The sequence below is a fragment of the Ochotona princeps genome, chromosome 15 (assembly GCF_030435755.1).
Source record: "Ochotona princeps isolate mOchPri1 chromosome 15, mOchPri1.hap1, whole genome shotgun sequence".
NCBI lineage: Eukaryota > Metazoa > Chordata > Mammalia > Lagomorpha > Ochotonidae > Ochotona > Ochotona princeps.
Window position 1 is genome coordinate 51,496,123 of NC_080846.1, and position 105,557 is coordinate 51,601,679.

Here is a 105,557-nt window from a genome sequence, read left to right on the forward strand (position 1 = left end):
AGTGGGTGTGGGAGCAACTTCCGGAGCGGCTTTGGCAGCAGGGCTAGCAGTGGGTTTGGGGTCAGCAATGGATTTGGCCATGGGAGTGGCATTGGTGGTGGCTATGGGGGTGCTGGTTTCCCCACATGTCCCTCTGGAGGCATCCAGGAGGTCACCGTCAACCAGAGTCTGCTGACGCCCCTCAATCTGCAAATCGACCCCACCATCCAGCGGGTACGCAAAGAAGAGCGCGAGCAAATCAAGACCCTCAATAACAAGTTCGCCTCCTTCATCGACAAGGTGAGCCAACAGCTCCCCTTCTGCTGGGAGCCCAGGACAATTGGAGGAACCCCTGCAATACACTCCTCCCAGTCCAGAAGCGAGCCCAGAAATCCAATGGCCTTGCCTTGGGGGAAGGGTGCCTTTCAGGGGTGCTCACATGGCTGAGCCAGGTGGGCACCAAGGAAGAATGACGTTGGTTTTCCTAAGGAAGGAACTACCCTGGCCAAACTACCCCTGACCCCAAACAGGTGGCTGTAGAAGCAGTCTGGCATCCAAGGCTCCCGATGGGGACTTTGGGTCTCATCCGCCATCCCCAGGGTGGCTTCATGGGCTTCCTCACTTGGCCTTGAGGTCACTGGTGACTCCACTGCCAGCTAGCTGCATATCAAAGGAAGGTGACACCTGTTTCTGGCATCCCCTATGAGTAGGCATCTCCGACTCTGCCCACCCAGCTCCTCCACACTTCATTCTCTCTCTCCTCTCCTTCTAGGTGCGCTTCCTAGAGCAACAAAACAAGGTGCTGGAGACCAAATGGAACCTGCTGCAGGAGCAGGGCTCCAGGGTTGTGAGACAGAGCCTGGAGCCCCTCTTTGATGCCTACATCAACGGCCTCCGGCGACAGCTGGACAGCATCACCAACGAGAGGGGCAGGCTGGACGCCGAGCTGAGGAGTATGCAGGAGGTTGTGGAGGATTTCAAAGTCAGGTGAGTGGGGCACCCACAAGCCAGCCCAGGCCCAGAGCAGTGCCAGGGTGCAAGCAGCAGTATCGGTCGGGAAGTTTCAGAGCTTGTGAGCACCAACTGGGCAGGAACGGTGCAGAGTGCCAAAGGGACTTCGATTTCCCGCATCATAGCTACAAGCGATCTGTTCCTTTCTGTCCATGTGTCTGCCAACATCATCTAACAACGCCTCAGGGATCTCCCTCGAGGCAGTGATGAAGATGGGACTCACATCAGCTCTGGCATGGAGAGAGAGAATGAGGACAAAACGGGCTCAAACAAGGCCCTCCACTCTTCCCCATAGACACCAATCTTGATGGCACCACATCCAGGCAGCAAAAACCAAGGGCGGAGGGGTCCAGCCCTAGTTAGCCCCATAGCTGGCTCACCCTGGGTTTCTGAGTCTAAATTGTACCTGATCACAAAAAGCACGTCGCTTTTTGTAAAAATGACCCTCAGCTACCTCGAATATGTCCCAAATGCACAGGCATTATGTCCCAGTTCCAGCAGGCACTGGAGGCAGCAAACTGCTTTCAAGGTCAGAATTGCACATCTAGAAACAGACCAAGTTGCCCAAGGGCTGATTTCTACTCCTACACATCCCACACTCGCCTCCTAGTCTTACTAATATTAAAAAAAATACCGGCACAAGAAATCACACCCCATTTATAGAGGGAGAAGGGAGGTTAAGTGAGTCACCCCAAGTCACACATAGGTCAGCGGAAGAGCCAGAGAGGACCTGAGGTCCCCTGAGTCTTGCCACACCAGCTCAATGTGAGTTCAAAGACATGCTTGCTCAACTACACGCCCCCTCTGCCCTGTCCTCACAGGTACGAAGATGAAATTAACAAGCGCACAGCTGCTGAGAATGAGTTTGTAGCCCTGAAGAAGGTGCGTGGAGAGGACTTGACCAGATAAGGAGTTGTAGGGTATAGCATTGCCCTGACCTTGAGCCCCCTAAGCAATGCCGACACAATATGCAAACCTGCCAGCCAGCTGCCTCCATCCATGTTCAAGGCTGCTTGGATTCCCCCCATGGGCTTCTGTTAGCCCAAGATGGGGCTCAAACATACACAGTTCTCAGGAACTCCCCCATGCCCCACAGCCAGCTTCCCCCAAAATTCCAGACCCCAAGGGCCAGGCCCAGGCATCCACCAAGCTTATTCTCAAAGGGGTGCCCTGTGCCATTTGTGGTTCCAGGACGTGGATGGTGCCTACATGAACAAGGTGGAGCTGGAGGCCAAGGTGAACACTCTGACAGAGGAGACCAACTTCCTCCGGATGATCTACGAGGCGGTAAGAGTCTCATAGTATTTTTGCCCCTCCCGGGGCAGGTCTGCTGCTGCATGTCTGGGATCAGAACTTTTGCCCAGCCTCTTACCCTGGACACATCAAGCGAGGGCTCAGAGACAGGAAGGATCAGGGAGAGCCACTTGGAATCTCATCACCTTAAACTAGCCCAGCTCTAAGGCTTCTCCCTGACTCAGACGGCATCACCTAGCTGATTCTCAAAGTCATGGTTATAGAGAACACATCCAGATAATTGAGATTGCTCCCTCAGCTCCCTTCCCTTCCTGAAAGAGTACAACTCTGCAGATGCCTGGTTTTGGACCCTGAGCCAATAAAGGGAATCTCAAGGCAGAAAGAGAAGGGGCACACCATCCTTACACACCCCCCTACGTACACCCACACCCTGGGCGTGCAGAAAACTTCCATCCTGGTGCACAAACACAGGGCAAATCTAAAGACTCTTCCTTCCCCACCCATCCCTGGCCCAGAAATTTCCTAAGATGAAGTGGAACGGTGTCCCCCACCATGATTGGGGTGCCCAGAGCATGCTGGCAGAATTCCTGGCAGGTCTGCCTCAGTGACACTGGGCTGGCGGCCCCTGCAGGAGCTGTCCCAGATGCAAAACCAGGTCAGCGACACGTCTGTAGTGCTGTCCATGGACAACAACCGCTCGCTGGACCTGGACAGCATCATCGCCGAGGTCAAGGCCCAGTACGAGGATATCGCCAACCGCAGCCGCGCCGAGGCTGAGTCCTGGTACCAGACCAAGGTGAGTGTATCTTGAGATTGGCATTCTTAAGGTTCAAACCGTGTCCCAACTCAGCCTCAGAAGTTAGGGGTCAGATGAGGATTTCCGTTTCCTCCCAAACTGACAGGTGCATCTTTGATGTTGTGCAGACTTGGCTTGGATGCCAAAGAGAAGCAAGAAAGGGAGGGCTGGGGACAGGGGGGCGTTGGCCCTGCACATCACAGTGCAGGTGCTCGAGAGGAGAGGGTAGGTTGAACTCTGAGACTACCAGAAGACAGTCGTGAGAGTTTGCAGAGGGGCTTATCCATTGCACACATAGTTCCTGAACTCCTGCTTCATGGCAGGAAGGTGTCACAACTGTGAACACACAAACCGCCTGGGAGAACGGAAAGGGCCCACCAGCGAAAGAGAGCAAAGCAAGTTCACAGATGAGAAGCCCGTGGCCAAGATCAAGTCCAATGGAGACACAGTGAGGGCTGAGAGATTGTAGAGGAGCCAGAGAGGGATGGTGACAACTGAACAGTGGTGCTCGCAGGCTGCAATGAGCACTTGGCTGAGTCAAAATCAGGTCTGCAAGAACAGGCCTGGGAATGACCACAGAGAGCTGCCGTCTGAAGGCTCTGCTGACCAAGAGGAGATATGATCCTTGTCATAGACCAATGAGGCTAAAAACCCACCACATCCAGCCCGTTGGCAGGAGCAACTGCTCCCCTCCAAGCCAGCTCTCCGGTTCCCAACCCTACCCTGTTCCCTGCTGCCATCCCTCCTGGTCAGCAAGATGGTGGAAAGGAAGGGAGATGTCAGGGGCCAAGGGAGCTCCAGTGCAGGGACAGCTCCTTGACAGTGAGCACAGTAGAAACAGCTAACCCCAAGGCTGGACAGATGGAAACGTACAGTACACCTCTGGTCTGCTAGAGGACACAGTATGTGGCTATCACCCCTCAGATGAGCAGAGCTGACTGTGCCTCTGTATCTCTCAACACTGCCTTCCTGCAGCTGCTTCCAGACTGGACACCATTGATCCAGATGCCTCCCTGTGCCACTCACTCCCCATGGTCAGTGTCCAAGGCACCTGCTCAGGCCTAGAGCTCTCCATGTCACCTTCCTGCCCCAGCAAATCATCTTCCTTCACATAGACTCGTTCCTCAACCTGGGATGTTTGCCCCACAAGCTGGCCATGTGGCTCTGCCCATCACAACCTTTAAAGTTCAGCTTGCACACCCACCCCCAGACCTGGAGAAGCTCACCTTACCCCAACAACCTGGTCTAGATGAGACAACTTTATGACGTTCTCCCGAGATATTGCACAATGCGCAGCAGGCCCGACTGTATTCATTGCAGTATTCCCTGGAGGCCTGTAACCTACCTGACCAGGAGATGTACTTGGGAAATCCCTCCATGGATAGGTGAGAAAGGGAGTAAGTGAATGACTAGGGAGTGACCGGGCCTGCTAGGGGGGCCGAAGCCACACATGCCCACAGTGGGTGCCCACACCAGGCACTTGACTGGGCAACTGAGTCAGCTCTGGTTCCCTCAGTACGAGGAGTTGCAGGTCACGGCAGGCCGACATGGCGATGACCTCCGCAATACCAAGCAAGAAATCTCCGAGATGAACCGAATGATCCAGAGGCTGAGATCTGAGATCGACAATGTCAAGAAGCAGGTAGAATCTTTTGGCAGGGCCCAGAGCTCCTGCTTGCACACTGCCCTCCCCTGGGTCCTTCTGCCATCCCACAATACTCCTTCCCAAGAAGCACCAGTCCTCAGGGGCAATAGGCAGGACTCACAACTTCCTTCCATCCTTCAAGTGCTCCAGTCTACAGACGGCCATCGCTGACGCCGAGCAGCGGGGTGAGCTGGCCCTCAAGGATGCCCGATCCAAACTGGTGGACCTTGAGGAGGCGCTGCAGAAGGCCAAGCAGGACATGGCCCGGCTGCTGCGCGAGTATCAGGAGCTCATGAACGTGAAGCTGGCCTTGGATGTGGAGATCGCCACCTACCGCAAGCTGCTGGAGGGCGAGGAGCACAGGTGAGCCGGCAGATGTACCAGCTCCACCTGCAAAGCCAGTTGAGCTCAGCCCAGTGCTTGGGCTCAGGCTGCAGTGTCCGCCTCTCTCAGCCTTCTCCTGGAAAGGGGAGCCAAATGCAGGGGGACGTGGCTGTGACAAGGAGTGCATGAGCAGATTCCTTCCAATTGAGAATCTTGGAGGAGTGAGAACAATTTATACTCATCCAAATCCAGGGTATGGTCAGGTCCAAGTAAGCAGATTCTCTCCAAGGCTAGATTTGGTCATGTAGCAGTTCTCTCAATACTCCTAGGACATGGACTTACAGGTCAGCCATTAACTGGCCAAGTACCATTGGGAAAATCAGCCTTCCCTCTCTGGGTCCTCAATTTCTTTGGTCATCGGATAAAGAGACTCTATAACACTATCCCCAACTCACAGGAGATGAGTGATCTGCCAGCTGCCAGCTGGTCAACCAAGGAGAGGGGTGATTAATTAATCTCTCCATGCCTCAACCTCCTCACTTGGGAATGCCCATGAGACTCTGAGAACAAGGCGTGGTTCGCTTTGGGTATCATTTGGCTCACTAGTCAAAGACCTGCTCTTTGGAGTCAGGTGAACCTGACCTTCAAACTCAGCTTTGTGAACATGAGCAAGCTCGTTGAATTTTTTTTTTTTTCTGAACTTCAATGCCCTCTCTGTTAACACCAAGATTGCAGGAACTCGCTAATGAGGTTGTTGAGAAAAACCAAGAGACAGAATGTCAGCAGCAGGTACACAGTAAACGTTAGATCTTGTTAGAGTTCCAAGCGTGTGATTATGAATGAATGGCAGCTGCTAAAACAATAACAAACTGGCTGTTGCTGTTGTTATTTTTATGATTCAAATGGCTCTCCACGCCTATAATAACTTCTGCAAGGGCCAGGGCCCGACAATGGTCTCCTGTTGAGAGATCTTCCTGATGGAAGGCATGTCCTTCCTTTTCCCTTAATGCCAGTCTGTGTGCACAGCTGTAATTTCCTCCAAGTATCTAAGCAGCGTAAACACCAGATGAGTCTGAGATGGCAGATCCTCTGCTTAGGAACCCTAAACTCCCTGTGATTTCTTCCTCCTACTGTGATTGTTTTCTTCATTAGTATTAGGACTTCACCAATTTCAGCCTGCGTTGCTTCTATAGTACAAATGTTCATGGGGCTTGCAACACATTTAAAACGACAACAAAATCAGCCACTGCCCACGTACTAACCTTGCTTCTTCCCTCCACCCCACCAGGCTGAGCGGAGAAGGCGTCTCCCCAGTGAACATCTGTGAGTACTATGTGCTACTGGCTGCCTCGGGTGGGGTGGAAAGACATGGGGCACTCAGGGGCATCCCACGGGCAGAAAGGTGGGAGGGCCAGAGACCCTAAAGAAAGCCATGGAAGGAGAAGATATTGAATATCAGCCTTCTCATGACATTCCTGACAGAGCAAGGGCCAAGGAGTGAAGTGGGTGGTGTGGTTTGGGCTGCAACTACACCGTCTGGGTTGATAGCTACACTGCCTAGCACCCCTTGCTGTCCTTGCTGGAGCTCCAAGAACATATATGGAGAGGGGATGTATGGTCCACCTTGGGCCTGAGTCCAAGGGACCTGCTTGCTTGGGCAGCTTTTTCCAGAACTGTGTGGGCAGAAGCCCTGCCACTTGGCTCAGCTCCATGGAGCTTAACCACCGGGGATTGCCCCTAGACAGTGAAGCAACACAGACCCTGGCAAGGGGTACAGTGGAGACACAAGAGTTGGCAGTGGGCTGGTGGGGGCCCTCCATTATCTGGCACGTACGGGAGCCATCACCCACTAAGCTCAATGCTGGATCCCCACGGACCTGAGCTTCACAACTTCCACTCCACACAGGAGCTTCGGTTTCTAGATGTAGGATTCTGCAACCCTATTGGTTCTATCTGCCAAAGATTCCAGAAGGCAGAGCCCCCCCACACACACCACCACCACCACCACCCCCCACCATCCACCAATTGCCATGCGCATGACCCAGGCCTCCTCCATCCATGGTGCCTGTGTCTGCAGAGGCTCCAGAGCCCCCTCAAAACTGCTTCTGGGAACAGAGGGTTTCACCTGGAAGCCTAAATTCGTGCCCCAGGCCCTGACTCAGGGTTCCTAAAACAGCAGCACCATAGCCTCCCACAGTTCTAAACTCAAGGTGTCCGCAGGGCAGCGCTCCCTGTTGAAGCTTGCAGGGGACTCCTAGCTACCAGTGGGGGTCCTTGGTGCAGTTTCTGCTTGGTGGTCACATGGCTGTGTCTCTGTGGGTCCCTCTTCCCTCAGATGCCTGTCCTTCTCTGTGAAGATGGATTAGGGCCCATCTGCAAAGACCCTTGGTCACAGGCCCTGGGCATGAAGTCTTCAACACCACTTTTTTGGAGGACACACTCTACCCCATAGCAAAGTCTGTCTGTGCTTGCAATCTTCCTTCAGCAGGTCCCAAGCAGGGTGTGTGCGAGGTCCAAGCAGGGTGTGTGCAAGGCTGCTTAAGGGCATCCGTGGCTGGGACAGAACACGCCGTGAGCCAGAAAGGGGACAGTGTGACGGCTTGGTCAAGAATTCCCTCCACCCTGCCCTGCCTGCCATGCCTTCTGGAGTTCAGAATGCCAAGGCTTGGCAGCAGCAAGGGTGGGCCATGGGAGCCCCCCAGGGAAGGGCTGGGAGGAGCCAGGCCCAGAGAAGATGATGGAATCAGAAAGAGCAGAAGGGGAGTGTGTAGCAGGATCCAGGGAGAGGTTAGCAGACTAGAGCAGCATCCCACAGAGAAGTCTCCAGTACGTTCTAGAAAGAGAAGGAGTACAAGAACAGAAGAACCCACAGCCCAGGGAGAAGTCCCATGAGGAAAACACAGCTGCAGCCTCAGGCAGTGCACAGGATGATGGGACAGGACAGGTGCTGACAAGCCCCCATCCTCACCCCGAGGACTCAGGGCTAAGCCCATCCCCCACTCCCACAGCTCCTCTTCTAGCTTTGATTCTCACCTGCTCTCTTCCTCCTCCTCATCTTCCCCTCCCTCCCGCAGCCGTGGTCACCTCCACCGTTTCCAGTGGCTATGGCGGCGGAAGCAACAGTTTTGGTGGTGGCAACCTGGGTCTCGGCGGAGGAAGCAGTTACTCCTTTACCACCAGTGGTGGGCACAGCCTGGGCACAGGCCTAGGGGGCTCCGGCTTCAGTGCCACCAGCAGCCGGGGTCTTGGGGGCAGTGGCTCCAGCGTCAAGTTTGTCTCAACCACATCCTCCAGCCGCAAGACCTACAAGCACTAAGCTCAGCCCCGGGGCTCCCTAAGCACCACCCTGTGGCCCTTTTGCACTGATGGCCCGGCTACCTGTGCCCTCCGACCTGCCTTCCTCCCTCTACAAGGCCCAGCTGGGTAGCTAGGTAGCTGGCTGAGCCCCCTCCTCAGGGCCCTGCTGGCAGCCTGTCTCTCTTTGCATGGGTGGCCAAAGCCGGCTCCCCCTCCAGGCTCTCATACAGCCTCAAGCACCTCCTCCTTCCCCTGCCCCCTCCAGATACGGAGAGGGCGGACCTGCGTCTGTGAGGCAGACCGTCTCGAAGCCAGGCTGTCCCCCACTGTCTTCACGTGCTTATTTAGAAGCAGCCCGCTGAAATGAATGTCCACCCGTGTCCCCTCCCTGGAATGAGTCTATTAAACTGCATGTGTCATGTGTTCAGTGCCCGACCTCTCTGTCCACAGCTGTTCTCCTCCTATCCTGGCACAGGTCTGGAGCAAACAATGCCTAGAGCAAATAACCCTTGCCCCCTTCGATCCCTGGGAGCCCAGAGGCTGCCTTAGCAGGTGGAAGGGTTGCAGGGGACCACAAGGCTTCTGCTCACTTCGCCCTTCTTGTTTGGGCAGCTGATGCCCCTGGCCAGGCTGTCCGTTCTGTGTGCACACAGGGCAATACCTTCCCCTCCCCAAGCCAGGGCACATTCCAGGGTTGTGGACAACGTGTACTGACAAGGGGCTGATCGATTGTTCTCTGAGCAGAGGTGAGTCAGAGAGAAAAGCTGAACACCATCCCTCAGAGCCCATACCTGCAGACACACTGAGACATATGGAAACTCCCACACTTCTGAGCTAAGTCCCCCCTCCCTCCACCATGTCCCCACACTCCCAGTAGAGGCCTGAGCATCCAGAATAGGAGTGGGAGGTAGCGGGCTCCCCCTACATGAGGCCATGCAGTGGGCTTACAAAGAATGGGATCAATGCAAAAGACCAGACTTGAAATTAATAACAGTGAGTGTCCTGGAAAATATTGGGAGTGGGGCAGGAAGGGGAGGCTGAATAGGAAAAGGTGAAACCAGGGATTAACATTTGGAGGGACTGTAGGGAGGGCTGGGAGTTGTGGCTGAGCGCAGCAGCAAGACAGACTTTGGCAGTAGGGGGCTGGGGCTGCTTCTCCTGGCCAAGGATCTGTCCTGATACTGTCCTCCTGTCCTCACCTGCCACCCTCCACTGTGTAAAGTGCAGTGATTCAGGGTCTGCGGCCTGGAGTCACACCCTAGATCCCCCTGTTCACTGGCCCTGGCACTTCAGCCAAGTTGCCTAGCAACCTGGAGCCTCCACTAGTTCCCCTGTGAAGCAAGAATCGTGGAAAGAAGAGAGATCACAACGTTGCTCAAATGTTGTCTGGATTGTCTTCATCATCTGGGCAAGGAAAACAAGTGTGAAAATCAAAAAACATAATCATTTTTCTGCAGTTAAGGGATGGCACAGATTAAGTCCGCAAGCAATAGGCTTCTTTTCCATCCTAAGTGCCCAACATGGGGAGGGCCCAGAGAGGGACTTGGGTTCAGAGCCCGAGGTACAGGACTGGAGAAGGGAAGTACCACTGAATGTAGCGGACGCGTCCACAGCCGGTGCGTCCGCAGCTGGTGGCTGAGAACCTGGTGAGGACCTGGATGTCAGCACCGCCAGGGCTGCTTCTGCCCTGGGACAGCGTTCCCCACATGATTCATGGGACAGGAATACCAGCTGTGGTCAGGCACACAGATGAACTCGGCAAAGTGGCCTTCAGTCTTTGGTTTCTGTGAGGGGAGGAATCTGGAGAGAAAGTCCAGCCAGCTTGGGCCCCCTGAGATCAGTTGATTCCTTGCTGTTATTGGCTTCTGTGCTCCTCTGAGCTTCCGGCCTCAGCTCCCACCCTAGCCCAACAACCCTCGCTCACTATTGAGTCAGATGGTGAGGAAGGGGGTCACCAGGGACTTGAGCACTTCCCCAGCCAGCCTCCAGGCTCTGTCTCCAGGTCCCAGGGCAGGAAGAACTTCAGGAGTGGCAGCTTTGGGGGCAGCTCCAGGACAAGGATCCCCTGCAGCTCTGGAATAGCAAGGCAATCTCCGTCTGGGCTACTGTTCCAGATCTGGGGGTACCAGCCATGGGCTTACATAGTGGGACAAGGAAGTCAAGTGGGGAGAGCCTACAGCAACTTAGCTGTGATTTGTGGCTTTGAGTCACCATCGACCAGGGTCTCACGATGCCCCTCCACAGCTGGAGATCAGCATACCCCCAGCCCAGCAGGTGCAGAAGGAGGCACTCCAGCAGTTCAAACCTCCACCTGCTGCTCAAGCCCACTGCACTGATGTGCTTGGCTCCCTGTGGCCCAGACTTCTCCCAGGCCAAGCAAGAATAGGCACTGCAGAATCCCCTTGCGTTATCTCGGGGGATCCCATCTCCCAGAGCCCCCTGAGGGGGATTGTGGCAAGGGAGACCTCATCCTTCATCTCTATGCTAGAGTACATGCAGTGTCTGAAGCAGCACCATAAAGACCTGGAGACAGATGGAGCATCATGCAAGGCCACAGGAGTAACACAGATAACCCCAAGCCTCTGTCTGAAGCCTCCATCAGTACCGTGAGGCTGCAGCTGGATGGCATGGGGGAAGGCAGGGGGCAGAACCAAGAGCATTGGAACAAGTGAGAGGCCACAGCCACAGAGCAGTGGGGGACACACAGGCAGTACCCTTGCCCAGCACAGCTCAGCCCAGTGAGAGAGACTGGATACATACTGGGTGCAGGAAGAAGATTCCAAGGTGGGCACTTGATGTGGACAGAGCTAGGACTCCGCAGTTCAGATGGCTAAGGTGTTTAGGGAGTTATGGAGGATGATCATGAACACCCTTAAACTGTGCTGACAAAGACAGTCAGACTCTGCCCTTACTCAGATAATTGCCATCTCACACGTTAAAGTGTTAAATCTGGGGCCAGGAGCCGTGGTTCAACAGGCTAACCCTCCACCTTCAAGTGCCAGCATACCATATGTGTACTGGTTCATGTGCCTGCTGTATGTGGCCAGGAAAGCAGCAGAGGTTGGTTATGGTGCTTGGGACTCTGCACCCCCATGGGAGACCAGGAAGAAGCTCCTGGCTCCTGGCTTCTGGCTTCGGATTGGCTCAGCTCTGGCTGTTGCAGCTACTTGGGGAGTGAACCAGCAGACAGAGGATCTTTCTGTCTTTCCCTATCTCTCTGTAAATTTATCTTTTTAATAAAAATAAGTAAATCTTTTAAAAGTAAAGGGTTAAATCTGTAAACTCTCACTCTCTCATTTCTTTAGCTAAAATCTCGCAGTTGGTTCCTGCAGTGTTCATGCATTCATCCCAAGCCTAGCCAAGAAGCTGGGGGAGGAGTGAGGGAGGGAGTATGTTGGCTGCCTCCTCACAGGCCCACACTCAGCATAATGCATGCCCCTGCATGTTTACTTGGGTGCAAAAATGTAAGTCCGTATGAAGTTGGGGAGTCTTCAAAAATAAAAGGTCTTTGAAAGAGGCGCTATGAAAAAGCTAGGCTCAGACAGCAAAATTTTTGTGTCAAAGTAAACTCATCATAAATACCATATGCTCATCCTCTCATACTTGTATAAACACAGGGTCATGGTGTTCTGAGCCTGGAGAGGGGGATGAAGTGCAAGCTGGAGAAGGAAGGAGACATGGGAGGTTGTGGGCACGATTCACTGCAGCCTGAACTCCTGGCCCATGATTAGGCAACTCCCAGCAACTGCGTACTGGGCACCCTCGGGCAGAGGGACTGTGAGATGGGAGACATCGATGGCCACTTGGTGAAAGACAAGTGTACAGACAGAATGAACACACAAGTTGAGGCAACGATCAAGAATATGGAGTCCATTTGCCCAGAGGACATTGGAAAAAGGCAGGATATTGATGTTTCTGTGACTGGAAAGGGGCCCGCCCTGGTCCAGCTGGACAGAAGCAAGAATCTGGCTGGATCTGTGTGCTTGTAGAGGAAGAACAACTGGAGTTTCCTAGATGGCAAAGAACCTCCTAGTGTTTACCGGCTTGTCTGAAACGACACCACTTGTTTGCGGGTTAGGGGGTCGGTGGAATCCCCTGCACATGCCGGGATTGGGTAGGGATGCACTCACCTGCAACTGAAACAAAGCTTCCTTCCCAGACATCAGGGAGCAGGGACACCTCCAGCTGGCCCTGAGGGTCACTCTCCAGGGGCACGTGGGAGAATGTGACACTGGCCAAGGCAGAGACTCCTGCTGAAGCAGTGGCCTGGTTCAGCAGGCTGAGAACAAGCAAGGGAGATGATAGGTGGGTGCCATGGGGGTTCAGGAGCCAGCCTAGATCTGGAGCTGCCACCTTTCCTACAAAAATAAAGTACACCCCCTGCATTATCCCACCACGCCACCTGAACTACCCCACCCCAACCCTCACACCGCTGTTTGAGTTGGAGCAGATTTTTACCAAGGTACTTCCAAAAATGTGTGGAAAATGCAATAGAAAGAGAAGTTCATTTGGATGTCAAACCAAATAGAAATCCATGCATACTGGTGTTCAGGCCCCTTTCTAGAACCAGGCCCTCTAAGGAACCAAGCTAGGAGGAAAGAACCAGCAGGGATTCTAGGATGAGCGTTACTGGGAGCCAGGGTTTTGTGTTGTTGGTTAGGGTTGTGAGCCTGGGCAGTGCAGCTGGAGCAGGAGAGCTTGGTTCTAACAGAAATTTTGCAGACCTGCTCCAGGGACCACACTCATTCACCCCGGAGCCTCCCCTCTTCTCTAATCCCTCCCCTCCCCAACAGGCATCAAGAGGAAGTTAGCAGGTACAGACCAGTCAAGAACAGGCTTGTAGTACTGAATTGAGTGAGGTCTTGGGCCTATCATGACAGCTGCCCGTGCAGCAGCTGGTTTTAGTGAATTTGCTCAAGTCTTGAAAGCAGAGTTTAGGGGCCCAGTGTAGCAAGTTAAGCTCTACTTGAAATGCCAGCAGCCTGTATGGGCATTGACTTGAATCTGATTGCTCCAATTCTGATCTAGCTCCCTGCTAATGTGCCTGGAAGAGCGGAAGATGGGCCAAGTGCTTGGGCCCCTGCACCCACATGAACAACCTGGATGAAGCTCCCAGCTTCTGTCTGACTCAGCCCAGCCATGGTTGCCCTCTCTTCCCTCTCTTTCTCCTCTCTTTCCTCCTCTCTCTGTAACCCTGTCTTTCAAAGAAGTGAAAAATTAAAATCATTTTTTTAAAAGAAAGCAAATTTTAATTTAAATGTGAAAAGAGCAAGGATCAAGAGGTTAGGAGCATGGCCTGGGGGTCACGTGACATATCTCCAGTGAGTCAGTCCCTGGAAACTAAAATCAGAGTTGCAAATCCTGCTGCCAGCCCCTCCCTTGGGGGGCAGAGAGGGGGAGTCAAACGGGCCCTGTGCTGAGCTAAGAGTTCCAGTCCTCGAGCCCAGGGTAGGGTTCAGGAGACGGGGCGGGACAGAGGAATGTGCTTCCAGGCAGTTAGGGGGCACAGCTGGCAGAGGAAGACCCAGCGGCAGATGTGAAGGGAGGAATGAGCCGGAAGAAGGATGAAGGAGCTGCAGTTTTCCAGGGGAGACTTGGAGAGGCAGCAGAAGCCACGGGACCACAGCAGGGGAGCTGGGCACCTCTCCCTTCCATGCCTGCCAAACACATGGGCACCCCACACACACAAGCCCTGGTCCTCACTGTGTGGACCCTCCCATGCCTCCTCTCGCCATTCCATGCTGCATGTCAGAACCTAGAGTGGAGAAATGAGCTCCTAACCCAGGCCTTGGGCGCCCCCTACACAAGCAAAATGTAGCTGGGGTCCAAGGCGGACACCCTGGTGGATGAGATCAACTTCATGAGAGCTTTCTAGAAGGCCTTGAGAACATCCACTGCTCCCTATAAGAGGGATGGGGGCATCTAGGGTTTACAGAGGCTGCTGTTGCTCCTGCCCCCTCACCTGGACCCCCTGGCTCCTCCCTGCTCCTCGTGCCAACCACAGATCTTAATTCAGGAGGGCAAATGCTGTTTTGCCTGGGGCAGCTGGTGGTCAGCAGAGGTGAAAATGCAACCTGCCTGTGTGGACCAGGCCCGCTTCCTCCAGCAGGCAGCGGAACCCAGCATGTGCTGCTGAAACAGGTGTGGTTTCCACAGAGCCAACTGATCGACCTGGCTCACCCTGCCCAGCCCATACCTGCCTGCCACTCTTCCTAGAGCAACTGCAGGAGGAAGCAATTACACACATGACATGGTGATTAGTGAGCCCTTGGGTACTTGTGCCAGCACACGGCACCGCTGCCTGCTGCTCTTGAAGACTCTGTGCACAAGCCTCTTGTCTCGGTGGGCAGGCTCCAGTGAACGCCACCCAGCAGGCCCTGTGTGCTCAAGGATTTCCTGAAAGTGGGGTAGACTGGCAAGACAGGTCATGGAACCACTGTCTCAGGCATGATGTGGTTGCAAAAGGGAAGCCACGTTAGAAAGCAATAGCTGGGGCCCGGCGGCGTGGCCTAGCAGCTAAAGTCCTCGCCTTTAACGCACCGGGATCCCATACGGGCGCCGGTTCTAATCCCGGCAGCTCCACTTCCCATCCAGCTCCCTGCTTGTGGCCTGGGAAAGCAGTTGAGGACGGCCCAATGCATTGGGACCCTGCACCCGCGTGGGAGACCCGGAAGAGGTTCCTGGTTCCCAGCTTCGGATCGGTGCGCACCGACCTGTTGCGGCTCACTTGGGGAGTGAAACATCAGATGGAAGATCTTCCTCTCTGTCTCTTCTCCTCTCTGTATATCCAGCTTTCCAATAATAATAAAATCTTCAAAAAAAAAAAAAAAAGAAAGCAATAGCTGGCTATGGTTGGTGGGGGAAAGGAGAAATCTTGGGAGTTTGGGGGATATGAGACAGGAAGTGGGGGCATGAAACAGGGTGTAGTGAGACAATTGATAGAAAGTGTTCCAGTCTAGGGAAACAGAAGGACAAAAGCACCCCAGCCCAGCACGATGACTCAATCGGCTAATCCTCTCCCTTCAAGCACCAGGATGACATGTGGGTACCGGTTCATGCCCCCAGCTGCTCCACTTCCCATTCAGCTCCCTACTTATGGCCTGGGAAAGCAGTAGAGGATGCCCCAAAGCCTTTGGACCCTGCACCCATGTGGGGGACAAAGAAAAGGCTCCTGGCTCCTGGTTTCAGATTGACTCAGCTCTGGTCATGGCAGCCATCTGGGGAAAGAACCGATAGATGACCTTCTCTTTGTCTCTGCTTCTCTCTGTAAGTCTGCCTTTCCAATAAAAATACATAAATCTTTAAAAACAACAACAACAAAAAGTGCCCTCAGCCCAGACATACCCCAGGAAGGCCAGAAGGAGGCTCCTACAGCCAAAATAGCAGGAGGGAACAGCAGTGTCCTTGGGGACCGTGGGTCTCTAGATAAAGGCCTCATAGTGCCCAGAGGGTTACCAACATTGGTACCCAACAGATACTGGCCGTGCTGTCCTCAGACTGCAAGGATCAACTCTATGAATCACTGGGTGTATGCTGTGACCATCCCAGTCTTGGGGAACAAGAAATCTCCCTTTTTCTGCTTGCACTCGTCAACACCAATAGCCAGTGTGACATTGGCTGTTCATCTTGAATTAACTCCCAGCCCTGCAAGTGGCCTTGAACCTTCCCACTCAGGTGGGTGGCTGCCAGGAGACACAGACAGCACGAGCACTAAAGTGATGATTTGCGGAAACAGAAAATGTGGGAATCTTTTTCTCATCAAGTGTGCTAAGGACCAGTGCTTCTCAAACTACCAAGAGCATCAGAAGCTTCTAGAAGTCGATTCTGAGTCCTCAAGTCTGGGAGGGGCCCCAAATCCAGATGCTTCTGCTTTTCTAGCCTGAGGCCACGTTTAGAGGACCCCAGCTTTGTATCATTATGAAAAGTCATCCTAACTAATGTTCTCATGGGTTTGAAAACCTCCTTATGCAGACGTAACATAATTCTCACGGAAGGCACCCAAAGCCGGAGTCACAGTGAGCCTGCTCTGGGAGCCAGAGCGCCAACTACTCCAGCGTGCTGGGGAGGTCCAAGACTCAAGTTCCACCATCTGTCGCCCTTTGTGCTGTCTCGAGCTCAAGCTCATTTCCATTTCCTGGCCCCAGGAGTGAGAGCAGCAGAGCCGGGAAGCTGGATCAGGAAGAAGCAGGGTTCTCCCCCACCCCAGGGCTCCTTCTGACTCAGGTGGCTTTCACAAGAATATTTCTTCATCGGGCACGAAGGGCTGTGTTTTCTTAGAATCTGAGACATGGAAGCCCCGACGAGTCATGACAAGATGTGTTCTCTTGGCAACAAAGAGCAGCTTCTAGAGAATTCTGGCTGGAGTTGCCACACTCTTGCTCCTGCTGTTCATGAAAAAGGGTTGGCATAAATGCAGTGGCTCCTCCTCGGTGTCCTTCCCAGCCCTTCAAACCTTCCAGGGGATTCTACCTTGATGCCAGTGTCTGTCCAGGGAGGAGTCACTGTCTCCCAACACACACACACACGCACACACACTATATACACATGTGTGTGCACACACACATACAGTTGCACACCCCCCTACCTCAGCTCTCTCCCTTGGACCCAGTGGCAAGAGCTGATTCACCTTCAGGTTTACAACTCTAAGACATCCATAGGGCTGTCCACGGACAGCAACCACAGCCTGGACCTGGACAACATCATTGCCAAGGGCAAGACCCAACACAAGGACACCACCATGTGCAGCCATGCCAAGGCCAAGGCCTGGTACCAGGCTGATTCCACCAGCACAGAGAACTGAAATTTCCAAGGCACACAAGAAAGAAGCCTCAGCTGCTTGGATGTCCCAGCCAAAGGCAGTCCAGTGAGATTTGAGCTTTGCCTGGGACTCACTTTTGTTCAAGAGATGCAGGGACAGACAGAGCATGGGGAGCCAGTGGTCAGTCAGTGCCTGCAAGTCCAGAGCCCTATAATGGAGAGCAAAGGGCCATGGGTGGAAGGTAAGGGGAGGGTGGGAACAAGGAACGCCCCCTAGAGGACATGAGAGGGTTGAAAGCGGTGAGACTGCTGGGCCACCGCCAAGAATTCACAGCAAGCTTTTCCAGGTTATAGCAGACCCTCAGGGATTCCCAGGGAAAACAAACACATGGAAGTGGTCATGGAATCCGAAGAGGGGAGGCATCCTACGGGAAGCTGAGATGGGGAGGGTGCGATGCACCTGCCCACAGTGGGGTGAAGCCGAGGACACTGTGGACCAGGGATAAGCCATGAATAAATGGCAGTGGAGCACAAAGCCAGAGCCCTCTGCAGGCTGGCTGCCTGGGCAAAGCCTGCAGGAACCCTGGGATGCTTTGGCCAACTCCACTCCTAGCTGCTGCACTCCCCTCATTCGAGGCAGGCTCGTCCTTCCTCCCAGTGTGAGGAGCTGTGGTGGTCAGCAGGCTGGCCAGCATGAGATGGAGCTCTCCAACCTGACCCAGGCAAGGCCTAGGATCTGACTCAGCCCACAGAGAGAGGCACCTCCCAGAGGAAGGGCCTCCCCAGAGTGTAACAATCATTCCCCTGAAAGGGGTCTGTCCTTGGAAGCACCCATGGCCAAGCCTTGTCTGGCTGTGTGCACCTGCCATCTACAGACTGGAAATGGCCATTTCTGCATCCTGGGTAAGGCTGAAAGTACCCAAGGGGAAGAGCAGTCTGGCTCACTGCAATTTTAATTAGTTGAGAGAGAGAGAGAGAATGAAAACACCCATCTGCTGGTTTGCAGTCTGTATGCAATGGCCAGAACTGGGCCTGGTGAAAACTGGGTGCTAAGACTATAATCTGAGTCTACCAATGAGGATGGCAAGGACTCAGCAACTTGAGCCAGCACCACTGCTTCCCGCGGTATGCATCAGCAAGAAGCTGGAGTGAATGCCCACATCTTACTGAGGAGTCCTCTCCCCACACAGTGCGCCAACCTGCAGGCCGCCATCGCCGACGCCGAGCAGCGGGGCGAGCTGGCCCTCAAGGATGCCAGGAGCAAGCTGGAAGGGCTGGAGGACACCCTGCAGAAGGCCAAGCAAGACATGGCACGCCTGCTCAAGGAGTACCAGGAGCTCATGAATGTCAAGCTGGCCCTGGATGTGGAGATCGCCACCTACAGGAAGCTGCTGGAGGGCGAGGAGAGCAAGTGGGCTGCCTTCTTTTCCCACATCCCCCAGGTGCCAGCAGGGAGAGGACTGGTCCACATGCCCCTACTCCTCCCCCTGCCCACAGCATCAGGTGTCCCTACAGAAACCCCAAGGTCAGGAACAAGGCTGAAAGCACCTGCTCCTATGGAGGCCTCCTGGGCCACAGCCCCTCCTCCACCCTTGCTAGACACAGGGCAGAGTCAAAGGCAGCAGAGGGGAGGCAGGTACGGCTGCTTGGAGGGACAGTCGCTCTTGAGGTGTGCCCCAGGACCTCGGCTTTCCCATAGACTCACTCCACCCACAAGCTTAGTACAGGTCCCTCGCTCAATTTTTTCTATGTATAAGAACTCTTTTAGAAAAAGGTGGAAAGGGGAGTTAAATGGCCATTTTATTTTGATGCCAAGGAAGTTTGGAGTCCATACGTCAGAACTTCTCCATGAACTTTTGGAAGCCCTAGTATTTTGACTGACTACTCTTCTGAATTATCTGGACCAACCCTCACAGCATCGTACAAGCTTTTAAAGCCAATAGGGAGCCTAAAAGCTGATCAAGCATGTCCTGTGGTACCCAGCTGGTGCACCAGACTGAGAACCTGGAGCGCATGGAACCCAGTGCTTTCTCACTCTTTGGTAAATGAAATGTCTCCCTCCCTCCTCACCTTGAAGGATGCAGGGGCTACAAAGTCAACACACCAAGACATGGTTTTAGACTCTCTTAGGGAGACAGAGATTCTTCTCTGTCTTGGCCATCTTCCCAGGGAGTTCAATGCCACTTAGGGGGACCCTCCATGTCACTAAGGAAGGATTAGAATGACCTTCAGTGATGTCCTCTGTGTGGAGGGCAATGGGACAGTCCTCGGCCTCAGGGTCAGCACAGCGAGTATGCCTGCCCACAGGAGTGGCCCTGGGTCCTCCCACTGCAGGACTGGACTACCCTGGGCCTGTAGGCTAGATACCCACCTGGGGCCTCAGTGGTTTCCATGAGGAACTCAGTACCAGTGCAACCTCCCAAATGAGACAGGTTCAACATCAAGGCCCGATGTAAAATGTAGCAAATTAACTGGACATCCCTGAGGTGACCCAGCCTCAGTTCACAGGAGGGAGGCCAAGAAGAGAGGAGCATCCAGAGTGCCTTGGCCAGATGAAGGAGTTAAAAGAAACTTGGGGTCTTAAAGGGCCTCACCGGAGCACTGAGTGCTGCCATGGGAACCCCACCTAACCAGGGGGCTGCAGGAAAGAGCCTGGAACCCTAAAATGGGTAGAAAGAGGCAGGCACAGCAGCAGCCACCATGCATCTGATGGGGACAGTTCCCTGTGGCTGGAGACACAGGAGCAAAACCTCAGTAACTGTCTCTTGGTGTGCAAACCGAGGAGGTGGCCCATGCAGGTGAGTCCCCTGGGGCCCTCAGGGTCAGTCCAAGAAAGGGCTTCCCAGCACAGAGCCCAGGAGCTCAACACCCTGGGTTCCAAAAGGCATAACCTTGAGGGCACCCCCTGATCTCGTTGCTCCTCTAGTTTTCCTGGAGAAATGAGGGTACATCGTAGTGATGGCAGCCTCTGTTGACATCAGTGAGTGTGGCCACAGCCGAGGAGGGCCCTTGAAGCCACCATCCCCTGCAACAGGTGCTCAGCCTGAGCATGTGAGATGGGGACAGTGTCCTGCTGCGTTCCCTGAGGCTCTCACAGGGGCCAGTGGGGAGCAGGGGGCGCAGGCCGGAGGATGAACAGTGGGGAAGAGCAGTCATGCAAGCTGCAGCCAGTGTATGTTGGGGGTGGGGGAGGCACCGATCCACAGGTGGGAGCGCCTACAGCTATGGCAGCAGCAGCTCCAGCAGGTGCACAGCTCTGAGACATCCACCAAGAGGAGCCTATCAGCCTCAGCTGCTAACCATAGGCCCCCAGGCTTCCGAACCTACACAGCCTGATGCTCTGCTGACACGCCACGTGCAAAACCAGTTAGCAGGGGGCCCGGCACGATAGTGTAATGGTTAAAGTTCTCGCCTTGAACGTGCCAGGATCCCATATGGGCACCGGTTCTGAACCCAGCAGCTCCACTTCCCATCCAGCTCCCTGCTTGTGGCCTGGGAAAGCAGTCGAGGATGGCCCAGAGCATTGGGACCCTGCACCCGTGTGGGAGACCCGGAAGGAAGTTCCTGGCTCCTGGATTTAGATTGGCGCAGCACTGGCCGCTGCGGTCACTTGGGGAGTAAATCATCGGACAGAAAATCTTCCTCTCTGTCTCTCCTCCTCTCTGTACATCTGCCTTTCCAATAAAAATAAATAAATCTTAAAAACAAAAAAAAAACAGTTAGCAGGAAGAGGCCCAGACAGCAGGAAGCGGGGGCCCTGTGAACTTTCAGGTCATCTTATCCAGTCCTCTGCCCCACACAGATGCACCCCCATCCAGTCCATGTGCCAAACCCTGCAAAACTTCCTGAACTGCAGGCCAAACTCCCAACCCACCAGGAAGGCTCTGAGAGTGCAGGCTGGGAGGAGAAAGGCACCCGCCACAGGGTGCAGTGCAGGGAGGTGGGGATTTTGTCCCTGTCCTGAGGGTCACAGTGTTCCCCCCCAAAAAGCAGAGGCAGGACAACGAGAATCAAGGGTGGCAGGGCAGGCACAGAGGGGGTCTTTCTCAAGTCTGACTAGTTTCCCCATTTTTTTCTGAAGATATCTGTAAGCCACCCTCTGCTCCAACACCTGGCACAAGCTCAAGGTGCAAAGGGCAAGCTGAGATTGCCTTGTCCACCATTGACTCACGCAAAGATGGACAGATGGCTAGCTGCTGGCTTACAAGTCAACCCCTTGCAGACTGCCTGCTGTCAGACACTGGCTTGCTTCCTGCTGCCATGGCAATAAAACCATTCAGGTCATGTCTGAGCCTGTGGCCCGTCTCACACTCTGGGTGGCCCTGCACAGGTAGGCTCTGCAGGTGGGTGCATGGAGCCCACAGCAAGGCTTATAAACCATGCTTCCTCTGCTCTCTGACTGGAGTCCTTGGACCCCACTGAGCCTATCCTCTGGCCTAGGCACAGTTAGAGGTGCTCCACTGCATCCATGTGGCCCCAGGGCACGTCAGTCTCAAAGGTCTACCCCAATGTCACTTTTGCTCGCAGCAGCAATTTGCCATCTGTTTGGATGTCTCAGTATCACCCTCCCCGTTAACCCAGTTTCCCACACCAGCCTCTGTGCCAAGCATTCCCAGTAGAATGAGCAGCCTCTTCCCCCCCCCACAACAACCAGCCAAAAGGACCCCCTATCTCGACCTCTGTCCCCATTGTCACGCAGAGATCCCCACTGTACCCATACCCTCTCCCGCTGCTCCTGGTCCCAAGGTCAAAGCTAGAAGCATAAGGGGCAGTGTAGAATGTCGCAGCTAGACTGAGAATGATGGAGGCACAAGCACATCTGGAATGGGACCCTCCAGGAGCCGGCGGCCAGCCACGACATGAAGCACAGTGGACAGCAGGTGCCTGATTCCTGTCACAGGCTTCTCCCTGCAGAGCAGCATGGCACAGTGATGTGCAAGGATCAGGGTGGAATGCCAGGTCCGCCCCCGCAAGTGCATGACTCACCACCCCAGCTCCTAAACTCCCTACTCCTCAGTGCCCTTAGCTGTCCACAGAGAGCACCTGATGGACATCATCACTCTTAACGACAAATGGCTTCATTCTGTCCTAGGAAACCAGTATCAGTGCAAAAGGGGCAGTGAAGTCAAACTTAACAAACCCTTCCCCTGTGGAACTGAAGAGGAGGAGTAGGAGGGGGCTTCCGTCATCTCCAATGGGGTCTGTGTGCAGGACCTGGTGCTGGTGAGAAAGTCAGACTCCCTGGCCACCAGAATCATTTCTGAGGGCAGTCTCTGTCCCCAGGGGTGTCCCTGGGGTCACAGTACACACCTGCTGCTTCAGGGACGCAGGGGAAGGAAGGGGGGCACGGAGCACCAGGCATAAGCACGCACAGTATCCTCCCTTGTCCTGTTTTGCAGATAAGGACTCTGCTTGCAAGCCCGGCCCATGCCAGGGGCTGAGGGGCCTGGGCCAACAGCATCTGTGCCTGGCACATGTCCACTCTCATCCCCCACCCCCTCCTCGCTGACCTGAGGTGGGTCAAGGACCTGCGTGCCATAAGAAGCTTCCATCCCTGGGAGCTGCTCAGACAGCCCTGGGGAAATAGAGCAGCCTTAAGCACATTTAATTTGCACCCCATGCCCTGGCAAGCCCAGGGGGCTGTAACCCGTGGCCCTCCCTCCCCTCTTGGGATATCTCTGGAAGCCCTACTCTCCCTTTCCTCAAGGTGGAGCCACTGGGCGTCCCACATACCCCAATCTGGTTACCCCACTCCCCAGGTCCCCCTGGGCTGCTCCTCCAAGCTCCGCTCCACGCTACCCTAATTACCCACCTTGCTTCTTGGTGGCTGCCCATGTCCCAAGCTCATAAACTTTATTTAATGGTGATTTAGGGTTTGACCCAACTCAGCCCTCCTCTCCCCTCCCAGATAAAAAGGGAAGGAGCCAGGCTGCATCTCCATTGTCTCTGTCCCTGCGCTCCCTCTCCAGGGTCCTGCCTCTGCCTCCACCATGTCTTGCCGTCCCATGCAGGCAGGCTCCAGATGCAGCAGCCGAAGTTTCAGCTCCTGTTCAGCCATCATGCCCCGGACGGTCACCCACTATGCAGTGAGCAGCAGTTCGTGCCGACTCGGAGGCACGGGGGGCACCGGGGGTCTGCGCGCCCTGGGCTGCCTCGGCTCACGGAGCCTGTGCAACGTGGGCTTCGGGAGGCCCCGGGTGGCCTCCAGGTGCGGCCTGCCCGCCTTTGGCTATCGAGCAGGGGCCCCCTGCGGGTCCTCTGCCTGCATCGCCCCCGTCACCGTCAACGAGAGCTTGCTGGTGCCACTGGCGCTGGAAATCGACCCGAGCGTACAGAAGGTGAAGCGCGATGAGAAGGAGCAGATCAAATGCCTCAACAACCGCTTTGCATCCTTCATCAACAAGGTGAGGGGCCCCCAGGGGTGCAAGCAGGGGATGGGCTCCCCAGAGGAGGTCCCAGAGAGAGACGGACAAAAGCTGCTTAAGACAGACCCAGCAACACACACCTCTATTCCCAGTCCTGTTTCAAATGTGTATCCTCTCTCCTGTCTGACCACATCACCAAGGCTGTGGATGGTCAGACTGCATAAGAGGAACTCTCCCCGCCATCCAGAAGGCAGGGACATACCCATCCTGGGCAGGCTGTGATAACACAACAGCCAGGGCCTTCAGAGTGACCGAACTAGGTCAACCCTTGAGCCCTGAAGGCCGAGATGGGCACTCCGACCCCAGAATTTGCCATTACTGGGGGCACTCTTGGCCATCCCCAAAGCCTTCCAGATGTCGGTTGCAGAGCCCACAGCTGTGCCTACCCTAACCCTCCTACACACACATACACCCTGGGGAGGCTGCAGGGCCAGGATCCATGCCAAGGGCTGGGCGGGGGCTTTTGGTGACCCCAAGCTTTAAGGCCAAGCATTCTGAAGACCTGGCCCCTGCTGTTATCTCCACTCCCATTCCCCTGAACTTCTGCGCCAGGCACCCACTCACCTCCTAGCCTAAGGTGCTTCAGCAAGTAGCCCGTTGAGTCCCTCAGAGCCTCCCTCCTCCTTTCCGTATTTTATATTCCAGACAGGGCCACTCTCTGAAAAAGCTAAAGAGGCAGACAGACCTCCCCATCTACTGGTTGTTCACTCTCCACATGCCAGCAACAGCCAGGGCTGGGCCGGGACCAGAGCAGGGAGGCTCCAGTAAGGTATCCCTGGGCAGATGATAAGGGCTCAATTGCTCGAGCCATCGCTGCTGTCTCCAAGTCTGTTAGCAGGAAGCTGGAGTCAGGAAACAGAACCGAGTTTTCTGGTAGGAAACACAGGCATTTTTACTACTCACTAGGCTTTGTTCATTCTGGCTGCACACATCTGCCAGCCATCCGGACCTGTTTCCCTGCTGTGCTAGGCCCCAGTGGGCAGTGGGCAGTCTTCCACAGGGACAGGTGCACCCTGGAGAAAATGCTAGGCAAGGACCCAAGACCATGCCTCTCTTTGCCAGGGACTAGCTAGGTGGCCAGGAACAACACCACCCTGCTGTCCCTGACCACCATTTCCAAAGCACAGACAGAGGGAGCACATGGGCCCACATCACTGTAACCTGAACACAGCCATGCAGGGCACAGCAGAGCAGGGGACAAGAGCAGAAATCCAGGACAAAATCCTTAACCCTGTGCCTGGCATGGCCCTGGGCTGCTGGGTGTGCGGAGTGCATTTCCAACACGGGGCCCGGCAAGAGCCCAGCCTCAGGGGGTGGAGGGGGTTGTCAGACTATGCAGACTCTAATCTCCTGGGAGTTCTAGCACTTTCCTTGGCAATGCCCATGCTGTGAGACACCCACGGCATGGCCCTCAAGGTGACACTCCACTCCCCGGCTGTAGGTTCGGTTCCTGGAGCAGAAGAACAAGCTGCTGGAGACCAAGTGGAACTTCATGCAGCAACAGCGCTCCTGCCAGAACAACATCGAGCCCATCTTCGAGGCCTACATTGGGAGCCTGCGCAAGCAGCTCGACTGCGTGTCCGGAGACCGCGTGCAGCTCGAGTCAGAGCTGCGCAGCCTGCAGGACACACTGGAGGGCTACAAGAAGAAGTGAGCTAGCATCACGTTGGGCCACGGGGGGGGGGGGGATGTGGGGGGGCTCAGCTTCCCCCACCTGTAAAGTGGGGATGTTGAAACTGGGGTTTCAGGGCGGATGCCTGAAGGAAGTCCTCATTGAAGCAAGTTCTCCTGGCCACTCCGAGAGCTCTGGACCTCGACTCCCAACCTACTTCCCATTCCACTTTCTCTTCCATGGTTCCCCGTGCCGAATCTGGGGCACTTTTACCTGCCTCCAGAACCTCTTCCACTCTGAGCTGTGCTCCTGCCACGCCCTTCTCCCTGCCCAGCCCCATCTCAGCTTCTGCCTGCACCCCACACCCCACACTTTCACTCCTGATTCCTGGCTTCCAACATCCCCTCCCCTCCTGGGTTGGCTCCTCCCCTCCCAGGGCTGCAGAGACAGCCTGTTCTCCATCCCGCCACCATTTAAGCAGGTGTTGCTAAGCAGGTGCCAGTGGGAGAGCTTACCAGTGTGCTTGTGAGAAGCCAAAGCCCAGATCCACGACCTCATGGGTCATGAATTCAGGGCCAGAGGGACTCCGTCCTGGGCTGAGGCCCTGTGCGTGTGTGTGTGTGTGTTGTGTGTGTGTGTGTGACGGACTGGGGAGGTTGCATGATGATGGGCAGACTAAAGGGAGACGCGGAGTAACAGGTCATGAGGGATGTGAGTCTGTGGAATGGGATCCTTCCAGTGCCTGAGGCTACATGGGGCTACAGGAGGATGCAGCTTGGGAAGAGGCTGGCTCCTTCCCTCTAGGTGCCCCAGCTGTGCCCCCGTCCAGGAGGCACAGATCACCAAGCAGACATGTGACCTCTCCAATGGGGTCCAGGGCAGCAGGGTGAGAAGCCCAGGAAGGCTTCCCAGATGAGGCACCATTGGGTCGGAGCCATGACAGATGGCTTTCATTCCAATGGCTTAGGGCCCCGGAGAGAAGGGACAGGAGCAGGTAACAGGAGAGCATCCCCAGGCAGTAGACAAGTCTAGCAGATATGGTAAGACTGGGGTGCAGGGTGCGGGGCACCCCTTGAGCAGGAGTAGCACCTGTCTTGCAGAGTCGGTAGGAAGGCAAGTTTAGAGACGTATATGGTTATGCAACAAAGTGGAGGAACCCACCATGGGGGGAGGGTGGGGAGAGAATCCCAGATTCTATGTAATTACAACAAAATGTAATTAATGAATAAATTTAATAAAAAAAAAGTTTAGAGACATAGTTGGTAACAGAGAGGCTGGTGGGTAAAGGCAGGCTGGGGCTTTCACAGTGATGGTACACACAGCTAGGGCCAGGCGCTGTCTGAGTGTATGGTGGCAAGCAACACCCTCAGTGCAGTGACACAGTCAAGCAGGGATAGGATGGGGAAATGTTTCTACTTGTCCCATGGAAGACGAAGTCCAGGGAGTCCGCATCACTTAGCCGACAAGGGACTCCCCACTAACACAGGGCAGAACCAGGACTCATCACCAGGCCAGTGTAGGCACAGCGGCTGTACCGGATAAGCGAGAGAGAGAGAGAGAGAGAGAGAGAGAGAGAGAGAGAGAGAGAGAGAGAGAGAGAGAGGAGATGAGGAGAAGGATGAGAGGAAGCAGCTGGTGTCGCTCTGAGTCATACAGGCCAAGCTGAACCCCCAACTCAGAGTCCCTGTGCCTTGGGAAACCTCTGAGGACACGGAGGGAACAGCAAGTTGACTCTGGGAAAGGTGGGAGGGGGAGGGGACGGTAATTGCTACTGCTGCATTGGCACCTAAGGCAGAGGTCAGGCTTCAACTGCAGGCAGCTTTCCTGTCCTGGCCCCGCTTGCCCTGGCAGGCAGCCTGGTAGAGTGGGCGTGCTCCAAAAGCAGGTCAGGATGTAGTTAGCCTTAAGGAGGACTATCCAGAGGCTGACTCATCCCAGGATAGGCTCTTGAAAGGGACAAGAGAAGCCATGGGAATAACTCCGTGTCCTGAGCCACCGGTGGTGGTAGAGGTGCCCAAGGGCAGGGCTGGGAAGCCCTGGTACACCTCCTCGGGAACAGGCGGCCAGGCCCGCTGAGACACTCTCGCTGCCTCCCCATCAGGTACGAAGAGGAGCTTTCGCTGCGACCCTGTGCTGAGAATGAGTTTGTCGCCTTGAAGAAGGTGAGGGCTATCACCCAGCCTGGGGGACCACTCACCCCCACCCCCAAAAGGTTCTCCAGCGACTTGGACTTCCATGCCCATCCCACTACCCTCCCCCCCTTCCCTGAAAGATGAAGACCAATTTCCTGTGTCCCCTTGCAAGGGTCCCAGTACTGGCCTGGCCCCTCCATCTCCCCTGCCCGTGCAGGGTCAAGGCTAGATAAGGGCCATGCCTACCCCCTGCCCACACAACCGGTGATGTAGCTGATGCCAGCTCAAAACCAGGACAGAAACCTTGACTCATACCCTGCCCACAGTGGGAAGGCAAGTGCACAGTTTCCCCTAGAGCAGGCACCCAAGTCTTTTAGGCCTTCCTCCTCCTCCTCCTAAGCCCTAAGAAGCTGCCTCAAGGCCCCTTTCCACCTCTGCTCCCTGCAGACCCTCCCTCCCAGCCCAGCCTCAACACCCCTTCAGTTTCACTCAGGTTGAGTGAGGAGAGGGTGCCCAACCCTGTCTGCCCCCACTCTCCCCCTTGATTCTGCTGTCCACCTGCCTGGCCGGGGGAGGGTGCAGCCCCAGTCCAGCCCCCACCCATGACACAGTCCTGTCATTGCCCGGCTACAGGAGGTGGATACAGCCTTCCTGGTGAAGGCTGACCTGGAGACCAACATGGAGGCACTCGTGCAAGAAATCAGCTTCCTCAAAGACCTGTACGAAGAGGTACCTGCTACATGCCTGTGTGCCCCAGGCTCGGGCGGGGCTGTGCAAGGGGGCAGTGCCCAGGGAAGCATCCACCTGGCACAAGCAGGTGCAGAGATCTGAATGAGACTTCCAGATGTCCACTGGCCACAGGCTTTCAGGGGACGCCTCCCACCCCAGGAAAGCCTCACCCCAAGGTCCTGAATCAACAGAGGATGGCTCAGAACAGCCACAGCGGAGTCCCAGTCTCCCCTTCCTCAGAGATGTCCCATCTTCTCACCCTGGCCCCTCCCCTAGGAGATCCTCCTGCTGCAGTCTCAGATCTCTGAGACCTCGGTCATCGTCAAGATGGACAACAGCCGGGACCTGGACGTGGACAGCATCATCGCTGAGATCAAGGCCCAGTACGACGACATTGTCAGCCGCAGCAAAGCTGAAGCTGAGGCCTGGTACCAGTCCCGGGTGAGGCCCTAGGGCCAGGCTGGGGCTGGGGTGCAGTGGGGCAGGTGGCACCGAGGGAAGAGGGAAGGAAGGAGAAGCAGAGATGGAAGTGGGTATGGAGCTAATGAGGGCCACACCACAGAGCCAGGGAACCCCACCAGGGCCAATGCCTCTCCCAGGTACCCACACACATGCACGCACACACATGCACACACACAGACAGCCAGGGCCTGTCATCAGGAGCACAACCTTGTTTACCTGCAGAGGCACCGGAAGAGCCCCTCCACCCAGCGTCAGTAAACACCAGCTGAGCTGGGGCAGAGAGGACCGCGTGGGAGGAGGCTGGCTGCATGGCAATAACTAGCAGAGGGACAGAAGCAGTGATTAAGGCAGCCCCAGACTGGATAATTAGCTTGCTGGGAGGTCAGAGGGAGCCCCTGAGGGCAACTCGGGCTGGCATCCATCATCTCAGCTGCCCCTGCCCAGGTGGCCACCCACTGTCACATATTCAGGATGCTTGCTGGGCATCCAACGTGGGCTGTGCATGATCCCAGAGGTGTGGAGACAGCGGGGAGTAGAGCAGTTGCAAAGCCCCTCCATTGAGTCCCTTTCACCTTGCAAGGGGCTTGCAACAGTAAAACAAGACACACAGGACGGGGGTAGCCTGGGCAGGGCCCCATGCCATGGAGCAGGCTCATCAGGGTTAAGCTTATGGCAGCAGAGTGGCTTTACATCAGTGGACATTAAGGAAAGGGCAGTCGGATGCCAAGAACAAGGAGACACCAGTCCCCCATGGTGCAGAAGCGGGGACTCACCCACCTGAAATTCCAGAGGGCAGGCAGCAATGCCAGGAGTGTGGGGGGTCGGGGGAGTAGCAGGTAAAAGGAATGTGATGACAGAAGCAACAGAGGGCAGAGTCGCTGTTGTCCACCTAGTCCTGGACAGAGGGACCAGGGCTCCTAGGCATGCCAAGTGAGGTGCCCTCTGTGTTGTGTTGCGTGTCATGCAGCCGAAGGGGTGGCACCCCTGCAGAGTTGCACTGAGGACATCTGTAAGGCAGAGGGTACCCCTGGCCAAGGAATGCCCCTAGCAATGCTCTTCCCTTGTTCTGGGGATCGCTGGCTTGGTTTTGCCCTAACACACCCTACCTCTGGCTGTCCCAGGCTACCCAACAGTGAATAGGACTCACAGGGACACCACCAGCTTTTTCCCAGTCTCCTAAGCCAGAACCACAAAGAGAAATCTTTTAGCCAAGCATCCCATGTACTGGGGAGGAACAAGGATTTTCAAAACAGTAATTAAAACAAAGTCAGTTCTGACTATTGTTTGGGTAACTTGAAGTACCCAAAACAGACTGGCCAGGATGACGCAGGGCGTGTGCACCCCATCAGGAACCCCCAGTCCTCCCAGTTTTCCTTTGTATCACTTGGAGTTTGCACCTGCGTCCCAGCACAGCTGCTGCAGTTCCTGTCTGCTGCTCAGGGTGGGAAGGAAGAAGGCAGCTAACAGAGAGAGCAAAACACAGAGTTACCCCCGAACTCACTGAGCTGTCGGAGAAGCCCTACCCTGGCGAGGACCTCAGGATCCCGTCCCCAGCCATAAGAAGGCTGAGGGTGTGCTCATGCAAGTCCATGGCCTCTGAGGCTGCCTAGCTAGACTGATCACAGAAGCCTCCCTTCAAGGTCCAGAGGGACCAGGAAAAGAGAATGACCCCAGGAGACCTCAGGTTCTGGGGGGCAGAGAACAAAGGAGCAGGTGCAAGGTGTCTGCAGGAAAACCTAAGCAGCAAAGCTGGCAGGGGGCGGAGCCCGTGAGGTGGGGACAAGGAATCACACACTTGCGGATTCCAAGCTCAACTGGATTTTGGAATGGAGCTGGGGACTGGAACAGGTGCACAAGAGTTGGAGCGCACCTGAGAAGAGGCCTAGTCAACAGAGTGATCAGAGGGCAGGGACAGGGTCCTGACCTCTCTGTCCCCCGCACCCAGTATGAGGAGCTGCGGCTCACAGCTGGGACCCACTGCGACAGCCTTCGCAACCGCCGGAACGAGATCCTGGAGATGAACAAGCTGATCCAGCGGCTGCAGCAAGAAACCGAGAATGTCAAAGGCCAGGTGAGGACCCCGGGTGGGGGGAGAGAGCAGCCCTGAGGCCGCAAGAGCCCAGTTCAGGCTACCTGGCCCACCCAGACAGGTCAGGGGCAGAGCCCTGTTGAGGACAGGGGCGGCAAGGGATGGGGGCGGGCGGGGGAGTGGTCCCTGAGGCTGTGAGAGCCCAGCCTAGGGCTGCCTGCTCCACCCGGACAGGTTGGAAAGAAGGCACACAGACCTGCTGCCTCACTTAACAGGAAATGAGTCCTTCCCATGAAAGAGCTGACCCACAGAGCAGCCAGGATCCCCAGCCGAGGCTAGGTGTCAAAAATGAAATACGGGGACAAGCATTGTGGCACAGAGGGATACGCCTCTGCGTGGGAGTCCTATATCCTACATCCCATTGCACGCTACTTCTGATCCAGCTTCCTGTGATGGGCACCCTGGGGGTCAGCAGATGATGGACCAAATGTCTCTGCCACTCACATGGGAGATGTGGATGGCGTTCTAAGCTCTTGGTTCAGCCCTGGCTGTTGCAGGCATTTGGGGAATGAACCAGGAGAAAGCTTTCTCTCTCTCTCTCTGACTCTGTGTGTGCCACTCTGCCTTGCAAGTGGATGAAAACAAAAATTTTAAAGACAAAGGTGTTCTGCCTCAAGACTCCCTAATTCTGTGATCTTGACCTTCAAAGTGACGCTGGGTTGTTGTTAACATCAGCCACGGGCTGCTCACCGAAGCTAGTGAGAATCTACAGGCACTTGCCCTCTAGTAGATAGGACTTCGTATTCAAGGGGAAAGTCCCAGGCTCCCTGGAGTTGTTGTAGACAGAAAACAGGTCCTGGCCCAGAGCAGAGCTGCACCCATGTCCCCCCCATCCTGAGAACCAGGATTGGAGCTCCTGCCTGCAGCCCCACAGACAGCTCCCCATGCCTTCCCTGCAGCGTTGCAAGCTCGAGGGCGCCATCACCGAGGCCGAGCAGCAGGGTGAAGCAGCCCTGAGCGATGCCAAGAGCAAGCTGGCAGGGCTGGAGGGCGCCCTGCAGAAGGCCAAGCAGGACATGGCCTGCCTGCTCAAGGAGTACCAGGAGGTGATGAACTCCAAGCTGGGCCTGGACATTGAGATCGCCACCTACCGCCGTCTGCTGGAGGGCGAGGAGCACAGGTGAGCTCCCAGGCTGGGCTTGGGGGGTATGGGGTCGGGGACGCTGGTCAAGGGCAAGCACAGGTGTTTGTATCTGTCCAGCCTTGTGGTGGCAGCAGCAGTAGCTACAGGCATGGCTCATCCTGCAGCCGTGGCAAGTGCAAAGCAACACAGTGCGTGAGCTCCCTCCTCAATGTGATCCCTACTGCAGCAGGCTGGAGCAGGGGAGGGGCAGCATGCGTCTGCAGAGTGGGTGGTCCTGGATACCCTCGCTCACCTTGTCCATCTTTTCCCTGCATCCCCAGGCTGTGCGAAGGCATTGGACCTGTGAATATCTGTAAGTCGTTGGGTCATGCGCTCAGGTCCCTGGGGACTGATTGGAGCGGGGGGCGGTTATTGATCAACCCATGGGACCCTTCCCCATACACCAGCTCTGCCTAATGTCCACTGGGCAGCCCTGATGGGCAGGACCATAGAGCCTGAGCTAGGATCAAGTCCACAGAAAAACCACAGCAGCCCCCAAGGAGCTGTACTTGACCAACAGGAAGGAGGGAGGAACCAAGCAGAAGGGTTGAGGAAGGGGCATGCCCCTGGAGGGGCGTGGCAGTAGGGGAGGCGTGGTAGAAGTGCACTGTTCAGGGTGACTCCCCTAGGACCATGCAGAGTGGAGAGGTGTCCCTGAACAGCCCTTCCTGCCCCACAGCCGTGAGCAGCTCCAAGGGTGCCATCCTGTACGAACCGTGTGTGGTCAGCACGCCCATGCTGAGGACCGATTACTGCACAGGGGGCACCAGCATGCTGAGGAGCACCGGAGGCTGCAGCGTGGTGGGCACTGGCGACCTCTACATCCCTTGCGAACCCCAGGGGCTCCTGAGTTGTGGGAGCAGGCAGGGCTCCGGCCACAAGTGTTAACACTGCCGAAGGGAAACACACTCCCTAAACCTCACTTTCCTGTACTCAAGATCCATTTCTCTTAGCTGGAATGGGGGAACAGGGGTAGGGTTCAGAGACCAAGGATGCCCGCTTCCAACCCCCCATGGAGTTCTCATGTGGCAGCAGAATGGTTCCAAGTAACAAGGGCTCATGTCCATTCTGCTTCTGGATGTTCCCACAGAAGCTGGCCTCCTGTCCCTTTACACCCCAGGCTCCCCACCTGCCTTGCTCTGGCTCTCACACACCTCAAACTCACACCGTCCCCAATGTCAACAAGACACACCCCCAGATCCCATGCTGAATTCCAAAGTCAAGTTGCCTGCCAAGATCATCTCAGCCCCAGACACGTGGCAGTGGCCACTGAGCAGTAGGCATCCTGGCTTAGGGGTGTTGAGCTCTAATGGTGAAATAAGTTATGCATGTCAGCACACGATGGCTGGGATGCATCTGGAACAAAGGGCTTGGGGGACACAGAGTGCTGACTGGACAGACTGACCATCAACAGCCGACACTGGCCCCACCTGCACCCCACTTGGGTACACGGCTGTGGCTCCTGCCCCTTCTTGCTGTAATATCTGATGTGAAGGCAGACTTGGGGGCTTTGGCCCTGGGGCTGGGAGAGGGAGTAGGAACAGGTGCTGGGCTGACCCCATCTCCCAGGTGCCCCGACCCCCTGCCGAGCTCCATCCCTGGCCCCCACCCTCACCCTGGGATTCGAGGTTGCTGGCCCAATCTCTGGGCCTCTCTCTCTCTCTCTCTCTCTTCCCAATAAACTGACTCAGCTGACAGACAAGTGGGATGGAATTACTCACCCTGCTCTGTCTGGGTTGTAGCAAAGCTGAGGGGTGACCGATGCGCAGCCTTTGGGACCAGGGGGTTTGGGAATGGCAGCAAAGGCTGGGATACAAGGTAGAAAAGGTACCTATCGTATGATATCTAAAGGGGCCTGTGGGATAAACAAGACCGCATGCAGACCATGCTCGGAATCTTTGCAACACACTGCCTAGCTGTTATAGCACCTGCGTGCCAGAGAGCACAGGCCGGGGGCAGGTATCTGGAGCACCAGAGGCTTTTCGCAATCCCCGATGGGAGTGTTTGAGTTCAAGGGCCACCTCCATTTCCCATCCAGCCACCTGCTAAGACACACCTGCAGAAGCAACAATGATGGCTCAAATAGTTGAATCCCTGCCACCCAACTAAGAGACTTGGATTAAGTTCTCTGCTCCTGACTTGGCCTGGCCCAGCCCTTGCTGTTATGAGCATTTGGGAAATGAAGCAGTGGATGGAAGATTTCTCTCTCTCCCCTCTCTGTAACTCTACCTTTCAAATATATAAATACTTCTTAAAAAAAAAAAAAACACCTGGAGATGAGATTTGAATTCCATGCTGCCTTACTGATCCCTGAAACCGCTGAGGGGGTCTCCCTGCAACCCACATGGACCCCTGAGAGCCACGGTGTAGCTCTCCTCATCCACAGCCCACACAGAGCACTTGTGTTGTGCCCTGCCCCATGACCTGGGCTCAGGATACAGAAATGAACACGCAGGGGACTCTCAGCCTCACAGCAGACTCACACATAGGGGGTGTGAGGGAGAGGAGAGGCAGGAGAGCATCGGGAAGGGCAACCCCGATGACTTCTGGGAATAAGGACAGGGAGCGCCTCCCACAAGCAGGTGTAGGAACAAAGACTACAAGGAAGCCCATTGCTGCAGATCCTCAGGCAACACAGTCCAGCTCCTCACATTCGAAACTTCCACTCAAGCATTGGAGGGACAGAGCATTCTGATCTGCTGGCTCCCTCCCCAAGACCCTGGCAGAAGGAGTGGCTAAAGCCAGGAGCCAGGGCTCAAAGTCAAGAGCCATAATTTGGTCAGGGTCCCCCATGTGAGCAGCAGGGACCTGGGCCATCACATGCTGCCTTCCACAGTGCGCATGAGCACACAGGAAGCTAGGATCCAAAGCAAAGCAGACTTGGACCCGGGTACTTTATTGGGGGATGCAGGCATCCCAAGCCGTGGTTTAACCACCATGTCCAGCACCCAGCCCCCTGTACTTCTTTCACTCACTCAGTTTCTATTTCTCAAGCACCTGCTGCTATGGGTCAGAGGCTGGGATGCCTGATTCACTATGGGATGGCCAGCCCCTGTCAGATGGAGATTAGCAGTGTGGTACCTAAGAGCCTTGGTCAGGAGCCCATCACGTTTTATCTACAGGCAGCACATAGTCAAGCTCAGGTACTTCTCCAGGGGAGACAAAAGCACACACCCACACTTTCCTGCCCAATTGATGGCAACATTTTTCATAGTAGCCACAGGTGCAAACAACCCAAATATCCATCAATAGATTTAAAAAAAAAAAAAAGTGGATTTACCAAATGTACTGGAATATCTATACAGGGAGATAGTGTGCGGCTATAAAAAGGAGTGGAGAACAGATACCTGCCACCACACACATGGCACTGGAGAAACACAAGAAGAGAGGAAAGCCAGACACGGGACCACACAGGGAGTCACGGAGGCAGGCCACAGGGAGGGAAGGCCGGAGAGTGGGGGACACTCCTGCAGACAAGGATGCTTCAACCTGGAGACAGTAGGGAGGGTTGGGGCCAGTGGAGGATATGGTGGGGCGGGGGGGGGGGGTATGGTGGCCCAGTGGGGGGCGGATAGTGGGTCAGGGAAGATCTTCCTCTCTGTCTCTCCTCTCTGTATATCTGACTTTGTGATAAAAATAATTAAAAAAAAAAAAAAGATCTTCCGCCCGATGATTCACTCCCCAAGTGGCTGCAATTCCTGGTGCTGAGCCAATCCGAAGCCGGGAGCCAGGAACTCTTTCAGGTCTCCCATGCAGGTGTAGGGTCCCAAGGCTTTGGGCCATCTTTGACTGCTTTCCCAGGCCACAAGCAGGGAGCTGGATGGGAAGTGGGGCTGCCAGGATTAGAACCGGCGCCCATATGGGATCCTGGAGCATTCAAGGCAAGAACTTTATCTGCTAGGTTGTCGTACCAGGCCTAATCATGCATTTTAAAGGAGCAAACTGGGTGCTGATAGGAATGGTAGCCTTGTTAGGTTGTTCAGAAAGCCGAGGATGCTGGGGTTGTGACAGCAGGTAAAGCCTCTGTCTGCAGTGCCTGCACCCCACATCAGAATGCTGCTTCCAGTCTGGGCTGCTCCACTTCTGATCCAGCTCCCTGCTAAAGCTCCTGGGAAAGCAGCAGCGGATGGCTCAGGTGCTTGGACCCCTGCCCCCACGAGGGGGACTCAGACGAGGTGCTTGGCTCCTGGCTTTGTCCTGGTCCAGCCCTAGCTGTTGTAACCATTTGGAGAGTGCATCCACAGATGGAATCTCTTTCTTTTTCACACTAATTCTCCATCTCTTTCTCACTTGGCCTTGAAAATCAATAATCCATAAAGGAGGAGGGGAGAGTTCTGGCTCAAATTCACACCACATAAGCACCCCAGACCTGGAACATGAAATTCCAGCCGCAATGACAACTGTGCAGGTACCAGCACAGAAGACTGCAAGGGGCAGAGGGCTGCAGGTCCCGCTTCAGTGTCAGATCTCCCAAAGCTCCCCCAGAGGAGCAGCCCCTGAACCTTATTCCCCTAGACAAGCAGGGCAGTGGGGAAGGAGCCTCTTTCCAGGCTGTCCCACCCAGCACATGCCCAGACCCTCAACAAACATCCCCGCGCTGGAGGGGCAGGGCAGGGCAGAGGGGGCCCAGGTGCAGGTGCAGGTACCTCCTCACTCTGGTTTTGGCCCTGGGGACAGAGGCTCCCGACTTGGACAACTTAGAACTGGGGAAACTGTGGAGGCGCTGCGGAACCAACGATTCCTGAAGGGTCCACCCACCTCTATCACACCCAAGGCCCAAAAGTACTCATGTGAGGGATGGGGTAAAGGAGGATGGGAGGCCGATGCCCCTTCATGCTCCCTGTGAGGCGGTCACCCCTCTGGTACTCTCCCCTTCTGGGGTGCCAGCCATCCCCACCCTCAGGAGCTCTGTTTCGGGGGACAAGGTGTTCCTAGCCATCCACCAAGCGTTACTCACTGCCCACAGCAGCAGGGGCCCTGGGTAACGCTCACAGGGCTGAGCCCCTCAGAAGTGGACCCCAACACCCCCCATCCCCAAACCCAGTATGCCCCCAACAGCTCCTCTCCCCTCTCCCCTGCCACCTCCAGGGCACTGCAGGCAGCCAGGCAGCCCGTGGGACAAACGCGCCCCCTGGCGGTGGCCCTGCTGGCCTCCTGCGGGGCTGTGAGGAATGGAGGCGCTCTGAAGAGAATTTGACTCCTAGCTGTTTGGACAAAGCAGGGGCTCCCCCTGTCTTTCCCATGACACCTGATGACAGCCACAAACCTTTCTCCACCCTGTACCTACACCGTCACCCTTGCCCCACAAATTGGCTCTAAGAGTCTGTGGGGCTTGGGAATTGGCCTGTAGCAGATTTAACCCTGGTTTAAACCCCAAATGTCCCACGGCTGGCTGCTGACTTCTGTGCAGGTGGGACTGGTTATCCCATATCACGACAGTCCCTGAGAGTGGCTGATGCCTGGCATGCGGAGAGCAATGCCTCAACTCCCTCCAGTCCGTTAAGCAATACTTCGCTTCTCTATGTCTTGCCCCGCTTCCCCCTTGGCCCCACCGCTGGACTTTGAGGAGAACGATAGAGCCACCCGCATGAATGCAGAACTTCCTTGCAGCAGCACTGAGTAAGGGTGGGAGGTGTTGGATTCTGTGTATCCCTTAACCCCACCTCCATCAGGTGCCTCCCCCCCCCACCCCTGCCAGGGGAGCTGCAGTCTCCAGATGTGGTGGCTGGAAGAGGACTGGTCCAGCTCCCAGGCACCCACCCACCAGCACCTCTTTGCAACATCAGCAACGGCTCACGGAAAGCAGCTGAGCTGCACGCCCACCGGGAGCAGCCTTCTCGCCCTGGACAGCTGACAGCCGCGTGGGCAGTGAGAGGAAAATCCCCGGCCTTCCTGGAGGACAGGGGTGGGGGAGCAATCCAGAGGGGAGGGACGTTGTGCCCCCACCCTGGGAGAAGCCAGGCCAACTCCCTATGAGTTTTTGTCAGCCGGTGAGAGTGCGGACCCCCAGCCAGGGTGGTCTCGGCCGCCCTCCCCGCCCTGGCTCCTTCTCTAAGGGACTCCCCTGCTTCCTTGCCCGTGGAGACAGGTCTCAGCATGAAACTTCCTCTCCCAGCCAGCACGCCTCCCACCAACACCAACTCATCCCCAGGCAGACGGGCAGCTCCCTGACGCAAGCAGCTTCCTACCAAGTTTTCTCAAGCACTTGGGCTTTCCCTCTTGTCCCGTTCCCCCGCCCCAACACACACCCAACCACAGAATGCCCAGGATTCCCGAAACGGACCGTGCCCAGCCAGCCGGGACAGGGTCGGGCTGGCCAGGGAACCCCTCCCTCCTCCCATCCTCTCCAGTCCACAGATGGCATCAGCCTGAGCCAGCCGTCAGCACTAAACCGCCCCAGAGGCCCTGGGGCAGGGCTCAGAGCATAGATAGCCAGGGTTACACCCAGACTGACTGATGATGGGGCAAAGAAACTGTGGTAGCAGCGAAACCTTCAGCTCAGAGTCTCCAGAATTCCCCATTCCAGCCTCACCGCTGCCGCCACCTGCCCTCCCCTAAACAATGGCTGGAGCGCTGAGAACCAAGGGGCGAAACAAGGCATTGGATTTGTCAAGGGCTGATGCTGACAGCTCATCCCGAAGCAAGGAGGGTTCTGCTTGACTGGTCCCCGATTACCCCCACGCCCGAGGCCGAGTCAGGGCACGAGGCAGCTGGGCTGTCCCACGTCCCAGCACCTTGGCCAACTACTACATTGGGAAGCAGGGGTGTCCGTGAGAAGGGGGAATGGGATGAGCAGAGGATAAGAAAGAAGCCACAGAGGACAAGGGAGGGAGTGTGGAGGACAGGAGCAGGTGCCACTCAGCGTCACCACCACCCCCACCTATGGACATGTCCTCATGGAGTCATTGTCACCCAGTAAAGCAGGGATAACCACGCATTTCCTATGTGGAAACCGAGGTTGGGAAAAGCCAAGAGCTGTCCCCAAGGCCTGTGGAAGCAGTGTCTGAGTCTGCTTTGGAATGACTGTGAGTGCCAAACACAGACTAACTTGACCCTGGCTACATTGATCCACTGCTTCTGAGTTCCTTAGAGGAAGCACCACTTCCTGTAAGTGCCCGGAGCAGAATCCTCCCCCCCCCCCCAGTCACGCTCCACATTGCACACTGTCCACGGCTGTGCTCAGGATGGGAGGCAAGGCCTCCAGGACTCAGCCCCGGCGCCTCTGACTCCAAAGTCTGGATCAAGTCTTTTGTTCACACTGTTGCCCCTTGCTCGCTCTGTCCCCTCCTCACCCCCTTTTCAATCTCCTGGAACCCCCCCGTCTGGCTTCGGGGGGTGAGGAGGTGGAGGATCCCCCACCTTTCTCCACCAGCCCACCTCCAGGCCCAAGGAGAGCAACTGGACTAACTCCTCAGGGAGCTTCCCAATTTCTACGTCATTGCTGCCAGAGCCTATATACTTCTACCAAGAATATCAGTCAAACCAGATGACCCAGCTCCTACGTGCTCTTTTGTCCTTTGTATGACATCCATTCATTCAACCAGACAGCATACATACCATGCGCCCCCTTGCTACCAAGCCCAGGCGAGAGCCCGGGCAGAGAACCTAACAGTGCTGCCAGCTGGAGCTCAGGCCACAGTCGGGGCAGGTGGGCAACAGCAGTAAATCCAGGAACAAGATCTCAGATGGTGATAGCTGCTAAGGCATGCAGGTAGCAGGGAAGAGGGGCCAGGAGCTCTTGGCAGAGATGAGAAGATGACCTATGGACCTCCACCTGCAAGGGTGATCAGAGCCAACCATGTGGGGATTGGAGGGAAAACGTTTCCCAGCAAAGAAAACAGCCAATGAGTAAATGCCTGTTGGGTGGACAAGCAGGAGGCCATAGTGGTTTGAACAGAGAGAGCAGGAGTCAGGAGAGGAGGGAGAGGTTGGTGAAGGGCAAAACCCCCTGAGTGAGGTGTCCCAGGGCAGTGGCTGAGAGTGTACTGGGAAACCACTGGAGGGTTTGGAGCATTGGGAATTTGATCTAACATGCTTGACTGTAGCATGGAGAGAGGCATGAGGGGGCCCAGGAGGAGAGCTCAGTATTCCCTGAGACTGGTCGGCTTGGACCAGAGTGGCAGGAATGGGCGAGGTGAGGTAGCTGGGATCTGGACACATCTGGAAGTTAGCATTTGCCAATAGAATCACAGGATGGGAGGGACAATGACTCCAAGACTTATTGGCCTGTGCTGAGACGAGGATAGTAAGGTTGACAAGGGAACATGTTTGGGGGAAATATTTCAGGAGTCAGATGAAATTTAAGATGTGTTCGTGGTAATCCGCAGGAGGACATTGACTTACAAAGGTATGCAGAGGGCAGGGGAGGCTGCGGGGTGACGAGAGGCCTTGACAGTCGATTCACTGATAGAGAATATTTCAGTCATGAGTCTGTGTGACATCACCAGGGAAACGGGAAGGAGACAGAGATGAGAAAAGCCACCAGCTTAAGCCTGATGACACTGCAGATCGAAAATAGCTGGAGGAGGTGGACAAGCAAGGAACGAGAGGCAACGAATGGAGAGCGCGTGGGGTCTGTGAATGAAAACAACATGTGTAAGGGGAAGGGTGTGGCAAGCCACATCCAATCCCCCTGATAAGTTCAGGAAGACCCGGGGCCAACGACAAGGCCACTCAACGTGGCACCGTGCAGGCCAGGGGTGACACGGAGAACAGCTATTCTTGATCATGTTTTTCTGCTTCTTCCAAGAGCTACAGCGGATGACTAGGTCTGTAGAAAACAAGCTTGAGACACCTTTCTGATCTCCAAATAGAGACAGGGATTGACGAATGTGTGTGGTCAGGGCAGACCCTGGGCCTTGGACGTGACCGAGAGGAATCCTCTAAATCATGAGACGGTGTGATCTCAGCAAGGGAGTGAGTGTGTGGGGACCCAGCACTGTCACAAGCACTCATCACTTCCAAGCATGATCCCACACATCCCCCCAAGGAGCACACAGTCAGGACACAGGCCAGACCACATCCCACGCACTCGCACAGGCAGGATGGACAGCAGCTGGTCTCCGAGTCTGAAAATGAATGCAAAGTGGATAAGCATCGTCATGTCACCCGGTCATCTTCTGTCCATCTGTCCAACTTCTGTCCACATGCTGGTTGCTGGGTGCCTCCCTCTCACCAAAGATTCACTGACAAGTCAAGGAACCTGGCAGGTTAGGGCACAGCATATGGGGCAAGGGGCTCAGACTCACATGATGGGCTTCTCACACAGATACGTGGGCATCTCACCGGCATATCTGGACCTCAGGTCAAGCCCTGAAAGTGTTGGCTGGCAAAAGTCCTAGGGAGAAACCTCCTTCCCTTGCCATGAGGATGGAGAACAGCCTTTCACCTCTGTCCTCCGCAGGACCAATGCTGGAGGAATGAATGAACAAATGAAGCTCCCATGAGTGTCTCGGATCAGAACTGTGCCTATTCAAGCCCCACTGAGCTTCACTGTGTATCCAACCCTCATGTAGACAGCCAAAGCGTGTCTTGGAGGAAGGACAAGGCACCGCACTCATCTCCTCTGGGGCTAGAACCACCTGCAGGCATGCCTCCTGCTGCTTTCGTTCTGTGCCATTTCTAATTCGGGGCTGTTCAGGTCTTGTCTCCCCTACTGCACACACAGCCCCTTCGCCTCCTTACAACCACATTCCTTGTAAGCCTCTTAACCGGAACTGTTACCATCCTAACTTTCTGGTGGTTAACAGTGACCAAAAAATTAAAACCCCTAATGGGTTTATGACCAAAGCAACTTAATGTCCCCATTATGGTCATTGTGGTGGACTTATGGAGCAGAAATGGAACTATAATGGTCTTGTGTTGATGTGTTTTTAATGTTTATAGGTTGAATGATATAATTTTTACTCCAGTAAGGATAGGTGTGTCCAACTTAGCTCATGGTTCTTGGGGTTATAGGCATGAAGAGTTTCTGCTAAACTACCCAAGCTCGTAAATGCCTTCCAATGGCTTTTCTCGTTTTTATGGGGCCAGCCCTCAGATTCCCCACACACATAAAAGGGGTGAGTGGAACCCACCAGCCTCAGAGGAACTCTCAGCTGCAGCTCCCCGCACTCCGCAGTCACCCCCTTGACTCGCAACCCAGGAGGCCGTCATGTCCTGCCGCTCCTACCAAGTTAGCTCTGGCCGCCGGCTAGCCAACTTCAGCTCTTGCTCAGCCATGATGCCCCAGAACCCGAGCCGCTTCCGGTCCAGCTCGGTCTCCTGCAGAAGTGGATCTAGCTGCCGGAGGTCCACAGGCTTTGCTAGTCGGAGCGTCACCAACTTTGGGTCACACGTTCCTCGGATGGCAGCCGCAGGCCCCCTTACCAGCCGCTGTGGAGCTAGCTTTGGCTGTGGCACTGCCAGAGGTCACGGTCTGGGGTTCCGGGCTGGTAATGGCCTTGGCTATGGCTTTGGTGGCCCTGGATTTGGTTACAGAGTCGGAGGAATGGGAGGCCCGGCTGCCCCATCGATCACTGCTGTGACTGTTAATCAGAGCCTGCTGACCCCCCTCAACCTAGAGATCGACCCCAATGCCCAGAGGGTGAAGAAAGACGAGAAGGAGCAGATCAAGTGTCTCAACAACAAGTTCGCCTCCTTCATTGACAAGGTGAGCTGTCGGGGCTGGGTCTCTGGGCCTGAGATGGGTGAGGAGAAAGGTCCGGTGGGAGGGAGGGGGCTCTTCCTTGGAAAGGAGCTCCTTGGAAAGCCCAGCTCCTTCGGGCATCTACCGGTGCCATCATGCTGTGGCCTCGGGCTTCCTCTCATGCAGGGAAATGGCCACGTGCCAGGATTGACTGGGGTGCTAGCTTTCAGCTGGGGAGAGGAGGAGCATCCTCCCACCCCCATACACACACACAAATCTGAGGGTACATGGTGAACTAAAACTTGCCATGTGATAGCTTGCACACAGCTCCCAGGTAGGCCAGGAGCATTAGGACTTTGGGGCTTGCTGATATGAAGTTCAAGGTTGGCTTCATGGCTCTGGGGAGGTTTCTACAGTATCTGAATTTGTACAGCCTGTCCCGTTCGAGCTTAGGAAAGTAAAGAATGGAGTCGAGTCATTTCTGCATTAAAAAAAAAAAAATCCGTACTCCCCAGGGTCTCAGGTCATCAGGTTGTTCCAATTGACGGACGTGACAGGGGACAGCCACTGTGGTTCCTAAACTGGTGCAGAGCAACCAGGACACGGCTCATCTAACAACACTCAACCTCCCTCACACCACCTCGTCCAAGGCACACCTCTGGCTGCTGCCGCAAGCTGTAGCTTCTTCCACTGTGCCAAGGGCATATCCAAGATGGTGGCTTTCTAGCCAAGAAGTCCCACATGCTGGGACCATATCCCACCCCAAGATCCCTCCCTCCACCCCTCTGTCTCTGCCAGGGGTGGCGAACCCCAGATATAGCAGATTCAATCTGTCCATCTTTCTGATATCCCTGGCTCACCCTATTCTTGGGATGAGGAGTACATGGGGACACACCACAAATGCACTTTGCCTAAAAGTTCCCACCTGTGGCTGAAACCGGCCAAATGTGACCTGGAGCCACAGGCCTATCATACCAGCTTCTGCACAGTTAGAGGGCAGGACACCATTTACACTTCATTGGCCATCACTACCAGCCATCCAGAGAACTGGCAATGCCATGGGCTGCCATGCTGAGTGGTCAGCCACTGTGTCTTTGCCCCTGTGGGTTCAGGTGCGGTTCCTGGAGCAGCAAAACAAGCTCCTGGAGACCAAGTGGAGCTTCCTGCAAGAGCAGAAGTGTGCTAGGAGCAACCTGGAGCCGCTGTTTGAGAACCACATCGCCAACCTGCGCCGGGAGCTAGACAGCCTAGTAAGCGACCAGGCCCGGCTCCAGGCAGAGAGGAACCACATGCAAGACATCCTGGAGGGCATCAAGAAGAAGTAAGTGGTGTGTGGCCTGCACGGGCCCAGGACAAGCCTGGGCGGGCCAGCCCCAGAGCCACAGCCAAGCTGAAACAGAGTTGCTCAAAGGACCCCACTTGAATGCTGCTGGTTCCAGTGCCCAGCCTGGGAGCAGAAGGGGTGAAGGTGGGGATGGGAGATGCACTGTACATAAACAAGGAGACTTGGAATTGGGCATGATGGATGCCCGGCATTGCCTTTTGGAGAGAACAGTGTTCAACCTTCAGTGTGGACCTAGCTACTTCCTTCACAGTCTATTGCAATGACCCCAATTCACTTGTAACAGGGGAGCCCAGCAAGGGTTCAGATTTCCAGAGCCCCGAACGCCAGCTGAGAGAGTGAAATGGATCTGGAGAAACTGAAGGGCCGTGGCTCCTCACATCTGTCTCAGAGGGAACAGAACTGAGAGCAACGCAGGGAGGGCAGCAGGGGACAAGGCTTCTGGATGGAACTCCAGGATCTTGGGAAGTGGGAGTGACAGGCTCTCGGTTAGGGCAAACTCATCCTCTTCATCCCAATCCGGCTTCCCACTGCAGGTATGAAGACGAGGTGGTATGTCGAGCCAACGCCGAGAATGACTTTGTGGCTCTGAAAAAGGTAAGGGGTGGTACCGGGCGCAAGCCAACTTCCACCCCACTGCCACAGGCCGTGTCCTCCAGACCCCCGGGGAAGAAGCCCACCCAGGCACCTGGAACACCTGCTCACACAGCAGTGGTGAAGCTTTCCAAGACCACCACGGGGTCCCATCCAAGTTCCAATTTGGCCTAGGTTGGATTGGGATCAGGTCACATGAGAGCAGATCTAACAAGGCCCCCATCTCAATTCCCTTGCCTCTCCATAGCATTGGAAAGTGGCCAGCAGATGCTGGGGGAGCTTTCATGTCATAGGAGGCACAGGAAAGCAATGTCACCAAGCTTGGCTGCCACTCAATGACGTCACCACCCATCACAAAAGCCCGTCAGATCGGGCTCCAATGGAGCTAGCATGCTCGACCCACTGGTCCCCAGCTCCTGCATAGGTGGGAAAGCTTGGCAGAGCATGGAAGGCTTGTTCTTTTCTCTTTAATGCAGGATGTGGACACGGCTTTCCTGTGCAAGTCTGACCTGGAGGCGAATTTGGATGCCCTAACACGGGAACTTGACTTTCTGAAGGCCTTGTATGCAGAGGTGAGGCAGGGAGCTTGGCCGGGACTCCCGAGGGCTGAGTCTGAGCTGGCGTGTTTACCAGCCCACAGTATCATGCGTCTTTCCTCCCCCTCCAATCCGTGCACTCTCCATGCCGAGACACCCACGAGTACAGAAGGTGGTTTCTCTGGAGCCTGATTCATGCCTCTTGCTAGAGAAGATTCTCGAATCTTCCAGGAAGCAAAAACTTGTTCTCATGGTTGACCTGATGATCCAAACCAACAAACCCTGTTTGGCTCTACTGGTGATCTGTTGGCTCTGTGACCGGCCTGCAGCTCTGGCTGACACGGTGGCCAAAGATGCCCTGTGGAGCGCTTGTCTTGCATGTGGCTCCCAACCCCAGCTCTGTGAAGTACCTGCAACACAGGAAGGCCTAGACGAGCATCTTCCAAAATTCACAGACTGTGCCCAGCAAAGCCACTCCAGACAGCCTGATAAAAGCGGTTTAAACCTAGCATGACACCCACCGAGTCCCCATGCTTTTGGTATTCCCTCAAGCACTACATCTCCAAGCAGAGAATAAGGGTCCTGAAATCTCTCTCTCTCTCTCTTCATCTCTCTCTCTCTCTGCTCTCTCTCTCTCTCTGCTCTCTGTCTGGAGGCTTTTCTTTGCTCTGAGCCAATGAACAATGTTCTCTGGCCCTGACACCTCATCCTGGGGGACCCCAGGACAGAGACCCTGCCAAGCAAGGGGATTTTAAGCCCACCTGTGTGGCTGCTTCTCCACCACAGGAAATCCAACTGCTACAGTCCCACATCTCAGAGACCTCGGTGGTGGTGCAGATGGACAACAGCCGGGACCTGAACCTGGATGGGATCATCGCCGAAGTCAAGGCCCAGTACGAGGAGGTGGCCAGGCGCAGCCGGGCGGAGGCCGAGGCCTGGTACCAGACCAAGGTGGGCAAGAGGGAAGGCAGGGGGTGGTGTGCAAGCAGGGAAGAAGGCAGACTCTTAGTCTGCAGGGGTAGGCCCCACGGGGGTCTGAAGGCCCCTGATCAGTGGGAACCTGACCTTTGAACTCTCCAAACCCCTGCCTCTGCACCCTCCCACCCCCCAGTATGAGGAGATGAGGACGACAGCCGGTCAGCACTGCGACAACCTGCGCAACACACGGGACGAGATCAACTGCCTGAGCCGCCTGATCCAGAGGCTGAAGGCAGAGATTGAGCACGCCAAGGCCCAGGTAGGCAAAGGGCGAGTGGCACAGGGCAGACCCCAGCGGGAGGGACAGGCAGGACCCTGAATCTGGTAAGGTGGGGGAGAGCGCCAAGTGCCAGAAACCAGAGGAAAGGAGGGGCTGGTCCAGGAGGGCTTCCTGGAGGAAGAAGCACAAGTCTAGGGTAGATTCAGAGGGGAAGCAGATAGAATATTCCGGGGAACCGCCAGGGTCTAGGGCAGCAGAGTCAAAGAAATTGAAGCCAAGCCATGCTGCGGGTCCCTGGGAAAAACAACCTCCTAGAGCCCCTTGAGGCTATCTGTATTCCCACCAGTAAGGGACAGGGTCTCTAACTCCACCTTTGCTCAGAGAGGAGGGAGGGTGGTCACCCGGCCCCCGCCCACCTGCACCCTTCCCACCCCTCAGCGCTGCAAGCTGGAGGCAGCTGTGGCTGAGGCCGAGCAGCAAGGGGAGGCGGCCCTGAGTGATGCCAAGTGCAAGCTGGCCGAGCTGGAGGCCGCCCTGCAGCAGGCCAAGCAGGACATGGCGCGGCAGCTGCGCGAGTACCAGGAGCTCCTGAATGCCAAGCTGGGCCTGGACGTCGAGATCGCCACCTACCGGCGGCTGCTGGAGGGCGAGGAGAGCAGGTGAGTTCTCTGGAACTGCGGGAGGAGGGGCAAAGTCAGAGCAGAAGGGTGCTACCAGCTGGGCTGACCCACTGTGGAGGTGACAGCACCTCAGCACCTTGGTGCAGACACCTGTCGGGATGCCCTCGTTGGGGGCTTGGAAGAAGGTTCCAGATCTTGTCTCTCAAATGCCATCACATGCAAGAGTTGGCCAGATGCCTAGGGGGCTTTGCTTGTTGACTTATTTGTTCAAACAAGCAGTAAGAATACATTTCCTCCAGTATTTTCACTCAGTCATTTTGGGGCAGGCTGGAGAAATTGGTGATTTTCCCAAGTTCTGTCAGTATGTAGGTGCAGTCAGGTGCAGAGTGGTCCTGGGGCCGCTCTGACAAAATGCCATGTTGGAGAGCAAGCAGGTGTTCTGGGGAGCATAACCTGGGTGACTGATTCCTCTCTCTCTCTCTCTCTCTCTCTCTCTCTCTCTCTCTCTCTCTCTCTCTCTGTCTCTCCAGGATCTGTGAAGGCGTTGGACCAGTAAACATATGTGAGTGATTTGGGGCTTATCTCCCTCACGTGTTTCTCTTCCCTTCCAATTTCCTCAGGGGGGGGGGGCTTCCACAGTGGCTGGAATGGGCAGCAAGGACCCTCCTCCAGCCCCTGGGCTGGAACTATCTCCTTAGTTGAGATCCAAGACTGTCCTGAGACCAGCCTTCCCTGGGGTGAGGCCACTAGGTGGCAGGGGACTCTGAGAGGGGACAACCTTCAGGGAAACTTTTTCGGGGGCTCAGTGATGGCAAGGGCTGTGCTGGGAAGATCTTTTACTCTCTGATGGCAGGAAAGGGAGAGGTTCGCTAGAATTCCCCCACCTGCCGCTGCTCCCAAGCCAGACCACCTAGTGATGGCTGTGCCCAAAGCGTCCAGGGCACCTGACTGGGCCCTGTAGAGTGGGGGCTTCAGAACAGGAGTGGCTGCCAAGGCAGCTCTGGTAGGGGTGAAGGGAGGGGAAAATGGACGCAGGGCCACGCCCGTTGCATTTACTCCGGGAATATGCATGATTCATCAGAAGTCGCAGAGGTAGCCAGATTATTTTGTTTCTTTTGAGAGACAGAGAGAAATTGCATTTGCTAGTTCACTCCCCACATGCCTGCAATAATACCCAGGGCTGGGCTAGGCCCTAACCAAGGACCTGGCAGTTGTCCCACCTGTGTGGCAGGAAACCATGGCTGCCTCCCAGGGTCTGCATCAGGAGCGAGTTGGAGCCAGGAACTGGAGGCGGAAATCGACTCCAGGCGCTGTGACACTAACTCAAGCGTTTCAGTCTCCAAGTTCACTGCCAGTTTCCAAATTCAAATGCGTCACTACAAAGACACAAGTGGACATGCAGCACCCCAACCAGACCATGTACCACTCTGAGGAGCCAGCTCTGCTCAGGGGTAGAGCAGACAGTAGGCCCTAGGTGTGTGAGGCGAGCTCAAGCGAGGCTGAGTTGGCAGGCAGAAGTCTGCTGAGAAGGAAGGACCCAAAAGCGAGTGGCCCCTGGCAGAGGGGCAGGTCCGAGTAAGGTTCAGCTGGAGTCCAGGCCCGGTGTGAGGTGGGGGCGTACAGCACAGATCGGGACTCGGCTCCCCCTGGCATCAACCCACTTTCTGCTTTGTGTTCCCACAGCTGTGAGCAGCTCCCGGGGCGGCCTGCTGTGCGGGTCGGGGGTCACTTTCTCGGGCAGCAGCAGCATGCACACTGCCACGTCAGGGGGAGCCCTGACTTCCTGCACCCCCAGCGTCCCCTGCCCCCAGCCCACGGAGGGCAACTTCAGCAGCTGCAGTGCTGGCCGTAGCAGCAGTGGCCACAGCTCCAGCGTCCGCTTCGCGTCCACCACCACCACCACTTCCCACCGGACCAAGTACTGAGAGCCAGGCCCCAACAGCCTGGGAGAAGACCTGCTTGCTCACAGCCTCCTGTCTCTGCACCCCAGGGCCTGTCACCCCTCCGGCTAGGAAGCAAGACACTGGGGTTCTCTTGGTGTCTGTGGCCCGGAGGGACCAGGACTGAGGGTGTGCGCAGCAGGTGGGCGGCCCAGCTCTACCCCCTTTCTCCCTGCTCTTCCTCTCCCTGGCAGAAGGTTCTGTCTTCTCCGACTCCAGAACCGTCCACAGGTTCCTTAGACCCCTGAGACAGTTCTTCTCTCCAGTGGCTAATGTCCTGGGTGGTTCTCTCCCGAGTGGCTGGTTTAACTTTGGTGTGGGAGCCCCTCCCTCCATCTCAGGCAGGTGCAAATAGGTGCAGAGGGGAAATTTACACCATTCCCTGTGGCTGGTGATGTGAAATGGCTTGTTCTGCTATGGGCTGTGGGCTGAGCAGGAGGCCTGGGTTGCCTGTTTGTGTTCCTGTGTTTGCAATAAACTTGCTGAGCTAGCTTTACAACGACTCTGGTCTCTCCTTCCAGATAGGACGGCCGAGCCTAGATTGCACCAGCCCCCCTGGCACAGACTTGGTGGGGGTGTCCTGGACCCTCAAGGGAAGAAGGGAGCAGGGAAAGGAATCAGTTCCTCCCCGGGCAGGAGACACAGGAAGCCAAGGTCTTCTCGACAACTTCCTGTCCTTGTCCGGGTACTCTGAGATCACTGTAAGCACTTCCTGTCCCCACTCTTCTTGTCCCCTCCAACCCATGCATCCTGAGTGTGCCAGAAGTGCCTATCCCAACCAAAACACTGACCGTGCCTCTGCCTCTAGCTCCTGCACAGTGCTGGGCACATTCCCCCTCTCCCTGGCCCTCACCCACGCTGGACAGCACGTGTGGGTTCTGCTCGCTCACTGCATCCCTCCCCCAGCATTCCACCTCTGGCCCCTCCTCTTTTAGTCACTCATGAAACAAATACTTGGTACAAGCCGGGCATGTTGCCAGCAAAAGAATAGTCCATGAGACTATTCAGTCCAGTCCTTATGCTCAAAGAAACTTCTCTCTGTGCCTGAAAGCCTGAGAGGTAGACAAGCAAGGGATGACTTGTTAAGTGCAATACACAGAGAAGCCCAACCCAGACTCACTAGAAGCTTCCAGAAGGATGAGCAGCAAGGATGACGAGTTAGTCATGCAGGTAAGGAAGCAGCCTGTGTGTGTATGTGCAGAACCAAGGAGACGGCACAACAAGTCAGGAGCTCTGGCTAGAGGTATGACTACGGCAACAAGGGCACGCCAGAGCACTGGGCGGGGACCCCAAGGTGTGGTCAGCACCCAACCCACAGCCCACCAGGGCGCCTGAGCTCTGTGGGACCTGCCTGCCTGTCAGCCTCGCCCCGAGGCAGGCCTTCCCAGAAAGTCGGAAGTATGCCTTGCATGCTGACACATCCTGCTCAGCCCTATGGCCCACCAACCTCAGTGCTGCTTACAGCCTCGGTGTGGGGCCCGCCCTTGGACCCTGCTGGGCTCTCCTCACTTCCCAGCTCATCTCCTGCTATGCAGTTACCCACCCCCACGCACAGGACAGCCACAGCGAGGCTGTTCCAGTCTTCCTCCCCCTTCCGCCAGTCTCCTCTCTTCCTTTGCTTCCAATAAAGTGAATCAATAAACGTTTACAAATTAACTCCTTGGCTCCCCCCCCGCCGCTGTGTGTCCAACAAGCATGGAAAACCAAACTCATGTCCCAAAACCACTCGTCCTCTTCCTCTTTCTCCCGCCATGTTCCCAGCAATGCCGTTCAGCAACTAAATCTGACAAACTGTGACGTCATCTTCAATCCCACCCTCTTTCTCACACTGCCCCACCACTTAATCCATTGTCATTGGACTGTCAGCTTGGCCGTGATCCTACTGACCACTTCTCACCCCACGTGCGGCCACCGCTGCCTTCAGCAGGAGAGGTTGACCCTGTACTTGGATGCAGACGAGGCTGATTCCTACAAACACTCAACCCACAAGGGCCCAGAGTCCATCCATCAAGCCAGTCATGCTGCCCAGGCTGCAATTCAAAATGAATTTGGCCTTCAATAAATCAGGAAACGGTGAACCATTCTCACAGGGAAAAAGAAAGTCAGCAAATGCCAGACCCAAGAGGGTACAGATCTTGGAATGACCTCACAAAGGCTTCAAAGCACTGGGATGATTATGTCCTATGAGATGAAGGCAAATGCATTCCAAATGAATCAACAGTACCCACTCCTAACAGGAGGGCCAGCACTGTGACATAGCAGGTTAAGCCACCACCTCTCACACCGGCATCCCATATGGGTCGAGTCCCAGCTACTTTGCTTCCAACCCGGCTCCCTGCTAGTGAGATTTGGAAAGCAGCAGAGGATGATCCAAGTGCTTGGATACCTGTCTCCCACATGGGAGCTGCAATGGAGTATTAGGGATTTGGGTTGGGCTGGTTGTGCTCCAATTATTGCAACCATTTCTGGTTATGAACCAGTGGTTGTTTGGAACATAGCTTCCTCCCCTCTATTTTTCTTTCTCTGTAATTCTGCCTTTCAGATAAATAAATAACATAACTCTTAGAATACTTCAAAAAAGGTAAGAGAGGGATATTAGAAAAGTAAAATGCACAAGGACCAAAAAAAAAACAAATAAAAGAAACAAAAAATAAAATAGTCAGCTTGCATAAAACCATACTGATAATTACCTATAATACAAATAGTCAAACTCTATTCCTCATTGAAAGAAAAAGTTCTGCTTTACCCACTTGAGGTCCCATGCTTGTGGGCCTACCCACTCACCTGGCACAAGACAGTTCAACCTATGTCTTTATCAACCAACCTGACTTAATTGACATTTCTAGAATATTCTAGAACATACACATGTGTTCTTTGCATGAGCCAATAGAGAAGTCAGCAGGACAGAGCTCATAATTAAGCACTCTGAGTCCTGAATGGCTATTTCTGTGAAATGAATTGATAGCAGTTTAAACCCTTTAACAAAAAAACTTTCAGGCCCAAATGTCTTCACTGGTGAGTTCCACCAAGTACATAAGAGAGATTTCCCAGAAAACACAGGAGCTGCAAAAATTTCCCAGCTGCTTTTTAGAAGATTAGCTTTACCCTTCCAGCCAAAGGTATTAGAAGAAAAGTAGAAACTAGTATCTATGTTTAATGCATATGTCCAAATCTTCATGAAATTTTGGCGAATGAAACACAATGGCAAATAACACATCATTACCAAGTAACGTTTATCCAGGGAGTGTAAGGCTGGGTCAACTTTCAAAACTCCGCTCATGTAATTCTTGATATCAACAGGCTACGGAGGAAAAGCAAGGTGAATAACTTCATAAATGTGTGTAAACATGGACATTCAGTATCTATTCCTGAGTTAAAAAACAAAGACTCGCAGCAAACTAGGCATGGGAGGGAGCTTCCTCCACTTGGTTTGTGGCATCGACAAAGACTGAAGGCACAGCCCCAAGATAAGGACACCTGCTCATTCATACTGCCCACGGCCAGTTGGTGAACTAAAGCAAGAAGAAGAAACGAAAGAAAGAAAACTGTTTTCATGAGACAGACTCTTCTACCTAGCAAATTCCTAGTTTTTTTTTTTTTTAGCGAATGAGCTAAGCCAGCTTATAGGAGGCAAAGCCAACACGTGGGAATTAATTCTGTGTCTACAGCCTTGCAATGAACAGTTGCAAATGAAAAGATCTTCAAGTGCCATTTGCAGTAACACCCAGAAGAGTGAAATATTTAGCTAGGACTCTTCAAAAAGTATGTGACGGAGGACTGGCGGCCGACAGTAACCTAGAAGGCACTGCATGGTTAAGAGGTCATTTCTTAGGGCTCATGGCCTGGGTTGCCAGAATCCCTTAGGGCCCTGGTTTATGTCTCAGTTGCTCCACTTCAAATCCAGCTCCCTGCTTATGGCCAGGGAAGGCAGTGAGGATGGTCCTAGTCCTTGGACCTCTGGACCCACATGGAAGACCTAGAGGAAGCTCCTGGCTTCTGGCCTCAAATGGGCACAACTCCAGTCATTACTGACATTTGGAGAGCGAACCATTTGGATGCAAGATCTCTCTGTCTCTCCTCTCTTTGTAACTCTGCCTTTCCAATAAAAATGAAATAAATCTTTAAAAACAGAGAGATCAGTTCTTCCCCAAGGCCCACACAGCGGTCACACGCATGGACCCTGATGTGGACAGCACCAAGTTCAATCACAGCTTCTGTACATGAAGTTGTGAGACCACAGGCAAAGACAGGCAGCAGTTAGCACTCACCAGGCATCGAGCAGAGTGGAACTTCAAACACTTTTCGTATGGTAACTCGTTTTTTTTCTTGAATAACCTTGTAGGATGGGTGCTACTATTGATGACAAAACTGAGGCCCAGAGAGGTGAAAAAAAAACTGTGGAAGGGGAGGCATAGATTCCTGGCACACTTCTTAGTGCTGAGCTCGCAGCCTGGCATAGAGTGGGTACACAACAAATAGTTGCTACTTGCTCTGTGGTAAGTAGCCTTTTCATTACACGTGCAGGATCACAGGGCCGTACCAGGACCACCCTCGCACCATCCACAGGTGGACACAGGAGAGTCCAGGCCTCATCCAGCAACCCACAGACTAGATAGAGACCTAAGCCACCTGCAGGCTGCCGGGCTGCCTGGCCGGCTGTGGGCGTTTGCTGCCCTCTGCTGGTCACCATGGCGAGTCAGTGGAGGCCAGCAAGGAGCCGACGTAACAAGGAAAGGATAGGACTGGCCAGTCTTTTGAGACTTAAGTTTTAGTTTTGCTTTTGTTTTTGTTTCCTGCCATGCAGACACCACAGTGATGAAGAGCAGCTTCGGCAAGGGCTCTCACCTCTCCCCGGCCCAGCAGTGCTCAGAGTCCCCGCAGTGTTCCTGAACACAAGTCTGCAGCATCAGAAGCCCCGGCAGAAGGCCCTGGACTCTGGGTTCCCAACAGGGGGTATCCCTTGGGGCTCAGGGGTCCAGGCTTCTCTCAGGTGCCTGAGGCTTGGACCCATCCATAAACCACCTCTCCTTCCCTCCCCACTTCTCCCAGCCAGTTTATGTTGGGATCCTAGGAGGGAATGACCAGAATAGCCAATAGAACGAGTCCGTGCTAAGGCTGTTGGAAGGTGGCAAATGCTATAGGGTAAAGACACAGATTGGAACAAGGAAAGCTGGATACAGGCAGACGTGGGGGTGGGAGTGTAGGTTGTGGCTTCAACCAGGAGGGTCAGAGAGATGGCATAGGAGTAGAGACCCTGAAGCAAGTCATGTGGCTGAGCCAAGAGGGTGCAAACTGGAGGGACAGGCAGCAGATCCTCCATCCACCGGTCTACTCCCCAAATGGCTGCAACAGCCTGAGCGGGGCCTACCCAAAGCCAGGAGCCAGGAGCTTCCTCCGGGTCTCCCACGTGGGTGCAGGGACTGGAGCATTTAGGCCACTCTCGACTGCTTTGTGAAGCAGCTGGGACTCCAACCAGGATGCCAGCAGTACAGGCAGCAGCCTTCCCTCACTGTGCCACACACCAGCTCCAGCCCAGCGACTTTATCCATCCTATAACCAAATACATAACTAAAGATATGGCTTCACAGAGCTGTCTTCCTTCTAAGCGTGAGGAAGACAGCTCTACCACTAAAAATGAAAAGAAGTGAAGAATGTTGAAATCCTAAATTGGATAGATTCTGGCACCAGAGGCTGGGCAGAGAGGAAGAGTCAGCCCGGGGAGGCCAACCACGGCAGCCATTGGGTAGGAGCTTGGAGAGTGTGGGAGTGGCCGGTGGTCAGCAGGCGAGTGGGGAAGGCCTGCCCACCACCCCCAGAGGTCACATTTGCTCATCCAGCTCCTCTCTGTGGCCCCTACCCTTGCTGCAACCACAGGGTCTCCCAGTCACTCGCTGCTCTTGTAAAAGCTGGAGAGATGGCCAACCAGCAGGGCCCGTGGGGTGGCATTCAACTGAATCAGCCAGGAGGCAGCCCCCAGGGCCACGCTCCAGTCCCCTTGGACAGCCCCATCTGGGTTAACTCAGGAGAACCAGCTGTCCAGGGAAAGTGGTAGGATGACCCGTGGCAGCCCAGGCTGAGACAAGAGGGAACCCTGGCAGGCCCAGCAGCAGGGTGGGGCACAGTGTGGCAGGGTGGGGTGGGGGGAGGGGCAGGGCCAGGCAAGGATAAGGGATCAGTGTCCTCTCTTGACAAATCCAGGAAGTCTTCCTGGAAGCGGGGGTGGGGGGGATTTTATCCCAGGACAAAGAACAGAAGCGAAGGGAGGGAAGCAGTGAGCTTCTGGTGTGGGAAGAGCTTCCGCCCCCACAAGCACTCCAGCTCAGATAGAGCGAAGGAGGGGCTGAGAAATAACAGGTGAGGCCTCCCAGGAAAGCCCGGGGCAAGCATGTGGGGCAGAGCCCAGCTCTGGGGGTTGCGAGGGGTGCTGGAAGTTGCTTCAACTTCCGGAGCAGACAGGGTAAGGAACCTCTCCCATCCAGTGAGCTCCTGAGGACTTCTCAGATGAGTTGGTCTCCATATTCCAGGCAGGTCATGGAGCCTGGGATGGACATTCCTAATGCTGGGTGGGTGGGAACCAGACCAAAGAAGGTGAAGGCTGGGAACATAGGACCAGAGGGTGTGGCAGCAGAGCACTGGAGTCACCTGGGCACAGTGCCAGAAAGGAATTCCCAGCCTCGCTCTGACCAGTCCCGGGAAGGCTTCCTGGAAGAGGCAGCTATTTGCTCAGGGACAGTCTAGGCAAACATGTGCCCCAGGGGGAAGCCTTGGGGTGGGGAAGGGGGATATATATACACATATGTATGCCTGTTCAATATATACATGCTCAAGTGTGTGGGTGTGTTTCTTCTGGACAAGGCAAAGCCTTCATGCCCCACCCTGCCAAGGAGACACACAAAAGTGGATCCGGTTCTGCCCTTTCCAACCACCTGGAGGGATGGGGGCGGGGTGAGCAGCCCCGCTGAACAGAGGCACCCCCTCGGCCTCCACCAGCACACCCCAGCCCAGGGGGCTAGAAGCCCACTGCCCTGAGCTCTCCCCCATCCCCCACCTCCTGTGCACACAAGTTCCGACCATGGGGCCCCCTTTCCCACCCCCACTAAAGGTGGAGCCTGGGGACTCTCCCAGCTGTGCTCCTCTCTCCGCCCCCAGAGCCTTTACGCAAGTGAAATCAGGTTCAAGGGGAACTTGAAAGGCGGCCTTGAAAGGGCCAGGGGGCGGTAAAGGTGCTCTAGAAGCGAGGGGTGGAGGCCAGCAAGGAGCAGGCCCACGCTGTGGGTGCAGGCCGACTGGGACACCTCCGGTAGGAAGCAACTCTGCCTTCCCTTCCAAGCAGAACCTAGGGTCCTTAGGGCATGGTGGAAGCCAAGTTCAGATTCATGGAGACTCAGAGAAGTGAACACCCCTTTCCCTCCCCAGCCCAGGCCACGCTGGTGGAAAGGTCTGGGCTGCCCCTGAACCAGGTCTATGCCCTTTGCTGACCCACTGGCACAGGTGGTCCCTGCGAGTTGGAGATCTCCCACGACCAGCCGCTGGGGCCCCTGATCCTCCCTGCCCCAGCCAGGCCTGGTGTTACTACCTTGCCTGCCTGGAGCAAGAGGAATGGGCTATAGGATACAGCTCTTGGGCCTAGGGGAAGTCTCAGGACAGAGTCCAGGGTGTCTCTTGGAGGACCCAGCCGTGGCAGTGCTGAGTTTGGGGGCGCTGCCTGGAGGAGGAAGGCCATCAGGTCTGGCACGTGGGAGTGCAGCTGACCTCCCTGGGGGCAGAGCACCAGGTCCCAAAGTTGGTGCTCAGGAAACAGGGCACAAATAGCAGTCATTATCCTAATAAGTGGCCCAGGTCACACAGGGGAGCAGGGATGGTCAACTGCAAGAGGCTCCCCATGGCCTCCAGCAGCTGGAAGTCACAGTGGCTGCAGATCCCCTAGAGGCCCTGTTTCTATGCCTGGCAGCCTCAGGCTACTCCTCAGCCAGGGACCACTCCGGGGCAGGCTGTTTGATGAGTGTTCTTGGGACGGAGGGGCTGCCGGGAGCCTGTTTCCTCTCGAAGCAGAAGGTGCCTAGGGCAGGTTTACAGCCACCGGGCTGTCCTGGGACCAGGTTCACCCATCCTGGTGACCACATGGAAGAAAGTGGTTCAAGAGGAGCCTCACAAGCGGTCATTACCGCGGCCACGAGGAGTCAAGCGGCTTGCATTTTGACTGGTTGAAAAGTGAACGCCCTGGAACAGAGCCCACTGGGCTGGAATCCAGAAGGTTCCAAGAGAACATTTTGCTCCAGACATCTGGTAGGGGGTGGGGAGGGAGGGAGGGCAGGGAGTTATGATCAGAATGACTCCCATGGTCCCCAGCCACCGGCCAGGCCACACGGTGGGCCCCGTCTGATCCATCACCACTGAGGCACACTGGGTCCCACCCAGAGTCAGGCAGGTGGCAGTACTGAGATCCCGGCTTGCTCCCACCCTGCCCTTAAGAGGGCAGCCCCTTGCCCAGATTCCCAACCCAGCCACCCCCAGACTACTTGCAGAGTTCAACTCTGTCGGAAGCGGGTGTGGGTTGAGGCCAAGTCCCAGGGAGAGAGAGAGAGAAAGAGAGAGGAGCTTAATGACCCAATGTATGTAAACGAGCTTTGAAGATGAAAAGTGCAAACACACGGTCCCTAATAACATCCCCACCACTTCTCGGGGGCCCTGGAGCCGCGCTGAGCTCACCTTTAACAGGAGTCTCTGGGGAGTTGCTGGCAAACTCCCCAAGCCAATAAACAACATAAAATGGCTTTTCACTGCTTTTATGCCGCCAAGCCCAGCTCTCCTCACCAATAAAAGGAGCAGGCAGGATCACAGAAGCACAGATTTCCCCACGCCTCGCACCCGTAGCCTCGCAGCCTCGCAGCCTCGCAGCCTCCACACAGCCGTTCCTCTCACCACCGCTATGTCCTGTCGTTCCTACAGGATCAGCTCAGGATGCGGGGTCACCAGGAACTTCAGCTCCTGCTCCGCAGTGGCCCCCAAAACTGGCAATCGCTGCTGCATCAGCGCCGCCCCCTACAGGGGGGTATCCTGCTACCGGGGGCTGACTGGCTTCAGCAGCCGCAGCCTGTGTAACCTGGGCACAGGTGGCGGGCCCCGCATGGCCGTCGGGGGCTTCCGCGCCGGCTCCTGTGGACGCAGCTTCGGCTACCGCTCAGGCGGCGTGTGCGGGCCCAGCGCCCCCTGCATCACCACAGTGTCTGTCAATGAGAGCCTGCTGACGCCCCTCAACCTGGAGATCGACCCCAACGCGCAGTGCGTCAAACACGAGGAGAAGGAGCAGATCAAGTGTCTCAACAGCAAGTTCGCAGCCTTCATCGACAAGGTTGGTGCCCTGAAAGCTCCAAGCAAGACTGTGCCCCATCCTCCCTCGGGGGTCGTTCTGCATCAATCATTAAAAAAAAAAAAAAAAAAAGGAGCTGATTGAGGCCTAGAGGGTGGGTTTGGAAATTGAGTCTGTAGTCGGTCCCTGACATACCCAACTGCAGGGGCTCTGGGAAGTAATGGACAGGGGCCCTGGGGACCAGGCCTGCGCATATTGGTGGTTGAGTCCCGCCCCAGGTCATGCCACCTCCCCAGCCCCAGCAGCGTGAGATCCCGGGCACATCACCCACTTGGCTGAAAGCACTTGCCTCATCTGCCTGTGAGGGTGACTTCTGGTCCAGTCTGGCTTTCCAAGGACTACAAAGGATGTGGCAACAGTGAGCCAACCAGAGGGCAGCCTCTTCACACATGAAGGATGGGGCTGGAGGAGTGAGGTAGCCAGGTTGGCAGTGGGTTCCCTGTTCGGCCAGAGAGAGGACACTTCACAGGACGGCCGGAAACCACCTCCCAGGACAGCAGAAGGTCCAGGCTCAAGTTTACGGGGATAGCAGGGGGTGGGGTGAAGCAGTGGGGACCTTCCTCTGGTCTCTTTCTTCTTCACAACCCTCAAAAAGATGCAACGGGGTAGGTGTGCTCGTCTGCATTTTCCAAACAGCAAGTTAGAGTAGAAGGGTTTAGGTGTGCAACAGACACGCAAAGTGAACAGGCAAGGATGGCAGGGGACAGGGACCTGCAGGACATGGGATGCTGACTGCTCCCTGACCCTCTCCATGTGGAGTTCAGGGCACATTCCGTCTTGCTCCCCGGGGTTGTGATGGTGGGGGGATGGAACAGATGTGGGTATAGAGATAGAGACGAATTCAGACACGGACAGCCACACATGGGTGTCAGCGCAGGCCCACAGAGCCGGTAAACAGTCCACGTGTTTGCTGTAACAGTGAGTAAACAAGCGGTAACTGGTAGTTATGTTAATAGTCCCTGCATGTTAGGGACTGTTCTAAGCCCTTGGAGTATCTTAATGGCCGCAGTCACCACTGTAACTCCTACCTCTATTATCTCCACTTTAGGGATGAGCAAACCAAGCCCCGAGAGGTTAAACAACCCTCCTGCTGAAAGCGGCAAGGCTGGGGAGGAGGAGGACCTGGGGACAGAGCTACGGACGCACAGAGACGGCTGTGGGGGACAAGGAGGAGAGGACCAGGCATCTGCCCACCAGGCTTTCCATGCCCCCACCCTAACCACTCTTTCCTTTATCCCTGTTTGGCAGGTGCGTTTCCTGGAGCAGCAGAACAAGTTGCTGGAAACCAAGTGGCAGTTCTACCAGAACCAACGCTGCTGCGAGAGCAACCTGGAGCCGCTGTTCAGCGGTTACATCGAGTCCCTGCGGCGGGAGGCCGAGTGCGTGGAGGCCGACAGCGGGCGGCTGGCCTCGGAGCTCAACCACGTGCAGGAGGTGCTGGAGGGCTACAAGAAGAAGTGAGTGTGCCAGCCAGCTGAGAGGGCCCAGAGAAAGCCAAAGGGGCCCTTGTTTGCCAGCTGCTTTGAGCTCTCCTCCACCGGGGGTTGCCTGGGACCCCTGAGCAGATGTCTGGTGGGCCAATGATGGGTGCAGTGTCTTCCAAATCCTTGCTCCCCCACTACCCCTTGAGGACTCTGAGTCTTCCATGTGACCTCCTAGGGTTTAAGCAAAGAATCCCAAGGGTGGCCAGCAGCTGTCTGTGTGCTCTGCACTTCCCCGTTCACCTGTGCGGTGTAGCACCTGCCCTCTGTGGACATGGGATACCCTGAAGTGCAGGGGCTAGGACATGTGTCCCAATTTCATTCTAGAAGTAGAAGGGCTGGATTGCCAGAGGGTAATGTGGAGCAAGCATGCGCTCCTGGGACTTGGGTACACGAAGTAACAGAGGCAGGACAGGCAGAGCCTGTCCTTGTGAGCCCTGCAAGAACTGGCCCAGGAGTGGGGCCAGTACTCAAGCCCCAACTCCCACACCCCAACCTTTCTCTTCCATGTCCAGATATGAAGAGGAAGTGGCTCTAAGAGCCACAGCAGAAAACGAGTTCGTGGTTCTGAAGAAGGTGAGGGGGCTGGCCTCCAGGCGGAGCGGGAGGGCACCACGATTCCCACACTGACTGGAGACCCCTTCTGTGGGCTCCTCCCACACGCACGGCCCCTCTCCCCCGTTCTCCCCACCAGGACGTGGACTGCGCCTACCTGCGGAAGTCAGACCTGGAGGCCAACGTGGAGGCCCTGGTGGAGGAGTCCAGCTTCCTGAAGCGCCTCTATGAGGAGGTGAGGGGGCACCTGCCAGGCAGGTGGAGCAGGTGCAGGGAGAGGTGTGGAGCCCTGGGGGAGGCAGGGGAGAGGGGTGAAGATGCAAGTGCATGTATGTGCACACGTACATCTGTTCTTCAGTGTGCGACAGAACATACAGATGTGTGCTGTGTGGGTTGTATGTGCCCAGCCCGTATCTGCATGCATGAGGATGCTGGTGTGCACTTGTGCTGGGGACTCTGTGAGAGCACCTGGGCCAGGAGTGCTGTGCTCATTCCCTGATCTATGCAAGTACAGGTGTGCGGATGCATATAGAAGTAGCTTAGGAGGCTCAGGGTGATGGGCTGCTACCTAAAGAGAGTTGTTCATGACAAGCCAGTCCCTCTGCAGGAGGTGCTGCAGGGCACCTCCAGGTCAGGCCTTCTTCAACACACTGGGCCTTGACATTATTATTTGTCAAATCAAGGGCTTGCTTGACCTTAGGCGTGCCTGCCAGCTCTCTGATGTAGTCCATGTCCATGTGTGAACAAAGGTGGTGGGGACAGGAGCCATGTGATACACACACACACACACACACACACACACACAGGGATTGGGCCCAACCAGGCCCCAGATTCAAATGCACCAACCCTTGGTCCCACAGGAGATCCGTGTCCTCCAGGCCCACATCTCAGATACCTCGGTCATTGTCAAGATGGACAATAGCCGGGACCTCAACATGGACTGCGTCGTTGCTGAGATCAAGGCTCAGTATGATGACGTTGCCAGCCGCAGCCGGGCCGAGGCTGAGTCCTGGTATCGCAGCAAGGTGAGCGGCAAGGGGGGCCTGCCTCCTCAACATGGCACTGGGGACGATGGAAGGTACCCACTGTAAACTCTGGATGTTAAGGAAAGAGTTGCATCTCTCCCATCAGGAGGCAGGACTTCCATGTGCAGGGGAACTTAATGAATGTGTGGGTGTACCTGCTGAGTGTGTGGGTGCACCTGCTACTTAAGTATGTGGCTGCACTTGATATGTGTGGGTGCACCTGCTGAGTATTGGTCCCCTGGAGCCATCCTGATGGTATGCTGAGCTGTGGGACCCCTGTGCTTCCCCTCCAGTGTGAGGAGATGAAGGCCACAGTGATCCGACACGGAGAGACCCTGCGCCGCACCAAGGAGGAGATCAACGAGCTGAACCGCATGATCCAGAGGCTGACGGCCGAGGTGGAGAACGCCAAGTGCCAGGTAAGAGTACAGGGAGGTCTCAGGCTCCCAGTATAGGTGGGCTTCCTAATGCGTCCTTATGGCATGCACCTGAGGCAACAGGAATCCACAGAGAGAGAGGGGGAAGAGATTCCACCCTATTCCAAAGTGAATGCAATGGGGTGAGCCATATCACTAACTTCACAGGAGGGATCCAGCCCCTGCCCTGGCCAGTGTGCAAGGACCATCAAAACCCACCCACCTCCTCCCTCCTGGCATAGATGGCCGTAGGTCCCAGCCTCTCTTCCCTGTGGCCTAGTTCCATCAGCTTGGGTGCGCTCTGCTGGGCCTTCCCCTCTGAACCCAGCCTTCCTCTCTGAACCCAGCCTTCCTTGACCTCACTTCTCCCACCTCTACCTCCACAGCGCGCCAAGCTGGAGGCAGCTGTGGCTGAGGCCGAGCAGCAGGGCGAGGCGGCCGTGAGCGACGCCCGCTGCAAGCTGGCAGGGCTGGAGGAGGCCCTGCAGAAGGCCAAGCAGGACATGGCCTGCCTGCTCAAGGAGTACCAGGAGGTGATGAACTCCAAGCTGGGCCTGGACATTGAGATCGCCACCTACCGCCGCCTGCTGGAGGGCGAGGAACACAGGTGGGGCAGGGAGGGATTTAGAAGGTAGAGGTCTGAGTCCCTTGGGAGTGAACCACCTTGAGCTTGAGTGTGAGCTGTGGCCAAGAGCACACTGGGACAGCCCAGGCTTTCACTATAACACTCATCTGCCCACTGCTTGTGCTGTCCCAGGCCTGTGCACAATGCTCTTCCCAGGGGCATGGGGAGCCCCTTCCCTTGGATCCCTTCCCTTCTCAATGGATCAGCCTCGGCTCCGTTCTCACCGCTGCCTAGTTACTCAGCAGTGGGACTCGCACCTGCGGCCACAGCATGTGCTCCTGTCACGCACTTCTGATGGCAACTCAGTCATCCCCTCTCCCTTGCCACCTGCACCCCCACCCCAAGCATGCAAGAAGTACTTTGCCCTGTGCAGGTGCATTCCACTCAGCTCACCACCCTTTTTCTGAGCTTGCCCACCGCTTTCCAAGATAGACCAGTCAGAAGTCCTTAGCCCCAGGTCCTCCCTGCATCCTTCTCTTGGACTGCCAAAGGTCAGGGCTCTTCTGCAAGTTCAGAGAGCCCCTGCGGATTTGAGGGAACTTCTTCCTGCCTCTCGGAGTTGGGGAGTAGACCCTACTGGCGCCAAGACCCTCTCTGGCCCAAGGTAGCCCGTGGTCTCTGGGAACCCAGCTCAGGATCTGAAACTGACAGAGTGCTCTTTGCCCACAGGCTGTGCGAGGGCGTGGGCTCCGTGAACGTATGTAAGTATCTGCTCCGAAGACCCCAAGGAAAATGACCCTGCTAAAGGGCAAGGTTGAACCCACTGAGCCTCAAGCGTTCCCAATTGAGAGAGGGCTTCTGGCCTCCCCTCTGTGGGAGGTGGGGAAGGCCTGGCTGGACACCTGTCTCTGGGGGTGACAGTGAGCTACAGGACAGGGGACTGGGTGTGAACCACTTTTATCCCCCTTGGTCCAGAGTTCCTGGCTCACCTCTTTTTTTTTTTTTTTTCTTAAGACATTTATTGATTTTCTTCAAAGACAGTTACAGAGAGAGTGTGTGGGAAAGATACGCACACACACAGGGGGGAGATATTCCATCTGCTGGTTCACTCCCCAAGCAACCGAAATGGCTGGAACTGAACTGATCCAAAGCCAGAAGCCAGGAGTTTCTTCTAGGTCTCCCACGTGAGTGCAGTGGTCCAAGCACTTGCGCCATCCTCCACTACTTTCCCAGGCACATCAGCAGTGAGCTGGATCAGGAGTGGAGCATCCGGGACTCAAACCAGCACCCATATGGGATGCTGGCACTGCATGTGACAGCTTAACGCACTGTGCCACAGTGCTGACCTCCCCCCACCATCACCGTCTTGCTTCCCTGTATGCTAGTCGCCCTGGGTTAACGGGATTGTCCATCACTGAACCCTTAAAAGTGGTGACTGCTCCTACAAGGCCCTGGGCTTTGGAGCTAACCGTGAGAGCAGGCAGTCCCTCACCCCTACACCCCCATCTCTTTCTGCCCACAGGTGTCAGCAGTTCCCGCGGCGGAGTCAGTTGTGGTGGTCTCACTTACAGCTCTACCCCAGGGCGCCAGATTGCGTCAGGCCCCTCAGCCATGGGTGGCAGCATAACAGTGATGGCACCCGACTCCTGCAGCCCTTGCCAACCCCGCGCCTCCAGCTTCAGCTGCGGGAGTACCCGGTCTGTGCGCTTTGCCTAGAGCCGGATGACCCGCCAAGTGCCTCTGTCCCTGCGGACCCACACCTCCCACCCTGGCACTGACTGGTGTGTGAATGGAAAGACCTGTGCTTGCTTCCAGAACCTTCCAGAGTTCCTGCAGAGGGCAAGACCCTGGGGGCCGCTCTCCTCCTCCTCCTCATATTAGGGGGCTGTCTTCTACATTCTCCTCTCTGCTTCAACTTAGATTAATTCCCTACCCCTCACCCGACTATAGCCCGGCTCCAGAAAGAGAGAGAGAGAGAGAAGCCGGGCAGCATGCAAGCTTCCGCTGGGAAAGCCAGGACCCTAACTGTCCAGTCAGGCCTCCTGCAGCCTAAGATGGCAACCCAGGAGCCCTCCCAGCAGACCCATCTAGCCAGGAAGGCTGGGGTCTCCTAGGCAGCCTGTGTTCGCTTGCACTTCGCTGTGCCTCTGGCTGACTGCTGGGTTAAGCGCTGCAGCCAAGGCCCCTTTCCCTGGAAAGTCTTCTGGCCTAGGTTGCCTGGCAGGGCATCCAGGCCGGTCTTACTCTCAGAACACCTTGATACATTTCAAAGCCTCTGCGGAAGCGCCCATCTCCCACCTGCATCTGCAGGGGGCTGCCCTCTGGAAGGGTGGGATGGGGAAGGTGGGCCTGGGTCCCCCCTCTTTCGTGGCTGTCTACAGTGTCTTGCCTTCTGGGTTGACTCAAACTGTATTTCAATAAACGCTGCTGTGATGCAAGGTCACGGGTCTGGTGAACGCTGTGTCCCCACCCCCTCTGCAGTCCCCAGTGGCTCCGCCCCTTCCTGCTCCCTGCCAGGATCTGAATATACTTGACCATCCACCCACACAGCCCCAGTTCCTGACCTTTTAGCCCACCCTTTGTGTGATCGGCTTGCTGGCTCTTAATGGAAAGTGGCCTATGGTGATCATGACCTTGTCCTCAGGCACAGGAGGCTGGGAGTTGGGTGAATCAGAGGCCTATGGAATGCTGTAAGCAGAAAGGGCTGGTCTTGGGGGCTAAAGGGTCAGATATGTGAGCCCCAATCTTGCCTACGTGGCCAGGTCTCCAGGAGCACTTGGACAGTACCCCAAATCTGTGAGCCCATTCCAGCCCTACTGCCTCCATGGGATGCCGAAGGGCTGAAGAGAGGCTGCCTTTGGGGAGAACTGGTGGATGTGGCCATGGATTAGAGCCATGCACCACAAACCCAGCAAGCACAGGACTGTGCATTAGAGTCGAACCACAGGGCTGAGGAGCATTCAGAAGTGTTTTAATCCACCTCCATGCTTTGCGTGCCGAAACTAGGCAGCCAACTGAGCTGGCCAGAGGTGCCTGTGGCTCCTGAGGGCATATACCCACCCCACACATACATACACACTTACAAATACACACACACAACTATGTACACACAGAGATGCTTGCACACATACTTACATACACAATTACACATCACACATACATACACAATTACACACATACACATCCACATGTATGTGCAGAGATGCTTGCATACATGCACACCCACACATATATACTTGTACACACACGCACACTTGTTTACACATATCCCCTTATGCACACTTAGGCACATAATCGCTCATACTTACATACGTGCACATACATGAACCCATCCCTTTTTACAACCAATGACAAAAACCCAAAGCAAGCTGTCCCAAGATTTCTGGGGGTCATGCAGCCTCCCCTGATGAGTGAGCCCGTCCTTGCAGAAGACCGAGGGCACAGTCCTCCAAGGACAGGCATGCGATTAGGGAGGCAGCCGAAGGGGAGGTCAGGCGGTCTGCAATTGAAAGGGGAAGGAAAGCCAGAGGGCAAGTGAGACCATGGAGGGAGGTGACAGTCCAGGGGCTATGGCTCTGCAGCCTCACCATCCAGGCCCACACACATGCTGCTGGGATTTAATTCTTACACAAGTCTTCATGGACCCTGCAAAGCATGCCAAGTTCACAAACAGCGAGGCCTGGGGGTGGCAATCATTTCACGAGAGGCAATGGTGTTCAGCGCACGTGTAGGACGCTGCTGGGGATGCTCACTGGCCAGGTGGGCATGCCTGCTGCCCTCCAATCCAGCTTCCTGCCCATGATCAGCCTGGCAGGCGGCAGGGGTGGCTCACATGCTCCGGCCCCGGCTAGCCCATTGAGGGGAGGGGGCGGTTCTGGATGGCACTCCAGGCACTCGGCTGCAGCCTGGCTCAGCCCCAGCTGTTGGGGGCATTTGGAGAGTGAGCCAGAAGTTGTAAAATCCCTCTCTCCCACTTCTCCTTTCAAATAAAATGAAAATCAAGTAATTCATGGATTAATTTTTGAAGAAAAACAACACAGGTGCCCTCCATAGGCTAACCTCATGACCTCCATCACATCTTCTGCCCTCTTGGGTGTCGAGTGCCCCATGTGACTCCTGTGCCCCCTCAAAGCCCCCATTGATGCTGGTTTTACAGCCCTGCTCAAATGTGGTGGGTCCCAGAACACAGTGTGGCCAGGAAGCAAGGGCAGCCCTTGTTGCACTCCTAAGAGAGGCATGGTCACCCTGGGCCATGGTCTTGCACTGACACTCAGAAAATGAGATCCCAACATACAATGCTTTAGCAGGCTGAGCCAAGAAACAGCCTCAGGATCAATACGTCTTCCCCACCCACCCACCCCAACCCTGGCCACCCTCTCTCAGCTCTCAGATTCCCTAGAAGACTTCCTATGTATTGCCAGACAGCTCAGTTTCCAGTTCTCATCCCATCAGCAGCCTCTTAAAACCTGGGTTACCTAGCCTTAGTCAGAACCTTCAAGCCCCTATTTCTTTCTGTGGCTCAAAACACTAGATCAACTTCAGCCGTCTGGAACGTTCTCTGAGCCTCATCCTTTGTGTGAGGCTCCCAAGCATGTGTACATGTTGGTAAACACATCTGCTGTTCCGTGTGTGCATCTATGATCTGTTCACTTCCCCACACCCAAGTCAAGGCTGCAAGAGAAGGTCTGAGCTTGTCTCTGACTCCCTGAACCACGGCACCCTTGGGACCACAGCAGAGGGTTTCGCAAGGACTCAGGTAAGTGGCCAGAGGCAGAAAGCACCACTCAGTTGCCTCTGTCTGCCCTAAGGCCAGGGGTCTGGATTTTAAATCTGGGGTGCTATCCTCACTGCCTCATCATGAAGTTGAAACAGAACCCCAATATACATGTCCCAAATGCGGAGGTTAAGATGCAGCCTCTTGGACCTCCACTTTAGTCCATAGTGTCCTTGACTGTCCTTCAGGATTAACCACACATCCAAAGGCACCTGCTGAATTGAGGGAATGGTACAGCCGGGCCCAGGTGCAAAGCCAGTGGTGGCTCTCACCACCAGATACAACTCATTTGCTTCTCTGGCAGATAAAACCCTACTGGCCAGTGTTGTTTACAGGGAGTCTCTTTTGGGGAATCCCAGGTCGGGGGGAAGAAGGTAACCACTTGGCCACCCTAAAAATTCCGTCAAGAACACAGCATTGCTGAGCCATCACAGGAAAGCCACCAGTACCACTGACCTCGGTCACAAAGGAACTTCGGCAAGAGCCAATCATGCACCTTTCAACCCCAATTTCAATCTAGAAGAATCCACTGTAGGGAGCCTGGGCAGTAAGCTGTGCACTTGACAAATGCCTCCTTTCTTCCACCCCACCCCAGCATGTCAGCGACTGATTTTCTCTGCATGTCTGGGGGGGTGGACTCAGGTTTGGGGGTTCTGTGTTCACTCCTCTAGGAGCAAGGACGAGGGGAGATGTGCCTACCTAGGCTTCCGGGAGCTCTGCTAGGTCACCTTCCCTCTATCCTCTCCAAACAGCTAAGCAATGAGAGCAGCTCCACGCAGGGCCCACTCCTGGGTCAGTGAATACAACTTCAGAAAAGTGAAGAACACCATGACGGAGGCCTGCCAGTATTTACTGGGTGAGCAGGAGAAAGCTTTTGGCTATACACATTTAATCTATCAAATTCATTGAAGGAAAGCAGGAGCCATGTAGGAGGAATTAGGCCAGCAGAATGCAATTCCAAACAACGAACCTCAATCTGTCAGACCTGGCCTCCAAGCAGCTGGGAGGGCTTGGGGAACACAGAAATTATCAGATCCCAAACATGGGGGGCCATTGGGAGCTCCAAGCCCACCCTCCCCATCAGCTCCCTTAATGCAGAGGCGGCAGCTGCAGCCCCTCCCATCCTGGACAAAGCTCAAAGATGCCCCCATAGTTGCCGGCCTTCTCGCTGGCTTCCCTGGTAGAGCCGGGTTGACACTGCAAGCATCACTCCTGGTGGCAGTAAGAAAGAAACTGGACAGTTAGTTCTGCATCCCCTGTGAAAGGGGATTCCTGGCATTAGGGTGGGTCTGCAGGAGCAAAACCTCCCCTCATGTCCCATAGTGGTTCCCAGCAGACCCACTCCATCTAGAGTCCCAACCCTCCTCACGAGAACCGCACAGACTTGGCACTGGAGTAGGCCCCCGTGACAGAGAGAGGGCACAGAGCTCTAGGGCTGATGGTCAAATCCCCAAGGCCACGCGTGATGGTGGGACTGAGGTCCCCGCAGACCACACCACCCTGGGAACGGCTCACACCTGTAGACAAAAACACCAGGTTAGCAGGCTCTACTGTTCCAGGCATAACATGAAACAGAATCTTTTAGAACCACTCATTCATTCCTTTGGTGCTTTCAGGGACCAGAACATGAGTCTTTTTTTAAAACTATAGGGTTGGAGGCAGTGGGTTAAACCACTGCCTGTGATGCCAGCATCCCATGGAAGCACTAATTCAGGTCCCGGTTGCTCCACTTTAAATCCAGCTCTCTATTAATGCACCTGGAAAGATAGCAAAAGATCAAAAGATGGCCCAAGTGTTTGCACCCCTGGACCCACGTGGAAGATCCAGGTGGAGTTCTGGGCTTCTGGCTTTGACCTGGCCCACCGTTGCCATTTGGGGAATGAACCAGCAGATGGAAGATATGTGTAGTGCGTTTGTGTGTGTGTGTGTGTGTGTGTGTGTGTGTATTTCTTTCATTCCTCTCTCTCTCTCTCTCTCTCTCTCTCTCTCTCTCTCTCTCTCTCTCTCTCTCTCTCTCTGATATCCACTTTTAAAATAATCTTTTAAAAGAAACATAGAGAGAAAGAAAAAAATTACAGGCTATCCCAAACCCATTACCACATTCTTCTTACGTGAGTATGGTTAACAAACTGGACACTTAGGCCAGGCTAATGCTTAGATGTGTGGTTTGCACCACCTCTGAGCAAACACTTCTGAATCCCGTTAGAAGAAATCACCTAGAACTATGGTGCCTGGGACAGAGGGAGGAGCAGGTGAGTCAGAAGCAGGCACCTAGCCCCAGGACTGTGCATCCCGCCAGTGACTCAAGAGAAAGGGACTCAGTTGCCTGTAGAAGTTGCAAGCGAGTACAAAAGAAAAGACACATTTAACAGAAAACTTGGGACGATCTGAGCCATGTTCTATGTGTCACAGACTGGCTCAATCTTTAACAAATGAGGGGGGTCATAACCCACCACATTCAGACAAGTTCAGTGGAAGTCCTGGATGCATCCAGGATTTGGGGCCAAGCATTTGTACACATCCCAGAGACTTCAGCTCTGGTGTCCACTCCCTTAGCACCCCAAAGACAGAGCCCAGACCCCAGGTGGATGGAAGCTGATGCTGAGATGACTGGCACTGAGAAAGCCAGATGCACAAGAGCCCAACTTACAGATGTTGACAGAGCCGAGGCCTTCACATAACCTGCAGGGAAGAGAAGGGAGGTGAAGTTTAGAACCAGGTCCCTGGGCATCAGGAGGAGGCAACAGTGGCAGCAGCTGGCTTTGTGCCTGGGGCATGCCAGAATCCACATCTTCAGTTTGTTGCGAGGGGTGCATGAGTTTTTACTGGATGTGGTGAGCAGGATGGAGGATATTGCCACAGTAAGAATACACTGGGGTCCCTGACTTAACCATTTCTTGTCTTTATGATGGTGTGAATATAGGAGATACTCAGCAGGAGACAAGCTCTGAATCACACATTTGGAGCTTTTCTCTGGGTGGCCCCAGGCATTCCCATCTTCTCTTAAGGGACTGGGTGTGACCCAGCCGGAACCTGCATGCCCTGCCGTGTGTCCTGCCCCGCTCAGCCAGGTTGGTTAAGTCCACGAGGTTCCAAAGGCACTGAGTGCCCTTGTGGATCCTGCCATCTGACACAGCTCTGTCCCTTTGGGACCCACCAGCAAGGCCAAGCCTTAGGACACTGCATGCAAGTGGTTCTCAACGTATCTACACACAAGCCCTTGCTCTCCTCTCAGGGATTCTGTTTTCCTGTCTGGAAAGTGGGCAGAGGCTAGGATCTATGATCTCTAGGATCTTGCTCCGCCTGATCATCCTCTGCCTGGAGGATGTGCCCACTGTTTCTGATGGCAGAGCTGAGGTCCCCCATCCCCCACCGTGCCCATGTCCTCACCTGTGCTCCTCGCCCTCCAGCAGGCGGCGGTAGGTGGCGATCTCAATGTCCAGGCCCAGCTTGGAGTTCATCACCTCCTGGTACTCCTTGAGCAGGCAGGCCATGTCCTGCTTGGCCTTCTGCAGGGCCTCCTCCAGCCCTGCCAGCTTGCAGCGGGCGTCGCTCAGGGCTGCCTCGCCCTGCTGCTCGGCCTCAGCCACAGCTGCCTCTAGCTTGGCGCGCTGTGAGGAAGGTGGGTAAGGGAAGGAATTTAAAACTAACGTGGCAGGAGAGACCCTATCAAGTCATTGTTCCACTTCCATTGATAACGGGTAGCATTTGAAACTGCCTCTTTGAATGTCCCACAGTCAGAGCTATGGCATAGCGGGCTAAGTTACCACCTACAATGCCAGCATCCCATTTGGGTACTAGTTCGAGTCCCGACTGCTCTGCCTTTGATCCAGCTTCCCTGCTAATGCATTTAAAGGCAGCAGAAGATAGTACTCAGGTCCTTGCCCTCCATGTGGGAGGCCCAAAAGGAATTCTGGGCTCCTGGCTTCAGCCTGACCCAATCCTAGCCACTATGGTCATTTGGGAATGCATGAGCAGATGAAAGATTCTCTCTCTTTCTTTCTAATTTTCTAAACCCAAATGAGATGCTAGCATTGTGATAGTAACTTAACCTGCTATGCCATAGCTCGGAATTAAATAATTTTTTTGTCTGCAAACTGTTGTGCTTTATGCCCTCAGCTACGACCCGTATCATGTTACTGGGTGGCACTCTGTATAGCAGCCAAGAACTGCAACACAGAAGGGAAAGCAAGCAAACTGAGCCAGGCAAGGGTCAAGACTCAGTACTATGACAGAGGCAGGGTCACAAATGGCAGGGGTCCGTGTGCAAAACATTCTGTATCTTGTGGACAAACTAAAATTAAGACTCTACTTAGTGTGTGCACAAAAAATAAAGTTCAGATGGGTTAGAGACCTAAATGTGAGGGGAAAAAACCACAAAACCACTAGAGAACAAAAATATAAGTGATTGCTTTTTGTATCTTGAAACTTCCTAAGTGTCAGTCATGAAACACAGGACTGATAGACTGGCCACATGTGGGTTAAAGAGATGAACCAATGAAGAACAGCAAATTGGGCCAGTGCCTTGGTTCAACAGGGTAAGCCTCTGCCTGTGATGTCAGTATCCCATAGAGACACTGGTTCTAGTCTCAGTTGCTCCACTTCCAACACAACTTCCTGCTAATATGTCTGGAAAAGCAGCAGAGGATGGCCCCTGCACCCACGTGGAAAACCCAGAAAAAGCTCCTGGCCCCCAGCTTCGAACTTTCCCAGCTCAAGCCGATATGGCCATTTGGGGAATCAACCAGCATTCTCTCATTCATTCTCAACTCTATCTTTTCTCTCTGTTACAAGTCTACTTTTTAAATTAAAATAAATGAGTCTTTTAAAAAGGCCACCAAGCGAAGCTAATAGACAAGATTGAAAGAAGAGTGATCACAACATGGATAACTGACCAAGGGTGATGATCTGGATTGAATGGACCAGGAAATTCTGAGTGTCACCATTGAAGCAGGAAGGGCTCACAATAGAAAACAGACAGGTGACAGGAACAGGCAATTCTTAGAAGGGGTGACAGTCTTCCAAACGGCAAGTGACTCTATGAGGAGACAGTCGCTATCACCAAAAAACTGATGAAGGGATAATTAGATAGCAATTAGATGCAAGCTCCATAGGGATTTGAAAGCATGGTCAGAACAGGTGCTGGAACAGGAGAGTCAGGTAGATGTTCTCCAGCAGCTCACAGCCTCTGCAGTTGGACGGGACACAAGTTGGGCGGGTGATGGCAGGACTCCCAGTGAGGTCAGCATACTCCCCCAGCACACCTCCTAGACACACCTGCTGCTTGGCGTTCTCCAGATCGGCCGTCAGCCTCTGGATCAGGCGGTTCAGCTCGTTGATCTCCTCCTTGGTTCTGCGGAGGCTCTCGTTCTGCTGGGTCACTGTGGCCTTCATCTCCTCACACTGTGGGTTGGGAGGCGAGCACTAAGTGGCTGGATGGCCAGGCTGCCCTGCACAAGCCACACTCTACCTGGGGTCTCAATTGCAGCCCCAGGGGCTCCCCAGGTCCACTACTCTTCTCCTTGCCCAGTCCTCCAGGTCACCTTGGTCTGGTACCAGGACTCAGCCTCAGCCCGGCTGCGTCTGGCAATCTCGTCATATTGAGCCTTGATATCAGCCACCACGGCATCCATGTTGAACTCCCGGCTGTTGTCCATCTTCACCACCACCGAGGTGTCAGAGATGTGTGAGTGGAGAAGGAAGATTTCCTGCAAGAGGGCAAGCAGCCTGCTCAGCTCCATATCCCACTCCCATACCCCTCACTCTGCAGGTGACTTCCAAGCCAGGCCCCCAAACTGGTCACCTTAGCAAGGAAATTAGACAACAAGAAGTCTGGGGAAAGTGAAGGCATGCAACTTTCCAAGGAAAAGCTGGCATAGGATCATTGGAAGGCAGACAAGGAGTCAGAATGGGAATATTCCTGACAAATGCCCACATAAGCAAGGCCTAACTGCATATGCTGTTAGCAAGGCCTAACTGCATAAAGGCACACGCTGGGTCACCCCATGGGGGGTCTGAGATCGCCATGCTGACTGGAATTGTAGTTTGAGCCCTGGATGACCTGCTTAGGTTTTCCCATTATTTACAGTCAACTTATTTGTCAGATCTCCACTTTAGGTCTTTCTGTGTAGCCAGGGAATGAATCACAGTCTGCCAGATAACCTAAGGAAGGGTATCACTCATTTCCTTATCATCATCATCATCATCATCATTGGATAGGCACAGAGAGCTCCCATCCTCTGGTTCACTGCCAAAATGTCCATAGCCACCAGGGTTGGGCCAGGCTAAAATCAGGAGCCTTGGGTACTCAACGTAGGACTCCCATTTGGGGCTGCCAGGAACCCAGCTCCTAGAGTCAGCACAGCTGCACCCCAGTCTGCCATCAGCAGGCAGCTAGAGTCAGGAGGCAGAGCAGAGACCCAAGCCCATGTTCTCTAATATGCAACTGGTATTTCAACTGCGGTGCTATGCACCTGCTACTTCCGGCTTGAAAGGAAGCCTGAGCAAGAGAAATACCCCTTCTACTCATAGGAGTGGGAAGCACAGCTATCCCTCTGGAACCCAGAAGCTGGCCAGGGCAAAGCCAACATGCTCCTCCACCTCCTCCTTTGCTTGCTTTTCCAGAAGTGGGGAGAAAGCTACCTCCTCATAGACGCGCCGCAGGAAGCCGATCTCCTCCCTCAGCGCCTCCACGTTGGCCTCCAGGTCCGCCTTGCGCAGATAGGCCCCGTCAACATCCTGACAGAGACAAACAACACAGGAGAGAAGGGGAGTGAGCCTTACCCCCTGCCACCGTATCCCGGCCCAGCTCTCTGCTCAAACCTGCTGCTGCTCATCCAGTCTGCACTTGCCACGGCCCAACGATTGCTCAGGTGTGCACAGGATTCGGACCCCAAATGCATAATGGAAGAGTTTAAACCACAAGACCGTAAGCTAACAGAACCAAGAGGGTGGAAATCGATCTAATGGTGCTGTTGGATGGTCAGGTCCCTGGAAAGGTATTGAGGCAGTCATTAGGGTGAAGCCTCCACAACTGAATCTGGTGCTTTATTAGGGGAGAAAGAAAGACCGCAGGTGGACAGACAGAAGCCACAGCACACCTTGCCTCTGGTTGTGCAGTGCTCCGCCCTGCCCCATGAATTTCAACAATGGGGCTGTACAAGAGACCCAACCAGTGGGGCCAACTGAGTGTTGGCTGTGAACTTCCAGAGCAGCAAGCCAAAAATAAACCTCTTTCCTCTGTGATGTTGGCATCTCGGGTAGTTCATTCTAGTAACATAATACCCTTGTACTTCTTGCCCTTTATCCTCCAGGTTATTCCAAGAGGGACAGGGTGGCTGGCTCTCTTGTTTCCAACACTACCTCCACACCAGAAACATCAGTGGGACCACCTAGGAAAAGGAAGGGAAAAGAAATCTGATCCCTCTAGGCAATCCCCCAGCCCAAAGAGGAGCTCTGCTCCCTGTGATGGAGATCACGCTTCTACTCGCTGATTTGTGGCTACCCATCTTTCCATGGCAGGAGAACCCCCAGTAAAAAAGCAGATGACAGGCACCCTATTTGTCTTGCTTTGTTTCTGATGATATTTACTTATTGTAATGAAAGAACGAAACACGGAGACAGAGCTCCCATCCATTGTTTCATTCTCCGAAGGCCCACAACAGGAGTTGGGCCTGAACCAAAGTGGGTCTCTCATGCTTGGGAGTGGAGAGGGAGGTACAACAATGACCCAACTCCTTGAGCCATCACTGCTGCCTCCCAGAGTGTGCATCAGCATGAGGCTAGAGCCAGGAGCCAAAGGTGGGATTGAACCCAGGCACAGGGACATCTGAACCGCTAGGTGACCATGAGGTGTTTGTTGAACAGCACTGACACGTACGCAGCAAGAGAGACATTGCCAACAGGTTTTCCCCAACCCCTCCAGTTTCACCAGAAGGAGACCATGCTGACAACCTCATTAGCAAGCTGAGCACCAAGAGCCCTCCAGCCATCTGGGACGGTGGGGGGGGGGGGGAATATCCACACCAGGCCAAAGCAACTTCAGAAGCGGACATTTCCACTGACCAGGGAGGTAGCTGGAGTCAGACAGCATCTCCAGGTGGGTTTCTTTTCAACACACTCTGGCTTCTCCCAGTCAAACCAGCCCACCTTCACCTGCTTGGGCTCTTGAGTGCCACCAGCAAGTGGATTGATGGATTCATAGGAGGATCCCTGCAGGTGGCCTCCTTCCCCTCACCTTCTTCAGTGTCACAAACTCGTTCTCTGCTGTGGCCCGGGAGGTCAGCTCTTCTTCAAACCTGAGCAGAGAGCACATGAGTAAAACAGCAGCTCCAGGATACAGGGGTGACTGTCCAGCCTAAACCCAAGTCCGCCAAAGTCCCTGGCTTTCCCTTCACTTTCTGGGTGCCTCTGTAGATTTCCTGGCTGTTGGGGTCACCTCACTGGCATCTGTCCGTCTTGGCTCCAAGTTACTGCAACACCTGAGACCAGTCATTTGCCCACTTTGTTCTTGGGTGGAGTCATCCGGTGGGCACTGTGGGAGGGCACTAAGCACGGCCAGCTCTCCACATCTGTGGGTTCAAACCCCACTTGTGCTGAGCCCATTGAGCCAACCAATCATGAATGGAAAATGCATCTGCACTGAACATATACAGACTTCCAGAATATCACTGCCTAGACAATGGAGTCTAACAGCTGTACCCACAGCATTACATGGTACTGGGTGTTATAAGCTATATAGAGATGATTCAAAGTATGCAATAAGATGCCTTGAGTTCCTTGTAAAGACTCTGCCATCTTGGATAAGGAACTTGAGCCACATGTGCATTTTGTTATCCACAGGGGTCCCTAGATTCCACTCATGCTTTGAGCATCAAAGGATGACTCGACCCAGATGGAACAAAATGCAACAAGCGTGGCCTTTCAGCTTGAAAGCTGTAGCACACGAAGCCCTGGGAAGACAGGCACTGTGAGGTTCAATTTCCCATCTCCCAACATCCAACATTCCAGAAAGCAAGCCACAGCACAGAGGCAGTTACCCAGCCTTCCTCCCCTAAATGATGAGTGGCCCTACCCTCACCAATGAGACGATCCAGAATTCCCAGAGCACAGTTTTTACAATTCTGTAACTACAGGGTAATTCCAGCTGCAGTAAACTCTCGCTCTCTAATTACCAGCCCCCACAGTCCCAGAGTAGGATGCAGAAATTGACACTTACACATTGAGAACCCATGCCTGCAATTTGCTTCACCCCCAGGGAAAGAGAAGACCCACTTCCGGGTGCAACCAAAGAGTAACACTGATGTCCCCAGACCAGAGTTGGAAGGAGGGTTATAACGACCAGGACTGGCTAATGCCAAAATCACCCTGAGCTCTCTCTGCAAGGGAAAGAGTGTAAACCAGGTCGTGGCCAGACCCCACCAACCAGACCAAAGCACAGAATTTAAGCCAGTGTTTGCATAGTGGAAGCCTACAGAGAACCTGGTGATCTGTTTGTAGAGAAAATATGGAAGGAATCCAGAGCTCATTAGAAAACTTAGTGTGGCGTATGGCATTGACCAGGTCTTCCCTAAGACACCTCTTCCAGAGTTTTCCCTGCCCACTCGTTCTACTGGGGTCTGTTCTCCCTGTTGTATTTGGTTCTTGGTTTCTCTCTGCATGTCTCTATGTGAGTCTGGGGTTGGTATGTCTGTCCCAGCCCTCCCAGAGAGTGAGTTATTCTCACCACTTCTTCCCAAGAGCCAATTGCAGAACCATGCAATAGGTAGTCAGTCATGGTCCCCTTGGCCTTTGGCCACCTCCACCTCCAAAAACCTGAGGTCAACCCTATCCAATATAGCCACCCTCCCAACCCAACCACACTCACTTCTTCTTGTAGCCCTCCAGCACTCCCTGCGCGTGGTTGAGCTCCGAGGACAGCCGCCCGCTGTCAGCCTCCAGGCACTCAGCCTCCCGCCGCAGTGACTCAATGTAGCTCTCAAACAGCTGTTCTAGGTCGTTCTGACAGCACCGGCGGTTCTGGTAAAACTGCAGCTTGGTCTCTAACAGCTTGTTCTGTTGCTCCAGGAAGGAGACCTGTCATTCAAGGTGGGAAAAAAGAGGTTCCGGGGGAGCCCAGGGTGGAGGAAAGAGGGTCGGTGAGTCAAGCACTGAGGCACCTTCTAGAAGTTAAGAACACCCTAGCAGTCAGCCAGCAAGGGAAGAGAGGGCACTCAGTTCTACCCAAAGTCCCGGAGCCCCTGGAAGCAGCTTCTCCCCTGAAGGCCTCCAGGAACACCTGCAGCCTTGCCAACCCCCTGGTGTTAGCCACACAGCCAGTCAGATTAAGCTGTTGTGTAGGGCTAGGTCCGTGGGTGAGAGTATGGCAGCTATCAAAAATGACACCCACATTTGATATCTTATACTCTGACTCTGCAACTCTGGAATTCAGAGGGGATACCCCAAGATCTCTCACTACCCAACCTTGCCACCAACCAGGCCTCTTTGACTCCCTCCCTCTCTCTCTGAGCTACCATACAACCAAGGCCACAGGCACACAACAGCCGGGACACACTGGAATTCCCAGGCTCCCCTAGCAGGCCTACAGGTCCACTTCATTCAGCCCTGTGTGCTGTTTTATGGACACCTGATCCGTTGCTAGAATTTGATCACTGACTGATTACAGGCCTGAGTCTGGGTCTCTCCAACCTTAAGGACAAATCGGAAGCTCCGGCAAAGTCAAGTGGGTGGCTTGCAGGTGAGCCACCGCCCCTGGTTCTTCTCTGGGGAGGTTGGTGAACTCCTTCGGATTCATTCCCATGGCTGCCAAGCCCCCCTGCGGTCTCCAGCTCTAAAATAGGCGATTTCCTTTCCTCTCAAGCCTTAAGCTCTAGACAACATAAGCCAAGTCCAAAGAAGAGAACAAACCAAAGCTCTCAATTGTCCATGCTGGCTGCAAGAAAAGCCCGAACCCTGGTTACCAAAATGGTGTCTGCCTTGAGTGTAGACCCTCAGGCCAGACCATGGGCAGCCCCAGCCACAGATTGCTGCAGGATCTAACTCACCACATCCATGTAGTTACAACCAGGAGCATGTCCACGGGGAAAGAAGGATACTGGAGCCTGGCAGGTGGCCACCAGCACCCATGGGGGAGGGGACAGCTGCAGGTGTGGTATGTGCATCTCTCAACTCTGACAGCAGCATCCCAAGGCCAAGTGCCAAGATGCCTTGGAATCTGTGTATCTGAAACCCTCACTGTGCTTTGGGGACCATTGAGGAGAAAACCCCTTTCCAGGCAGATGCAGTTCCCAGCCACGGCACATAGGTGTTTGCATGGTGACCCCTCCCCACATGTCCCTAAGCGCTGAGCACCCGCAAGCACAGCCTGCAGTTGACTGGGGACAGATGTGCAGTGCTGTGGCTGGTGGATACATCCATTTCTAAGGGCAGCATGATCTGAGAGCCTAGCGCTCGCACACCCACCAAGAGCCTGACTCCTGCCTTACTGACCCAGCTCCTGGGCAGAGCCCCGCACAACGCACAGCCCTGGGAGACAAGCCCATCTGCCTTGGATTCAATCCTCCCCCCAGAAAAGACTATGAGCCCTCTGAGGGGCCATCATCCTTGGGTCAAAGGACACCAGAGCTATACCTAAACGAAAGGAGTCGGGGACAGCAACATCAAAAGAGTGAAGTTCAATAGCCTCTTCCAGGACCGCATTAAAGCTCTCAGCTCGCTGCAGCACTGTTGGAAATGGAGGGTGCCTCAGGCAGAAGTTTCCAGAACCCACAGCCTTTCCTCGTCATCCTCTCCAAAGACAAGGAGCAAAGGAGCCCCTGACTTCTCCCCAGGGCTGCCAGACCCTCCCCAAGGAAGGCCAGAAGGCATGTCACGCACAGTTGCCCAACTGCTGCTGCTGGGCAAGTAAGATCCCCAAGGTGGGCCCACAGACAACCCCTGACATAGGCAAGCCTCAGCCATCACCCGACAGAGCAACATCGGAAAACCAGGACCAAGTCAGCTGTGTTCTCCAGCTCAGTAACAAGAGAACTTGAACCTGAGCAGTCATCAGGTTCTAAGCTCTTTGCCCCTTCTTAGCCACAGCCCCAAGCCCACCTTGTGAATGAAGGCAGCAAACTTGTTGTTCAAACACTTGATCTGTTCCTTCTCCTCGCGCTTCACACACTGCGCATTGGGGTCGATGCCCAGGTTGAGTGGTGTCAGCAGGCTCTCATTGACCGTGACGGCAGTAATGCAGGGGGTGCCGGACCCACCGAGGCCCCCTGCTCGGTAACCAAAGCTGCCCCTGCCATGGGGGAGGGGCCGTTTGCAACTCCCAGCCATCCTCGGTGACCCCGCCGCACACAGGCTCCGGCTGCCGAACACCCCAAGGTGCCTATAGCCAAGCAACCCAGGGAAGCTGCTATGAAAAGTCCCAACATTGAAGCAGCCATGAGCCCCTGGCTTGGGCACCACCACGGCCGAGTAGGAGCTGAAGTTCCTGACCATGCTGCTGCCGCCACCAGGATTAATGCAGAAGGAGCGGCTGGCCATGCCGCTTGGAGGACTGGAGAGTGACAAGTGTCGTGTAGGGGACCCATCAGTGCTCCTGCCTTTTATCAGGGCAAGGACAGGCCCCCACCTGGCAACATGAAAGGCAGGAGGAAGTCATTAACACCATTTATGAGCGTGGGACTCACCCCGTACCCCTTCACTCTCCACTCGTCCTTTCACCCCCCACCCCAACCTCGAGACAAAGCCAGATGGAGAGGAAAGCTGAAACTTGAACCTGTTAATGGGCAGGTCAAGGAGACCTTGCATCATTGGGAACCTGCCCATTGCCACCTGGACCTCAGGCCTGCACCCAGCTATTAAGCCCCCAAACCATGCCCATGAGCCCTTACGAGAAGCAAAGGGATCATCACCCTCAGGCAGGCTGAGACTTGACCTTGTACATTCTGGAGACAGAAGGGCCCTAGGTCGCATGTGCATGACCCCCGTGCCCTCACCTTAGCCCGGGTCATTGGTTGTGCTGCTCCCTTGAAGACAGAAAGCCTGTCTGTGTACCCTTCTCTCCACTCCACCGTGGTGACAAGCACCTGTTAGGGCCTGGGGAAAAGCCACAGACACATTGAATGACAGCTCACAAAAGAAACCGGATCTGGCCTGCAGGCTTTTTACCGGCCCTCCACTGTGTGCCAGCCCCAGAGGTAGCTGAGGGAGCTGTGCCTGAGAGGATGTAGCTTCCCACGGCAGGTAAGGACTGAAATGCCACATGCAGAGAGAAGAAATGGCATAGTTAGTTTGTCCTTAAAGAATCCAGGTTTCACTGAATCCAGACAGGACCACGACAGGCCCCTGCCAGGGAGGGCAACACAGTTAGCCAGGGAGAGACAGCGGTGTGCTAGGAGGGTCACCGCAGAGCCAGTCCAAAGCCAGGTACCAGAGTCGGTGGGGAGAATCAAGCAGGACCAGGGGGGCAGGCATGGAGTCACCAGGCACTGTAATATACTGTGAATCCATGAGACACATCCTCCATACAGCCAAGGCCAGGGGCTACTCGTCCTTGTTCCCCACTTATCTTGCAAGACACTTGGGTCACACCAGAGCAGGTTAGAGGTGAGAAGCAGTGGAGGACAGCACCTGGCCCTTGGCGCATCACTGTGATAACACCAGCCATGCACACAGCCCTTGGCCCATACATGGAGCTAGAGTGAACACGTTAGATTCCAGAATTCTCTCTCCAAGAGATAGGCTTGGAGAGGAAACACAAGGAAAGAAAAAATACACCAAGTGAGTGAGGCTCTTTCTGCTCCCCTCTCCTCTCTCTCTCTCTCTCTCTCTAACACACACACACATGTTGCACACATGTGCATGGACACATTCATGTTCACACATATTTCAGTCCAGGAGGGACTGTAGCTGTGAGTCTAAAAGGGACTGGAGGGGTGAGATTAAAAGGACCCAGGGCCCGGCGCGGTGACCTAGCAGCAACTAAAGTCCTCACCTTGAATGCGCCGGGATCCCATATGGTCACCGGTTCTAATCCTGGTGACCCCGCTTTCCATCCAACTCCCTGCTTGTGGCCTGGGAAAGCAGTCGAGGATGGCCCAAAGCAGGGAGAATTTGAGAAAAGCATCAACCAGATTTCTTGACTGACTGGATTTAGGACATGAGAGAAGGAGAACAGTCAGGGATACTCCCACACTCTCAGTGAGTTAAACCTGTCTGGGACAAAGGAAAGCAATGCTACAAGACAAATGGCTAGATTGAGTGCCCCTCTGACTCCGCTGACTCACGCAGCCTGGTACAAACCCTGCCCTCTGCAGACGCCTGTGCATGCAAGGGCTGGGCAAGATGGTTTTCCATGTGTCCTAGAGAAGCCACGTCATCTTTTTTCTGCTGAAAATATTTGAGAATCCATCATTCTGCTAGGCAACACCAGGAGACTAAACAGCAACAACAAAACACATGAAGGTAGAAATTCCCCTGGTAAACACTACTAGACAGAAAGATGGATGAAGGGATGATGGAGGGATGGAATAATGGATGGGTGGGTGGATGAAGGATGGAAGGAGGAACGGATGGATGGAGGGAGAGACGGAGGGAGGGAGGGATGGTGGAGGGAGGGATAAATTGATGGAGGGATAGATGGCTGGAGAGAGGGATGGATGGACGGATGATTGAGGGACAGACGGATAGATGATAGATGAATGGATGGATGGGTGAGAGATATACATGGATGGGTGGATGTATAGCTAGATGGATGGATGGTTGGATAAATGCATGGATGTATGGACAAATGGCAGGTATATTGACGGGTGGGTGGGTGAAGGGATGGATGGATGGACAGAGCGACAGATGAAAGAATTCATGAATGTTTGGCAGACATAAGGATGAGTAAATGGGTGGACCATCAGAAGGTTGAGTGTGTACGTGAATGGCACCTACATAGATGCTGGATGGACAGACACACAGACAGTGACCTAGACACAGCCACAAACACATGCATGTCCTTTCGTGTGTTCTCAGCATTGCATATAGATCAATAAGCCTCTTTTCATAGTCTTGCTTCTGAAGCCTTGTGGCATTCATGATCTTCCACCTACTATCCAAAAGTTGCCAAGCCTGGCAGAAAGGGATAAAACAGAGTAGACAAGCTCTGTTTTTGTTTCAGCCCCACTCTACTATGCAGATTCCACACTGAAGATCATGATGTAGATCTGATATCATTCCTCAAGAGCCTTCTGCTGGGAGTGATTAACTTGGAGGGAACAGAACCTGGATGGGGGATTGGAATCTGCTCAGAGAGAGCTGAGCAATGCAGAGAAAATTCTGGAATCAATTTTGAATGACAGATAAACCATCCAGAGGGCAGTCTTGTGGCCTGGGAAAGCAGTCGAGGATGGCTCAAAGCCATGGGACCCGCACCTGCATGGGGTCCCGGAATAAGCTCCTGGCTTCAGTTCAGTTCAGCTCCGACCATTGAGGCCCCTTGGGTAGTGAACCAGCAGACAGAAGATCTTCCTCTCTATCTCTCCTCCTCTCTGTATATCTGCCTTTCTGATAAAAATAAATAAACCTTTTTAATTATATATAAATAAAGGCTTGCTTACTTATTTTGAAAGTCAGAGTCACAGAGAAGAAGAGATATGCAGAGAAAAATCTTCCAACTACTACTGGTTCACTCATCCAGTACTAGTCTAAGCCAGAATCAGGAGCCAGGAGCGTCATCCAGGTCCCCCACATGAGCAGCAGGGGCCCAAGGACTTGGGTCATCTTTCACTGTTTTTCCCAGGCCATTAGCAGAGAACTAGACCAGAAGTGGAGCAGCAAGAACACAACACATAGTCCATACAGGATGTTAGTGTCATGGGTGGCAGCTTGACTTGTTATGCTACCATGCCAGCCTCATAAATACATCTTTTAAAAAAAAAAAAAACCTCTTGATTTCAAGATTTCCAAATGCCTCTATCTTAATCACTGGGGCCAACCCAGGCCAATGCCAGGAGCTTCAAATTCCACCTGGGTCTTTTATGTGGGTGTCAGGGATGCTTCTTCCTCTCCTGGTATTGAAAGTGTTTCTTATAAATCAAGTGAACTGTCCCCAAGTCGCACTTCTTGTCCCAACAACTTGGGCACATACCTCTCTTTGTCAACATCCCATATTTACTGGTTCATTTCCTGTGTCCATTGGGCTTTGTCAGGATTAACCTAAGACCTTTAGCCAGGAAGGATGTGAGACAACCATGAAGCTGAGCAGCGACCCTAGACAGAACACCCACTCAGGGTACCAAGTTGTACAAAGGTGCAGGAGAGAAGGCTTGACATTGCTCATGACCAGGGTGAGCCAGAAGTGGCTCCTGCTGGGCTGGCATGGTGGTGCAGTGGATTAAACTGCCGTTTGGGACTTACAGCCCACAGTGGGGTGCAATTCAAGCCCAAGTTCCTCCACTTTGGATAGGTGGTTGCCAATGTGCACCCTGGCAGGTAGCAGATGATGGCTCAAGTGCTTGGGTCCCTGACACCAACATAAAAGACCCAGGTGGAATTTGAAGCTCCTGGCATTAGCCTGGGTTGGCCCCACTGATTAGGGTTTTTTGGGAAGTGGACCAGTAATTAAAAATCTGTGTGTGTGTGTGTGTGTGTGTGTGTGTGTGTGTGTGTTGTTCTCCCTTTCAAGTAGATGAAAGTAGATTTTTTAATTCAAAGGAAAGACTGTCTGCTTTGCTCAGCAGGTCTCATTATCAGGTTCTCAAAGTCACAGGCCTGGGTCAGGCAGTTCATCTGTACCCACAGGGAGCAGTCCTGTTGGGCAGTCTCCTGCCCAGGCTGGCTCAGACTGGCTTGGTCCTGGATAAGTTCAATTGGCTGCAGTTACTTGCAGCTCAAATACACATTTCCAACCTCATCTTGCTTATCTATTGCCAGCGTCTCATGGTGCAATGTTTCCGGAGGGGCCACGATGCAGGGTGAGAAGAACCCTGGGCAGCCAAGGGCACTCCGCTGTGTCGGCGCTGGAGAGATGGCTGGTGGCTAAGGAAAGAGACAATTATGGTGGTCTCAGGAGTGTGCCCCCTCCAACCCGGGGTGAAGGAAGGAAGGGGTGGGTGGAGACTGCCCACCTTGGCAAGATCTCATCACAGATACGGTTTAGAACTAGGGGTTCTGGCTGATGATAAAAGCACGCTGACTTTCAGTTCATTTTCCACCTGTCTACATAAACTTACCCCCTGCCGTCTGTACTAGGTGGAGAGAGGGGGCATCCTGCTGCCTCCACCACACCCAATCTCATTCCCTAAACCCCAGAGGGCTCAACTACAACCAAAGCGTGTTTTCCCCTTTGTCCATTTACCCCTCACTGGATAGAGGGCAGCTCCACCGCATGGCCAGGCCAGGTCAGTGCAGCACAGCCCCGGGCTTTGAAAAACACTGTCATTCCTTATTTTGCAAGAAGAAGCCTTGCAGAGTGTGAGACAGATCACCAAAAGAAAAATGCTGGGAGATCTTCGGCCCCAGGGACTGGAAGGGCGAGAGGATGTATCTTTCAGCTTTGCTTCCCATTTCTCACTGACACCAGCAACAGGCTGAGGGTGTCCAACAGAATCACATCCTGAGAAGAGCTCGGCTTGGATCCTCTGATCTGTTCAGTTCCCAAAGGCAAGGGGACGATGCCTGGCCAAATCCTTCAGTTGGAAGACCACACCAACTGCGGCCACCGAAGGCCCATCTTTGCCTCTCATCCTGGGATCTTGGTTTGGTTCATGCACTTACCCATCCTTATCCAATGTCTATTAGTCCCCGTACATGCCGGATGGTGGTGACCCCAAGGTGGGCAACAGCCAGTTCCTGCTCCAAGCTGGCTTACATTCTACTAGCTGGGTCAGAAAATCAGATACCTCCTATACAATGTACTAGGCATTGGGTCCTCTTAGTAGAGATATACAAAGACGCTGGCTCCATTCAAAGGAAATGGCCCTTGGACCAAAAATGAAGTTCCTAATAAACTGTGTTCCAAAGAGTGGAGGCAAGAACAGGCAACCCAATCCAGGGAAGGTAGCCAGTGAAAAGTGGCCAGAATACAGGTGACACAAAGTGGGGTCGCAAACACAGGCAGGGCTGGGGCCAGAAAGCCGAGACTTTCTTTTACTGACAACGAAGAAACAGTGCCATCTGATAAGTGGGTGGGCTGGGGATGGCGGTGATGGGTGAAGTAGTGGGTGGATGGCTGAATGGAGACCAGATCAGCTAAGCAGTGGGATGCAGATAGGTTGTGAGTGCACAACATGGACATTCCAGTTAGCAAAGCTGCACCATGACACGGAAAGAGGAATGGCAGTGACATTGACCCAAGAGAAGACAGAAAGAAAAGGGGGAAGGAATACAAGAAATGACGAAGAGCATGTTGACATCTTGAATGATGGCTTTCGAGTTGACACCCAGTGCAAGGGGCCCAAGGGTGCTGTACTCTAAACAGGCAGAGCAGATGTCCAGGTTTCACATCTGTGTGCGGGTGCCAGAGCTCAGTCCTGGACACGCAGAGTTCAGCAAAGCCCATAGGAAAGCAAGATGGAAAAACAAGAAAGCACTGCCCTCGTCACGGGCCTGCCGAGCACAGAATGTGGTCAGCCAATGCTCTCCAAGTGTGACAGGGTGTTGGACCATGTTTCATCAACAAATAGTCCAAGCAAAACAAAGACAAACAGAGATCTCTTGCTGCTAGTTAACTCCCCTTAGCCAAGTCAGAACTAGGGCAAAGGAACGCCATCTAGGTCACCCATGTGGGTGTCAGGGACTCAGTTGTTAAGCCATCACCACCGCCTCTCAGGGTCTGCATTACAAGAAAGCTGGGGTTGGAAGTGGAGTTAGGACTCGACCCTAGGCCCTCCAGCAGCCTCATCACCAATCCGCCAAATGGATCAGTTTTGAGCCGCGTGGACAGGGAATATCTGTGTCTGCTTCAGTGTCCTGTTTCTTCCTAAACCTACCCAGAACACTGGGGCAACCTAGCAGAGGACCCACTCCCTAGCACGTGTCCGGCTGCTATGGCATAGGGACAGAGAGGGCCAAGGGCATCCCACTGGCCATACATGTGCCCACATCACCGTGGCATTGCACAGTCATGACTGGAACAGACCACATCACTTCCCCAGAAAAAGCCACAGTAAAAGGACAAGAAAAGACCACCCTGCCCTGGGCCTGGGACAGAGGAGACCAAGACATGTTCAGTGGGCAGGCTGACGACACTCTCCAAAGATAAGCAAAAGGTCTTCCAAAACCTCATGGAAAAGGCATGAATTTGTACTTTTTGCACCAAAATAAATGTATCCTTTCTTTGAAATTTTTGTTTATTCATTGGGGATGCAAAAAGATACAAAAAAGGAAGAGACGATCAGAGTTCTCATCTACTGGGCCACTCACTCAAATGCTGCAACATCCCAGGCCAAGGCTGGGGGCTGGGAACTCAGCTCCAGTCTCGCAGGTGGGTGCCAGGGCCCCCGACTACTTGAAACATTGCTGTTACCTTCCAGCAACTCCTTGAAGAACAACGTCTGGGTGGACTTAGTCCCAGTTAGGGTCCGCTACCCCCGCATCCCACCTTGGAGTGCCTACATTCAATTCCTGGCTCCAGGTCCCAACTCCAGCTTTCCTGCAAGGCAGCCCTGATGGTTCAAGTAGTCAGGTCCCAGTCACCTGCACCAGAGACCCAGATGGGATTCCTAGTCCCAGCCATTTAGGACATGAACCAACAGAAGGAACCACCTTTGCCCCTATACCTCTCAACTAATGAAATAAACAGGAACTTGGGGCTCTGGCTCTATCTTGGCCTTGAACTGGCTGTGCATTAGGACAGCCACGTGTACCCTCTCTGAGCCTTCTTCCACCCCATAACTGAAAGGGTTGGCACCAGAATGGATCCTGAGGCCTATCCAGGCTGCACTGTAGCCCCTGAGTCACTGCATCACTCAATCAACCGCACCGTGTGTAATGCACTGGAAGCCAGTGTCACCCCAAGAAATATGCCATCCACACAGAAAGGTTTGGGGTCAGACTACACGTGTGCAATGAAGTGCCACGCCCCTGGCCTTCCTGATGCAAGATCTGTGGAGTGTCACTGCTGTCAGTTAGACTCCTGCTTCTAACAAGCTTCTGCACTGAGACCAGCTAAGACAGGAGAAAGCAGAAGAATCTCCAACCAGGACAAAACGTGGACAGGGGAACAGGGTGGGAGATGGAAGCCATGTTTCCGAGGGGCAGGGGGTAGGGTGCGGTGCGTAGCTGCCCACAGAGAGGAGACCTCAACAGGCTGCAGGGGCAAACACATTCCCAGCGCACACTTGCACGCATGGCCACACCTGGGCATGTGTGAAGAACAGAAGGAAAGACGGCTGCTGATGCTGCAGACCGCGAAGTTCTGACAGACAGCAGCAAGCACTTAGCCTCTGTTTGGCGGACGGTGTCACACGGCGAGCAAGCCAGCTAGCCCAGGTCTCCCTTCCACCACCACCACCATCACAGGGTCCCACCCTTCTCTCCCAATCACCTCCCGAGGACCCCACCTCCTACACCACGAGCAAATGAATGAGAGGGTCAGGTACCCCATATATGCAATGTGGATGGGGGAGGGTAAGGGGGGAGGAAGGTCAAAACTATAGCAGGGAGTAACTCTGGGCATCTTGCCTCTGAGAGCGAGGCAGGCGGCAGTTCTAGATCGCTAGAGAGACAACTTGCGAGGCACACAGCCCGTAAGCCAGGGGACCCACGTGATCCCAGTGAGCCACGTGAGAACCAGGGGCGGCTTCCTATGTGTGGCCTGTTTCCCTGCCAAGGCCCAGAACTGAGCACATGACATTGTGCCCACCCTACTCTGCATTCTAACAGGGCACTCTTAGACCCAGCCACACCCCCCTTGTTTGCAGTCACAGGCCCAGACAGTCCTGGGGAACAGCTGAGATGGGGATGGGAAGGGTCAGATTTGCCAGTAACACCCCCAAAGCCACGGAAGGGGGGGGGCAAATGCCATGAGCCAGCACAGCTAGTGGACCTCTGGGGAGCTGACCACCCCAGGAAGGGCCAACAGCCAATAGCAGAGGCAGCCCCTGAGCCTGTGACAGTCCCTGCCCCAACACAGTAAACGCCGACAGTCTTGAAAGCAAGGTGGACCACAATACTCACAGCCCCACGGAGTCCAGAGCGGGCCATGCTGCCCCCCTGCCCCGCCCCACAGGAGGAAGCATGACTAGTCAGAACCCCTTCCCTGCTGCCAGGGACCCCTGCAGGCCAGGACAAGTCCATGGGGTTACTGTACGCCCACTCGAGTTCTGAGACCTGCACAAGACGCAGATGTCCTGGGGAGAGCAGTCTGGCACTAAGTCCAGGATCCGCGTGGGCTGACTGTGAGCTACTGAGAAAGGCTGCAGGGGTCAGACTGGATGAACCAATCATGCCACATGGCAAGGACCCAGCTCCAGATCTGACTCTGGGACCTCCTGCATGCCTGAGCCAGATGTGGCTACAGTCCCCTGCCCTTGGTGAACGACACAGACTGGAGGGGGAGGTGGCAGGAGGGACATAGCACCCTCTAGACTCCCCCTCTGCGGTGGAAGTGTTGCCAAGGAGTTTCAGCGGACAAACAGGAAGTAAAGTTGGCCCTAAACACTTGTAATTATCCCTTTCCTGCCTTCTTCCGGGCGCTCTGCCAGCTGTACCACGCCTATGCAATAGACGTCCCATTTCACAGACTCAACCCTGGGCTGCAGTCACAGCTCCCCAGGGTTGCCACTGGAGGGCGCCCTTGCCTGCTGTCAGTAGGTATCCCAAGCTGCCATCTGGCAAAACCCTTTTTCTGCAAGAAACTTTCCCCCATCCCACTCCCGCCCCAGGTTGTGCAATACCTTGGCTCTTCCCTGCTTACCCTGGTCGGCCCTCAACCACCACCCTCCTTATGTTAACTTGGCCCCACTCTCCTGCCCACCTGCCAGCTCACCCCCACACCTTGACAAGCCTCATTCCCAGACTTCCGGGGTCCATGTTCCCAGGCACCCAGGGCTCAGGGTAGACAGCTGAAGGCACCCCACTTCCCCAGCCCATCATTCTCAGCAGCCCTTGGACACTTTAGTTCACTTTTTGCTTCCTTTCATCTTCACATTGTTGCAGAGAGCTGAGTCCAGCACTGTGCACTGTCTTCCTGTGTCCCCTCCACTTCTCTCCTCTCTTACTCCCAGAGGACCCTGCCGGAACACAAACACCAGAGACCTTAAGGGTATAAAGATTGTAGCAGCACTTCCAGAGTGTTCCATGGCATAGAAACCTTGTTCTTGGGCCTAGCTCGATAGTTCAGTGGCTAAATCCTCACCTTGCATGTGCCGGGATCCCACTGGGTGCTGGTTCATATTCCGGATGCTCCACTTCCCATCTAGATCCCTGCTTAGGGCCTGGGAAAGCCATGGATGACGGCCCAAAGCCTTGGAACCCTGCACTCATGTGGGAGACCCAGAAGAAGCTCCTGGTTCCTGGCTTCGGATCGGCTTAACTCCAGCCTTTGCATCCACTTGGGGGGTGAATCAGCGGGTAGATCTTTCTCTGTCTCTCCTTCCCTCTGTAAATTTGCCTTTCCAATAAAAACAGATAAATCTTGCTTTAAAAACCCTGCTGCTTATTTGTTCATGAGTGTGTGTGTGTGTGAGTGGAATAGAGAAAGAGAGATAGATTCTATATGCTGTCATTTCTAGAATGCCCACAAGAGCTGGGCTGGGCTGGAGCCATGAACTCCATCCGAGCTCCACAGGGGTGATAAGAAACCTAACCATTTGAGCCATCCCTGCTACCCTCCCGCCCCCACCCTGGGCTCTGCATTAACAAGAAGCTAGAGCCGGGGCCAGGTACTGAGCAGAGATAGTCCGCCCTGGGTTTCACCTGTTCTTAAAGTCCATGTACCCACTTTGTCCTGTCTACCTTCTGTGCCCTGCTCCCCAGTTTGCACTTCCCACCTTATGTCCCTGACCGTGCCACCTGGGGTCACCTTGCTGGCCTCCAATCTCCTCTGCTTCAGATCAGGCCATAGTCACTAGTCTGATCCCTTGCCTGCGTGCTGTGTTACTTCCCTCCAAGAGTAGCTGCTGGGCCAGGAGCTGCACAGCCTGTGTCCACAGCGACACCGTGTAGCTATGTCACCGGCAGATGCTAGCCCCACTCTCCCACAACACGCCAGGCGCCCTTCCCCCTTCCTCTCCCTACCTGTCAGTAGTTAACGTTGCCTGCCTGGCCTTTGCCATTTGGGTGGTAGGAAGACCACTTGCAGGGGGCAGGCATCTGGTCTACTTGTTGATGTGTCCACACCCATATCAGACTGCCCAGGTGTGAGTCCCAGCTCCGTGTTTCATTTCAGCTTGCTGCTAATGTGCACCATGGGAGGCAATAGCCACGGCTGAAGGGATTGGGCTCCTGCCACCCATGTGGGAGACCTGGGTTGTGTTCCTTGTTCCTGACTGCAGCCCTAACCATTGTGGACATTGGGAGGATCAACCAGTGAATGGGATAACTCGCTCTGTTTTCCTTTAAACAAAAGATAATAAACACATGCGTGCTTAGAGCTATCCCCCTTGCTTCTGACCCACATCTCTCTAAGGAGCCTGGACGAGCCACACCTGTCTGTGGTCACTTTTGTGATCTGCCCACACAGACCCTCGATTAGCTTCCTCCTGGGCTTCCTGCTCTACCCTCCGAACGTGCATCACGGCCAAGGCTGAGGCCGGAAACCAAGAACTCAGTCCAGCTGGAATTGGAACGGCACTTCGAACCTGCAAATTCACTGAAGGGAACTTGTATCTTCAGAACATGAGGTGGCCGTATTCCTGAATGTGATACAGTGTTGTTTAACCAGGTTTTCTTATCTCCTTTTTCATGAAACTTTCACATTATTCTTTTTCTGTTTTCAAGAATAAATTCATTTGATTTTTATGATGTTTACATAGTTGGGAAGGACACATGCCCATGTGGACCACCAGTTAGGGCGGTCGAGGAATTTGGTAGGGGGGAGTGGATGAGACAACTGCCTCTAATCTCCTTCCTTCTTCTTGTATCTGGGGAAAGTGTGGAGAGAAGGGAAGAGGGCTGCACCTGGCAACCCAACTGCCTCAGCACCCAGAGATGGGGCATGGCCACCCAATGTCATCCCAGGGTCCCCGACAGATAGCATGTTCCTGGGGTATTGTGTAAGTATTACAAATACATCCCTTTTTGTTGTTGTTTGTTTGTCCTAAGGATGTGATCTTCAATTTTCTTCCTTGTTGATTGTTATTAACTTTTTTATGAAGTACTTTTGGCTTTTTGTAAGTGTCTCTAGTAGCTAGGAACACCACTCAACTTTCTAGAGTTTATCAGTGGATAATATCGGATTTTGATTTTCTTCTTTTTGCTTTTATTCTTAAATTTCCATTCATTTCTTAATCAAGCAAAGAGAGCTCTCCTATACCTACTTGTTCACTCCCCATATGCCCCCAGTGACCGGGACAGGGCCAAAGCTGGGAGCCAGGCTCTCAATCCAAGCCTCCCTCTGAGTAGCTGCAGCCATCCCCACAGCCTCCTGGGGTGTGCATGAGTCAGGAGTTACAGCCAGGATTCGAACCCAGGCAGCTGCATGTGGAAAATGAGTATCTTGCCATTAAGCTACACACCGTGCCTGCATTGGGCTTTCTCTGCAGCTGCTCCACCGACTGACAACAGAGCCCATTCTAGCTCTCCGCTCCCAACACCTGGCCAGAAACTGCAACGTCTCACAACACGGCTCTACAGGTGGTCATCTTTGTCCTCTCACTGGAGCATACCTCAAGTTCAGCATTGAGGTACATCCATGCCCAGTGTGCAATCCTGTGTCTTCCCATCTCCACCCTCAGACCTTCACAAACTCCTTCCGAGCCTGGCATGGGCTGGACTTTCCCCAAAGAGCCTCTAACTCCTTGGGCCCATTGGCAGCTCCACCCCTGCCATCCTAGGCGAGGTATACCTTACTGCTATTACGGGTGGAGCAGGATGGGATCCCAGACTCATGCCAGCATCTAAATTCTGAAGCTTTAGGTTAAGGATTGATTAATTGGGCCTGGCACAATGGCTCAATGGCCAAATCCTCGTCTTGCAAATGCCTGGATTCCATATGGGGGCCAGTTTTGTGTCCTAGCTGTTCCATTTCCAATCCAGCTCTCAGCTTACAGCCTGGGAAAGCAGTAGAGGCCAGCCCGAAGCCTTGGGACCCTGCACCCATGCAGGAGACCCAAAAGAAGCTCTTGGCTCCTGGCTTTGGGTCAGCTCAATTCTAGCCATTGCAGTCATTTGGGGAGTGAATCTGTGGATGGGAGGGTCTTTCTCTGTCTCTCCTTCTCTCTGCAAATGTGCCTTTCCAAAAAAAATAAATAAATCTTTTAGAGAAAAAAAAGAATTGATGAATTAAGGGTGAAGACTTGAAGAAGAAATGATTGCATCTGGGGTGGGGATTCTAGTGGGAGGTCCTTGGGTCCTTGGAGTAGCACTCTCAGGAGGTGGTTCCCGAGAGAACAGATTATTGAAAACATCAGCTGAGCCCAGCTTCTCACTGTGTGGTCGTCCCCACAAAGACACTCCGCCATGTCAGCTTCTACCAGAGACCATGCTCCTAAGGGACTGCGTGACACTGAACTAGAACCTCCAAGCTGTCAACCTGGTTGTATGATGAGCTCTGACACAGAAGGCAAAGCCAGAAGCGCCAGGATGGGGAGGTTAAGCATGAGCAAAGGCACAGGACTCCTCGTGTTATGTCTGTGGGAAGAAGCCAGGGCCCACCAGCCTTCTCAGTGCCTCCTAGGAGCCTCCGTGGGCACCAGCCCAGCTCGCCTTCACCGAAGCTTGGGGATCCCAAAGTACCGAGGGTTAGCGGAGATGAACTACCCTCTCCTGGGGTCCTGACTTCCAAATCTTCCAACTCCACTGCAGAGAACTCAGCCCTGCTTGCCATCTTCCCGCACTGTCCACATGGTGTCCACAGCCACCTGGGCCTTGCACAGGTACATAGCCAGGACCCAGACTGTCCCCTAGGACCCAGCAACTCCACACTTCCAGAAATGTATTTTGAAGCTACATGTGCCGACATGCACAAAAATGCATGACTTGGGTTCATCACAGATTCCTTTATCAGAAACTCATCAAGTGAGTGGTTGTCAAACCCAGCAGTTAAGTACCCCCTGCAACTCCCATTGGAGTCCCTGGGCTCCTGACCCCAGTTTCCTACTAACACAGATCCAAGGCAGCCAGGATGACTTCAGTAGACAGGGCCTGGCCACTCACTTGGGAGAATTGGGCTGCCTTCCAAGTTATTCTGGCTTCTGCCTGGCCCAGCCCTGACTGTGCAGATGAGTGGGGGAGTAAACCAGCAGGTGGGAGCACTCTCTGTCTCTCAAATCAATTATGTAATGGGTGAACAAATAAATTTCTTCAAGATTTATTTATTTTTATCAGAAAGGAAAATTTAAAGAGAGGAGAGACAGAAAGATCTTCCATCTGCTGGTCCACTCCTCAAATGGTCACAAAGGCCAGAGGTAAACAGGTGTGAAGCCAGGAGCCAGAAGCCTCCTCTGGGTCACCCATGTGGGTGCTGGGAACCAAGGATTTGGTCTATTTCCACTGCTTTCCAAGGCCATAATCCAGGAGCTAGATGGAAAGTGGAGCAGCAGGGACACAAACCAGCACCCATATGGGATGCCAGCGTGTGCAAGGGAGCATAAACCAATTGAGTCATCGCACCAGGCCTGAATAAACAATTTTAAAATCCATTAAGAAGGAACAAAAAAAGAATCCTGAGGCCCATAAATTTGAAAGGCAAGATGAAATGACAAAAGTCAGGTAACCCTTAGCAACTAGACAGGCAGCCCTACATGGCAAGAAAGAAGGTCCACTCCTGGCCTGTGGCGGTAGGTGAGGGTCAGGTTCCCTGGCCAACAGGGCCAACAGTCATCCCTGGCAGCCAGGACCCTGCCAGTCTCCCATGGCAGTGTGGCTCAGGGTGCTGGGCTCAGTCACTACAGCAGCCCTAGGCTCGGGCCGAAGCTTTATGGGTCCGTGGTCAGGGCAGGAGCCAGTGGGTGGAAGGTGGCTGAGGCTGGCCCTTTGTCAGCTTCCTGTCCATCTCTCTTTGTTCTGGCCCATTTGCAAACAGCTGCTCTAATTAGGACTTCCTGGAGTGACCGCAGGGGCCTTGTAAAGTTGGTGGCTGTTTCCTGCCACCCTAGACATCCCTACTGGCCTAGGACACTGGGTGCCGGCCACATAGCACCCACACCCAGCCATGGTGTTTGTACGGAGTCACAGGGACTGGGAAGGTGGAGGGCAGGAAGCAGGGTAGCATCCTCCCCCCGCCCAGCCAGATGTGGCTCTGCTGCTCCAACTACACAAGTAAGGATCCAGGAAATACAAGCAGAGAGGGGGCCACGTAGGCCTTCACACCTTGGTTTGTGTTTCTGGGGTCCGTGCAGCCACCGGCTCCGATCCTAACAGCTCCGCCAAGCCACTGTGTGGGTCTGTACTCAGCCCTACACCAAGGTCACTGAGTTGAGACAGATGAACCTGGTTGGGGGACGGAGATGCAGTGATGGGAACACTGGCAGAGGATGGTTTTCACACATGACCCTGAACTCGCACCATACCCGCAGCACACCCAGAACCTTCCAGAAAGGACTGAGACAAGAGGAAAGATAGACTGGCTGTTTCTGGGATGTCTGACAGATGTCTGAGTTGGCGAAGGTTTAGCAACAAGGACCAGCCCTCCCCACCCCCAACCCAGATCAGCCAGTTAGCCACCCCCAAACTTCCCGTGTGTGGCAACTGCCCACTCGCCACCCTGAAGCCCCTGTGCCACAACTGCAGCCCAGACAGGAGTGCAGAGACCCAGAAACTAGTGCAAAGCGTGTGATGGGTGGGGCTCAGCCACTGAATTCCCCGGTGGCGCCTGCTGCACCCCTAAACTCCTACAGGGGATAGTCCTTCCACTGCCACCGAAGGTCCCACTGCAGGACACACCCCTCCCCACCCACAGAAGTCACCAGGGAGAGCAAAAGGTGAGGCTGCAGAGGGTGTGGAAACGGCTATTTTTAGCCAGTGCTGGGTGGCGGTTGGGTCGGGCACCACCCATCCAAGCGTCATCCCCACCACAGAGGCTCATAAAAGCCTTTGCCCCCCAGTGTTGGCCAAGCTCAGCACCTCCTGGTGGGATCCCTCAGTCCCACCATTGAAGCTGTCATTCACCCTGACCCGAAAAGGATGCGCAGAGCTCAGCACCCACTCCTCACATGTAGCATAGCAAGCAGGTCCGGGAAGGGGAGGAAGTGGTGCCGTTTCGGGACCCAGGTGCCTGCACCCCTGAACAATGCACTTCGTTTTCACTAGTGGGCACACACATACCAAGTCCTTGTTGTGTGTGGCCCCAGGAACTTGCCATATTAGAGTACTAGTTGAAATCTTGCCTACCCCGCTACCAAGCTGGCTCCGTTCTGATGTCCCTGGGAAAGCAGCAGAAGATGGCTCAAGTTCTTGGACCCTTGCAGCCACCTGGGAGACCCAGGTGGAGTTTCTAGCTCCTGGCTTCGGCCAGTTGGAGAGTGAACCAGCGGATCAAATATTCTCTCTCTCTCTCTCTCTCTCTCTCTCTCTCTTCCTCCCTCCCTTCCATCACTCTGAGATTCAAATAAATAAATAAATCTTTATTTTTAAAAGACCTTTGCTGAGATCCCCTGCAGAAGCAAAAGCCAAAAGTACTACCCCGCCCTCTTCCCTACCAGTACCCAAGCCCTGAGCCTGGAAACCACAGGGACCTTCCCAACTCCTGCCCCTTCTCCTCCCCTCTGTCACTGGCCAGATGGCAGAGTGCCACCCCATACCCACCCAGGTGCTTGCCATGCTTTCCTGCCTCCCATCACCCCAGGTCTCTGAAGAGTTCCCGGGACCTAGCACCATACAGCACATCCACTGGCAGGCCTGGGTCAGTACTTCCTGGAGGGATGCTTGAGTGAACAGACACAGCCTATTCCCTAACTCAGAGCTGGACTCCTCTCACTGCAACGCAACTCCACTCCAATCCTTCTCTCTCCAAGATCCCCAGCCTCCTCCAAGAAGCCTTCCCTGATTTCCAGGGTGTCTCGCCAACCGTGACAGTCAGAAATGTGACAAGTAGCCCTGGCTCTGTCCTAAACTCTCTCACTCTGTTTTTCCTGATCCTAGCAAGTGTCCTACATGAGGAGTTCCCCCAGGCTAGAGATGGTGCTCTGTCCAGCCAGACTCTGGCATAAAACAGACAAAGGAGGGACTGGCTTTGGCACTGAGGAAGGGCACCTTACAGATAGGAAAGGAGAATGTGGTCTGTAGGTCCAAAGGTTTGGTGGAGCAGGCACCATGACACAGTGAGCTAAGCGTCTGCCTGTAGCACCAACATCCTAAACGGGTGCCAGTTCATGTCCCAGCTGCTCCACTTCTCATCCAGCTCCTTGCTTATGGCCTGGGAAATGGCAGAGAATGACTCAAGTCCTTGGGTCCCTGCAGCCATGTGGGAGACCCGGAAGAAGCTCCTGGCTCTTGGCTTCAGATCAGTACAGCTCTGACCATTGTGGCTATTTGGGGGAGTGAACCAGCAGTTGGGAAAATCTGTGTGCGTATGCATGTGTGTGTGTGTCCTCCTCTCTTTATAACTCTGCCTTTCAAATAAAAATAAATCTGGAAAGATTTTGCACAAAATAAACTCATCCTGCTTCCCACTGGCCCATGAACTTCACGACAGGAAAAGTGAGATCATTCTGAAGAAGGAGCCGTGCTGGGCACAGCCCACTCCCTGGAAAGGACACGGCAGCCATTTCTACACCCTGGAAACGGGCTGGGGGTCCAGGGAACCCATCCCAGCTTCTAGAAAAGGGATCTGGGCACAGGCTCCACCCAGGTCACTGCCACTCAGAGCCTGGCATCTGACCCATGCCACCTGCAGCCCTTTTCTCACACCAGTGCCCACGGGAGGGGCCGCACGAGGAGGAAGCTTGTAAAGGGCTTTGAAGATGAAACGGGGCTCGTGGCCAGCGATTGCTGACGCAGCCACACCGAGGAGGCAAGCTAGGTTGCCGCTGAAGTGGCCGGGCTGATGCCAAGCCCATAAAATACAGCTCCTGCCTCTTTGCACCTCTTTAACTGCCAGCGGCTCCCGGGGCATATAAGGGCCTGCCGCACAGCTCAGCGAGCACAAGCCCTCGGCTCCAGCCTCTGCCACCTTCTCACTACAGTCCAGGCATCTCGCAACCATCAGCATGACCTGTGGATCCTACTGCGGCCGCGCCTTCAGCTGCGCCTCGGCCTGCGGACCCCGGCCCGGCCGCTGCTGCATCACCGCCGCCCCCTACCGCGGCATCTCCTGCTACCGCGGCCTCACCGGGGGCTTCGGCAGCCGCAGCGTGTGCGGGGGCTTCCGCGCCGGCTCCTGTGGACGCAGCTTCGGCTACCGCTCAGGCGGCGTGTGCGGGCCCAGCGCCCCCTGCATCACCACAGTGTCTGTCAATGAGAGCCTGCTGACGCCCCTCAACCTGGAGATCGACCCCAACGCGCAGTGCGTCAAACACGAGGAGAAGGAGCAGATCAAGTGTCTCAACAGCAAGTTCGCAGCCTTCATCGACAAGGTTGGTGCCCTGGAGCGCGCCCTGCCTGCATTCCGACTGACATGGAGAACTTGGGCTGGGCACTGAATGAAGGGAGTCGGAAGGGGAGTGCTTGCCATGGAAACTCCTGGGGCACAGGAGAGAGGAGGCAGAGAAATAGGAATAGAATCAGCGTCTGCCAGCATGGTGCTGGAGAAACTGGCCAGACTTCAGCAGGACCAAGGACAGAGCCTTTAGCGGTGGGGGTAGCATTGCCTTGTAATCAAGAGGTCACCAGGTGAATGTACAAGCCATCTGGAGCCAAATGGTTGCTTGTATAGCCAGGAGGAGCTCCTCCTGTCAAGAGCAGGGTTAGCAAGAGCGACCCTGGAAGCAGATCTCATGGACGGCATGGAGCTATTTCCATTCCATGGGTGCCTGGATCCCTGAGCAGGACCACAACAGCTTGTCCAAGCCCTGGTGCCTGAGCTCGCAATCTGCAGCAAGCAGTGGCCCAGTCCCTGTAGCAGAGGGTTGCGGGAAGGTTGGGAAGGCAGGCAGTGTGTGCAGTCTGGACTTGACTGAAACCATTTACCCAGACAGAATCCAGTTCAAGTCCATGGCCCCCTTCCCTTAAGGCAGGCTACCACCTTGCAGGGGTGTGAGGGGAGCTGGAGACCAAGGGTCCTAATTGGGAGCAGCTCAGTAGCCAACCTCAAGAGAGACATCCCCCAGCCCCATTCAGGGAGGCAGAACCGAAAAAATTAAACAAAACGAGGAGATACTCTGGAGCTCCTAACAGCATGTGAGACTGAGGGCAGCACGAGAAAGGACTTACCAGGAGTACAGCAAGGCTGTCTGACAGAGGTTTCCAAGTTGAGACCTGAGTTTACCTTGCAGCGGGGGAAGGAGACAGGTGTAAAATGCTCTCTAGCAGTCTGAGACTGAAACACAGCAGGGGGCCAGGGCAGGGCGGAAGCTCCGTGTGGAAGCTCTCACTCTGCAGCTCTAACTCCCACTTCTCAGCTGTAGGATGGTGATGGGGCCCAGGCATTGCTGACACTGCTGCTGCTAATTGTCCTGTTGTAGTAAGGTCTAGCCAATCAACACTTGCTTTACATTCCAACCTGTATGGTCGGTCTTCCCAAGGAGACCCCTGTGCGTTTGCACACCCAGCTTGGTGCGGTAGGAAGGCTTGGTGTGCCAAGGTTGATTTGATCCTCATAGCAACATGAGCTGTGGCCTCTGCCTGACGCCCAGGGCTCAAGTGCTTTGTCCAAGGGTACAATGTCCTATGTGGAACAGCCGGCATCTAGCATGGTTTGGAACTCCTCCAGGACACCTGGTGCAGTGTCTTAGAGCAGAGGAAAATGAATTATCAAGAAGAATGTCCAGATGGTACCCTGATAAGTGACAAAACTGCCACTAGGGAGGACACTGGGTCAGAGAGTCAGGGAGCTTTCTGGTCCGGGAGCCAGGATCCCCATCCTTCTATGGTCCTCTGATTCTGCAAGGAGGGACTCAGGCTCTGTGTCTCTGGATGGCAGGTGCGCTTCCTGGAGCAGCAGAACAAGCTCCTGGAGACCAAGTGGCAGTTCTACCAGAACCGCAAGTGTTGCGAGAGCAACCTGGAGCCACTGTTTGAGGGCTACATCGAGACACTGCGGCGGGAGGCCGAGTGCGTGGAGGCCGACAGCGGGCGGCTGTCCTCGGAGCTCAACCACGTGCAGGAGGTGCTGGAGGGCTACAAGAAGAAGTGAGTGTGGCCAAGGGAGCTGACTGGGGAAGGGCCTGGGAGCATGAGTCTGTGCCTGAGAGTGGGAACGAACCCATACTCCCTGCCATTCTTCCAAGCAAAGGCTCCCAGTGGTGGGTGGGTAGGACCCTGGCCCTCTGGGGTGTGGATGCTCAGGGACCAGGCAATGATGCTGACACCTTGCTCAGAATGCATCCTCCCTGGCCCCTTGTGGTCCAACCCTCAGCGTCTCAGATATACTTCAGCTTCAGCTCACTCCTACATTCAGCCCAAACAGCCAGCTATCCAAGTTCAAGCAGATGTAGCTCCTCTCCTTATGGGGTTTGCAGTGTGCTGGGGAAGGGGCCATGTGTCTGGACCCTCAGTTCCTAAATGAGACACACAATGGGATTCAGCACCGCAGACTCCCAAGGCGCCAGCTTTGGGGATGTGGGAGAGCCGGTACCCTTCAGTGCCTCAGCCATTGAGTCCTCCATACTCCCTCCCTCAGTCCCTGAGCGGGTCCTCCCACCCACAGGAGCAAGCAGTAGGGCCACGAGGGAAAGACTGAGGGTGAAGTTGGGAGACAGAGTGGTTTTGGACAAAAAGGAAATGTGAGAGAAGTAGCCACCCCCACGATGCACATGCGCACACAGCTTCGAGCTCCTCCCATCTGTCACCTGCTACCCAAGTGGCCCAGGGATGCCACAGGAGCAGGTGTTTCAATGCCCCACTACCACCCACATCTGCCTGGCTCCTCCCCGACCCTGTACGGATTCCTCAGCAGACAGGGGCTGGGATTCTGCCCAGATTCACAGCTGCTCAGAGGAGTGCCTGCTTTCCTTGCCCACCTCAGGTACGAAGAGGAAGTTGCCCTCCGGGCCACAGCGGAGAACGAGTTCGTGGCCCTGAAGAAGGTGAGTGCCTGCTCCAGCCTGTGCCAGGGTCCCTGGTACATGCCAGCAGGTTCCCCAGGGTCTATCCCAGAGAGTTGGCCTCACCCTTCTCTTACCCCACATTCCCTCCCATATAGGACGTGGACTGCGCCTATCTGCGCAGGTCAGACCTGGAGGCCAACGTGGAGGCCCTGACCGAGGAGATCGACTTCCTGAGACAGCTGTATGAGGAGGTGAGGTGCTCTCGGCTCCAAGTGGGCCCTGATAGGACCCCTTGCCACCTTGCCCAGACAGAAGCCAGCAGTGGAGAACAGCTGAGTTTCCTCCCTAAAGTCATGTCCTATCTGGGCAGAGTTACACAGATTTCATTCAACTGCTTCTACCCCAGACATGATAGGAGACTTCACATGACGTCCGGGGTGACAGGGAAGGCTGGTGAGGCATCGGCCAATGAGCAGAATTCCATGTGACACGGTCGCCATTCTGCTTCCCCCCATGCCCCCCTCTGCAGGAGATCCGCGTCCTCCATGCCCACATCTCAGACACCTCGGTTGTGGTCAAGATGGACAACAGCCGGGACCTCAACATGGACTGCGTCATCGCTGAGATCAAGGCTCAGTACGACGACATTGCCACCCGCAGCCGGGCCGAGGCCGAGTCCTGGTACCGCAGCAAGGTGAGCAGCACAGGATGTGACCGTGGGAGGGACAAGGAGAAAGGCTGGCGTTCTGGTCCCTGAGGAGGCTGATGGCCTTCAGCAGGGCAGGGCAGGGCTGCTGTGCATGAGTGTACCTGCTGAGTGTGTGGGTGCACCTGCTGAGTGTGTGGGTGCACCTGCTGAGTGTGTGGGTGCACCTGAGGGGTGCTGTTTCCCCGAGTCACCCTGGCAGTGTGCTGAGCCTTGGGGACCCCTGTGCTTCCCCTCCAGTGCGAGGAGATGAAGGCCACAGTGATCCGACACGGAGAGACCCTGCGCCGCACCAAGGAGGAGATCAATGAGCTGAACCGCATGATCCAGAGGCTGACGGCCGAGGTGGAGAATGCCAAGTGCCAGGTACGGGAGCTTGGCCCAGCCTCAGTGTCGAAAGAGAAAAAGGAGGGCTAGGCTGAAATTCTGGAAAGTCAGGGAGATGGAGAATGCCAATTGAGCCTTGATTCTCTTGGCGTGTGTGTGTGTCTGTGTGTGTGAACTGAACAGGACAGAAGGGTGAGAAGCTGATTGGAGACATAACACTCCAAGGTTGACATCAAAAGATCGGATTGGATCTGGCTGAAGTTTCAAGAAACTTGAATTTACCCTCTCCTCCCCAACGTCTCCCTGCTCCCCCAGAACACCAAGCTGGAGGCAGCTGTGACCCAGTCTGAGCAGCAGGGTGAGGCAGCCCTGAGCGACGCCCGCTGCAAGCTGGCAGGGCTGGAGGAGGCCCTGCAGAAGGCCAAGCAGGACATGGCCTGCCTGCTCAAGGAGTACCAGGAGGTGATGAACTCCAAGCTGGGCCTGGACATTGAGATCGCCACCTACCGCCGCCTGCTGGAGGGCGAGGAGCACAGGTGAGGCCCTACCCTGCTAACCCTAAACTCCAATGGCACAGGGCCCCCTCTTCCCCAAGCCACTCGCCACCTCTTAACATCCCATTATCAGTCCCAGAAAACCAGCCCCACTATAGATTCTTGGCTTTTAGGCTCCCAGTACCTAGAGGACCATGACTTGGGCACATCTGCTTTATTTCAAGGCCAAGATCAACATGTGCACTGGCATCCTACTAGGACCCTATCTCTGGGTTCAGAACATCCTCCAGTCAGGCCACCTATGTCCCAAGATCCACATGCTGTCTGTTTTGCTGACCAAGCTCATCCTGGCCTCCTGTGCCGAACTGGATTTTGCCCTGCCTACAATTAAGCTTGTCCCATAACTGGTCTGCCATTTGTGGCTGCACAGGCTGTAACTGCATAAAGGCAACCAGAGGAGGGGCACAGAGGGACCATAATGCCTCTTCCCCTCTGTTCACTAGACAACACATCCCCCTCTTGTGCTGGCACCCAGAGGACATCTGATGGTCTCATACTAATTTCCTTCCTTTCCCATTTGCCCACTCAGGCTGTGTGAAGGTGTTGGTGCTGTGAACGTCTGTGAGTATGGAGAGCTTTAGGTGGGGTAACACTAAGGCTTCCCTAGACAGATGCTGGAGAGGTGCTTCCTGTCCCGTGCCATCCCACGGGACTTGGCTGAGGCTGCAGCAAGAGAGACCAGGCGCAGGGGTAGGGGAGGGCTCAGAGGGTGCTCAGTGGAACCCCCCTCCCCAAGAACAGGTGAGGATACTGAGTCCCAGCATGAGGAAGGGTCTAGTTCAAGGCCACGGAACTCAGATCCATGACCCTCCCCCCACCTCTAGAACTGGAAGTGAAGGTCTTGGCAGGCAGCCTTCCCAGGAGTGCTGCACAAGCCACTCCAAAGGAGGGGGTGGGTGGAGAGTTCACCTTCCAGGCCCTGCTGACCCTGTCCTTGCTTTCACAGGTGTCAGCAGCTCCCGGGGTGGGGTCGTGTGCGGGGACCTGTGCGTGTCAGGCTCCCGGCCAGTGACAGGCAGCGTGTGCAGCGCCCCCTGCACCGGGAACGTGGCCGTGAGTACTGGCCTGTGCGCGCCCTGCGGCCAGCTCAACACCTCCTGCGGAGGCACTTCCTTCTGCCAGGGCAGGTGCTAGGTGGGCAGGAAGCGAGCCGGAGAAGCTACTTATACCCACCCGCCACGTCGCTGCCCCCGCACCAGCTGAGCACAGACGTGTGCCCGGGTTTTGCCCCCAAACTGTGTTCTGAGAATACATCCCCCCGCCAAACCTGGCTGGTGCCCACTTCTTATCCTGCTGGAGAGGGACTTCCCATGTGGCGGTCTCCAGCCACTTCCCAGAGGAAAGGCAGACTTACGGTGGCCCTGCCTCCCCTGGCTGACCTCTACTCTCCCACTTTCCAATAAACTGGGGAACCTGCATGTCGTGTGTCCATGTCCTTTCTTTCTTTCTTTCTTTCTTTCTTTCTTTCTTTCTTTCTTTCTTTCTTTCTTTCTTTCTTTCTTTCTTTGTTTCTTTCTTTCGTATGGATCCATTCACTTGAAAGGCAGAGCGAGAAAGAGAATTGGAAACACACTAGAGAGAGAAAGAGAAAAGATCTCTCACCTGTTGGTTTACTTCCCCAAAATAGTCTGGGTTGGACCAAACCAAAGCCAGGAGCCAGGAACTCCATCTTGGTCTCCCACCTGGGGAGCAGAGGCCCGAGGACTCAGACCCTCGTCCACTGCTTCCAGGGAGCTGGACCGGAAGCAGAACAGCCAGCACTAAAACCAGTTCCTGACATAGTGGATGCCAGTGTCCCAAGCAGTGCCTTTAACCCGCTGTACCCCCACAGCAGCCCTTGCCCTGCTTTTGTGGGGTGAGCTAGTGCCCCCCCACTGCTGAGGACCAGGGTCACTGTGGTCTGTGCCCTACCTGGACACCTGTAGGGCTGACTGCCAACTGTGTCACCTGCCCTGGCTGGGGAGTGACCACCACTCTGTCAGCCTCAGACATACCTCCCAGCCTGTGGGGGCTGGAGACTTGTGCCTCCAGAGGAGACCACAGGATGTGTTGGAAAACAGCGAGTGTGTGTGTCTGCACATATGTACCCATGCATGTGTGTGCCTCCTCCCACAGCCACCAGAAATGTCTGAAACCACCCACAGTGTGTCAGCCTGGACCCCACCTCCCACCACTGTCTAACCCACGTTACCCACCAAACCAGGGGAGATGCAGCCCCGTCAGCACCCCTCCCACCCTCCCCTCACACCCACTCATCCTGCCAGCACCTGCAGCCTCCTGGGAAGGAAGCGCTGGCTGGAGCAGGAGGAGGTAACGCAGAGCTCTCCCCACTCCTCAAGGCTCGGAGCCCCCTGCTCGAGGTCTGCAGCCCAAGGCGCAGCCGGCTTCTGGGCCCCTCCTCAGCCGGCCCCTCGGGCTCTGCTCAGGGGTCAGAGCAGCCCCAGGAGGACAGAGTTAAGAAGCCCCTCGCCCACCCCTGGGGGGCAGGAACCTGGAGGGGTCCTCGTGTGTCCGCCTCCTCTGCAGCCCAGCTCTTCCCACGGGCACTGTCCATCTTCCTCCCTCACCTCTTCTGTGACATTTCCCATCCATCAACAGGAAGCCCTGGGCACCACGATCCCCGGAGGCCCAATCCCAAGCCCCCTCAGCCCCTTCACCTCCTGCCCCTTGCACTTTCTGGCACTTTCTCCTCTCCCGGCCCCCAGGCAGCCTGACTGTCCCATGTCCCCAGCAAATAACAGGAGAACAGGTCTAAGGACCTCCTAGCTCCCGCTCAGGTCTCCCTGCAGTCCCTGGCCATGGACACTGTCCTCTCTGGCTCACACCACGAGCTGGGCCTCCACATGAAAGGACTCTCCTCTCCACCATTTCGCACACAACACTCACATGGCAGCTGCTCGGAGAGTCTTCTCCCTTCTCCCCGGATTGAGTCCATCAGCACAGCTGCCCCAACCAGCATTTATGGCCTAACCAAGCGTCTCCCTCTGATCAGTTAACCCCAGTGCACCTTCTTCACCTGCCTTCCCAGTGCCTCTCCCTATTGTAAGCTTTTTGCATCCACTTGCGAGGCAGAGACAGAGCCCCAGCAGCTCACTCATTCTCGGCAACCATGGCCAGGCTGCAGCCCAAACCAGGAGCTGGGAACTCCATGCAAGTCTCCCACATGGGTACCAGGGACCCTGTCACTTGAGCTGCCACCTGCTGCCTCCCAGGGTCTACACTGTCAGGAAGGCCAAGTCAAGAGCCAGAGCAGGAAAGCATACCCAGGCCCTCCTCTGTGTCTTAACGTCCAGACTGCATGCCTGCTCCCTAAGTAGCTATTAAATGCACCTCTCCTACCTGCAACTCCCTTGCCCCTGACAGTCCCATATCCTCTGGAGTCCCGGTCACCTCCTCTTCAGATCTCCAACACACAGCAGTCAGAATGAGTTCCATAAAACATGAACCTGACCTACTCCCAAGACAAATTCCAAACTTGTAAACACAGCATCCTGGTCCCACATGCCCGGCTCAGACTGACACTTCACCCCTGGCCCCACTACCCACTCCTGCTGGTCCCCCCTCCTCCAGCCCCGCACACCTGACACAGTGATGCTCTGAGCACCCATGCAATGAGGAGCGGAAGCCAAGCCCCTTCAGGGCTGTTTTCTGTTCTTTACAATGCTCCGTAAGGTTAACCCTCTCTTCCCCTCCTTAAGGAAGCTGGCCTAGGGACCGACGACCTTGGGACATCAGCACCCTGCCGCCCGGGAGGAGGCCAGGAAGGCTCCCTGCCTCCCAAAGTGACATGCCTTTCTTCCATTCTGTTATTGCCCATTCGGGGCAGCAAATCCACAGCCCTAAACTCCACCTCTCCACCACTGCTCCCTTCCCATGAAGGAATGGGCCAGGCCAGCTGCAAAGAGTTCTGGGCCTGGGTACTAGAAGAGGAGAAGCCGGCCTGGGGGACCATTAACCAGGAGAAGTCACTTAACATCTCGAAGATGAGAGCAGAAGCAGGCTAGGGGTGTGAGGGTGTCTATTCCCTCACTGTTGAACAAAGCCTGTGCCCATATGCACACTGGTCTCCAC

The 105,557-nt window shown here is 54.8% G+C and overlaps 6 protein-coding genes across 7 annotated transcripts in view; 5 read left to right on the top strand and 1 right to left on the bottom strand.

Moving 5' to 3' along the window:
* The window catches only part of LOC101525100 (keratin, type II cytoskeletal 75), a 17,599-nt gene extending 9,274 nt beyond the window's left edge, over positions 1 to 8,325 (top strand). For both annotated transcript variants that reach the window (XM_036492298.2, XM_012926318.2), the window contains 9 exons: positions 1 to 279; positions 752 to 966; positions 1,812 to 1,872; positions 2,182 to 2,277; positions 2,876 to 3,040; positions 4,557 to 4,682; positions 4,828 to 5,048; positions 6,298 to 6,332; positions 8,084 to 8,325. The exon at positions 1 to 279 is cut by the window's left edge. In XM_036492298.2, coding sequence (XP_036348191.2) covers positions 1 to 279; positions 752 to 966; positions 1,812 to 1,872; positions 2,182 to 2,277; positions 2,876 to 3,040; positions 4,557 to 4,682; positions 4,828 to 5,048; positions 6,298 to 6,332; positions 8,084 to 8,325 — 1,440 coding nt within the window. The remainder of the gene's footprint in view (positions 280 to 751; positions 967 to 1,811; positions 1,873 to 2,181; positions 2,278 to 2,875; positions 3,041 to 4,556; positions 4,683 to 4,827; positions 5,049 to 6,297; positions 6,333 to 8,083) is intronic.
* Positions 8,326 to 23,053: 14,728 nt separating this feature from the next.
* On the top strand, positions 23,054 to 32,523 carry KRT82 (keratin 82). Its single transcript, XM_004583299.2, has 9 exons — positions 23,054 to 23,467; positions 24,930 to 25,138; positions 27,202 to 27,262; positions 27,866 to 27,961; positions 28,238 to 28,402; positions 30,369 to 30,494; positions 31,412 to 31,632; positions 31,917 to 31,948; positions 32,315 to 32,523. The coding sequence occupies exons 1-9, from the start codon at positions 23,054 to 23,056 to the stop codon at positions 32,521 to 32,523; spliced, it is 1,533 nt and encodes a 510-aa protein (XP_004583356.2).
* A 9,265-nt stretch (positions 32,524 to 41,788) lies between these two features.
* KRT84 (keratin 84) lies at positions 41,789 to 48,477 on the top strand. Its single transcript, XM_004583300.2, has 9 exons — positions 41,789 to 42,286; positions 43,375 to 43,583; positions 44,141 to 44,201; positions 44,675 to 44,770; positions 45,521 to 45,685; positions 45,846 to 45,971; positions 46,371 to 46,591; positions 47,083 to 47,114; positions 48,236 to 48,477. The coding sequence occupies exons 1-9, from the start codon at positions 41,789 to 41,791 to the stop codon at positions 48,475 to 48,477; spliced, it is 1,650 nt and encodes a 549-aa protein (XP_004583357.2).
* An 8,944-nt stretch (positions 48,478 to 57,421) lies between these two features.
* LOC101517718 (keratin, type II cuticular Hb5) lies at positions 57,422 to 63,853 on the top strand. Its single transcript, XM_004583198.2, has 9 exons — positions 57,422 to 57,844; positions 59,111 to 59,319; positions 59,859 to 59,919; positions 60,038 to 60,133; positions 60,759 to 60,923; positions 61,217 to 61,342; positions 61,726 to 61,946; positions 62,634 to 62,665; positions 63,427 to 63,853. The coding sequence occupies exons 1-9, from the start codon at positions 57,422 to 57,424 to the stop codon at positions 63,618 to 63,620; spliced, it is 1,527 nt and encodes a 508-aa protein (XP_004583255.2). The 3' UTR covers positions 63,621 to 63,853.
* A 4,190-nt stretch (positions 63,854 to 68,043) lies between these two features.
* On the bottom strand, positions 68,044 to 79,209 carry LOC101525820 (keratin, type II cuticular Hb5). The gene is made up of 9 exons (XM_012926309.2): positions 78,772 to 79,209; positions 76,544 to 76,752; positions 74,915 to 74,975; positions 73,321 to 73,416; positions 72,222 to 72,386; positions 71,956 to 72,081; positions 70,069 to 70,289; positions 69,329 to 69,360; positions 68,044 to 68,195 (listed from the first exon to the last, which is right to left on the bottom strand). The coding sequence occupies exons 1-9, from the start codon at positions 79,207 to 79,209 to the stop codon at positions 68,044 to 68,046; spliced, it is 1,500 nt and encodes a 499-aa protein (XP_012781763.2).
* A 17,694-nt stretch (positions 79,210 to 96,903) lies between these two features.
* Positions 96,904 to 102,620, top strand: LOC131481996 (keratin, type II microfibrillar, component 7C-like). Its single transcript, XM_058673120.1, has 9 exons — positions 96,904 to 97,328; positions 98,834 to 99,042; positions 99,878 to 99,938; positions 100,055 to 100,150; positions 100,429 to 100,593; positions 100,846 to 100,971; positions 101,248 to 101,468; positions 102,016 to 102,047; positions 102,433 to 102,620. Exons 1-9 carry the CDS (start codon positions 96,963 to 96,965, stop codon positions 102,618 to 102,620), a joined length of 1,464 nt encoding a protein of 487 aa, XP_058529103.1. The 5' UTR covers positions 96,904 to 96,962.
* Positions 102,621 to 105,557: the final 2,937 nt, after the last annotated feature.

Bases quoted from the DNA above. Each gene is read 5' to 3' on its own strand.
- KRT82 (XM_004583299.2), top strand. From the start codon at position 23,054: ATGTCTTGCCGTCCCATGCAGGCAGGCTCCAGATGCAGCAGCCGAAGT. The intron at 25,139-27,201 runs GTGAGCTAGCAT...CCTCCCCATCAG, and splicing joins CTGGAGGGCTACAAGAAGAA to GTACGAAGAGGAGCTTTCGC. The intron at 31,633-31,916 runs GTGAGCTCCCAG...CTGCATCCCCAG, and splicing joins CTGGAGGGCGAGGAGCACAG to GCTGTGCGAAGGCATTGGAC.
- KRT84 (XM_004583300.2), top strand. From the start codon at position 41,789: ATGTCCTGCCGCTCCTACCAAGTTAGCTCTGGCCGCCGGCTAGCCAAC. The intron at 44,771-45,520 runs GTGAGGCAGGGA...TCTCCACCACAG, and splicing joins TGAAGGCCTTGTATGCAGAG to GAAATCCAACTGCTACAGTC. The intron at 45,972-46,370 runs GTAGGCAAAGGG...CCCACCCCTCAG, and splicing joins TTGAGCACGCCAAGGCCCAG to CGCTGCAAGCTGGAGGCAGC.
- LOC101525820 (XM_012926309.2), bottom strand. From the start codon at position 79,209: ATGGCCAGCCGCTCCTTCTGCATTAATCCTGGTGGCGGCAGCAGCATG. The intron at 69,361-70,068 runs GTGAGGACATGG...TCTTCCCTGCAG, and splicing joins CTGGAGGGCGAGGAGCACAG to GTTATGTGAAGGCCTCGGCT. The intron at 68,196-69,328 runs GTAAGTTGGGCT...TTTTGTCTACAG, and splicing joins CCTCGGCTCTGTCAACATCT to GTGTGAGCCGTTCCCAGGGT.
- LOC101517718 (XM_004583198.2), top strand. From the start codon at position 57,422: ATGTCCTGTCGTTCCTACAGGATCAGCTCAGGATGCGGGGTCACCAGG. The intron at 59,920-60,037 runs GTGAGGGGGCTG...TCTCCCCACCAG, and splicing joins AGTTCGTGGTTCTGAAGAAG to GACGTGGACTGCGCCTACCT. The intron at 61,343-61,725 runs GTAAGAGTACAG...CTACCTCCACAG, and splicing joins TGGAGAACGCCAAGTGCCAG to CGCGCCAAGCTGGAGGCAGC.
- LOC131481996 (XM_058673120.1), top strand. From the start codon at position 96,963: ATGACCTGTGGATCCTACTGCGGCCGCGCCTTCAGCTGCGCCTCGGCC. The intron at 100,972-101,247 runs GTACGGGAGCTT...CTGCTCCCCCAG, and splicing joins TGGAGAATGCCAAGTGCCAG to AACACCAAGCTGGAGGCAGC. The intron at 101,469-102,015 runs GTGAGGCCCTAC...TTGCCCACTCAG, and splicing joins CTGGAGGGCGAGGAGCACAG to GCTGTGTGAAGGTGTTGGTG.